Source organism: Lissotriton vulgaris, chromosome 3_1 (genome assembly GCF_964263255.1).
Source record: "Lissotriton vulgaris chromosome 3_1, aLisVul1.2, whole genome shotgun sequence".
Lineage (NCBI taxonomy): Eukaryota > Metazoa > Chordata > Amphibia > Caudata > Salamandridae > Lissotriton > Lissotriton vulgaris.
Window position 1 is genome coordinate 856,081,378 of NC_141689.1, and position 144,179 is coordinate 856,225,556.

At 44.6% G+C, this 144,179-nt stretch overlaps 1 protein-coding gene across 1 annotated transcript; it reads left to right on the plus strand.

The window, feature by feature from the left end:
- The first annotated feature begins 31,803 nt into the window (after positions 1–31,803).
- Positions 31,804–92,848, plus strand: LOC147727123 (protein FAM240B-like). Its single transcript, XM_086963060.1, has 3 exons — positions 31,804–31,932; positions 87,832–87,992; positions 92,182–92,848. Exons 2-3 carry the CDS (start codon positions 87,835–87,837, stop codon positions 92,243–92,245), a joined length of 222 nt encoding a protein of 73 aa, XP_086819186.1. The 5' UTR covers positions 31,804–31,932; positions 87,832–87,834; the 3' UTR covers positions 92,246–92,848.
- The last annotated feature ends 51,331 nt before the right edge of the window (positions 92,849–144,179 follow it).

A 144,179-nucleotide genomic window follows, 5' to 3' on the forward strand; every position in this document is an offset into this window, starting at 1 on the left:
GTGGCATCTTGATTCAAGTTGTGTAATTAATTGCCCAAATGTTTTCAAAACTAATTGTCTATCACAGAGTAAGTGAATTCAATAGTCCTAGGACTTTACTAGTACTAGCGTCAGTCTCTCGTCTCTCCTAATACTCCATTATACTACCTCCCCCCAAACGCTTATCTTACCTGTAATTTGTGTTTGGAAATAGGGCTAGGCACAGGGCTGGCTGCACGGCAAATGGCGATTAAGGTTGGCAATCCTGGGCGGATTAAATGTCATCATTGCGGTGGTACTAGTGGTGTTACACAGTGGCAGTTGCAGCATCTGAAAAAAAAGAAAATTAAACCTTGTTTGTCCTTACCGTAGCATTAGAACGGTACGATAGAGAATATAGCAGGTGACAGTACACTAGAACAGTGACACAATGTAGCCTAACAAATGGTAAAGTATTGAAAGTATAAGTACTACTTGCGTTGAATTTCTTTGACATTGGCTACTACTACAAGAAATAGTACTGAAGGTGAATGACACAGCAGCGTAATCATTTGCCACGTCTAGGAGGAGGGTGTTTTTGATGATCAATCAAGTTGATGGCGCACATGAAAATCGGCTTTCATTCGCCAATAGTCATGGGTCTGTGTCAAGCTGAGTAAGAATATATCCTCGGATTCCTTCACCAGCCTATTGCTAATGACCTTATCCTCCCCAGCAAGTGTGTGGAATTATTGCTGTCATTTAGTTACACATCAATCAAAACCACACAGCCCGGGGGAAGAGGGTTAGCGTTTGGAAAATGGATGGGAATGGGGGTTTTTGGGAAAGTTTTGTTGAGAGAAGAAAAAAAAAGCACAGCATGGACAAACAATAATTGAAGATAATAAAGTCTTTGGGTACAAAGCTATCCATAAAACTTTTAAGTGACATAAAGGAAGTGCATACACTACAGCATGCATGGTTACTGAAAGGTAAGTAGTACTTTCGACAACCGTGAATGAAAGAATGCGACAGTACAGGGCTGCAGTAATAATTATGCGTTTTCACTTGCCTATCTCTGCACTCAGAGAAACACTTCATACATTAAATTAGGTTTGAAAAATAGCAGAAGTAAAACCTATACAATGGCTGTAGGGATGAATTTAGAAGCAGAGATCAAAGAAATGCAGTCTCACTCATAGAAGTTCACAGCAATAACATTACTTAAAAGATAATTAGAAAAGAACGGATACTGTATCTGTATGTTGTTGTAGTTGTCCTGTTGAATTTGGTAAGTAGCATGCATCCAACTATTCCTCTTATTAGCGGGACTCCTCCATTCCATCTGACGCTCCGTCCATCAATGTTGGTGACCAGAAGACACCCTGTCCACTGCCTGCCTGGCGGATGCTGAATTGCGGCTCGCTAATGTGAAGCCTGACTTCATCCTTTTTTTCCCATTGCACAGGCTGAAACCTGGCCTGTAATTATTGATGGAAAAACAGGAAGTGATATTAGAACACCACTGACAAATAAATATAAGGTATGTACGCTGTGTAGTGCAAAAAGTCACACTTTGAGTTTCCTAAAAGACAGTACAATATTTTTGAAAGTGCAAACTCTGTCTGAGTCTCCTTTTGAAGGATAAATAAGTATGGGCAAATTAATTTAGCGGATCTTTCTCCCCAAGCTGGGTGTACTGTAAACTGTGTTTTAGAACAAAATTAGACCTTCCCAGCACTGGTCCCAGACCCTTACTAAACCCAGTCGCAAAAATGTAGAAGACCCCCAATCAGATCTCCAAAAACGAGGCCTAGCAGAAAATGGTGACAAAACGTACTTTGAAAGTAAAGTAGGCCCAAATCCCCCCTTACCCCCATGGATTGTATTCAAATCACTTGAAAGCAAGCAAAAGTATCCATACCCAGCATTGCTCCAAGACTCTCAAACCCCCCCACAAACACCAGGAACCCCCACAAACAGCCCCCCGAAAACGGTAGAGTGAGCGAAATCTCAGAAAATGCAAAAACCTTTTCCCCAGGGATTGTCTCCAAAACACTTTCTTTCGGGTATTAGACCTTCCCAGCAATGGCCCCAGAACTGTCAACCCGGGAGAAAACAAGTTTAATCCCCCCAACAAGCCAAAAGACAAAACCCGGGAAAAGCCACACTTAGAAAACTTTGGGCCTACCTGGAATTCAGTCCAAATACGCTGTGCAGCTAGGCCCCAACTCCCCTTTTCCACCATGGATTTCCTGAAAAACAAATGCAATCAACATTAGACTGTGACAGCAGTGCTCCCAGACCCCAAAACCCACCCACAAACACCTGGAACCCCCCCCAAACAGCACCTCAAAAACGCAAAAGAATTTCACCTCCGATTTTGTCCAAACCACTTTTATCCGGTATTAGACATTCCAGCAATGGCCCCAGACCCGTCAACCCAGGTGGAAAGAAGGAGGAAGACCCCAAAACAGCCAAAAAGCAAAACTACAAAAATGGGGACTTAGACATTTTCAGGCAAATTTCCAAAATCACTCCATGCGCGCTCTGCAGCTAGGCCCTAACTCCCCTTTGCCACCATGGATTTGCTTCAAACATTTTGCAATCAAAAGTATCCATACCCAGCAGTGCTCCCAGACCCCAAAACCCACCCACGAACAACCGGAACCCCCCCAAACAGCACCCCAAAGACAAGCAAGTCAGTAAAAATGCAAAAAAAACTTTGCCTCCGATTTTGTCCAAACCACTTTTATCCGGTATTAGACATTCCCAGCAATGGCCCCAGACCCGTCATACCAGGCAGAAAGAAGGAGAAGACCCCCAAACAGCCAAAAAGCAAAACTACAAAAATGGGGACTTGGAAATTTTTAGGCAAATTTAAAAAAATCACTCCACGCGCGGTCTGCAGCTAGGCCCTAACTCCCCTTTACCACCATGGATTTGCTTCAAACCTCTTGCAATCAAAAGTATCCATACCCAGCAGTGCTCCCAGACCCCAAAACCCACCCACAAACACCCAGAACCCCCCCAAACAGCACCTCAAAGACAAGCAAGTCAGCAAAAACGCAAACAAATTTTCGCCTCCCATTTTGTCCAAACCACTTTTATCCATTACTAGACATTCCTAGCAATGGCCCCAGACCCCTGCAGCCACCCGCAAAAAAGCAGAACACCCCCAAAGTGGCAAAAAGCAAAAATGGGCCTACTACCTGGAACTCAGTCCAAATACGCTGTGCAGCTAGGGCCCAACCCCCCTTTTCCACCATGGATTTCCTGAAAAACAAATGCAATCAACATTAGACTGTGCCAGCAGTGCACCCAGACCCCAAAACTCCCCCACAACAACCTAAAAGCCTGCCAAACAGCACCCCAAAGACACGCAGGTGATCAAAAGCGCGAAATCTTTTTCTGCTCCGATTTTCTCCAAACCACTTTTATCCGGTATTAGACCTTCACAGCAATGCCCCAGACCGTCAACTCACCCGCAAAGAAGTAGAACACCCCCACAAGGGCAGAGTCTTTCTTCATTGGGCGTAATCCAGCTATCTGCTTTGAGGGAAATAGGAGTCTGGAGGAGGAGGATAGAGGAGCATGTTCTTGTGAACTTGTGAACCTAAGGAATGCAGACTGCGGCAACTTCAAATCAATAAGCAAATAATTGAAGACAGTTCTGCTGATGGGCTTGTTTTTGTGATTAGGTGATTAAAGTTTTTTTCTATAGATTTTGAAAAACAAAGAAAGACAGACACACAGGAATAAAAGTGAATAAGGACAAAAAAGAAAGTTAGTGATTCATTGACTCATTTTCAGGGCTCGGTGTCAGGGAAGAAGAGCTCCTCCTCAAACTCTGCGAATTCAGGCGGGAGTAGGTCACCTAACAGAGAAGAACTTCCCTCATCTAAGTTGGTGTCCTCCTCGTCTTCTTCCTGCGTGCATTCTCGTATTTTGTAATCTGGTGGTATGAGGTGCTGATTCATCTTGATCATTGTTAACCTCTCCACATTTTTGGGCGAGAGGCGGGTCCTTTTGCAAGTTACAATGCCACCAGCAGCACTGAAAACACGTTCAGAAGACACGCTTGCGAGTGGGCAAGACAAGTAATTTATAGCCAGGTTGGTGATCTCTGGCCACAATTCTCTTTTCCCATGCCAAAACGCCAATGGGTCATCATGAACATAGACCTCTGTTGAGTCATTCAGATAGTCCTGCACCATCGACTCAAGGTTCTCCAGGTTTCCTCCACTTTGCTTACTTTTTGCTGGGACCTTTTGAGAAGCAAACCCAAGCTGAGTTATCCAATCCTCTTCTTCACACAATAATACTGTTGTGTCTGGTGCAGATGATACGGTTGCTGGTGTCTTTAACGGCTGACAGGGAAAATCACTCACTTCTGCCACAGCCACAGATGCAGAAGTGGATTTTTTTTACTCCGGATGGCCTGCTGATGCTGATGTACTGCCTTTTCCTTCAATTTACTGCCGCTCTCTTTCAAACCGACTGGCTGCCAGAGCTAGCCAATGTTTGTACTTTGTAACATCTGCGTCATCAAAAGGAAAGAATACTCTGCCTGCCAGTGCCTTTTTGTACCGTGGATCCAGAATAGTAGAACAAATGTAATGCTGTTCTGTCTGGATATTTTGAAGAAGTTCATCGAAAAGTAGGTGCTGTAATAACTTCTCCACCAACTCAAATGCTTGTTCCTTTTCTTCCTCTTTTTGAAACGTAGAAGACATTGCCTTCAGTTGGTGCTCTAGCATGCGCAACAATGGGATAGCTTTTCCCAAATTACAGTCCACCCTGCTGACTGCACGCGTGAAGACCTCAAAAGGACGAAGCATGTCTGTCAGGCTTTTAACTAGCTTCCATTGCTCCACCTGTATCCTCAGGTCCTTCATAGCTGCACCCTGTGTAAAGAAATACTGATCGACTACCGCACACTGCTCAAACAGACGCTCAAGCATGCAGAAGGTTGAGTTCCAACGTGTTACCACCTCCTAGATGAGTGCTTTCACTGGCAGTTTACGTTCATATTGCAGTCACCTCAGCTGCTTCCGGGCCTTAAAAGAATGGTTGAAATGTGTTCACATTCTTCGGCAGGTGGTCAGTAACTCACACACTGGACTTTCTTCACTTAAGAATTTTTTAACAACCAGGTTTATACAGTGCGCCAAACACGGCACTCTGAAATAGTTACCCTTATCCATGGCCTTAACTACATTGGCGCCATTATCCGTGGAAACATAACCAATCATGCGTTTTCTTGGGGACAGCTATTGAAAGACCTTTGTGTTAAACTCATGCAAAATGTTTTCCCCTGTATGATTTTTCTCCATGCCAAACATGGCTAGTGTTGCATGTTTCCGAGCAGCTTTAAAAACGTTGTCCCGGTCAACACCTGCGGTTAGCTTTGCTTTAACCCCTGAAAAAGAGACCCAGTGTGCAGTGATGCACATGTAATCAGCGGCTTGGCAACTGGTCCACATGTCTGTTGTCAGATGTATAGTGTGAACAGCACTCTTCTGCAAAGCTGCCCCAATCACCTCCAGCACATCTTCAAGTAGTGCTGGAACTGCAACTCTGGCAAAATAGAACCGGCTAGGAACCTTCCATTTAGGGCAGAGCGTTGCCACTAATTCAAGAAAACCAACCCCTTCCACAAAAGAAAAAGGGAGAATTTTAGCCAGCTTAGTGTTATACGGACGCGTCATTGGGTGGTTGCGTTCAAATGGCGCATCTGAAAACAACATGCTTCTAATGGTGGGCTGGACCATTTTACGGTATGATGATGACTTCTTCGCTCGGTGAGGATGAACTTTTTCGCATTGGTGTCTCACTCTCTCCCACACTCTTAGTGTGGCTCATATATCTTGCAGGGGGTGTGCTGCTGACAGGGGTACTGGGTGTAAGTGAAGAAATGTTTGACGCTTCTTCCTCCTCGTCATCATCAGATGAAACATCAACGGATACAGTTTGTTGACTTGCAATTCGGGCTTCCTTGATCTCCTTTAGGTGCACATACCATTTGACAGTGTGTTGTCTCACAAGATGACCTCTCTGGCCTCTGGTACCATAGTTGGTACCAAGCTTACCACGACTAACTCCAAGCTTACAAATGGTACAAATGTCTATGTTTTCCCTTGTTGGGCTAACACTAAAGAAGTCCCAAACTGCGGACTTCAAATGTCTGTGGGGGGCGGAGGAGGCGATACTGGGAATGCTAATGCCAGATGAAGTGGAGGATGTGTGTTGCCAAACTTTACTACGTTGTGCACTTGCAGCACCACTAATTGAGGAAATGGAGGTTGAGGTGGATGGAGGTCCCTTCTGGCGAGAAAATATGGAAGCGGTAGGTGGTGGTGTACTAGTTAACTGCATTGGCGGTGGTCCCATTGCCACATCGCCAACATCACGATCATGAGCATTTCGGGCTAGGGTAAAAATGTCTGTTTGCTGCATGCCCGCTGGGGCTGCAGTGACGTCTATGATGACTGCGTCGTCGCCGTGAGAGTCTTCATCAGCAGGAGTATACGCCACTTCTTGTTCAGCGTCATCATCACACTCCATAAGTACGAGACTTTCGGGGACCTTCCTTTTACGCTTAGCTACCTTTGTCAGATCATGGTGTGCCTCACTCTCAGACGGCCGGTGTGGTTCCCAATTTTCATTCATATCATCAGAAGGAAGGGTGCTTGAAAAAGATGTAGACACCATCATGATCTTTTCCTTGCTAGGGATCTGGAAGACAATGAATGAGCAGGAAGAGCGGCTTCCTCAAATGATACCTCGGCTTAATTGTCGATTTCCTGATGTGCCCCTACTTCGGGAGGAACAACTATTGTGGGCACTTGTGCTGCTCCATGCACCTCTGCTTGCGCATCTCCTTGCGCTGGCTCTCCTTCCACATGTACTTGGGCTTGTACTTGCACATTTGGTTGTTGTTGCGGCTGTGGTTGTTGAACACTCATAACGCAATAGAGGGGTTGCTGAACTGTTCCTGTAGACAGAAAAAAGAAGGTTTAACTGGCGTGACCAAAGGTGTTTGTATAACACCCTAGGGCATCCATTATGTTGGATGTAGTTGCCTCACACACCCAGAAGGGTGTCATGCTTCATCATAGGCGTTTGCTCCTCGTCGGGGAGGCGGTGCAACCCCCAACGGGCTCACCTCAAAGAGGGGCTCTTTGGCGGAGATGTTTTTATCCAACTGCCTTATGGTGAAGTGAGGGTGTGTGGGCGGGATAGTAAGTTGCTTGGTAAAGTGATTGAAATGTAGCAAGGGGTACCGGAATTCACTTTATTCTGGGGGTCCCCCGGCTGCAATTAAAAACGTGGAACTAGCTCGCTAGGTATCAACAGGTTAGGTCGAGTGACCCTAGAGGAGGCTAGAAGTGAGACTGGTCGACATGTTTCTCGCTCAGGGTAAGATCACCCGCGATTCATCAGGACCTCATAAAAGTGAAAATAAGAAAATCAACAACATGCTCGTGTCATGTGTGTGGTGTAAGTTACCTCTGTGGATACTCCTATGCCTAAACACAGAGGAAAACAAAGAAACAAACAATGGTTATAACGTTTCTGGTAAACCAAAATAAAAAATCAAGTCATCGCCAGGGCATGAACATGGTGTGGCATGCTGGTGGTACTGTGAACCATTGAGCACAACCAGAGCATGCCTGTGTGTATTTAGCGTGCAGCGCGCAGTGTGGAGAACACACACACACACTATATACGTGAGGAAAATAGTGATTAGGAAACTGGTGGTTTAAAAACAATGGTTAAAATGCAGCAGTCAGGAGAGATATGATCGGCACACAATGTGGTTTGTTAAGCAGTTCTGGTAATAAAGACACCGGCTATATCACACTGTGGATTGACAAGTGGTGGTGTGAAAATAAACATGCTCCCTACTCACCTACTGGTCAGGGACTACTTGCCACATGAGGGGTCGGCGGGTCAGTACATCGGGGTTGAGTCTATTGGGTGTAGCTATAGGAAGGATATAAGTATAACCCCTGAGCTTGAAGCATAGGTTAAGTCATGGTCTAGTGCAAGTCGCTGTAACCTCCTTTCTCGTGTTCAAGGAGATATCACTCACCTCAATCTGCCCGTGTCCGCGTGGAAGCACCTACCCATCTCCGCCGAGCTCGAGTAGATGAATGAGCTCCGCGGCTGGTGTTATTTAAACGAACCGGCGTTCGCTAACTCGTCACCGCCTTTCGTTTAAGGTCACGTGATGTAAACATGCACTGTGGCGGCCATGTTGTGACGGTCAGTGAGTAATATAGCCCCGGCCACATAGATAACTGGAAGCCGGCATATTAAGCTAGTTAGCTCTATTATGTGCACACAACCTTTGGGGATAACACAGGGAAAGACCCTGTTTGTAAAACAGTGTAACCGCAGAACACCGGCGTGCATATAGGAATTGCCGCCCGGTGTAAACGGTCACATGATGTAAACCCGTGATGTGGAAACCGGCTATGGCGGCCATGATGTAGTGGGCAAGGAGTAGGTGGCCGAGTGAATGCCTGCCGGAATCGGCCAGTGACCAGCCCTCAGATGGAGTGTGCAATGCATCGGCCATATTATAATTAATCAGTAATACAGCCCCTGGTGTGTTGTGGCAGGGGGAGTATATCAGCGTTATGGCAATGACCAGAGGAGGTGTTATCAGTAATTGGTCGGTCAATTGAGTATTATATTAAAAATACCAGTGGGGGCTTTGCCTTAGTCGAGGATGGAACAAGGGGATAAGAATGAAATTAGTACAATGTATGGGACGGTTGATTTAAAGTGAGTGCCAGGGGATGTCCTCATTGAGGCCCCGGCTATCGGAGGAGAGTCGATGAACCCATCTTTGCTCCTTCCGGAATAGGGCATTTTTGGGGCAGTTCGGACTGGATTCTAAAACTACCCACTTCACAGAGTCTTCATTATGGTTGGAGTCTACATAGTGTTTGCACATTTTTGTATGGGTCTTTTTGCAGCGGAAATTGCTGCGATGTTCGATAATGCGGGTTTTGATGGGGCGGGTTGTCATCCCGATGTACTGTAGACCACACGGGCAAATTAGCATGTATATACAATGTGTCGTGTTACAGTTGGTGTGGTGTCTGAGCTCCCATTTAAAAGTCTTGGAGAGCTGTATGGTCTTCAGAGTCATGGTGTATCTGCACACCCCACACATGCCACATGGGTAATGGCCCGTCACGGGGGGGTAAATGCCATAGGGTTTGTTGGGTTTCTTTCCTAACACTCTTGGGCCTGGTGCTAATTAGGATATCCTTCAAATTTTGTGATCTCTTGAAAGCAAACCTCGGTTGTTCCAGAACCAAGTCCCCTGTGTTAAGGATACCCCAGTGGTGTTTGATTGTGTTCTTGATTTTATTGGACAACGGGGTGAAGGTAGTCACACAGGTGATCGGTTGATTCTCAACCGTGGCTCTTTCCTGGCGTTCAAGGAGAGCTTCTCGGTTATTGTTCCTGGCTCGTTTTCTGGCTTTTAAGACATCGCTTTTAGGGTAGCCTCTATCAAGTAGGCTCCTGGAGAGGATTTCGGACTCCTTCTTGTAGTTGGACACATCACTACAATTTCGCCTTATCCGGAGAAATTGGCCGAATGGTAGGTTAGTACGTAAGGCCCTTGGATGATGACTCTTGTAGTGGAGTAGGCTATTGCGGTCTGTGGGTTTCCTGTACATGGTGGTACTAAGGGACCCTTCTTCCAGTTTAATTGTTAGGTCGAGGAAGGAGATCTCATTTGGTGAAGAGGCCATGGTGAAATGTAGGTAAGGGTTCAGTGTGTTGACCCATTCAAAGAAAGCCTCGTTAGAAGTCGGAGGGCCTCTCCACAAGATTAAAATGTCATCTATGAAGCGTCTCCACATTTTAATGTTGTCCCGAAAGGGATTCGACTGATGGTGTATGTGTTTTCCTTCAAATTCCGCCATGTACAGACAGGCCACCGAAGGGGCAAAAGTACTGCCCATAGATGTACCTTGGGTCTGGTGGTAGTATTTTCCTCTGTACTCGAAATAATTTTCGGTAAGGGCTAGGGTGGCGCATTCCATAATGAAAGTCTGCGGAGTGTTAGAGTCCCAAGCTTCTAAGCCCAGTCTTTCCTCTATTACCTCAAGAGTGGCCCTCTGAGGAATGTTCGTGTAGAGGGCTTCTACATCTAGGGTAATCAAGAGATCAATTTGTCCTACATCCTGGATGGTATCCAAAATACGTAGGACATCTGTGGTGTCTTGGATATATGAGGGAATACATTTCACAAGTGGTTGTAGGAAGTGGTCACAGAATTGTGAGAGTGGCTCCAATACGGAGTCAATCCCTGAGACAATCGGTCTCCCTGGTACTGGCCTGGTTGCTTTATGGATCTTGGGCAATATATAAAAATATGGTACCCTTGGGTCCTTTTTTATAAGAAAATCTGCCTCTTTTTTGGTGATCCATTGTTCACATTCCGCGCTTACCACCAAACTTGTTATTGTGGGTAGTTTTAGAATCCAGTCCGAACTGCCCCAAAAATGCCCTATTCCGGAAGGAACAAAGATGGTTTCATCGACTCTCCTCCGATAGCCGGGGCCTCAATGAGGACATCCCCTGGCACTCACTTTAAATCAACCGTCCCATACATTGTACTAATTTCATTCTTATCCCCTTGTTCCATCCTCGACTAAGGCAAAGCCCCCACTGGTATTTTTAATATAATACTCAATTGACCGACCAATTACTGATAACACCTCCTCTGGTCATTGCCATAACACTGATATACTCCCCCTGCCACAACACACCAGGGGCTGTATTACTGATTAATTATAATATGGCCGATGCATTGCACACTCCATCTGAGGGCTGGTCACTGGCCGATTCCGGCAGGCATTCACTCGGCCACCTACTCCTTGCCCACTACATCATGGCCGCCATAGCCGGTTTCCACATCACAGGTTTACATCACGTGACCGTTTACACCGGGCGGCAATTCCTATATGCACGCCGGTGTTCTGCGGTTACACTGTTTTACAAACAGGGTCTTTCCCTGTGTTATCCCCAAAGGTTGTGTGCACATAATAGGGCTAACTAGCTTAATATGCCGGCTTCCAGTTATCTATGTGGCCGGGGCTATATTACTCACTGACCGTCACAACATGGCCGCCACAGTGCATGTTTACATCACGTGACCTTAAACAAAAGGCGGTGACGAGTTAGCGAACGCCGGTTCGTTTAAATAACACCAGCCGCCGAGCTCATTCATCTACTCAAGCTCGGCGGAGATAGGTAGGTGCTTCCACACGGACACTGGCAGATTGAGGTGAGTGATATCTCCTTGAACACGAGAAAGGAGGTTACAGCGACTTGCACTAGACCATGACTGTAACGGCGGGACCAGAAATGGGCAGGAGACGTGTTTTAGTTACTCTGGCTTTTAATTGCTCATACAGTGCATCAGTACAGGTTTTGCGAACTGTGGACCTCCGAGGTGATCGGCTCCTCTCTCTGTGCTGTTTCCTACGGGCTCCCTCTTCTTTCCTCCGGACCGGACTCCGCCGCTCAGGGGGATCTGGAGGCTCCGTGCTGGCCGCCCACGCCGATGCCGAGGGGGGGAAAAGTAAAAGAGAGGCAAGTATCAGTTCAGAGCCACAGAGGTGTAGGTGGAAACACAAAGGGGGGGGGTAGTGAGGGGAACACGTAGTACAGTGACCTTTTTCTGCTAGTTTAACTTCCAGGAGGAGGGCGAGTGCTCGTGCATTCCCCCCTGGGGGCGTCCCTCAGGTTCCTCCCTCCCCTGTCTGCTAGTTGTCGGGCTTTATCAGTGAACCACCCCAGGAAGCGTTTACGTACCTCCGTGAGCCGTACCCCTCCTGGCGTACGGCTGGGCGACTCGTGGTGTTGGCCTCCAGGCGTTCCCCGTTCTTCCTCGGGTTTCCCGGCGTCTCCTTCCTCCTGCACGGGTCGGTCCAAACTGCTCTCGGAAATCAGCTCCCAGGTCCACTCTTGATCCGTCGGCTCTCCTTCAGAGCGAAGGGTCTCGTCGATCCTCCTGAGGCTGTCGCTCCGCTTGTCCTCGCTCTTTCTGCTTCCTCCTCTCCACCGCTCCTCTTCTCCGCTTTCTCGTCCTTCTTCTCTCTGCTCCTCCACGCTGCTTCCCGCCACTCCGCTCTTCTCCACTCTGACCACTCCTCCGGTGTATAGACACACCTGGGGTTGGGCGTTCTCCTCCTTTATCCACCTGGGAGACTCCGCCTCTTCTATACCGCCGGGCTGGTTAAAGGGCCATACGTCCTCCTCGTCACAACTGTAGGTGTCGGGGCTGTACCACTCCGAATACTGCGTGGGCTGTGGAAAGAAGAGGGGGGGGTCACAATCGGTCAGTTCGCACCCTGTGGCGGTGTTCCCAAGGGGGACTCCGTTACAATGACTTAACCTATGCTTCAAGCTCAGGGGTTATACTTATATCCTTCCTATAGCTACACCCAATAGACTCAACCCCGATGTACTGACCCGCCGACCCCTCATGTGGCAAGTAGTCCCTGACCAGTAGGTGAGTAGGGAGCGTGTTTATTTTCACACCACCACTTGTCAAGCCACAGTGTGATATTGCCGGTGTCAAGCCACAGTGTGATATAGCCGGTGTCTTTATTACCAGAACTGCTTAACAAACCACATTGTGTGCCGATCATATCTCTCCTAAGACTGCTGCATTTTAACCATTGTTTTTAAACCACCAGTTTCCTAATCACTATTTTCCTCACGTATATAGTGTGTGTGTGTGTTCTCCACACTGCGCGCTGCACGCTAAATACACACAGGCATGCTCTGGTTGTGCTCAATGGTTCACAGTACCACCAGCATGCCACACCATGTTCATGCCCTGGCGATGACTTGATTTTTTATTTTGGTTTACCAGAAACGTTATAACCATTGTTTGTTTCTTTGTTTTCCTCTGTGTTTAGGCATAGGAGTATCCACAGAGGTAACTTACACCACACACATGACACGAGCATGTTGTTGATTTTCTTATTTTCACTTTTATGAGGTCCTGATGAATCGCGGGTGATCTTACCCTGAGCGAGAAACATGTCGACCAGTCTCACTTCTAGCCTCCTCTAGGGTCACTCGACCTAACCTGTTGATACCTAGCGAGCTAGTTCCACGTTTTTAATTGCAGCTGGGGGACCCCCAGAATAAAGTGAATTCCGGTACCCCTTGCTACATTTTAATCACTTTACCAAGCAACTTACTATCCCGCCCACACACCCTCACTTCACCATAAGGCAGTTGGATAAAAAGATCTCCGCCAAAGAGCCCCTCTTTGAGGTGAGCCCGTCGGGGGTTGCACCGCCTCCCCGATGAGGAGCAAACGCCTATGATGAAGCATGACACCCTTCTGGGTGTGTGAGGCAACTACATCCAACATAATGGATGCCCTAGGGTGTTATACAAACACCTTTGGTCACGCCAGTTAAACCTTCTTTTTTCTGTCTACAGGAACAGTTCAGCAACCCCTCTATTGCGTTATCTGTACTTGATACGGACACATGCTGATACTGGACCTTCCACCATTTAGAGTGGTAATTGGTGTCCGTTGATCGAGAGATCATCTTTTCTCCCCCCTCTTTGATAATTATTTTGTTGTTGAACACTCGTCAGATGAGTTACAACAACCTGTGTTGATTGAGGGATGCTGCTACTTTCTTGCGATGAGCCAACATCACTGGTCGATGGTGATTGAACAACTATACTGGCTGCCTCTGCAGCACTCAAGGGCTTGGACTTAAGTTGGCGTGGTGGTGGTGGCACTGAGCCCAATGAAGCGGGGGTGCTGCACCCAGCTTGGTCCCCAGCAGACCCCGCTGCTGCTGCAGGCGTACTTTTTTTCCCCATAAAATGCGGCGGTCGGCACACCAGTCTCCTTGGTAAGTGGCCCCACTTGCTTCTACTGCTCCTTACTGGCAACTTTCTTGCTAGTGGAGCTACGGGAAACTTTTTTGGGGCCATCTTCTTCAGATGTCAGAACAGCAGGCCGCTGTTGCACAAGTTGCAGAGTTGTCTGTGGCCACACGTGACGTTGTGCTGCACACACTGCAGCAGGACTTATTCCTGGCACTGATGAGGAACGGTGAAGCTGATGATTTGTCTTTCTGCACCTAAAAGCAAACGAAGCCAGTGACACATCAGTTAAATAAATGTTGCATATGTAGCGCTTCAATTAATAGTTTGCAAGTAAGCATTTTTATTATACCCACCCCCAAAATGGAAAGACCAATAAAATGCACCACTGACAGAGTACCCGTGGCAAAATGGATGAAAGCATGGCAGACTGGGTGCAGGCCTATGGCACAACAAAGCACACTACCTGGCTTCAAAATGGCCCCTAGACCCCCACCCAATGGCCAGGCCCTGCCTGTACCAGTCCTCAAAATGGACCCCTTCTGAGGGACTATGTTCTCTACCTTTGTTAAACTCTGATAGCCTAGGCACTTTGGCTCGCAGAGTGAAGTCTGGGTCCCCTGAGGATCCACTTTGCCCTGAAGTGTTCAAGGACCTGGCGGCACACGACATCTCTCCGCTTTGTTCCTTGGTCAATGCGTCACTTACATCTGGCGTAGTTCCACTGAAGTGGAAGCGAGCCATGGTTCGTCCGATCCTGAAGAAACCTAGCCTGGATGGGAGCAAGCCGGAGAGCTATCGGCCTATTTCACTCTTGCCGTGGCCGGCTAAGGTGATGGAGGCACACGTAAATGCCGCTCTCTCGGAACATCTCCGTCGAGCTGATATACTCGACGCCACGCAGAATGGGTTTAGGGCAGGTCATAGCACGGAGACGGCTCTGCTTTATATGGTGGAGCATCTTCGCTCCGTGCTTGACGCGGGACAAACGGCAGCGCTGGTGCTATTAGATCTAAGCGCTGCCTTTGACACCGTCTCGCACCCTATCCTTCTGCAGCGTTTAGAGGAGGCTGGTGTTACCGGCACTGCTCTCGACTGGTTCCGGTCGTTCTTAACCAACCGGGCCTTTAGCGTGACCGTCCCACCTTATCAGTCAAAATTCCATCCGTTGAACCTGGGCGTCCCCCAAGGCTCCTCGCTGAGTCCTACGCTGTTCAATCTGTACGTAAGGCCGCTAGCTGAGGTTGTCAAACAATGGGGTATGACCATGGTGTCATATGCCGATGACACCCAGCTAGCGGTCACGATCAGCGGGGATGCGGAAGTCGACGCTCCTAGGTTTCAACAAGGACTGAGGGCGGTCGCTAGCTGGATGACGCTCAATTGTCTCCAGCTAAACGCTAGTAAGACCGAGGTGATGGTATTTGGTAGGCAACCGGAACTGTGGGGAGAGAGATGGTGGCCGGAGGAGTTGGGTTCTGCTCCCATCCCAGTCACCGAGCTTAAAAACCTCGGGGTCTGGTTGGACCCTTCCCTTACGTTTGCATGCCACACTAAACGCACGGCTGCTTGTTGCTTCGGCATCTTGCGTGGGCTCCGTCCTGTGCTAAAGTTCTTCGATGCCCCCACTCGGCAACTCATGATCCAAGCTACCGTCATCTCCAGGCTGGATTATGCTAGTTCTTTGCTGGCCGGACTGAACGTAGCTGAGATCGGGCGCCTGCAACGGATCCAGAATGCAGCAGCGAGAGCGGTGGTAGGCCTTCCAAGATTCTGTCCTACCTCCAGCACCATACGAGCGCTGCATTGGCTCCCGGTGGCGCAGCGGATTCAGTTTAAGGTCCTCTGCGTCGCCTATAAGATCTTGAAGGGGTCCCCGGCAACGATCCTTACGACCCTCATGGCCAACTACATCCCGGCACGACCCTTAAGATCGGCAGACCTCGAATTGGCCGTGGTACCGCGCTTTAAGCGAAGCAGGGCCGGTGGACGCTCATTTCGAGTGCGGGCCGCTGCTTTGTGGAACTCCTTGCCCCCGGCAATTCGCGCTATGACCGATTTGCTTTCTTTTCGTCGCGCCGTGAAAACATTTTTATTCCCTTAGTTATTTTGCTTGTGCTGTTTTTTATTAGTTGTGTTGTGTAGCTGCCTTGTCGGGCGCCAGGACGCTCCTTAGCTGGAGCATCTGTGCGCCTAATAAAAACCACATAACATAACATAACATAACATAACCACACCCACATGGACTGGCCCCATCAACACCCCAAAAAATCGAAAAACACACAAAAATCACCACAATCCAATGCCATCCATGCCCTCAATCATGTTCAAATTCAAGACACCCCACAGAAAGACTAGGCCCATGCACCACTGTGTACCCCTGGGCATAATGGATGAAAGCATGGCAGACTGGGTGCAGGCCTATGGCACAACAAAGCACACTGCCTGGCTTCAAAATGGCCCCTAGACCCCCACCACATGGCCAGTCCCTGCCTGTACCAGTCCTCAAAATGACCCCCACCCACATGGACAGGCCCCATTAACACCCCAAAAAATCGAAAAACACACCAAAATCACCACAATCCAATGCCATCCATGCCCTCAATCATGTTCAAATTCAAGACAGCCCACAGAAAGACTAGGCCCATGCACCACAAAGTACCCCTGGGCATAATGGATGAAAGCATGGCAGACTGGGTGCAGGCCAATGGCACAACAAAGCACACTGCCTGGCTTCAAAATGGCCCCTAGACCCACACCACAGGGCCAGGCCCTGCCTGTACCAGTCCTTAAAATGGCCCCCACCCACATGGACAGACCCCATCAACACCCCAAAAAAATCAAAAAACACACATAAATCACAACAATCCAATGCCATCCATGCCCTCAATCATGTTCAAATTCAAGACACCCCACAGAAAGACTAGGCCCATGCACCACTGAGTTCCCCTGGGCATAATGGATGAAAGCATGGCAGACTGGGTGCAGGCCTATGGCACAACAAAGCACACTGCCTGGCTTCAAAATGGCCCCTAGACCCCACCACATGGCCAGGCCCTGCCTGTGCCAGTCCTCAAAATGGCACCCACCCACATGGACAGGCCCCATCAACACCCCAAAAATCTGAAAAACACAAAAAATCACCACAATCCAATGCCATCCATGCCCTCAATCATGTTCAAATTCAAGACACCCCACAGAAAGACTAGGCCCATGCACCACAGAGTACCCCTGGGCATAATGGATGAAAGCATGGCAGACTGGGTGCAGGCCAATGGCACAACAAAGCACACTGCCTGGCTTCAAAATGGCCCCTAGACCCACACCACAGGGCCAGGCCCTGCCTGTACCAGTCCTTAAAATGGCCCCCACCCACATGGACAGACCCCATCAACACCCCAAAAAATCTGAAAAACACACATAAATCACAACAATCCAATGCCATCCATGCCCTCAATCATGTTCAAATTCAAGACACCCCACAGAAAGACTAGGCCCATGCACCACTGAGTACCCCTGGGCATAATGGATGAAAGCATGGCAGACTGGGTGCAGGCCTATGGCACAACAAAGCACACTGCCTGGCTTCAAAATGGCCCCTAGACCCCACCATATGGCCAGGCCCTGCCTGTGCCAGTCCTCAAAATGGCACCCACCCACATGGACAGGCCCCATCAACACCCCAAAAAATCAAAAAACACACAGAAATCACCACAATCCAATGCCATCCATGCCCTCAATCATGTTCAAATTCAAGACACCCCACAGAAAGACTAGGCCCATGCACCACTGAGTACCCCTGGGCATAATGGATGAAAGCATGGCAGACTGGGTGCAGGCCAATGCCACAACAAAGCACACTGCCTGGCTTCAAAATGGCCCCTAGACCCCCACCCAATGGCCAGGCCCTGCCTGTACCAGTCCTCAAAATGGACCCCACCGACATGGACAGGCCCCATCAACACCCCAAAAAATCGAAAAACACACAAAAATCACCACAATCCAATGCCATCCATGCCCTCAATCATATTCAAATTCAAGACACCCCACAAAAAGACTAGGCCCATGCACCACTGAGTACCCCTGGGCAAAAGGCCCCAACAACAGCCCAAAAATCGAACAACACACAAAAATCACCACAATCCAATGCCATCCATGCCCTCCATGATGTTTATATTAAAGAGACCCCACAGAAAGACTCAGTTCATGCACCACTGAGTACCCCTGGGCAAAAGGCCCCAACAACAGCCCAAAAATCGTAAAACACACAAAAATCACCACAATCCAATGCCATCCATGCCCTCCATGACGTTTACATTAAAGAGACTCCACAGAAAGACTCAGTCCATGCACCACTGAGTACCCCTGGGCAAAAGGCCCCAACACCACTCCCAAAAATGGAAAAACACACAAAAATCACCACAATCCAATGCCATCCATGCCCTCAATCATGTTGAATTTCAACAAAACAGTTGTATCATGCACCAATAACTAACACTGGTCCTACTGGATACTGTGGCTACCCACAATATATTTTATTTAATGTTCTGAAAAAGTTCCAAAATTGTAGTTGCAGCAACTGTAATGCCCCAAACAAACTTGCTTGTGAAATTTCTAATTCAAAAGTGATCCAAATAAAGTAAAAAAACTCAAATCCAAATATCCAGCAGCATCCACAAAAAGTAATCCTTCCAGGTCAAGATCCAAATCAAAGTGACCAGGACATGAACAAAGCACTGGGAGGAGCCTGCTGGACAGGAAGAGAAAGTTGGAGACTGTGGGGCACTTCCTTCCTCCACCCCCCAAAATGGACTCATTGCAAAAAAAAGTGCAGGCAAAAGTCAACCTGAGGAGTTATTCTGATAAAAATCGTCATTTTCAGAAGGTTTATGCTGCTTGCTGGTGGATTTCTTGTGCAGAATTGCAAATTTTGCAATTTTGCGAGTGCGAGATTGTTGCTGCCCGCCGCATCTACGTGTTCGCAATTGTTTACTCACGCGAGGCGTGATCACGGGCCTCTTTATGACGTACTCGCGTTGACAAACTCTCGCTGTGAAATAATCGCGGTCGACAAATTCCCGCGGGATCCCGCAGCAAGATCCAAAATGGCGCAGCTCACGCAAAACATGGAGAAAAACAACTCTGCAAACGCTGAATGACGGTAAGTGAACGCCGCGCGCCGCAATATTGTATCACCAAGCAAAAAAATCCGCTGCGTGCAAATTTGCAAATTTGTGGGAATTCGCGGATTGCGGATTTGCCGAAAATCCGCAAATTCCGCGAGCGGAGCGGATTTTATGCCGATGGTTAGAAATGATGTGGGTAGACAATGCTGTACAAGAGGCATTCAATTTACACGTTGTCATAGGTGGTGACTGACATATGCAGCCCTGAAGGTGAAATGCGACCAATTGGCGCAGGACCTTTTACGGCAAGTGGTTGTAGGTAGGAGTGACAAGAGCAACAACTGGGTTTTTATGGAGAGTCTTTGAGAAGGACTTGGAAGAGCAGTATAAAAGTTGAATTTGTTTGTGATTGGCATGATCTTCTTTTTAATTTTGTCAATAACCACAGATTGGTGTGAAAATAAGGAGATGAAGACTGGTTTCCCCAACATCCCTTATGAAGTTTCCTAATAAAGTGTGGCAGCGACACATGTTGGCCTTTCGTGGATGAAAGTAGCCATATAAATGCCTTCTCTTTTTTAACCTGAGGACACTCACAGCTCTAAATAAAGGATGTTCTGCATGTGAGTGATACCCCATTTTAAATAGTGAGAAAAATATTTTTCTCTCCACGGTTAGCGTCCAGTGGGCACTGAGAGAGCTTATACTCTCGGTGTTGGCTGTCACACATTTTTCTTATTTATCTCTTTCTTGATTTCCCACCTCGTAGGAAGTCTCTATACACATCTTTTCTTTTCTTTCTCTGGTCACGAGAGCAACCGATGAGAACGTGAGCATACTCACGAATACCATCCAGCAGCTCCTTGGGTGTGCAGACGTGAGGTGCTCTCTGACTTTTCCTCACATTTTTCTTGTGTTGCACACATTCAGTTGAGGGTACAATATCACTTTTGTGTGTAGGTCTTGTGGTCATTGACAGTGTTTCAAATTGAACAGTAAGGACCAGCTGGTAATGGTTAATTGGCCGTGTCTACGGGGGGAAGTTGAAAGTGATTGTGAAAACTTCCTGTGGGTCTAAAAGAACACCAGGTGTTCTGTTCAACGCAGCTCAGATTTAATGTTGTTTATAACTGTTTGAGTGGGGTTGGTCTGACCTTTCTTCCCCCTGTGCTCCTTTTGTATTGGTACCCATGTTATCGCCCCCCAGAAAGAAGAATAGATGAGTTGGCCTTACTGCTTGTTGAAGCTGTGGTGCTTTTATGAAAGTGGTTGCCCCCCCTCCTTCACATGGGTGTAGTAACTTATTGATGACTCAAAACCACTATCAGGTTTGTAGGTCCTTTATTCCAACCCCCGAATGAAAGGACATCCAACACGAACAAGGTCCAAGCAGTCAAATGACACAAAGGGAATACTTACTACAGCATACAATTCTACAATTCTAGATCGTTAACACTAATGCAGTTCTGATACTAATAGAAACTGACTTACCCATTATGCACCATACTACACAATCCCCCCCTTGAGAATAAAAACAAACAAAAAAACGTGGCCCTCGCGTAAATTTACCTGTTTGGTGCCATGTTTTTTGTCATAATAAATTTTGTTTTTAAGTTGGGATTGCTCAATACACTCTCACCTTTGGTATATCACACTGGATCATGCCATTCCTATCCGACCATATAGGATTAATTTTTGAATGAGGAATCCTACCTCTCATTAAAGAGAAGGGACTTTTGCCAATAGAATTATGAATGATGCTTCTGTATACCCAGAGTAAACCTTTCAACTCCTCCTCCCAAGGTAAATTACTTTTATTGGCAAGTTGAAGGACCCCCTTGACACTGCGATTGGCCCTTTCAACAATACCATTTCCTCTGGGATGATATCATGCAGTGAACCTTTGTTGAATGCCAGAAGCGGCTAGGTAATTCTTCATTTTGAAAGATTTAAATTGTAAATCATTATCAGATAATATACATTTAGGAAACCCTTCTCTCAAGAAAATATCACCTAAAAATGAAATTACATTTTTAGTATTTATAACATCAACTACACATACTTCTAGCCACCTAGAAAATGTGTCCACAAGAACCAAAATGTACTTCTGAGAGTCATCTTGCCATAAGGCTGGTCCCATGAAATCAATGGCCACCACTTCCCATGGACACTTTGGGCAATAAGGAGAAGCCAAAGGTGGATTGAATGTTTTAAAAGTTTTATCAGACATCTCACATTTGATGCATGATCTGACACATCTCTCTACGTCAATGTCAATTCTAGGCCACCAATATAGCTCTTTTATGCGGAATTTGGTGAGTGTAATACTGGAGTGACCTTCATGACATGAATCAAGTATTCTGTTTCTTAAACCCTTCGGTGGAATTACTTTATCACCTCAGAAGACCAATGAATCACTTAAGCTGAGTTCATTGCGCACTTCCCAAAAACCTCTAAGCTCATCATTGACAATTTTTTTGTCCACATCATTCCAACCTTTCACAATAAGTTGCTTGAGTACCAGTATAATTTGATCAGACTTCTCTGCTTCAAGCCACTCTTCTTTACTGAAACTACTTTGTGTATTATCAACTGAAATAGAGGCAACAGAAAAATAATTCCATGAATTGTTATACACTTCAGTTAATGGAAGGGATATGCGGCTCAAAAAATCAGCAGTAAAGTTTTTGACACCAGGTACATATTTTATATCATACATGAAATCCTGTAATCTCATAGAGAGTCTAGCAATCTTAGCAGTGGCATTAGTTAAGCCCTCAGTCGTGAGCAACTTAGTAAGGGGTCTGTGGTTCCAACGTAAAACAAACTCCATGCCCCATAAACATTTTCTGAAATGTTTTAGGGCCCACACACAAGCTAAGGTCTCACGTTCTATTACCGAATAATATTCTTCAGTGGGAATTAAAGAACGTGATGCAAAGGCGATAATAACCTCTTCCTGATTGTTATCCAATTGGGTTAACACACCACCTAGACCTTTGCTACTGGCATCATTAGTAACAATAGTATTTGCAAAAGGATCAAAACCCTGAAGGTTTGGCGCATGAGTAATAGCTGTCTTTATCTCTTCAAATGATTGCTGACAAGAAGCACTCCATACAAATTATACCTTATTTTTCAGGAAAGATCTCATGACATGAATCTTTTCTGAAAATGTATCCACAACCTTAGAGTAAAATTCTGCAAGTTCCAAGAAAGATCTAAGATCTTCTTTTGATTGTGGAGCAGTAGCATCATCAATAGCATTAATCAAACTGGATTTAGGTTTGATAACCAAAGCACTGACTTCATGATCTAAGTAAGTAACTTTTTTTTCTGCAAATTTACATTTAGAAAGTTCTGCTGTTACACCCCTTTCTTGTAATGTACACATTACTTTTCTTAAACGCTTGTCATGGACTTTCTTATTGGCCCCCATAACCAGGATGTCATCCTGGAAAAACACTACCCCTTGCATATCACCAAACATTTTGTGCATGGGTCTTTGGAAAACCGCAGCTGCGGACGCTAACCTAAATGGGATGCAGCGAAATTGAAAACAACCAAAAGGGGTACAAAAGGCTGTAAAATGTTGACTCATGGGATGCAAAGAGATCTGATGATATGCACTGGGCAGATCAATGGTGGAAAACCATTTGGCACCTTTGCTTAATGAAAGCATTTCATCAATTCTTGGAAGAGGGAATTGATCAATGATGATATTAAAATTTAAATACCTTAAGTCAATACACATGCAAATTTTCACATTTGCACGTCTAGCTATCACAATGGGAGAAATCCAGTCAGAAGCCTCCACTGGTTCTTTTATACCAGCATCTTGTAATTTTATGAGTTCCTTTTTAACTTCATCTTGTACAATTAAAGGAATATGAAGAACTTGGTGAATTTTGGGAATAGCATTGAGTTTGATGCGAATATTGTGTGAGAAACCATCGAGTTTTCCAATGCTACCAGCAAAAACTTTACGAAACTCAACCATAACCAATTTTTTTGTATTTTCTGCATCACACATTACTAAAACGTGTTCAGGACTGTTAAGATCTAAGATAATATCGAGTGAACATTGATCTTTCCCTCCTAGAACAGACAGTCTATCAGCAGCTACATACAATTTGCACAACGCTTTTCTACCTTTAAACTCAGATATAAGGGACCTAAAACCTAGCATAACAATTTTCTGTCCAGTAAAACTTTCAAGATTCACGTCAGCAAGCTATAAATAAGAACCAATAGTGTTAGCAAATTTTTCCTCCCAAATGGATCGAGCAATGATGGTGAAAAGAGATCCTGATTCAGCTGCAACCTGCAAAATTATACCACCAAAAGATATCATGAATAAAGGTTTGTTGCTATCACCATCTGTGATATTTAGTACAAGTCTTACAGTACCAGCGGACGTAATATCGGAGTTTTCAGGCGATTCATCATTATTATCCAATAAATCTGAACCATTGTTAATAATGAAAGTGACACGAGGTTTCTTGGAATTATTCCTTCTGCAAACCTTAGAGAAATGACCTATAATTGTACATTCAAGACATTTAGCCGATTTAGCAGGACATTTGTCAAATCTTGCGGTATGAGATGTACTGCCACATCTATAACATACAAAACCAGATTGAGTAATATTCTCTTCTTTCCTAAAGTTAGTGTTTTTATAAGGTCTCACATTTTGATATGGATTTTGTGGTTTTGTAAGTGGAAGCTTTTTCTTTTCTATTATCAGTTTTTGTTTACAGAAACGGGTTCATTGGAAAGAGTAACTGCTTTTGCACATGTCTCAGAAAGTTCGGCCTTTTTAACTAAAGTTATGATATCCTTGAGACTGGCTTCACCTTCAATCCATCGCTTGTCTTGGATATTTTTGCTTTGTGTACACATAACCACCTGATCTCTGATCATGTCATCATGTAAGGTACCAAATTTGCGTTTAATAGCCAAATTCTTCAAGCAGATACTTAATCTTCAATTGACTCTTTAGAGTCTTGTTTTCGTTTATGGAATGTGAGTGTAGATACTGCCACGGACACCATTGGTGAATAATGGCCATCAAGATCTGCAATGGCACGTTTGAAAACATCTAAATCACCACTTCTTTCTAATTTCTGCATTTGATTATAGACTGACATGCATCAAGGTAGGATTTTGCAAGTCCTTAATTGCGATAATTAAGGAATTGCAATTAAGGACTTGCAAAAGCCTATGCATGTAGGAATCACTGTAAAAATAGCAATTCCTACACATTCCTTATTTGCGACTCGCAAATTGCGAGTTGCAAATAAGGAATGGGCCCATGGGAATCAATGAGAAATTGCATGCGCAATTTGCGAGTACCAATAGGTCCTCGCAAATTGCGCATGCAATTTCAGGGTGCAAGGGTGTCAAAAGGACACCCTGATTCACTCCTAAAATTGATCTGTGCAGATGTGTTGCGCACACAGGGCATGTGTGTGCACAACATAAAACTTTGAGAAATGCAAAAAAGTGCATTTTTCTAAGTTTTTGCAAATTACCATGAAGTTCAACTTCATGCTAATTTGCCCCCCCCCCCCCCCTATTAGCGAAATTGCAATTTTTTTACTTTAATGCATTGCATTTAAGGAATCTCAATTTGCGATTCCTTAAATGCAATCGCAATTTAAGTAATCACATTTTAGAGATTACTTAAATTGTGATTTTGCATTTAGGATGATGCATCCCAAATGCAAAAATAACGGTTGCAAATGGGCAGATTCTGAGAATCTGCCTGTTTGCGACCGGTTTTTCTGTTGATGCATGTGCCTGTAAGACCCTCAGGTTCTAAACAATGCATTAAAATCCTTTTTTTCCCCTCAGGAGACATCACACTTCCATTGTCTTCAAGAGTGACAATATAATTCACAAAATATTCTTTCCACTCTTGCCATTTTACATTAGGTTCTCCTGGGCTAGTCAAGAATTCCTTTGGATTATTGAGATTAATACTGACACTTTATGCAGAATTATTTGCTGTAGAATTTGTTGTAGTAGAAGTTGTAGCAGCCCTGATCATCTCACTCACCGAAGACCCTCTCACCGCCAAAGCCAACCTCCACAGGGGAATGAAGGCCGTCGCCGAATGGATGAAGGACAGCAGGCTGAAGCTGAATTCTGACAAGACGGAGGTCCTCATCCTCGGCCCCACCCCCTCAGCCTGGGACGACTCCTGGTGGCCTACCTCGCTGGGAACAGCTCCAGCACCCACCAACCACGCACCCAACCTGGGTGTCATCCTCGACTCCACCCTCTCCATGACCAAGCAGGTCAACACTGTCTCTGCATCCTGCTTCTACAACCTCCGAATGCTCCGCAGGATCATCAAGTGGATCCCTTCCGAAACGAGAAAAACCGTCACTCAGGCCCTCGTCACCAGCATCCTGGACTACGGAAACACCCTCTATGCAGGAACAACAACTAAGCTCCTGAGACGGCTGCAACGCATCTAGAACGCCTCGGCACAACTGGTCCTCGACATCCCTCGACGCAGCCACATCACCCCCACCTGAGAGACCTACACTGGCTCCCCATCAACAAGAGGATAACCTTCAAACTCCTCATCCACGCACGCAAAGCCCTACACAACGCCGGACCAGCATACCTCAACGGACGACTCAGCTTCTACACCCCCACCCACAGCCTCCGCTCAGCCAGCCTCCCCGTCGCCACGGTCCCACACATCCGATCAAATGACCGCCGGCGGCAGATCCTTCTCCCACCTCGCCGCCAAGACCTGGAACTCCCTCCCCACCAACCTTCGACAGACAAGACCTGGAACTCCCTCCCCACCAACCTTCGACAGACCCAAGACCTACTGACCTTCAGACGACTACTCAAGACCTGGCACTTCGATCAGTAGAGGCTCCTCCTCCCCCTTCCCTCCCGCCAGCGCCATGAGACCCTCACGGGTATGTAGTGCGCTTTACAAATTCCTGATTGATTGACCTTGTATTCGAATTACCTTCCATAGGTATGCAATAATAAAAGCAAATAAAGGAAGAGCAGAGAATAGAACACAGTAAGAAAATAATAATAATGAGCAAATGTGAATCTTACTGCAATATATGGATAGTCCATCAATTGTTAGAAGCGATCGCTGAATTTTCTTAATGACGTTTTTTTTTAAAACGATGTAAAAATCACTTTGAAAATGCTTGAATTCACAGTACTCTGTATTTTCTTCCATAGAGAAACACAAAATGGCGGCTGAGGACACTTAACGTGACCTCGTAATTGAACGCGGTGACGTAGCATAGAATTATCCAAGAGAACAGGTCGGTGGAACACAGGAAGATCAGAACACGTCCTCGCGTGCTGGAAGGCAGCGTGTGGATGTCCTCGTGCTGTAGAGGGTGCGCATGAAGTGACAGTTGGCCGTAAATTTAAAAGTAAGCAGCGCCACAGTTGCCGTTGCAGAAGAGGAAACAATTAAAATGTTAATTTAAGAAAAACTCACGGAGAACAGAGTTTCAATCGGGTTACTCTTCTGTTCCTTAGTAGTTCCTTTTCTGTTACTTGCGTGTAAATTTCACTTGAAAACTACACATTGAACTAAAAATGGAATGAAGAATCTTCGGTGTGGAAGATTTGTAGAAAATAGTTGGCAGGGGCTGGACCATTGATCTTCGCCTATTGAATGTAGTATCTTATTGATGACTCGAAACTATTATCAGGTTTGTAGGTCCTTTATTCCAACACGAACAAAGTCCAAGCAGTCAAAGGACACAAAAGGAATACTTACTAGATCAGACAATTCTACAGTTCTAGACCGTTAACATTAATACAGTTCTGATACTACTAGAAACTGACTTTCTCATTACGCACTATACTACAATGGGCCAAAGATAGAAGCTTTTTTTAGGTCTCGCCTAGCGTATTGCGTAAACAATCGCTATGCGAGAGATATAGAGAGCTGCTCCAGGAAAGCTTACCAAGGGGCTTTTGAATGCGGATTCTGGACAGTGCATGTGCGACGTGCGCGCACTTGCCATTTGCTCCCCGAGCCTCGGCATCAGACTTCAAAGGAATGCCTCCCGCTCCCCTGCCCCCGCGCCACACCAGCCACGTCACAAACCACCATTTGCCTCGCATCAGACTTCAAAGGCTTGCGCTTACATCCCTCTCTTTCCTCTCATTAACAGGCTTTTTTTTTACCAGCGGGCAGTCTCTTGCCCTCGGCTGCTTCTACAACAGTGTCCAAGCTTAAATTATATGTAAAAAACGCAATGTAACACTCGCGCTTACATCCTTCTCTTTCCCCTCATTAACAGGCTTTTAACAACTCACTTTTCCACTTTTTTCTTTGATAAACTCCGTTGCTTCCCTTTTGTTTCCCTTGGTCTCTATCTCTTTTCCTTAATTTTCGCTCCTCCCTCTTATCATCTTCTTTTCCAGCCATTTCCTCCAGATTTGTTTCCTTTTCGATGCCCTCCTTTCTTCTTCTTTCCACTTGTCTCTATGTCTCACTCTTTTCTGCTCTCGCTTGACACCCCCTCTTTCCTATCCTTTTCTCAACCCAGTCTCCTTTACACACTCTCCCTTCGCTCTTTCTTTTCCTCTCCACGTCTCTCTTCCAACTCTCTCCCTCCCTCTCCATTTACTTACACAAATATTGCTTTTTTGTAGCTTTCTATTCAGAAAGCTTGTATACATAAGACACTTTAAAGTAAAACCTCCAACTCCACCCTCCAACTCCACCCTCCAACTTCCAACTCAACCCTCCAACTTCACCCTCCAACTCCAACTCCACCCTCCAACTCCAACTCCACCCTCCAACTCTACCCTCCAACTCCAACTCCACCCTCCAACTCCAAATCCACCCTCCAACTCCACCCTCCAAATCCACCCTCCAACTCCAACTCCACCCTCCAACTCCACCCTCCAACTCCAACTCCACCCTCCAACTCCAACTCCACCCTCCAACTCCACCCTCCAACTCCACCCTCCAACTCCAACTCCACCCTCCAACTCCAACTCCACCCTCCAACTCCACCCTCCAACTCCACCCTCCAACTCCACCCTCCAACTCCACCCTCCAACTCCACCCACCAACTCCACCCTGAAAATCCACCCTCCAACTCCACCCTCCAACTACTACTCCACCCTCCATCTCCACCCTCCAACTCCACCCTCCAACTCCACCCTCCAACTCCAACTCCACCCTCCAACTCCATCCTCCAACTCCACCCTCCAACTCCACCCTCCAACTCCACCCTCCAACTCCAACTCCACCCTCCAACTCCACCCTCCAACTCCAACTCCACCCTCCAACTCCACCCTCCAACTTCATCCTCCAACTCCACCACATCACTCGGGGACACCACCACATCACTCGGGAACAACACCACATCACTCGGGGACACCACCACATCACTCGGGGACTCCACCACATCAATCTGGGGACACCACCACATCACTCTGGGAACACCACCACATTACTCAGGGACACCACCACGTCACTCGGGGACACCACCACATCACTCCGGGACACCACCATATCACTCGGGGACACCACCACATCAATCTTGGGACACCACCACATCACTCTGGGAACACCACCACATCACTTGGGGACACCACCACATTACTCTGGGGACACCACCACATCACTCTGGGATCACCACCACATCACTCGGGGACACCACCACGTCACGTGGGGACACCACCACGTCACGCGGGGACACCACCAAATTACTCAGGCACACCACCACATCACTCGGGGACACCACCATATCACTTGGGGACGCCACCACATCACTCAGGGACACCACCACATCACTCGGGGACATCACCACATCACTCGGGGACACCACCACATCACTCTGGGAACACCACCACATCACTCTGGGAACACCACCACATCACTCTGGGACACCACCACATCACGCGGGGGCACCACCACATCACTCTGGGACACCACAACATCACTCTGGGACACCACCAAATCACTCAGGCACACCACCACATCACTCGGGACACCACCACATCACTCTGGGGACACCACCACATCACTCTGGGAACACCACCACATCACTCGGGGGCAACACCACGTCACTCGGGGACACCACCACATCACTCAGGGACACCACCACATCACTCGGGGGCACCACCACGTCACTCAGGGACACCACCACATCACTCAGGGACACCACCACATCACTCGGGGACCCCACCACGTCACTCTGGGACACCACCAAATTACTCGGGCACACCACCACATCACTCGGGGACACCACCACATCACTCGGGGACACCACCACATCACTCGGGGACACCACCACATCACTCTGGAAACATCACCACATCACTCTGGGACACCACCACATCATGCGGGGGCACCACCACATCACTCGGGGACACCATCACATCACTCTGGGACACCACCAAATCACTCGGGCACACCACCACATCACTCGGGGACACCACCACATCACTCTGGGGACACCATTACACCACTCTGGGACACCACCACATCACTCGGGGACACCACCATATCACTCGGGGACACCACCACATCACTCTGGGAACACCACCACATCACTCTGGGACACCACCATATCACTCGGGGACACCACCACATCACTCTGGGAACACGACCACATCACTTTGGTACTCCACCACATCACTCGGGGGTACTACCACATGACTCGGGAACAACACCACATCACTCGGGGACACCACCACATCACTCCTCAAGGACTCCACCACATCAATCTGGGGACACCACCACATCACTCTGGGAACACCACCACATCACTCGGGGACACCACCACGGCACTCGGGGACACCACCACATCACTCGGGGACACCACCATATCACTAGGGGACACCACCACATCAATCTGGGGACACCACCACATCACTCTGGGAACACCACCACATTAGTCTGGGGACACCACCACATCACTCTGGGATCACCACCACATCACTCGGGGACACCACCACGTCACGCGGGGACACCACCAAATTACTCGGGCACACCACCACATTACTCAGGGACACCACCACATCACTCGGACACTACCATATCATTCGGGGACGCCACCACATCACTCGGGGACACCACCACATCACTGGGGGACACCACCACTTCACTCGGGGACACCACCATATCACTCTGGGAACACCACCACATCACTCTGGGACACCACAACATCACGCGGCGGCACCACCACATCACTCGGGGACACCACAACATCACTCTGGGACACCACCAAATCACTCGGGCACACCACCACATCACTCGGGGACACCACCACATCACTCTGGGGACACCACCACATCACTCTGGGGACACCACCACATCACTCGGGGACACCACCACGTCACTCGGGGACACCACCACATCACTCCGGGGACACCACCACATCACTCTGGGTACACCACCACATCACTCGGGGACACCACCACGTCACTCTGGGACACCACCAAATTACTCGGGCACACCACCACATCACTCGGGGACACCACCATATCACTCGAGGACATCACCACATCACTCAGGGACACCACCAAATCACTCGGGGACACCACCACATCACTCTGGGAACACCACCACATCACTCTGGGACACCACCACATCAAGCGGGGGCATCACCACATCACTCGGGGACACCACCACATCACTCTGGGACACCACCAAATCACTCGGGCACACCACCACATCACTCGGGGACACCACCACATCACTCTGGGGACACTACTACATCACTCTGGGAACACCACCACATCACTCGGAGAAACCACCAAGTCACTCGGGGCCTCACCACATCACTCAGGGACACCACCACATCACTCGGGGACACCGCCACATCACTCGGGGACCCCACCACGTCACTCTGGGACACCACCAAATTACTCGGACACACCACCACATCACTCGGGGACCCCACCATATCACTCTGGGACATCACCACATCACTCTGGGACACCACCACATCACTCTGGGACACCACCTCATCACTCTGGGACACCACCACATCACTCTGGAACACCACCACATCACTCTGGGACACCACCACATCACTCTGGGACACCACCACATCACTCTAATACACCACCACATCACTCAGCCCAACCACATCATCAGTCAGCACCACAACAGCACTGTCCTTGCTTGCTACCAACAAGCATTGCCATAGCCAATAGGACTTGCATTAGAAAAGTGTAAGCTATTGGCTTTGTGAATAACGATTCTATTAATTTATATATTTTAAAAGCCAACACATATTAAAAAAATGTGTCATTTTCAATACCAGTGGCTCACACTTTCCTAATGCGAGACCTATTGCGTTGCAAATGCTTATTTTAATAATGGAAGACTATGTTCAAATTCAATGTGACGTTGTCCTGCATGTTTGTAAAATGCACAGGGCTCGTTCACGAATAGAGTACTAGAACTATTATAAACTGATATAATGTATTGAACAGAAACTTAGAAAGGGGATAACATTAGTTTTGAGAGTAACTGGTGAAGGCTTCTGTCAGACTGTGAAATGCCCACTCTTCCCCTTTGCACAGAAAAGCATAGGTTGTCTCTGCTTCTGGGTTCACAAATGCTGCCAAACCCTTACTTATACACTCTAAACCCTAACCAAGGCAAGGTGAGAGCAGGTATATAAATTCTGTATATGGTGACACAGGAGACAGTCATATTAGTGTAGCATACCAGACCCGCCACTGCAGGTCCCTGCATTGCGTACTGCAGAACGGACTTCAAGGAATGAGGCTGGCCGGAGCCTATTCCCAACAGACCATGTCACACTATCCCCAATAAAGCTGAGTGGCAGATGCGGTGAGGCAACTCCCTCCTCCTGCCTCATCACCACTCCCAGTCCTATAACAACGAAGAAGCGGGCACTCGTCTCAGGAAGCCAGTGTCTGCGCAGCACGGAGCAGAAGCATCCTCCTCACAGTAAGCCTTTACCGTCTGCCTTTCAACGCAAGCCAGTGGCGTCATCAAGAACGTCGCGAATAGAACTGGGTGTTTGTCTTTCATTGTGACGCAGTAGCGTAGATTGCATGCCTTGGAGCAAACAGGGAAAATAGCCCCTTTAACTGCTGATGTGGTAGTAAAATACAGCATTTATCGTGGTTTATTAGGCCCCGTCAGTGTTCTGGGCCCTGGTGCCACTGCACCTGCCGCACCAATGGTGGCTGCGCCCCTTTTGTAGATTATTCTAGCAGCCCTAGTACAGACAGTCTGCACATTCGTTAATGCAAGCAGTGCTTAATGTCGGCTGTAACTTCAGGCGCGTGCATGCATGTGCGTGAGCACCCGAAAATACTTTGAAACGCACATTGTTAATCTTGGGAGGGTGACACTTGGAGTCGGGGGCCCACCCGACGTGTAAAGGGAGCATTCATCAATCCCCAATTATTTAATCAATATCATGTCAAAATACAGTCTTTGTTTTACCGCATTATCCCAAACTCGTGTTTCTTTGTACACTACATTGCTACTGCACACTATTTTTAATACTTCAGAATTGTATGAGCTTTTCCTCAGAAAATCAGCTCGAGCGGTTAACTTTTTTCCACACAAAGAAATTTTGCCAAACCCTGTTTTGAGTTTAAGCATAGGGACGTGTTGAAATACATTTTCCTGCGTAACTCGCTACACATTTGTGAAACACAAGACACGGAATACATTTTACACTCTATTTTACTCCATCCTCTCACCTAGTCACCAGGGCCGCTTGGCGATATTTTTAATTAACACAGCAGCATGCTCACATTGACGGGGAGAGCTTTTTTCTTATGTTTGCCAAATCGGCGACATGATACCCACCTGGAAAATAATTTTGTATTACCTACAAAATGTTTTGGGAAGGTAACGAGAAGAGGGAGCGCGGGAAAAGGAGCACCTATGAGATATCGCCTGATTTAGATTTCGAGGGACGGGTCGATATCCGTCACCGTTGTGACTGAATAACCTGTGACAAAATCTAAATCAGGTTATAGGCACCCGTCGCAAAACAAAGAAAAAGACAACAGCACGTTATAAAAATGTACCCATTCCTCTGTGATGCGCTTTATTTCTATTTTCAGACTTAAATATTTAAAACAATTGATTTTAAAAGTATAAAACTAATACTCGACCTCTGGCTCTCTCTGGCTCTCTCTTTCTCTCTCTCGCCTGCTCTCCCTTTCTTTCTCTGTCCCAATCTAGCTCAGCATGGGCATGCCAAGTTTTGAGCAGAACTGTCTAGGGCCCGAAAAGCAAAAGAGGGTTGGGAAATGTTTTTACATTGTAGCTGCTGTAGGAACTTTTGCTCTCCATTGCTGACTGGAATTTATTGGCAAAAAAAGGAACTTTACCCCTAATAGATCCTTTTGTGGTTTGGTGTAAATCCCTTTCATAGTTTTTGAGATATTTGTAGTACAAAAAGGTAAGGGCCAGACTTTAAAGGATTAAATTGCAGTGAAGTCAGAAATGTTCTCCGGATTCGTGTCTGTGGGGTATTTGCAAATCCGAATTTTGAAAAATAAACAGACTTCATTTAACAAAGGAACATTTTTCCTTCGTCCATTACAAGCTCTGCAAGGAGGAGCTGCAAATACTGATGATCTGGTTGACTCGTCACCAACTGAAAATGTGTGTTGCCGCAGAAGGAGCCAGGCACCAAACTCTATGGGGCAGATTTATGATAACTGGCGCATCCCCAGGGATGCGCCAGTTATCGTGCGCCGCAGCTCCGCCACCCATGGTGCGCCGCATTTACAATGCGGCGCACCATGGGGCAAAAACGGCACAGATGCGTCACGCATCTGTGCCGTAAAAGTGACGCATTGGTGGAGTTGCGTCGCAAGCGCGACGCAGCTCCAGCAAGGCTCGGGGGTGCCCTATCTGACCAATGCTGCGTCAAGCCTTACGCCTGCTTCAAGCAGGCGCAGGGTTTTGACGCAGCATTGGCCTAAAAGTGACTGAGTGAAATCTTATAGATTTCACTCAGCCACTTTTGCGAGGCGCACCTGCCCCGGAACGCCCACCCTGCGCCGGAACGCCCACAAGTGGCGCAGGGCTTTACAACGTGACGCATCTGCCTAGATGCGTCACGTTGTAAATCGGTTGTAGGGATGCGCCACGTTTACGCCGCAGTTGCGTGACGCAAACGTGGCGCATTCCCAACATAAATCTGCCCCTATATGCTGATAAAAGCATGGGAATGTGCCTGGGGTAGGAGGAGCATCCTCTGACTTCAGGAAGTGTGTGGGGTGTCCCTAGGTGCAGATATATACCTCAAACTTATAAGCAAGCATTGGCAAATTCTAACACGTACCAATACAAAAAAAGGTTGACAGGTAAGATGCGTATCTATATCTAATAGAATGGATATGATTTTCACAGACTGCCATGTTGCTGATTTTCCTGTGCAGGCACATTAGAATCATAGCATTTAGGTATGCAGGGGCAGCCATATAGTGTTACTCCCTGTGGGCAAAATTAAACAAGCATTGGCATAGCCAAAGGCGAGACCTCTTGGCTATGCCAATGCTTGTTAGAGTTTAGCGTGGGTATCGCTTTTAGGGTAGCAAGGACATTTTTAGGATTTAGGGTGGGTATGGGTTTTTGGCTGGAAAGGGTATTTTTAGGGTTTAGGGTTGGTATGGGTTTTTGTCTGGCAAGGATATTTTTACAGTTTAGGGTGGGTATGGGTGTTTGGCTGGCAAGGTCATTTTTAGGTTTTATGGTAGATATGGTTTTTTTAGGTGGCAAGGGGATTTTTAGGGTTTAAAGGTTGTGGGTTAATAGGGTGATATATGTATGTGTGTATAATATAGGGTTTACACTTATGTGTTAATTTTCTACCACGCATAAGCCTTTACAACAAAAATGTAAGTACTTTGCCAGTAAGTATGAACCCATTTTATACATGTGTATATGTATATATCAAGGGTTTATATTCACCTGTAAGATACTTACATTTTCGCTTTAATGTGTGGTAAAAACTTTTGTGGTAATGCTATGCGCGGTAAAAACCTTAGTGGTAAAGCCATGCATGATAAAGAGCACGTTGTAAAGGCATACGTGGTAATGGCATGCAAGGATCCGGCATAAATCCTTTCTTGAACAACCAAGACCATGTAAGTACAACGGCACGTTTTACATAAAACTGAAAGCTGACAGCGTAAGTTACAAATCGGTAACTTCGGAAAGTTTCCAATAAGGGAAAAAAAGGTGACACATAATGCACAACACCTTTTCAAGACCACACCTCGTACTATTTTTTGCTGATCAGCCATCTTGGAATGGTATTGTGCATAGTCTGTCATTGCTGTAATGTTTCATGACAGACACATTGCTTCTAAACAGGACAGTCATGAGAACTTTAAACAAGAAAAGATAGATAGACTGCTCCATATAATTACAGGATGATCCTCTTCTGTCATCGTAATGTTTACTTATTTGTAATTGAAAGCTTGTGCCCACCACGTTTTCACGCTATTAGCATAACTGAAGTCCGGTAAGCAGTAGTAATTGGAGTTTTATTGTTACATATATTAATATTTCTTTCCTGCGTACCGCAGAAACAACTGCTGCACTGCTACTGGGCCCCTGTCTGGAGTCTGTCTCTTGCCTAGGTACATTTATTGAGCTTTTTTTGTGGCAACAACGAAGTTTACATGTTTGCCTGAAGGCATCTTAAAATACTTAGAACTAAACTTTCCAGGACCATTGTGTCTCAAAGAACTAGATTTCACATAAAGGAATCTTGGATTGCAGAAAGGTTAAAATATGAACTAGTTTCGTGGTTTATAAGTCTAGTGTGCTACCAGTCAGATGAAAGGCAGCAATTTATAAGCAGTTACAGAATTAGTCAGTGGTGTGCTCCCAACGAGGATGTGCACCGTGCTTTCTTAGTTGCGACCAACGGAGATAGATTTGGTTCCGGAAGAGGAGAGGAGAGAGCTTTGCTGAGGGAAGACGCTACGGAGGGATATTTGCGCTTCTGTCGCCATTTGAAGGATTTTACCTCTATAGCTGCTTTAGCGCGGCCGCCGACAGGCTCTTGTGAAGCTGATTTATGCTGCTACAGACCCGAGGTTAACCCTGAGGTAATTATACCCGACACGTATGCATTAGTGATGCGGTAGACAAAAGTGAAAGGGATCGCGATCCCGTTTTAATGAAGAGACGCGCATGAAATTGGCAAAAGTGTGATCGCGATTGTGCTTTAAGGAAGAGACGCGCATGAAATTGGCAAAAGTGTGATCGCGATCGTGCTTTAAGAAACAGACTCACATGAAATTGGCAAAAGAGAAAGTGATCGGGATTGGCTTTAAGGAAGAGATAAGAAAGCCAGATGGCGGCTGTGTGGTAAGCGCGCGCCCGCGCACATGCACGCAAGCTGTAGGCCGACCAAGGTAGCACTTTTAAAAGCCTGTTTACAAAATTTCTCACAGACAGCGCATGCGCTGGTTCAGGGAGACCAAAAAGAAGGATTATTGACTGCCTTCGAAGCCAGTAATGAGATAGTATTGGCCCTACAGTTAAGGAAATACATTAAGAAAATACAGGTTTACTGCTTAATACTGCATACTGGAGGTGTACTGCTTAAAATACTACATGTATGAGATTCTAATGAATCCGCCATTCAGTTTGCAGACCTAATTTAAATCCTAACCACTCATTCACCTCTCCCCCACCAGACTCCTTGAAACATGAGCTATTCACTAACATTTGGGAGCTGTGCCTTTAATCATAATAAGGAGAAAATGAACCTATAGGTACATCCAGTATGCCCTAATTAGATTTATACATATCTGTTTTACAAATTAGTATTTTGTATGTATATTTTGTTTGTTATGATAGTTATGAACAAGGCAAGGTCTTAACTTACATGGAAGTAAAGTAGTGTAGTAGTGAATTAAAATGATGCATGCAATAGAAGATCAGGATGTCCTTGGATTTTCTGGACATAGAAGGGTGTTTAGCACTTAGAAAACCTAACTGGGAGCACTTCAAACATTGCTAATTCTTGGTGGCGTGTCCACACCAGCATCCAAGATGGCTGTGCAGCGCTTAAGCACCGGCCATGGTAGCCCAACATTTGCAATTTACAGGCCCAAATCTTATCCCTCCGAATCTCGCCTTGCTCTAAATCTCAAGCTCATTTCATACTGCCCCAAAGCTAGTGTTTTATGCAGAGATGTGGGATGCAGAGACGACAGTCCTGTAACATAACACATGTATTTGTAAAGCGCACTTATCAACCTCAAATGGATGAAAAGCTGAGTGGACTTGCTGGGATTTGAACCTGTGACCATGAGGTCGAACACAGGCCCCTGCAGTGGATGCATTAGTCCACCAGGCCTACAGACCCGGCTTCTACAGACCTACAGGGGTGCAGACTAGGTCTAGTCCTGCTCAGAGGCCCCACAGCAACAGGAGCTGCAGGTGAGCCTGAGGACAGAGCTATTGAGCCCCTCTGGGCGCTCTGTGACCCCCATTGACAACTGGACCCCCCTACTGGCTGAAACAAACATCGAGCACCCTCTGAGACCTGTGGCCAACTGTGGGGACGGCAAAGAGGAGTGGCCCAGTGCAGCCTGGCGGCGGAGGAGACTGGGCCTGTGGGTTATGGGGCCTGAGACGCCCATTTGCATTTCCGCGTATTGCGGCACCCGCAGTGATCACTGCTAACAGAGAGTACGGCTGTGTGTCTTCAGACGACTCAGGTGAGTGGCTCTGGCCGACGTGGGCCATACCTATATACACCTCGGTGCCCATATCAGGTGGAGGTGTGGTTGCTGCCGGACCACAATATCTTTGCCAAGTGGCCTCCAGATGCACACCTGATACCTCAAGGATCTAGTCTGCTCAGTCACTGATGAGGAAAGGTGCGTGCCGCTCAGACTGGTCCGTGCTGAAGCTACCACTGTGATCGTCCCCCTCCCACAGTGCTCGCTCTTGGACACCCCCGGCTGGCTCTCTGGGCATACTGCTCATCATGATCTGGGATGTTGAGGTGGGGAAGCTGCAATCACAATCACGCACTTTCAACATGCGTCCTAAATTGGAGCCATATTCTGGAATGTGCCCCTCCCCATCCTCGACTTTAGACATTTTTGAAACAGCTTGACCTCGTTGGTATTAGCCTGCACCTCTTTGCCTAATCTGCAGAGAAAAGCTGCCTCTATTAAATTGTTCCACGGTGTGGGGGCTTGCTAAAACTACCTCACGGACCAATTCACATACCCACTTCTGACTCCCACCTAATCGCTGTAATGGGTAGGAGAGAACATAAAAAACGAAAGCTTCCACTTGAAAAGGCCAGGCAGTCTGGTAGGCCCCAATCCACATCTGCCACAGAGGAGAGGGAGGTCTGACGGTACCACAGAGGAACATTCATCTGGAGTCAGTGCCATCATGTCAGAGCTGCTGGGCAGGTCCCTACCCATCGATGCCCAGTTCAACACTTTAACATCCTGTCTAGACCGCATAGGAGAAAGACTCGAAAGACACAAGACCCATCTAAATGGAGCAGAGGAACGTTTATCGGGTCGCGAAGATGGTATTTCATCTCTTTCAAAGAGCCTGGACAAAATGGAATGACACCTTAAGACTGCTGCTATTAAGAATGAAGATCTTAAAGCAAGATCACGCAGGAACAATATTCGCATTACAGGTATTGGGGAATCTACAAATATGGGGAGACAGACCAATTAGTTGAGCATCTCCTCATTGAACTATCTGAATATAAAAACATTACAGATACGTTTGTGGTGTAAAGAGCTCATAGATCGCTGGGGCCTAGGCCACCGCCAGGGGTACCTCCTTGTCCCGCAATTGCACCTCTATTGAACTTCAGGGATAGAGATACAGCACTCAAACTGGCTTGTGAGCGAGGCCCCTTGCACTATCAGGGCTCTGCCATATCTCTGTACCCTGACTTCACACTGATGGTGCAGGAGGCACGTCGTAAAACATTGCTCCGCAAAACCGTCTTGAATATAGAGTGCTCTATCCTGCTAGACTCCATGTGGATGTTGAAGGAAAAGCATGATTTTTTCACTCCTCGGCTGCGGCACTATCTTTCTGCAAGACACTAACCTGTCACAGCACTTCACTCCAGACTGTATATCGGATGTCATACAGGACTCACAAAATGTGGAAATTTTCCCCATGGTTGATCCTCTGCCCCAGCGCTCACAGTGGCAACACAATTAGATAACTGACTGGGTGTGGTCCCCTGGTTCTGCCTTGTTGGCTCTGGTCTGGATCAACCAATTCAGTATCTGCTTTTATTACCAATCATAACATATCAGTTCCCTTTTCACAGGGGCTCTGTTGGCCGTAATGTTGCCCTCCCTCATGGTTTATACCGTATTGTGTTTCTTGGGATTTATGTAGGTTTGTTGATTTCTAAGGGATTCACTGAGCAGGGTATAGGAAAGTAGGATCTGCTTTTATGGTTACCCCCACTTTTGTCATTATGTTTTTCTGGCTAGTCTGGCTAGGATCCTGCTAATCAGGAAACCAGTCTCTTTGCTTCCTTCCTAAATTGGACCTTGGTGAGTACTTAGGTACTTCCCAGATTGGCTACTGGTGTACCCTTGTAAGTCCCTAGTATATGGTACTAAGGTAATCTGGGCATAGGTACCACAGGGTCCCCCATGGGTGGAAGCATCTGTTATGCCGCCATTGGGAGACCACTCAAATTGTGACTATAGGCCTGCCATTACAGCCTGTGTAAGCTGGTGCACCACTTACAACAGATATACATTTTCTTATATCTGAGGTCATAGCACTTAAGCTATTAGTCACTCCTAAGGTAGGCCTTTCAATCCCGAAGACAGGCTGCTTTGTTATAAGTGTGAGGGTGCCCCTGCATGAGCAGGACACCCCTACAGTCCTCAGAGTCCCTTCTCCTGAGTTGTAAGTGCATCAGCCATTACAATACATAGAGTGGCCATACGTCCTTACGCAATGGCTAACTCTAAACTGGCTGTAATGAACCCTGGCATGTTCGGTATCAAACATGTTGGAATCATACCTCCAACACTTTAAATGATGTTGGAGGTGGATCACTGACATAATATCGACAGACAAAATTTCGACCTACCAAAATATCGAGGTAAAAATATAGAATGCCAGAATATCGACTGCCTATCTACAAACAGGTAAGTACAAAAATATCGACTCCAAAATATCAATTGTAAAAAATATAGACTGTCAAAATATCGAATTTGTTAAATTCTTAAAATTAATTTAAAAGAAATATGATAATAATTATAATTATTTTAAAAATACTTAAAATAATTAAATAAATGTAAAATTATTAAATAATTAATGTAACTTTAAAATACAAAAAAAAGAATATAGATATATATATATATATATATTGCACTTTATTTGTCTGTAACTTTTTAAAATCAGCCATCTCCTTTAGGAAAAGTATGGATGGATAATTATGCTGCAAATATTTTAGGCACTTTTTAATCTTTATAATGAAATAATTTATGTTTTTAATGTACAATCAATATTGCTTATGCTCATGGTGCCCGCTGCTCTCTCTTTTCTACCTTATATTGTGTATTGGATCTTTTACCTGTCAAATGAATTATCCGAACTGTTTTTAACTGTTTGTTGATGAGTTGTACTTTTATGATTGTAATGCTTACAATCGAATAAAGTTATTTGAATTGAATTATATATATATATATATATATATATTCATGGCAATTGGTAATCGTACTGCTGCCACCAGACACATCCTGTTTCTTGAACGGAGGCTTGGCGAGGGGATTGAATGCGCAGCACTTTGGTGGTGAAAACATCGGAAATGTGTGCAAGAACTAAAAACATGCCGTAACAGTAAGAACTTGGATCTTTACCTTATAAAACATGACAAAGTCGATATGACTGTTGAAATACTTTCTTGCTGTGCAGGCAGTTTGGGGAAGTTAATTACATCGGAGTCCTTCCTTAATCACCACCTTTTGAAAGCGCCAATCATGAGAGACCTAATGTGTTTAAAAAAACGCGCTGAACATTCGAACATTGTTTTCTCTTTTAAAAGCACTGATGAAAGCTACAGCTGAAACGCGTCTGCTATAATTAAAAGAGTCTGCTTTTACTTTCCCCGGGAGTGCCTGAAGTGTGCATTAAGTGGTGCAAACGTCGGAGCTGATATCTATTTGTGAGTTCCATCCTCACAATCGCATGGCACCCGCCTTAAGAGTTCTGCAAAAACCTGCTGTGATGGAAAAATCGGAGCTGTGGTATGTAGCAGGAGTGATAACCGTCTCCACGGGATGCCTCTGTCAACGCAAGTTGTGAATTATCCAAATTCATGGCAATTGGTAATCGTACTGCTGCCACCAGACACATCCTGTTTCTTGAACTGAGGCTTGGCGAGGGGTTTGAATGCGCAGCACTTTGGTGGTGAAAACATCGGAAATGTGTGCAAGAACTAAAAACATGCAGCAACAGTAGGAACTTGGATCTTTACCTTATAAAACATGACAAAGTCGATATGACTGTTGAAATACTTTCTTGCTGTGCAGGCAGTTTGGGGAAGTTAACTACATCGGAGTCCTTCCTTAATCACCACCTTTTGAAAGCGCCAATCACGAGAGACCTAATGTGTTTAAAAAAACGCGCTGAACATTCGAACATTGTTTTCTCTTTTAAAAGCACTGATGAAAGCTACTGCTGAAACGCGTCTGCTATAATTAAAAGAGTCTGCTTTTACTTTCCCCGAGAGTGCCTGAAGTGTGCATTAAGTGGTGCAAACGTCGGAGCTGATATCTATTTGTGAGTTCCATCCTCACAATCGCATGGCACCCGCCTTAAGAGTTCTGCAAAAACCTGCTGTGATGGAAAAATCGGAGCTGTGGTATGTAGCAGGAGTGAGAACCGTCTCCACGGGATGCCTCTGTCAACGCAAGTTGTGAATTATCCAAATTCATGGCAATTGGTAATCGTACTGCTGCCACCAGACACATCCTGTTTCTTGAACGGAGGCTTGGCGAGGGGATTGAATGCGCAGCACTTTGGTGGTGAAAACATCAGAAATGTGTGCAAGAACTAAAAACATGCCGCAACAGTAAGAACTTGGATCTTTACCTTATAAAACATGACAAAGTCGATATGACTGTTGAAATACTTTCTTGCTGTGCAGGCAGTTTGGGGAAGTTAACTACATCGGAGTCCTTCCTTAATCACCACCTTTTGAAAGCGCCAATCACGAGAGACCTAATGTGTTTAAAAAACGCGCTGAACATTCGAACATTGTTTTCTCTTTTAAAAGCACTGATGAAAGCTACTGCTGAAACGCGTCTGCTATAATTAAAATAGTCTGCTTTTACTTTCCCCGAGAGTGCCTGAAGTGTGCATTAAGTGGTGCAAACGTCGGAGCTGATATATATATATATATATATATATATATATATATATATATATATATATATATATATATATATATATATATATATATATATATCAAATGCTCCAAACACCAGCCGGTTGCACTCGTGAACGGGTGCACGCCAAAACGGGGGTGTACCCGTTGTATTTATCACAGCTACAGACAATCCACGAATCCTTAGTTCGTAAAGAAAGCAGCACACGCAGGGGGTAGTTCCACATGGATTTAATGAGGGAACTTACAGCATACGACGCGTTTCGCCAGAGGGCTTCGTCAAGATATGCCTATTTAATGAGGGAACTTACAGCATACGACGCGTTTCGCCAGAGGGCTTCGTCAAGATATGCCTATGGCATATCTTGACGAAGCCCTCCGGCGAAACGCGTCGTATGCTGTAAGTTCCCTCATTAAATCCATGTGGAACTACCCCCTGCGTGTGCTGCTTTCTTTACGAACTAAGGATTCGTGGATTGTCTGTAGCTGTGATATATATATATATATATATATATATATATATATATATATATATATATATATATATATATATATATATATATATATATATATATTCACCCTAGGATGCCTCTGACATGAAGACGCCACTCCGTATGTGAACAGGTACAACCTTCTTTATTGCAAACTGCGCCCAGCGCCTGTTATTTTCAAGGGGTCCCAACGCGTTTCGAAGCGTCTCGCTTCTTCATCAGGGGATGGCACTCATTTAGACCGGATGGTAACTGCAGCCCTATTTGTCCATTGCGCATGCGCCCTCCAATGGGTGCATGCTGGGAGCTGTAGTTCGTTAGTACTCCTTCGGTGGAGTCCGTGTTCTCAAAACAATTCCGTGCTTTCAGTCCATGTTTAACAGTTACCATCCGGTCTCAATGAGTGCCATCCCCTGATGAAGAAGCGAGACGCTTCGAAACGCGTTGGGACCCCTTGAAAATAACAGGCGCTGGGCGCAGTTTGCAATAAAGAAGGTTGTACCTGTTCACATACGGAGTGGCGTCTTCATGTCAGAGGCATCCTAGGGTGAAGATTTATACGCGGTGGCCTCAACCGCGGAAGATGCACCGCCCGCTGGAAAGGTCAGTGCGGGTCTGCGGGGACTGCCATCCGACAGCCGACAAGCAGCGTGAGTGAACTGCTAAATTAAAACTGGGCACTGTGTCTGTAGCCCACTGGAGGGCAGTTAAACATGGACTGAAAGCACGGAATTGTTTTGAGAACACGGACTCCACCGAAGGAGTACTAACGAACTACAGCTCCCAGCATGCACCCATTGGAGGGCGCATGCGCAATGGACAAATAGGGCTGCAGTTACCATCCGGTCTCAATGAGTGCCATCCCCTGATGAAGAAGCGAGACGCTTCGAAACGCGTTGGGACCCCTTGAAAATAACAGGCGCTGGGCGCAGTTTGCAATAAAGAAGGTTGTACCTGTTCACATACGGAGTGGCGTCTTCATGTCAGAGGCATCCTAGGGTGAAGATTTATACGCGGTGGCCTCAACCGCGGAAGATGCACCGCCCGCTGGAAAGGTCAGTGCGGGTCTGCGGGGACTGCCATCCGACAGCCGACAAGCAGCGTGAGTGAACTGCTAAATTAAAACTGGGCACTGTGTCTGTAGCCCACTGGAGGGCAGTTAAACATGGACTGAAAGCACGGAATTGTTTTGAGAACACGGACTCCACCGAAGGAGTACTAACGAACTACAGCTCCCAGCATGCACCCATTGGAGGGCGCATGCGCAATGGACAAATAGGGCTGCAGTTACCATCCGGTCTCAATGAGTGCCATCCCCTGATGAAGAAGCGAGACGCTTCGAAACGCGTTGGGACCCCTTGAAAATAACAGGCGCTGGGCGCAGTTTGCAATAAAGAAGGTTGTACCTGTTCACATACGGAGTGGCGTCTTCATGTCAGAGGCATCCTAGGGTGAAAATATATATATATATATATATATATATATTATTAACAAAACATATACAATATGTTTACCGTAGGATAGCGAGAGGGTTAAATTTAATATAACCACTCCAGTGAGTGAAACAGAAGGGAAAACATTGAATAGCGTAGGGGTAAAAACTTGCTATTCCCACTCCAAAGAGTGCAACAGTAAGGAAAGCGTTGGATAGCGTGGGGGTAAAAATTACTATTCCCACTCCAGTGAGTGCAACAGTAGGAAAGCGTTGGATAGTGTAGGGGTAAAAATTACTATTCCCACTCCAGAGAGTGCAACAGTAGGGAAAACGTTGGATAGCGTAGGGGTAAAAATTACTATTCCCACTCCAGTGAGTACAACAGTAGGGAAAGTGTTGGATAGCGTAGGGGTAAAAATTACTATTCCAACTCCAGAGAGTGCAACAGTGGGGAAAGCGTTGGATAGTGGGAGGGTAAAAGTAACTATTCCCACTCCAAAGAGCGCAACAGTAGGGAAAACGTTGGATACCATGGGGGTAAAAATTACTATTCCCACTCCAAAGAGTTCAACAGTAGGGAAAGTGTTGGATAGAGTAGGGGTAAAAATTACTATTCCCACTCCAGTGAGTGCAACAGTGTGAAAATCGTTAGATACCGTAGGCGTAAAAAATTACTTTTCCCACTCTAGTGAGTGCAACAGTAGGGAAAGCGTTGGATAGCGTAGGGGTAAAAATTACTATTCCAACTCCAGAGAGTGCAACAGTAAGGGAAGCGTTGGATAGTGGGTGGGTACAAATTACTATTCCCACTCCAGAGAGCGCAACAGTAGGGAAGACGTTGGATAGCGTAGGGGTAAAACTTACTATTCCCACTCCAGAGAGTGCAACAGTAGGGAAAGCATTGGATAGTGGGAGGTTAAAAATTACTATTCCCACTCCAGAGAGTGCAACAGTAGGGAAAGCGTTGGATAGCGTAGAGGTAAGAATTACTATTCCAACTCCAGAGAGTGCAACAGTAGGGAAAGCGTTGGATAGTGGGAGGGTAAAAATAACTATTCCTACTCCAAAGAGCGCAACAGTAAGGAAATCGTTGGATAGCGTAGGGGTAAAAATTACTATTCCCACTCCAGAGAGCACAACAGTATGGAAAGCGTTGGATGGTGTAGGGGTAAAAATTACTATTCCCACTCCAGAGAGTGCAACAGTAGGGAAAGCGCTGGATAGTGGGAGGGTAAAAATTACCATTCCCACTCCAGAGAGTGCAACAGTACGGAAACCTTTGGATTGCATAGGGGTAAAAATTACTATTCCCACTCCAGAGAGCGCAACAGTAGGGAAAACGTTGGATAGCGTAGGGGTAAAAATTACTATTCCCACTCCAGTGAGTGCAACAGTAGGGAAAACGTTGGATTGCGTAGGGGTAAAAAATACTATTCCAACTCCAGAGAGTGCAACAGTAGGGAAAGCGTTGGATAGTGGGAGGGTAAAAATTACTATTCCCACTCCAGAGAGTGGAAGAGTAGGGAAAGCATTGGATAGCATAGAAATTAAAATTACTATTCCCACTCCAATGAGTGCAACAGTATTGAAACTGTTGGATAGCGTAGGGGTAAAAATTACTATTCCCACTCCAGAGAGTGCAACAGTAGAGAAAGCGTTAGATAGCGTAGGAGTAAAAATGACTATTCCCACACCAGAGAGTGCAACAGTAGGGTAAGCGTTGGATAGTGTATGGGAAAAAATTACTATTCCCACTCCAGTGAGTGCAACAGTAGGGAAAGTAAATACTTCATATATATTTGAAAATAAATTAAATATTAATACCAATTACAAATTAATAAAAATTAATTCCCAATTTAAGATATTATAATAATTATTCAATTTAAAATAATAAAATTAATTTAATTACCAAAAAATAAGTACCTATTAATACAAAATATTTACAAATAACAATAAATTATTAAAACATTTAAAAATAATTAACAATTGGGGGGCTCGAAAGAGAAAAACATGGCAGTGCTCTGCGGCTCTGGCGAGTGGTTTTCGGGCGATTGGGAGCCTCAAGGCACTTTTAGAGGTGAGGAAATTGAGGCCATTAAAAAGTTAGCCGACTTGTATAGAGAGTTGCTATTTGACACCTCCCTCTCCCAGGAGTCCCGAGTCTCCCCTGAACCCAGTCCGAGGATCTGCTCAGCCGCGCTGGAGCTAAGGAGAGGCAGGAAATTGAGAAGCTTGGTTTCCCTTGGGGGGTTAGAAAATGCGGTGAATATTCCGATTACAACCGAAGCTCCCTGCTGCAAGGAAGGATCGCAAGATCAGCAAGATCAGCTACAGAGTCCCGGTTTATTTGCTGCAGTGGAGGGGTCCTTGGTGCATGAAGCTGGTGATGGGAATCTTACGGGTGTGTACCAGACAGTAACTAATTCTACTCCCCTAGATTGCACTCCCTCTACCAAGGCTATAATACAGACTCCTCCTACTATAAATGCTATAAATACTCCTAATACTTCAAAGACCTCTAATACACCACCTGATACATCCAGAGGGGGGCCTAAACGTGGTCAAGGGCGAAAAAAGAAAACTGGAGTAAACAAGGAGGGTGTCCCGGAGGGGGTTGCAGAGGTCAGAAAAGGGGTCAACACATCAGTTAAGACAAAATCTTCATCCTTTTTGAACACAGAACTTAAGTCTAAACATACTAATGTGAAGGGTAAATCTATGGTTAAGGCTAAAGATCCTAAAACAGTGCTCCCCATAGGGTCGAGGATTACTCCTTCACTTCGCTCCTATTTCAAGGTCGTTCCCCAAGTTTTACATCTTTCTGAAGAAATCGACGATACTGATATGGCATCGGTCTCAGAGGCTCATTCCTCCTCTCCTAGCCAGCCTTTGGTGCCAGTGGTTACACCGTCGCTGGAGGTGAGAGATGCAGCTGAGAAGAGTTCTACTCAAATTATGACACAGAAAATGCAGAATCTACTGGCCCCCCAGGAGACTCTCAGGGTCTACACGACATGGGGAGAGAACTACAGCCCGTGCAACCTCCGCCACAATTTTCATCTGTGGTAGCGCAGAGTTTACCGCTAGTCCCAACTACAGAGTTGGCAGAGGAGGCCGAAGAGATACATTTTCTTGAACTAGGAGGGACATCTGGGGGCGCAGATATAGAAACTTCTTCTGCTCCTGCTCTAGTAGATCCTAATTCATTACTGGTTTCTTCTTCTTCTTCTCCGATGACGCCTGCCTCATTTTTGGGGATGTTCTCGGCCCTCACTCTGGAGATAAGAAAGGGATTTGCTGAATCATCTGCTAATCAAATCGAATTTAGAAATTACTGTGAAACGCTTGATAATAAAATTGAAGGGCTCACTTATAAGAACTGGTGTGCTAAAGGAGACAGTTGGATCGCACTCAATCTATTTGGACCAACCGAAAATTGACATTCAGAAACTTACAAGGGAAGATTTGGCTCTTAGCGAGAGGATGGAAACACTTGAAAACAATGCAAGATGGGGGAACATTCGTATCCTTAATGTTCCTGAAGGATCAGAAGGGTCAGACATTAAACAATACATCGTTACTCTACTTAAGGAATCCCTGTGTTTAGAGCATACTCTCGAAGAATTGTCGGCTGACATTCAAAGAATTCATAGGGATCCTTTTAAATTGAACCCCCAGAGGTCCAAACCTCGTAAAATCTTAGTTAATTTTCATACTTACCTTTTAAAGGAGCGTATCCTAAATATGGCTTAAAAACAGAAATCTTTGGCTGGGAAAGGTTTTACCTTTTTGATAAGATCAGACCTTTCTAGAGTCACACTTGAAAAACAATGGGAATTTGGGAGGCGCCTGGATGCCTTTAGGAAATTAGGTGCAACAGCTCAGCTCATGTTTCTGGCAGCCCTTAAAGTAATGCACAGCAATAAGATGTTTAACATCAGGTCTGTACAAGCAACCGATGAGCTACTAATGGAGCTGGGCAAGGGGGCCCGTAAGGTATAACTTCATGCACCTATAATCCACCTTATTTACTTAAGGAGACTTCCCATTTACTTCTCTACTTTCTAAATTTTGACGTAGGTTCTTTACTTAAGTGCATTGTTTAATATGCTCACAGTTTCAGTCTTTTACTTCTTTCCCTTGAATTTTCTTGCTCTCTATATGTCATTTGTAAAGAAGGCGGGTGATCTTTCTTGCCGGGAGTCAATCGGCGGGGCACTATCTACTGGACATTGTTCCAGTTAGATACTGCAAGGGTTTTTCATGGGGGGGGGGTGTTCACACTTTGGGAGGGTGGGTGCAGAGGGGAGGCAAAAATATAAAAAAGTCCTCAATAACCTAAATAGTAGTATAAGGAATGGTAATACTCAAAATTTTTGTAAGGAAGTTATGAATGGTAACATAAAACAGCACTTTTTTTTTGGTACAGTACTTTTTGTCTTCTTGGCTTATCGGATGAGAGATGAGTAGTGTTAGGTTTATCTCCTGGAACGTCAACGGCCTCCGCACCAAGCCCCGAGCCAACCGAATTTTACAATATCTGAAGGACTTGGATGGGAAGGTTGTGGTGTTGCAGGAGAACCATTTAACTCATAGTGAAATGATTGCACTTACCAAGAAGAATAGACTTGCGGTCTTTACCACTCAAACATCTCATACCAGAGGGGTGGCGATTATTTAAAAAAAAGGAGCTAATGCTAGGTTGGTTTCACAAGCTGTAGACTCTTCTGATAGATGGGCCATGGCGTCAGTCCTTATGGTTGGGTTTCTAGTTACAATTGTTGGCTATTATGGCCCGAACCAGGATGACCCTTCTTGTTTAGAATCAGTTTTTTCGCAGTTACTTTCCGTTTCAGGTCCCATAATACTAGCCGGCGATTTTAACATTGCGTTAGATCCTGTCTTGGACAGATCTCCTAATAGTCGATCTTTGGTTTTGTCCAAGACTGGATCCTTCCTATTGGACGCCATGAGGCAGTATGGGTTTGTCGATGTTTGGCGACAAAGGTCGGGACAACAACAAGGGGTATCTTTTCGGAACCTCAAATACCATCACAAGTCAAGGATTGACTTTATTTTAATCAGTCAAAGACTGGTTGATTCTGTTAAAACCATAGACTATCTCCCGTCTCACCTTTCAGACCATTCTGCGGTTGAATTGGAATTAGGTCTCCGTATTAATAAACCCTCGAGCACATGGTCCTTTGATTGCTCTCTCCTTTCTAATGTTGAGGATATCTTATACCTAAAGTCGTAGACTCAGAATATCTTTCTATCAAACAACGGCTCCGCCTTAAATAGAATTATCTGGGACTCATTCAAGGCAACCTTGAGAGGGCTCATCACAGGTAAAATCGCCTATCGTAGGAAGCAATATAAGGAAAAGATTTCCTCCATTGAAACAGATATGGCTTGTATCCAACACGACATTGATATTAATTGTACAGCTTCAGGGTCTATTTTAGATACTCTTCAGAATCAACTGTCGATTCTAAAAGGAAGCCTGGCTTCGATTCTAAATCTGAGGGTCCAACAAAGATGGAAAGTCAGTAAATTGGCACACTTCGAATATGGTGAGGGTGCTGGTAAATTACTAGCTTGGAAGACCAAAGTAGATCAGGTCCGTAATAATATAGCATCTATAAAAGTAGGAAATAACAACTTTACGTCGGATGAGGAAATCAGGAGGGTTTTTAGGGAATTTTTCCAAGACATATATCAAGAAGAAAAGGTAATTACATCTGAGGTTATTAAGAGCTGGTTGAGTAATATCGCGTTGCCCTCTTTTTCTTTTGATCAGTCGCAATATTTGGATAGTCCCATTACAGAGGATGAGGTGAGATCAGCCATTAGGAAGGGTAAGAGGGGGAAGGCGTCCGGACATGATGGTTTGCCAGCCGAGTTATATAAACTCCTGGAGTTAGAAATCGTTCCCTTCCTCAATATTTTATTCAATCAAATTCTTTTAGAAGGAATGCCTCCTGCGGTATCGTGGGATAATGCCTCTATCATCCTTATTTTAAAAACAGTCAAACCTAAGGAGGCCTGTGGATCGTATAGGCCGATCTCAATCTTGAATGTGGATTATAAAATCTTCACCACAGTTCTATCTACTAGATTAGCCTCTATTGCTCCCTCTGTTCTTCATTCGGATCAGAAGGGATTCCTGTAAGGGAGACAACTTTACGAACTCACTTATGATTTAATTGGTGCCATCGATATGGCAACTACCAACAATCTCCCATTGGCCGCCCTCACGCTGGATGCAACCAAGGCTTTCGACAGGGTCAATTGGGTGTACCTGTCGGAGGCTTTGGCCAAGTTTGGTGTGGGGGAGAGGTTCCGTAGGGTGATAGGCCTGTTGTACAATAATCCATCTGCGTGCCTCCGAGTTAATGGTGACCTTTTGAATCCTTTTTCCATCTCTAGGGGAACCCGGCAGGGATGCCCGCTTTCTCCCTTGCTTTTTGATTTTTACATTGAGCCCTTCGCGCAACATCTAAGGGAGGAGGTGACCATCAAACCTTTCTCCTATCAAGGTTGGATGAGGAAGGTAGCATTATATGCCGATGACGTGCTTATTTTAACATCAGAGGTCACCGCTGCACTCCCGGCTATCTTGAAATTGGCTCATGCCTTCGGACAAGTGTCGGGATATGAGATCAATGCAGCCAAGACTGAAATGCTAGTATGGAATGATGAGGACTCTGTAACAGAACTTCAAGCAGGCATTTCAATGCGATACCTAGGCTTGACGATAGTGAAGGACATTAATAAACTTGTCCGAATCAACTCATCAACCGTCATTAAAGATTGCCGTAAGCTTCTTCAATCATGGTCGCATCTGCCCCTTTCATTATTAGGTAGAGCCAACCTTATTAAAATGTCGGATCTGCCTAAAATTTCTTTTCTATTTAATTCCATTCCTTTATACTTTGATCAAACTATTTTAGCCAAGTTCCAGTCCAACATCTCATCCTTTATCTGGAATAACCATCTTCCACGAATCACCTGGAAAAAACTAAGACGGCGACGGGATAAAGGTGGCCTGGCAGCTCCAGACCTAAAGATCTATGCCTGGGCCTTTCAATTATCCCACTCTCGAATGCTGTTGAAAGGACCCTCAGCTTCTGGGGTGGGTCCTATGTTTGCAGCTATGTTGGATGGGGAAAGAATTAATCGTTCGGGTTTTCTTTTTAAATTCGGCAATCCTAAGTTTAAAAAAATAAATAAACTGAAGACTCTACAAGGTCTTGCTAGAACTTGGACCGAAGTTATGAAATCTATAAAACAAAATTACTTTTGTGAAAAAACACCGCTGTGGGGGCTGCCTGAAAATCTTGCTTGGCTTGAAGACAGTCTAGCTATCCCTTTGAGAGGGGCAGGCCTGGAAGCTTGGGGAGACCTCTTTTATGAGGGGGATTTACTCTCGTGGGAACATCTGCAAATTAAGGTTGGCCCCAATCTTTCACGATTTAAATACTTACAGATTATTAGCTGGACTTTAGCCTATAAAACCTCTCCCGCTAACAGGAGTAAGTTCAAACTTGGAGGGCACAGTCCATTGGTATCTGATTTAGTAAACTTGGGTCCAGTTAAAAAAGAAGTGTCCAAGTGGTATAATCTTATTCTGGATGAGTCGGATGGAGACTTTGTTCTGCCGGAGTCGTTATGAGGTTCTGTCTTGATGGACCACAATCTACAAGTTCTTTGGATGACTTCTTTTGAACTTCTGTGGAACATTGTCAAGCCTTCCTGGTTACACAGGAATCGTATTTTTACTCTGCATAGGGCATACTACTCCCCTCTCAGGATGTCTAAATTTTCAGGAGGAGCGTCAGTGTCTTTTGCTAAATGTGGGTTGATTGCTGCATCAGATACACACATGTTCTTTGAATGCCCTCACTTAGCCACATTTTGGGAGGAGATCAGCAATTCCCTCACGGGGTCATTGGGAAGACTTGTCACTATAGATCTGCCCCTGGTGTTATTTGGTGTTCTAGAAGGTGTACAAAGTCCAGCTAGGTGCCTAGTATTTTATGCAATCCTGCTTGCTAGAAGGGGGATCTGTTTGAAAAATGGAAAGACTCTTCACCTCCTACCTTCAGAGATTGGCAAACTTCAGTCCTGCAGACCTCATGTACCGATCTGGCTAGATCTGGTAATCAGAGTAAAAGGGCGTTCTGGTATTTATTATCTTGGCTTAATTGATTTATCCGGGTTTTTTTTTCACTGGGTCCAATGATTGATCTCCTATGGTGCCTCTAAAGCTTGCACCAGTGGTACAGCCGTTATCCGGTTCATGCCCGGCCCCAACTGGCTGCCAACCACCCCAAGGTTTGCCACAGATTGGTAAACCATGGACTCTGTGCCTTCTTGGAACACAGTTGACAGCTGAGGGATAGATGGCCCCCACTACATTTGTATCCCTTCTAGTTTTTCAGATAAACTGAGACAGCTACTCTCTGTAGTTTCCTTTTGGCACTTTGTCTACATGGTGGTTATGAGGACAAACATTTTTTTTTTAAATAAAATAAAAAATAATAAAAAAATAATAATTAACAATTAATTCAAAATAAATACCAATTTATATATTAATACATTTGATTAATGACAATTAAATGACTTCCCACCCAATTCCCCTATAAACCCACAACCCACTACAAAAATTAAAAACAAAAAATTAACATAATTATCAATTAATCAATTAAAAATTAATTACCAATTAAAATTGAATAATTACCAATTACAAATTAAATTACAATTAAATCTCAATAAATACCAAAAAAAAAATATTTCATTTTTTATAATTCAAATACTTCCCACCCTATTCCCCTGTAAACCCACAACCCACTCCAGAAAATATATGAATAAAATTAACATAATTATCAATTAATATAAATTAATTACCAATTAGATTTTAATTAATTGCCAATTAAAAAATAATAAACAATTAATTGTAAATAAATACAAAGAAAATAATATATTTATTTAATTATAATTAAATTACTTCCCACCCTATTCCCCTATAAACCCACAACCCACTCCAGAAAATACATAAATAAAATTCACATAATTATCAATGAATCAATTAATAAAAAATAATTACCAATTATATTTAAATTAATTTCCAATCAATAATTATTTAACAATTAATTGTACATAAATACCAATAATTTAAAATATTTAATTAATTATAATTAAAATACTTCCCACCCTATTCCCCTATAAACCCACAACCCGGTCCAGAAAATAAATAAATAAAATTCACATAATTATCAATTAATCAATTAATAAAAATTAAACACCAATTATATTTTAATTAATTTCTAATCAATAATTAATTAACAATTAATTGTACATGAATACCAATAATTTAAAATATGTAATTAATTATAATTAAATGACTTCCCACCCTATTCCCCTATAAACCCACAACCCGCTCCAGAAAATAAATAAATAGAATTCCCATAATTATCAATTAATCAATTAATAAAAATTAATTACCAATTATATTTTCATTAATTGCCGATTAATACTTAATTAACAATTAATTGTACATAAATACCAATAAATTAAAATATTTAAATAATTATAATTAAATTACTTCCCACCCTACTCCCCTATAAACCCACAACCGGCTCCAGAATTATATTACGCAAAAATTGAATACCATAAATTGACTTAGTTACTCACCTAAAATTCAATATTTTTGTTGTCTATATTCTGTCCCTCGATATTTTTGTTGTCTATATTCTGTCCCTCGATATTTCTGTTGTCTATATTCTGTCCATTCGATATTCTGTCCATTCTATATTTTTGATTCGATATTATTGTCCTTCTATTCAATATTTTTGTAGTCTATATTCTGTCTTATCTATATTCTGTCTATTGGATATTTTAAACTCGATATTTAACTACCTCGATATTTTTGTTGTCGATATTATGTCTGTATACCGTTGGAGGTATGACTCCATGTACTGTGGGGCTCCTCCGAGAAGCCCTCAGTACTTCCGGTGCCAGTCTTCCAGAGTCTGACAGCAAGCTATGGCTGCTGCCGCCCACTGACACGATTCTGCACTCATGCTGCTGAGCCAAGCTCGAGCAGGGGAAAGTAGGACAATAGACTTCCTGTCACAGGGGGTGACCACCTCCCAGACAGGACTTAGTGTATTGGGCCAGGATAAGGGTGCTTGCCAGTGCTACTAGACTGCTTTGAAGGGCACATTTGGTGCCCTCCGTCCATACTCCAGTTGGCACCATGTCAGGGAGCCATTGGCTCCCGCTCTGGCGCAAAACTGGACAAAGGAAATGGGAGTATCCTCCCAACTGTCCAGCCCCTCCTTTGGGAGGGACTCCTGAATTGTCCCAACCCTCTCTTTACTTAAGGGGTTACCTGTGGATGGATCTTTAGATCCATTGTGGGACAAGATTCAGATCCAAAACATCTTCATCTTCAACCGTTTGGGCACTTTGGACTTGGTTGGACTTAGCTTTAGGAACCGAGACTGCACAGGGAAGACTCTGTTGCTCCTGGTCTCGTCTTCCTTCCAGTCTTCTGCATCATCTGTGCCTGTACTCCATACAGGTTCCTCTACAGGCCTGTGGACAGCCAAGACACCGGAAGGAATCTCCCTTGGAGTGAAGGAGTCACTCCCTTGACTCTGTAGGCACCATAACGAAGTTGACTGGTCTGCTGTTCCTGAGCTCCCACAGACTCCAAAAGGTTCAGCAACACTGGTGGTTGTTCTGCAACTCCCTTAAGGCCTGCACTGTCTTCACAGCAAACTTGAAGGCAGTATCCCTCATTGGAATTGCTGGAGCAGTACCCCTGTGTACTGTGTCAACTTGCCGTTGCCAAAGCTTGTTTGATCTAGTCTCCAGAGATCTTTGGGCTCCAAGAAGCTCCAGCCTGAGATGCTACCAAAATCCTTGTCTTCATCCCATTCTGTGCACCATGGACCTGCATCATTGGTGAGCAGCTCGAGATCCTCTTGCGACAAATGTGCCCTCGGCCTATGGGTCTCCTTGATGGTCTTCTTTGGATACTGAGGGCTCCACTGTTTGATCAGGGCCTACTCTGACTCACCTACACTTGATGAGTCCCTTATACCTTCCTGGTCCTGAGACTGCACCTTTTTCATTGGCAATGTTTGTTGCCTCTCCGAAGGCTTGTCAGTGCTCCCACCGGACACCGACCACCTGGCTGTTGACTTCCGATGTGGGACAACTTGTGAATGGCTCCTAGTCTTCAAAGCATCACCTGGTCTGCACAGTAACAGCGTCATGGTCACTGTCAACTCTCCTTCATCTTCCAACATCAGTGGGCATTCGTCTTCCGTGCCTCCTGGTCACTCCTGAGTGGCACAGACTCTGTCCCCTCTGTTTGCAGGTACCTCTCATCCTGAATCCACCCTTGGATTCCACCGGACTCTTTCAGCTTCTTCGCCAGCGCCATCTGTACTGAAGTCCTGTGGTTAACAGCAGTTTCTGAAGTCACTTTTGACCTATGCACCTGGCTTCCCTGGTGTAGCTATCCTGGTTTCCCAGGGTATCCACGGGTGGGAAGACTTTAGATCCTTCCATCTTCCACAAGGTATCTTCAGGGTCCTCTTGGAAGGGTCCTTCTTTAAAACTGCAACTGCGACTTCCCAATTGATTTGTGTTGATCACGCGGTCATGTTTACACTCTGCACACACCTTCTTGGGGTTCCTGGTTACTTACCTTGGGTGGTTCCTTGGGTACTCAACTCTTCTACATCTTCTGGGTCCAGTCTCGACTTAGGTTGTGGGTCGCATTCCACTTCCTTAGTATATAGTTTGGTCTCCCCCTGGATACCACTGTGTATTTGTGCTACTTCCATATTCTGTTACTGAAGTATTATGTGTATTGTGATTATATCTCTGGGGAGGAGATATTGCAATGTGTTTATAACAAATACATATTTGTATAACTACATTGTGTGGTTCTTTTTTCACTTAACCTACACTATAGGGCCTGATTCCGATCCTGGATTTTTTTTTCCATACAAATAGGATTTGTAGTTTTTTTCCATACAAATTGTACAAGTCCCTTCCAAACCGTGTAGTACGATTCGTACGGGAAAAATACATACAGATCGGTCCAATCCTTACAAATCGGATCGGGAAAAGCTGTACGACACCGACTTGTAAAAAAGACCATACAAATTGTAAAAAGGCTGTCCAACCCGTCAAGTACGATTCGTACCAGTTTGTCAGCATACGATTTGTATGGAAAATGGCCTATATACAGGGAATGACTCGTACCGGGCAACAAAGTGAACCCCTATATCCCTCATACCCTGGTATTACTCGTTCTGGGGGTACGACTCATACCGGGGTACGGGTCGTATAGAGGTATGAGGCGTACAGGGGTCCCCCCACATGCGAGGCATGTGTATGGTGCGTACACCAAAATCGCATATGTGCGCACCGTACCCCAAAATCGCCCATGTACGTACCGTACCCCAAAATCACGTATGTACGCACCATACCCCAAAAATCGCGTATGTACACACCGTACCCCAAAATCACCTGTGTACGCACTGTACCCCAACATCGCGCATTTACACACTGTACATACGCGATTTTGGGGTACGGTACGTACACGGCCCATTTTGGGGTACGGTTCGTACAAGGTGATTTTGGGGTACGGTTCGTACACGCCGATTTTGGGGTACCGTACGTACATATGCGATTTTGGGGCATGGTGCGTACATACGCGATTTTGGGGTACGGTTCGTACACAGGTGATTTTGGGGTACGGTGCTTGTACGGTGCGTACACGACCAGTACCCCTTACATCGCGTAGGTACGCACCGTACCCCACTTTCCGTGTCATCCGTACGCACTGTGCATACGCACCGTACCCCTGTATTCATGGGGTGTAACGACGCGTACATGGGGGGTCTGTCTCGTACTGTTTTAGGGGCGTACAAGGCTTTTCCCGCACTTTTTGGCTCTTGTAAAAAAAGAGCCGTACCGCATGCCGTTTGTACGAATCGTACTTGGCGGGTTGTAAACTGCTGCCGGGAATACATGGGAACGTCGCGTACAGAGCAACCTGAATCGGAATCGCTTGTATATACGAGTTGTAAGGTCTTTTTTACAATTTGTATGGAGTGCGTCTATTTGTACAGATCGTACTTCCTAGGTTGTAGGGGCCTCCTTACAAGTACGAGTTGTATGGAGAAAACGCTCCATACCACGGTTTGTACAGCGTTTTTCCAGGATCGGAATCAGCCCCTATATGATTCATTCTGGCAAAACAAGCTGCTTCACACTCCTTCTGGACATCTACCACTTAGAGAGCTTTCTAAGGTTCTCTAATGACACTAAAATCACCATAAGGTTAGTCTGAATTAGTCAGACCCTCCAGGATTTTGCGATTTGCAAAAAAATCACAAAATCAGCAGTTTTGTAAAAATGACACAATTTTTACAAAACTGCCAGCGAAATCTGGAAAATGTGATCACATTTTTTTTCGGACTATAAATGTGGAAATGATGTACGATGAGCAAGGTAATGGTGGGCCAAATATTCGCCAATACTTAGGATTGCAAAACTATTTTGCAGAGAAGTTAAATGCTGAATAGAGCTGTTGACCCCTCACTCCTCTGTCTGCTCTGATTGAACCACGGGCTGGTTTCAGAGCAGTAGGTTATGTCATACCAGAGTCATTCGTCTGGCACCAAGCGGCAGGCAAAACACCTTGTCAGCCCTGCGCTGGTGCAGGTGTTAATTTGTTACTGAGTTGCACAGAGAGGGAGCACCGCCATACCATACGGGGAGAGGTGGTTTCTCCATTTGGAAACTATTTTCCTGATAAAGAAAGAAAACGCTAAATGGCCAATGCATATTTTTGGCCAATTTATGCATGCATAATGTTCTGCATCGAGGAAATTCTAATTGCGCTTACAGTCTGAAGGGCACATCTGAAAGGCCAGTACAGCTGAAACATATTCATTCACGTGCGAAAGGCGCATCTGTCAAGCTGGTATAGCATGGGTAATAATCTCAACTAGATGCCAGTGCCCCTCTGAAAGGCAAGTATGGCTGAAGCAGAGCTGGAAACGGCAGGAGGAACTTGTAATGGCCACTGAAACTTTGGCGTTCAGATGCACCACTGAACGGAAAGTAGGACTGACGAAGAGCATGTCACACTTATATCCTAAAGGGCAGTATCAATGAGGCAGACTATTACATCTCAGGCATGTGTTTGAAAGGCTGGCAGATATGTGGAAGAGTCAGTTACATGTTACATGTTCAGTCCCTAAGCAGATAGGCCTGAAGAAGGGCCAGTCACAAGCTAGTTACATCTCTCAGAGGTGAGTAGGACAGAGGTTGCGGATGTAGGTCTGGGGTACAGTCAGTTGCATGCAAACTTCACTTTGTAAATGACAGGGTGCTGCCAGATTTGGTCACATCTGGTGTGTTTGTGAAATATCAGGAGGGCTGGGGTAGAATCAGGCACCTGCTGTGGGTACATATGATAATCCAGTAAAACTTGGGAAATGTCTGTACCATCTCAGGAACAGTACTTGTAGGCAGACAGAGCTCACACAGACTCAGGCACGTCAGACTTCCATTGACGGATAGGCTTGGCAGGGGGAGAGTGGCGCGCATCCACCTTTGAAGGTCCAGTCGGGCTGTTTAGAAATAACTTGATACCCTTAAGAACAGGTACTGCCATGCCAAAAAAAGTAATGTCAAATTCAATAGGTTTGACTTCTGTATAGGACATACATGTAGGACACATACATGTTCAGACAGAGTAAGACGTACTGGCTTCCATGGTCACACAGAGACCAACACAAACAGCACCCACAAATGATGAAAACTCACCAACACACATTGAAAACACTTTTTGTTTGTGGGTGCGTGTTTGTCTAAGGGAAGCTTGCATTGCTGATGACTGTAAGGTACTAATTCTTGTGTGTGCAGGAAGCGTGCACTTCTTATGTCCATACAGTACCTCTTCTATTTGCGTGGGGAAGGGTGCATACATGGGCAATAGAACATCCCAGGGAGAAATACAGCTTCCCTCCTCGAGGTTATGATTGGAGCTGTGCTTCTGTAAGCTGCAGACCCTCTAAACATGCCTATTTCAAAGTGGAATACTCTGCTAAAACAGTTTCCACTGATTTTAGGCTGAAAATGAATGATTATGAGTAAAATAAAGTGCCGCACAAATGCAACTAAATTTCCATACTTGTTCCGCAAAATTTCCATATTTGTGCCGCTAAATTTGCTAATCCATACCGCAATATCCTGGGGTGTCTGATTAGTGCAAGGTGCTCCACTTACATAAGTGAGCACCATTTACTCAGCCAGCCTCCTACACAGGGGTTGCTCCATGTGAATGTTAGGAGGAGGGTAATTGTTTATGTTGGAGATTGTTGTTGTTTCTTTTTCTCTCTTAAATTTCCCTCAAAGGGGATTACACATACAATGACACCTACCATGAAGACTTTACACTCTTTAGCATGACTGCTGCATTGAAAGGGCGGGCCACTCTAGCTGAAATCACCTGTTTGACATGGAATTGTTGAGGCTTAAATAACCCTTGTAAGGTTAAACAAGTGCTGGCATACCTTAATAGATGTCGAGCAAAGAATTGCCTTCCTCCAGGAGGCGCATCTTCAGCCACAGGAATCTCCTGTCTTTGCCAAATCCTGGGTGTCACACAGATATTTTTCCAGCAACAGCACCTACTCGAGGGGAGTTTGCACACCCATCTATAGAAGTGTTCCCTTCAGTCTTAACGCTAGCTATGAAGACAAGGAGGGTCGATATGTGGTACTGGCCGGCTGTTTAGCTGACCACAAAGCACTCTTTGTGAATGTTTATGCCCCTAACATTAATTACCCTGCCCTCTTTCATAAACTTTCTTCAGTCATGAGCAGATTTGACTCCAGTGCTGTATTGCTGGGGGACCTCAATTTAGGACTGAACACACTGCTTGATTCCACAGGAGCCCATAATGTCAGCAAACCTCAGCCTCCCAGATGCTCCAAGACATTATGGACACATAAACTTTAAGAGATACATGGCGACATGTGCACCCCAGCATGTCGCACACTCCGCACCTCATGCTGTACAGACACATATCGATTATTGGCTCTTATCAGTTGACACCCTCCCCTGGTTGGGGAACATACAACATCTACTGCATACACTCTCAGACCACTCCCCTAGCTTGCTAACTCTTAATATTCCATTTGGCGAAGAACTTGGGAGAAGATGGTGCCATTCCAAAAATTGATAAGGGTTCCCCAAGGGACCCCCTTCCCCTTTGTGAATGTTAAATACACAATGGTTCATGGGTGCTTGCGATTACCAAATAGTGAATCACAAAAGTTCGCTATTTGGTAATTGCAAACATACTCTACATACATCTGGCCCCAAATGCAGTATGCAGAAGAAGATGAATATCTCAGAGCCATCCTTTATTCTCCCGGGTCCACAGTTCAAAAGCCACCAATAACTTCTAAATAATGCTGGGGTCCCTAATAACCAGGGCATCAGATGCTGGGTCTGTGATGGATAAACTGTCATGACCTATATCAAAAGGGATGGTATAGGGTGAGTGAAAGGACAGTACAGCACAATTACCACAGTGGCAAAAAAATAATAGTTATTTACAACTGTGATTGCACAATACTTTAATGATAAATCAATCATATACATAGATATTAAAGTATAAATAATACGTTACTCATATTAACTACAAAATAACAACCGCAATACCCACTGTATGATAAAATAAAAGTATAAAACAAGATATTTGTAAAAACCAAGGGCCCTGGTAAGCACATTTTACGATATCACTGACTCCTACTTGATCAAAAGCCTTGCCGCAATCTTGTACCTAAAAGGACTATGCAGTTGTGAGACCACTGAAAGACTTAAAATGTGTTTGGAAACAATAGATGGTCAAGATTGTTAGCTGATCATAATCAATTAATTTCAAAATGGAGGATTTGATGAGTTGTAACATTTACGGGTTGTGACCCTAGTGTTTGCGAACACTTCAAATCAAGCCTACTAGCAAATAATTGAACATTGTCTGGGAACCTGCACATGATTGGGATACTGTTTTTAACTTTGAACAGTGTGCATGATTCAGGAAAGTAAGCCTACTTTCAAGGTTGAAAGTTAGAGGTGTTTGTCACCCAAAATGAAGATGAATCCCAGTGCCTCAGAGTAAGTGGCACCAAGGTCAGGTAGTTCAAGCTCAATGAAGATGAGGGTAGACCTCTGACTGGCCCACATATATCGAGAGGCCCCAAAGGACTCTTGTCAGGTCACACAGGTCTCTCTTAATCTACTTACCTGCCAAGCCACCTGGGCTCTGCAGCTCTGCAGCTGAAGGGCTAGTGAAGAAAGCATATAATATACTGTTAATGCCGAGATGGCGTGTGCCTGTCAGACACAGTCACAACTCAACTCAACTGCTCGTAAAGGTGTAGGTTTCATGGGGTGGAATTTCTCCTGTCATTGGGAGGTTAAGAAATGTCTTCAATGTGCTGTGGACTACGTGGCCTTGCTGGAGGCTTCCATTCAGGCGAGGTCACGTAGCAGCAGAGCAGGCCAGTAAAGCTTCAGCTCCTGGGATCATTTGCACCTGCATTATCACTGCACTCTAATAGGAGATATGCTGCAAACTAGTGAGAAAAGAGCCAGAATAGTTATGATCCAATTGAGTAAGACAGCTGAACCCTTACTCTTTAGTCTACAGTGGCTGACATCCCATGTACAGACCTCAACTGAGGCCAGTCGGAGGAGTTTTGTTTCTAGGAGCGTCTTGGATTGATGATAGTTTGAGGTTAGATAGGGGCTCACATTATACTAAAGTATGGGACCCCTCCCCCAGCGATTTTTGCCACCTTATCGATCATTGATGAGTCAAGTGGGATGTGTCTAAATGGAGATTCTCAGCTGTCAGTCAGAGGGGTTTGCAGTAGCAGTTTTTGCAGCAACCCCAGGCCTTTCCTCAAACCAGCCTGTGTATGAAGCATAGTATCTCAAATGTGATTATTTACTCCACTGGGAGCCAACGGAGTTCTTTCAGTGCAGGTTTTAAATGGGCCTATTTCTTCAGATTAATGCACAATCTGGGAGCCTGATTCTGTAGGCTTTTGATGCTGAAAATTAGTTCTTTTGGGACTGTTTAGTAAATTCTATTAGATACATGCTGGTGTCCCACAACCAAGATTCTCGAGGGTTAGCACATAAGATCAGACTGTTGAGATCAATTTTCAGAAAATGTACTGCAGAAAATGTACTGCTGCAGATTGACTCATTCGTGCATTGCACTGATGTAAAGGATGACATAAACAACAGGTTGATATAAACAAAAGCATGATATTGCACATGATTTTGAGGTTGATAACTTTCTTCAGTGAGGTGAGTTGAGTCAGGGGCCAATAGGCCTTCCGAAAAGCAATGTCTTGTGGGCCACCTCAATCACAGTCAAAGTTTGCAGCTTTTCTTTGCTTAACAACCGGAAGCTCTCTTTTATCCAATGTAATATGTGTATCAATTTGTGATAAAGGTTTGACTACCAGATCCACTCTCCATTCATCTGCGGGTCTGGACATTGTCAGAGTACTTTGGGAAGCACAATTTCTGCTGCTGTAATACATGTGCCACCAGGTGCATTAATAAGCTGAGCATGCTCAGAGAGATGAGTGATGCAGACTGCAGACTCCATGCAATCACAACATGCTTCATGGCTCGGCCTGAGGAGGAAGGAATTCATTAAGCGTAGGATTCTCGCGGATCTCCTGCCCATTCACTCAGACTTTTCAGTAGGACATCATCCTTGGTGTCAGAGGTTTCAGAGAGATCAAAGCGGATCACAGTGTGTTGGTCCCTTCATCAAGAGTGAAGAAGAACTTCTCTCTTAAGTTTTCCACATGCAATCTGTTCTTCTCGAAGGCCTGAACCAGATTATTGGTCAGGAAGTATGTTGCTTTGACTTTTGTTCATCATGCCTATGTAGCTGTCTTGACAGTTTTCTCTCAGGACGTTGTTGGATTTTGTAAGGTTGATGATCAGCTGCTAATGTGCCAACACTTAGGGTCAAGACTAAGAGATGCTGTCAAAGTACTTAGGGTTAACGCAAAGTACACACCAGTGATGTGTCCATTTCGCTGCTCATCTTAATTTTTTCTTTCGACCTTCCATTCCCAGTCATTTTTCAGTCGATTTTCTTTAAAATTCGGATTCAAGTTCAGCAAATCCAGATTTGAAGGGACAATTGGTATATTTCCACCATCAGTCACTGCAATGGTGACAATTATTTACTTCTGGATTTATCAATTAGTGCCACCTGACTGATTCCTGATTCTCCGATATGTAAATGTTATTAGGTACGTTTGAGAGTGAAAGGGATGCATCCATTATCACTCTCTAAGGGGCATATTTAAAATGAAATTTTGGAGCGCTGGCCTGCGCCTAATTTGTCAGTGCAGCGCTCCGACATTTCCAAAATGCAGGGATGCGCCGTATTTACAACAATGCACCATGGTGAGAGGGTGCCTGCGTTGCAGGGAATGATTATTTATGTGCAGGAAGGTGTCCCTTTCCGCACATAAACAACACTTAATGGCAATGTGTTACATCTATGTGTGCTGCAGAAGTAACAAATTGTCATTATTTAATGATTGTTTATGTGCAGGAATGGACACCTTCCTGCACATAAACAATCATTAATGGTGTTTTGCTCTTTCTATGTGTGCTACAGAATGCAGCACGCATAGAAAAAGCAAAAACGAGGAGAAATAAGAGTATTTCTCCTCGTTGCGCCAATCTAATGCCTGATTTTGCATGGCATTAATTTTTGCTGCTGCCTCAGATTTACAGATACTGGGGGAGCGTCAAAAAGCAATGGGTGTTGAGGTGCAATGCCCACAGCAACACCCATTGCATGCCAAGTGATGCATGCAAAGGGGACGTATTTACAAGGCGGTGCTAAGCTACAAAAATTGGCTTAACGCCTGCCGCTTTGTAAATATAGAAAAGAGCATGGCGCCATCAGAACGTCACTGAAAGTGACATTCTGGTGGTGCTATCCCCATGTAAATGTCCCCCTGAGTATTTTCAGGTTCAAAGTTCATCCTCTCTTAAATAGTCTTAAAAGCTCCTCCTTTTTAAACATGGACGCCTTGGGCTATACACTTGCGCAGGAGATCATCCCTCTGTAGCAGTGAGATGCTATGTGGGAGTGTGCTTCTTGAGGTATAAAAGTGTTGGTGAATGTCATCCTGAGTATATATTAAACATAAATGTGTCAGTAGCAGATTTAGGTTACATGTTTATGTCGGTTCCTGTGAAAGTCAAAGTGCATCTTGTGCTGGCTGCAGTGTCAGATATCATTTAACTAGGGGGCCATTCGAAAGTTTCTGGTAAGTGAGTTGGGTGGTGTCAAGTGCCAGCTGTAGAATGAAACTCCTGTCACTCCCCAAAGGGCTCTACTTTTAGCAGACTCTGGATGCAGCTCACAGAATAGGAGCAAACCTTGATCTTATTTTAAGGAGAATGTCTATAGCTCATGCATTTCATGGGCAGGATCCTGCTTTCACCTTCTAGCAAACTTTGCATTTATCAGCCGCGGCCCATGCAGGTAAGAGCGGTGAGGTGGTGGGGCCAGGGGGGGGGGCGATTTCGACAGACGATGATGAGGGAACATTAATTACTTATTTAATGTTTCCTCATGGTCGTTTGTCGATTTCCCTGCAAACCTGTCCCCACCGCCCCACTGCACTTACCTGCACGGGCCTCGGCTGGCATTTATGTATTTTTCTTTATTATATTTTCACATATTGAAAGCATTTTCTCATTGGGATTTGTTGATGAATATTGTTGACAGAATCCAAATCATCTTGGCTCCTTACCGGGCACCACCCGAATTTGCTTCACCCGAGTGCATTCATCTTAAGTGTACAGCAGTGCGTTTTCAATGCTTGCAAGGGCTCCAGCTAGTTAGCCTTTGACTGCAGTGTGGCTGCTTGAGGTCCCAAAAGCCTTAGGGGATGTCAGCCTGCTGGTGGGAGGTGCAAACATATGTCTTCTGAGTAGCACCATTGCATTAATAATAAGATTCGGATGAGCCATGGGCAACACCAGAATCCAGTTCATGTTACGGAGGCCTGCATCATGGCTGCACACACGGTGCCTCCCGGCCTATGAGAAGGTGCCAGAACGGAGAGCAAATTCAGCCCTTGCAAAAAGGCTGATCCCCACATTGCAGAGGCATAGATTAAAATAAGGCCATAAGGGATTTCATGGTTGTGTTGTGGTATCCAACCCGTAACCCATGTCTGGCAGCACCCTCTGAGTATGCCAGACTGGCAGAGTGGGAAGTTTGCTGCACTCAAGCACCTTTAATTCGCCCAACAGTTGGGTCATTCAAGGATGACGGACTATCCCAACGGGCTGAAAGTTAAGGATATCAAAAGAAGACAGACTGCAGCTCCTTTATTGACAATCCTCAACAGATCATCTTTTCTATCAGTCGATGGGGTTTAAGACTCATGTCCTACTGGCACCAAGAGTCAAACCACTGAGGGCTGCGAGAAGTCCCTCCCCATGTTAGAATTCAGTTGATGAATACCTTCCCACAGGGTGCTTCCCAGTGCCTTTGACATCTCTAACTATCAGAACACTAACACATTATACATTTTACACCTGTCGGTTGATTATATAGCACCTCTGTCACCCAGAGCTCACTTTGAAGGCACTGGAAGGGGATTGCAGAAGACAATATGGCTTGCAGACATGTCAACATGGTTTATGATATCCAAGTGTAGTTCTGCCACTGAAAGCAGAGATTTACATAATTCACTCATACTTTTGATTGTCTTGGGGACTCGGAGGAAGTGGGTGACTGTATCATTTGCCGGAGGCTGAGAACAGGTATTTTATAAACAGTTCTAGAACTAAAGTAGATCTTATGCTAACAGGACCCGAGCTGAAAGGACATCCCATTGGGCTATGGTTAGGCCTGAATAGGAGTGACTTCTCTTCTCAGAAGGGGGACCTTATCTACAAAGTTGTTGGCCGTGGCGTAACAAAACTTGTGCCCCTCCCCACACCCTCCTCACCCCTCCCAGTCAGGAGCTCTCAGGCCAGGGGGGCGCGGCCCATGCACAGTGTAGGAGGGGAGCTCGCCCCCCCCCCCCTCGCACTGCGGGGGCTAATGTGAGGCCACTGGCTGTTGGTTTGTGTAGAGGGCTTGATATTGCATAAATGGGGAAATGGGCTCCGACTTTCCTCAGTGTCCCTCACACTTCAAAAATATTTTTGGCGATGCCAAGTTGTTTAAAAAAAATCAGAGAGGTGTCAGACGTCCAGGGAAAAAAATGGTCCGTTTTGAAAACTCTGACGAAGGACTCCTAGACGTCAGCTGAGTGTCGACACTAAATAATGAGAGGATCGCAACAGCGGCTGTCAGCGCAGTACGTCAACAGCTGTCATTGCCACTGCTTTGAACGGTGTGCAGCCCCCCACGTGGCATCAACAGCAAGAACTGTCAACACCCATGTGTGAGAGGAAATGTTGCAAGAATGAATAGGTGCGTTTCAAGACCTCTCAGCGACTAACATGGAAAAGGGGGCAAAGTATCCCAGGGTCAAAATGGGACATGCATGTACCTCTCTAGTACCGGAAGTGAGATGCATGGCCGTGCTATGTATGTATGTTTTGAATAATAAAGATCCGAGAAGGGTTTTGTCAAATAAAATATAAGGTTGTGCTTCTTGGATATGAGAGAGAGAGAGAGAGAGAGAGAGAGAGAGAGAGAGAGAGAGAGAGAGAGAGAGAGAGAGAGAGAGAGAGAGCGAGAGAGAAAGAGAGAGAGAGAGAGAGATAGAGAGAGAGAGAGAGAGAGAGAGAGAGAGAGAGAACTAAATCAGTCAGGACAGTGTTGGTTAAGTCTAAGTGGGCCAGACATACACCATCTTGAGTGAGGATCACATCACTCACTATGACGACCAGAGTGTGTCTGTACACGTGTGTCCATGTCAGCACTGTGGATTCTCTTTCTCCCACCTTCAGTCCCAGTTCAATGAGACTCTTAGGGGCATATGTACAACGAAGTGATGTAGTGTGGCATTAGCCTTACTGGCTTAGCGCCGCACTCCGCCACTTTAGAAACACATGGCTGCACCATATTTACAACAAAATTTCAGGATCTGTTAGATCACAGCGCCAGGATGCCCGTTGGATGACAGAAGAGCTTTATAAGTGTGTTATACATACATACATACAATATGGTGCAGTCCTGCGTTCCGCCCTACGTTTCCCCCTGCACTGGCGCAAAACTTAGCAGCCTAGTGCCAACGCAGGCACCCTTGCACCAAGGTGCAAGGATGTCTGCCTTGAGGAGAAGATTGTTTATGTGCAGAAAGGTCTCCCTTCCAGCACGTAAACAATCTTTAAATGATGGTTTCTTTTTATTGTTTATGTACAGGCAGGGTCACTTTCCTGCACATAAACAATCACAAAAGTGGCAAGACGTCCTTTTTTTAAATTGTTTATGTACAGGATGGGTCACCTTCCTGCACATAAACAATCAATGGCAATATACTGCTTCTATATGTGCTGTACAATGCAGCAAATATTGAAACAGCAAAAAGGAGGAGGAATCAAGCATTTCTCCTTGTTTTGCCTGTTGAAGACCAATGGCTATACGGAACGCACAAGATATCCTTTATTGACTGAGGGGCATATTATCAAGGGGGTTTATCTCCGCTTTTTTGGCTTTAAAGGCCAAGAAAGCGGAGATAAAGTTATCTCCCTATTACTTAGCTGTCGCTAACACCAGTTAGCGACAGCTAGTAGGAGATAGCGACCATCTTGGGCCCCGCTTTGCATGTCAGTGATATTTATCACTAATGGCATGCAAAGTGGGCGTGCCAAGATGTTAGCGACTGGAAACAGTCGCTAACATCGCTATCTCCTATTACCAACTTTTGGAGATATTCCCGCTAAGCGCGAATATCTCCAAAAGCTAACACCTGCCCCTGAGCAGTTCTTAGCCATGTTATCCAATGGGAGGTGGATAACATGGCTAAGAGCATTAGCTCGCTAATGCATGAATATCGCTGACTTTTCAGCGATATTCATGCATTTCGGCCGATTTTTATCGCTTAGGAGGTAAACCTTGATAATATCAAGGCTCCTAAGCGATAACAATCATCGCTACACGGCGATAAAATTATTGCCGCTAAGCCAACCTAGCGATAATTATCGCTAGTTGTTGGTAATATGCCCCTGGGTTCTTATGCTATGATAAAAACAAGGACTAAGAAGTGGTAGCATGAGAGGGGGAATTGCAACCTCTCGAGCTCAAAAGAGTGTATGTTAGGCTGTAATCCCCACTCTCCACTACGACGTCATAGTCCTTAACAAAAGCGGCATTGTGTGCAGTGGCGTATCAAGGATGGCATTGGCCCTGGTGCAAGTAATGAAAATGGCCCCTTTGTGTTGTGTTAGTAAAATTCTGCAATTATCAAGGTTCAATGAGGTTGACGAATAGAGCAATGACGTATTTCATGAATTGTGTCTTCATCTGTCTTTATGCTGAAGGGAACTGATTTTCAATGTGTCCAGAGCATACTTGAAACTAAGAGCAGGCCTACACAGCAGCAAAGAGATGCAGTGTTGACTGTGCCTGGCCCACAGCAGCAGGAACCTAAACTAGGCATTTGTTGGAAGAATGGTGACGTGATAAACCATAGCAACCCTATGCATGCCATCCAGCGCAAGCCAACAGCTTTGCAAGGGTGTGCTTTTGTTCCTGCGTGTCTGCTAGTGTGAGAGACACAGCCGCTGACACATGCCGCAGTATGGCACCGTCCAGCAGCTGTCAGAGGCTAGTAAAATGTAAGCCACCATAAGAAGCAGTCACGTCCGTGTAGTAAACACAGGTTGTAATGTGTCCTGTATGCTGTCTGTGAAATGACACGCAAAGTATGTGGTGCAGTTCTCGCCGCCGCAGTACAGGAATAGCACTGAAGAGGCTGGACAGAGTAACTGTACTGATTGATTGGCAGGTGTCAAGGCGCAGTACAACCCGCTGAGCTAAGTTTAGCCAAAACCAAAAAACAGGCAGTGTACACGTGAGATGTCAGAGGGGCTTCGAATAATTTCATTGTTTGATGGTGAATTTCTTGCCTTTTTTTACTTTTGTGTTGTCACCAGAAAGTACTTGATGCTCCCTGGGCTTCTGAAGGAAAACAGTGACACCAGCTCTGAAGTGGTCAAAAGACGGCTCTGCGGCGCTATCTCAAATACTAAAAATAAATAAAAGATAAACTCTTGTTCACAGCCAATTGTAGTTCACTTTCACATACTTTTTTATATGTCTTTATTTTACCGTCAGCTTCTGCATTGCCCGATGATCCCTACTTCAAGGGATATTCAAGGGTTATTTGAACCCTATGACGTAATCGCTGCAGATTGCATAGCACCCTGCATATGTTGAAAGGAGTGGTTCTCCAGATCACTCAACAAGCTCTTACTGTCTCCATATTTAGGTATAGCATAGTATGTAATTGGCTTCCGTACTCCGACTGGCTGCAAGCTCTATGTGACCCCCAGGTTGCATCTCTAACAGCTGAGCGCGTGGGCTGAAACACTAGACTGTGTAGGTGTAGGTTATTTGTTCATTTAGAGCCTGTGGCTGTACCTGACTAGTGACTATCTCCACTGGAGATAAAAGTTTGCTAGAACCGAAGACATAGACCTTTTAGTGAATTGAACTAAGTTTGTTCAAATGTAAATGCGTTTATCAATATGTAAGTTGATCCCTGTGTGGTGATAAGCAAGTATACCTCAATAGTTCCAGAACTCCTATAGTTACCCTACAGTAGGCCGCTGAGATGATGCCAGGCTGGCATGCATGTCTTTAGGGTCAACGGCCTGTATAGGAGACACTGTGAACTCGTGCAAGTGGTTTTTGGTGTGACAGAGACTGAATGCAATCTGGCACGCTGGAGCAATGGTTACATTATCATTTTACGTTTTTTTTTTGAGAATATATCTAAAAATAAAAAGATGCAAATCTCAACCCTAAACTTGGTGACCATATGCTTGCAATAGGGAAATAAATTGAAAACGAAAATAATAATCATGACATATTTCAATAGCACAGTGAGGATGCTTTCTGGCAGATATCTGTTCCTAGAGCAAGGATAGCGATAATGTTTACATTTATTGCACATAACAAGAAAATATGATTCTTTGTGGCACAAATAAAGGGTTCTTTTGACCTTAATCTGTGTAATCAAACAAGATACTTAAACAAAGAAGGATGACTAAAAAAAAACCGAAAAGGATAAAGAATGGGAAGGAAAAAAACATTTTCAAATTAAGTATTAGCCAACTAGCTTTAGCATTGAAGAGCGCTTCCTTTCAGGCAGATGTGCAATTGAATTCAAGCACAATTAAACACTCTCAGTTCTCACAGTGCAAACCAATGAGGACGGCCCATTTCTCCACGATGTATGCAGTGGTGGGTAGAAGCCAAGGGCCTCATTTATGAGGCCCCTTGCGCCATCGGAACTTCACTTTTCATGAAGTTCCGTGGCGCAGAAGCCTGCGTGGTATTTATCAGGCAGCAGTACGCCAGTTTTTGTGGCGTACTGCTGCCTGATAAATATCAGTCCCTTTAACGCAGTGTTCTGCGTTAAAGGGGCGTGCAATGGGTGTTGCTGGGGGCGTTCCCAGCAACATCCATGGCCTTTTGACACTGCCCCAGATTTACCAGAAACTCTGGAACTCTGAAGCAGTGCCAAGGGAGACGCAACAGGGAGAAATGTCTTTATTTCTCCTCGTATTTCCTTTTTCTATGTGTGCTGCATTCTACAGCACACATAGAAAGAGGAAAAGCCTCTTGTGATTATTTTTGTACATAAAGGTTTCCCTTCCTGTACAAAAATAATCTTCCCCGCAACGCAGGCACCCTTGCACCATTGTGCAAGGGTGCCTGCGCTGGCGCAGGCAGCCCATTGTGCGCCGGCGCAGGGGAAAAGGACAGGAATGCGCCGTATCTTATAGATACGGCGCATTTCTGCCCTTTTCTTTTGCCGTAGGGAAGCGCAGCAAGATGGCCTGCTGCGCTTCCCTACGGCAAAAAGTCATAAATGAGGCCCCAAAAGTTAATGACCATTGATCACACTAATGGTTGAAGATGGTTACCCCCAAGCCACTCCATATATGTATACATGTTTCCATTTTTTCTGTATATAATTTTTTTTATTGCATGTATTGGGCCAGACCACTAAAGATGATTCTAGGCCAGACCTTAAGAGTTTTCAAAAGTTCAACATATGGGAGAGGAGTGCAGGAGAGGCTGGTAGCCTAGCCTTCCATTATGTCTTCATTTAACCCTTAGTAAGACTATTGTAGGAACCCTCTCCCACTTCAGAGGCACAGCCATCTGGTTTAATATTTCACATGGGTTGCTGATTTAAAACGATAAGTAGCTCGCCTGGTCTATGCTGAATATTGAATATAAACACTAATAACATTGTGGTGTAAGAATATCAAGGACTGAATGAATATTGAGGGATAAAATATCGAAAGGCAGGTGCATATCGTGAAGCATAGATTTACTATTCCTAACTCCACAGCTACGTACTTGAAGATATATGTACCACATAGGTACATATATAAGTGGTGTTCGGTATTGAAAATCTAGAATTATTTTCTTGTCAATATATTTTCTCGAAATTCTGTCCCACTGATATTGTGGGTCAGTATTCAGGCGGTATGCTATTACAGAGTAAAGTAGTAACATGTTTGCAGTGTTTGTGTGTTTGCTATGTATATGTCCACACAGGAAGTTCTGAAAGTTCCAAACGGGATAGTGTTTAATAGTGCGCCAGGTGGGGTAGAAATGTCGGTGAATTTTGCAGCTAAATCTTAGGTGTCATTAGTGGGGACTCTCAGTGACAATGTGACAGCGCCGAGGAATACAACACAAGCATTTCTTGCACGCTTGCTTATCTCCCCACAAAGGTTCACAAATGCACAGGCCGCTTTGAGCATTGCCACTTTGTGTATCTGTTTAGCAAGTTATAAATCATTCAAGAAGAAATTACTTTTCCAGCACATGGTCCAAGTTGTGTTACGTTGTTGCAAATAGAGATTAACAGGCACAAAAAACGCCACCAGTGCAGTCCACGCGTAGCAGACCTTCAGTACAAATTATGATTGGGAACCACGTCAGCACGTTACTCAAAACGTGCTTCAAGTAAACAAGCGAATTAAATAGTAATATACAACTAGGAGATAATTGGAATTCTCAGAGCAACAAAAATGGCCAATAAATTTAGAGACAAATTACTGGCAACTGGCGCAAACGATAAACGTTATTTACATTGTGGTATTCAGTGACTTCATTGCCGTGAGCTCCCAGCTGCCAGTAATGTGACCTCACATTTACTGGGACATTTCGTGCTCATGTGTACAGAGTGTCAAGGTCAAAGACGTAGTCATTTATGGTGATGTGCGGTGCAGGCGGCTCCACGAGGCCCCCGGGGGCATGCTCGCCTCGCGCCTGCCTGTGCTGCTCATAGAAGATCATTACTGCCAGGGCCTGGCACCGCCACAAGCTCCCTGGGAGCTGTAATCATTGAAATGATGGTGCCATGTCTGGGCGCCAAGCCTGGCTTGCATAGAAAACGGAGGCTCGTTGATCAAGGAAGGTCAACAGCTTGCTGATGGCTGCAGCTCTCGCAGCGAACACAGCTTGATGCATTGCCTGACGCACGCGACCCCTGGGGCGGCGCCTGACTCTGGAGCACCGCGTTCACCACACTGACGTCGGGGAACTGGGACGCATCCATTAAGCCTGCGAAAGTTGTCAGAACTTCCTGGAAATTGTCAAAACTGACCAATGGGTGTTTATAAAAAGAAAAGGGACACTCTCATGTCGCTAGGTTCAAGACCACTCTTGATGAGAGAACTCACTGTTAGCAAGTTGTCCTTCACTATGTCTGCAGGCAAATTTTGGTGATTACATACAATCCCACTGAATTAATTTAACATCTTGCATTGATGTTCTGCGAATTAGTCACCACGCACAGGGTCGGTCCTAGAACTTCTGGGGCCCGGTGCAAAAGCGAAGATTTGAGGCCCCTCTAATTTGCACGTAACATCCAGTTGCACCTGTCATGACTCACGGGCGGTGGGTCTCGCGGGGGTTCGCGCGGGAGGGGTAATTTAAAATGAAAATAAACTAATCTTCCTGGGTCTTGCGCCGTCTGGCAGGAACAGGAAGCAGGTATCCTCCCTCCCCTAAACCAATCACAACGCTGCAATGGTAGCGTTGTGATTGGTCTGGACGCCGACCACACAGGCGCCTATGGGGAGGCCATTTTTTCCAATGCAGCCTACATGGAGAAAGGCCAGAGTGCGAATGACTGGTTTGATCGGCCCCGGAGGGCCAACCAAACAGTCAGCGCCCTTAGCAGTGGGCAAGACACTCCTACCCTGCCCTATAGCAGCCCTGCCCACCCCCTAAACATACACTTCTGCTTTTTTGCAGTCCGAGAAGCAGAAACATAAAATGGTAGTTTTAGCATTTTGTGTTTCTGCTTCTCGCACTGCGAGACAGCAGTGTGGTGACGCTCCTCCGCCCTAGTGAAGGAGCCACCCTTGGTAACATCACAAGAAGTGACATCACAGAAAGTGGCATTGCAGGACTATTGATCTTATTTGGCATCACTGAAGAGACCTAACTTGGTTATCAGTAATATGGACAAAAAGATAAATATACAAATTAAATAAGTCCACATATTTTAAAACTGTATTAAATGGTTTACATTTGTCACATTGGATGGAAATGCTAGGTGCAGGTCTCACAAAGATGTATATTATTTACTCCTCGTTAACCAATTGCTTACAGATGAGTGCATGATACAATTTCCAGTTCTGCCTCATAAAAGGGGGATATCCTGTTGAGGTTATGAGGGGCAAGATCATTAAAAATATAACATTACACAAGCGAAAACCTTTCACACCATGGATATAATTGCAAATTTCAAAAGGCTCCCTTATCTTTCTTTGCTATTATTGTGCTACCTTAGGATGACATTAATACTTCGCAATTTGTTTGAACGTAAATCCTCTCACCAGTATCCCACAAGCAAATGCTAAGAGACGTAGGACAATCTTTTTTGTGTGTGGGCTCTTTACTCACCAGAATTATGTTAAGTGCAAAACACATATAGTGCAAAATTACAAGAGACCATTGCAAACAAATAAAGATTGTACATTAATAAAAAAGACTTAGAACAACCGAGACCACTGCTAAATCATACATTGACTTGAAGGTATGCTTCAGATTCAAGAGGTTTTCAAATCAACGTTTTTGATTTGGTGTTAGAACTGTAGGAATAGAAGTGGCCGGATTTAGTCCTGGTGTAGCCCTGTGCGACAATGTTGGTGCCCCCTAATGGCTCGCTCTGCCACGGATTCCCTCACTACCACCCGTTAATGGTGCTCCTCAAGTCTCCATAACCACATTCTCGCTCAGATGCATTTATTCTGATTTATAGCACCACTGATATCAGTGTAGGGCAGAGGTCTTCAAACTTTTGGATGCAGAGACCCCCCTGTCAACATTTTCAAGCGTAAGGACCCCCTTCTGACAACAATTTCGAAACCTCTAGGTTATGAGGAAGGTGAGGACCAAATTATGCAACAGGCTTCACTAAATTGTGTGAGTAGAAAATGTAAATAATGTTCTGTGATGCTGCGAATTTTAGGGTAGCATTGCTTTATTAGTTAGAATTTTTTAAAACACAGTAATACTGAGGAAAGATTTCACCCCATCACTACCAGTTTATAACCAAAATACAGCAATTAACATCAGAAAGATGTCTAGTCAACCTCTGTGAAGGGCCTCCCAATCCGCAGGAATACGCGCTGCCACATTAAAAGCTCACCTGTCCATGGCCGGGAGCAGCAAGGGTGCATTCAAACCGTGGTGGTCTTGTGCAGAGTTAAGCAGTTTACCCATGCCCCTTTCCTCTCACCCCCTTCCTTCCATCCCTCTCTTCTCTCCTCTCCCAACCCGGGATCCCTCTCTCACATTGCAGGCAAATGGTTATTAGCCCCAGGACACCTTTTGGTAACAGTAGCACACTACAAATGTAAATAATAGGCAGAAGCAGGGGGTCCACTAGACCCGAACTTCGGGGGTGGGGAGTTAACACTCCCAGCCAGGGCTTGTCCAAGCACTGGTCGCACACGGTGCAACAGTCTTTCCACCTTCTCCATGTATTCCCTCACTACCACTCACCAACAATACACCTCATCTCTCTATAGCACCTGTCTGACAAACATTTAATTTTTTTATAGCGCTACTCATAGTTTACTCACACTCAGTTCTGTGATGTGCATGGTACATCTTCTTTGTACCCGGCACTTTAACCTTCTGCACTGTGTGGGTGACAAGAGTGCCCATGTGACTGCACGGTGAGCAATGCAACAGTGTGAGAGAAAGGGTAAAAGGAGTGACTGCAGGGTGAGTGAGATGACCATATGAATTTGGGTTCGGCTGTAAGTGCAGAGTGGGACGAATTAGTGCATGGTTAGTGATGGCCTTGTTTGAGTGAGCTACAGATTGAGCAGTAAGGGGGGGACAGGTGAGTGGAGTGTCACATGAGTGCAGGGTGAGAAGTGTGCTCGTGTGACTGCAGGGTGAAGTACAGAGTGAACAATGCAAGCAAATTTTTAGTGCAGAGTGATCACTGTGAGGGCAGGGTGAGCGGGTGAATGTTGTGAGTGCATGGTGATCAGTGTGAGTGCATGGTGATCGCTATGAGTGCATGATGATCAGTGTGAGTGCATGGTGATCAGTGTGAGTGCATGGTGATCAGTGTGAGTGCAGGGTGAGCTGGTGAATAGTGTGAGTGCATGGTGATCAGTGTGAGTGCATTGTGATCGCTGGGAGTGCAGGGTGAACGTGAAAGTGAAGGCGAGAATGAGAAGTGAGTAGTTTGAAAGCAGGGTGCATTCCCAGAAACTTGAAGCATAGAGTTTCAGATATAAGTTAAACTATTGCTATAATAGCATTAATCAGGGTTTGAGGGTGGAGAAAATAAATAATGTGCTGATCCTGCAACAAACTTCCAGTCTAATGATTAGGGTTACCAGCTCATATTGTGATGGCCCAGAAATAAGCAGTCACCTACAGCTGTATTTTTTGCACTTATCTGTGAATACTTAGAACAGCAAATATAAATAGAAAGCACTTTTAATTGTGTTCTAGGGATGCCTCAATGATCCATGACTAATAATTAAAGAAAATAAAGACAGAAAAGTCACATCACTAATTAATACATACTTTTTTATTTATAACTCCATTTAGTGTTAAGAGCAGGTCTCTGCAGGATCTTTAAACAACACATAGCAGGCATGTTTCTTTTAGCAACCCAACTTTATATTTCTTTTCATTAAATGCATTCTCACACTACAGCTGTACTTGTAAAAATACAAATGTAAGGAATAGGCAGAGTGGGGGCCCAGGGGGTACTGGAACCATAAAAAACTAAGCTTTGGTAATCAGTTAACAAGGCATGTAAATATGCTAATGGTCTTTAAAGACCTGTGAAAAACTCAAGCAGGAGATAAGACTCCAGACACTTCCCAGCCAAGGCCCCAGGAGCGTGAGCTGCACTGCAGCAGCCCGGGCTGAGACACAGGATGGGGGAGGAGGGGGGCTGAAGCCCTGGAGGCCAGGGCAGAAGTGACACTGTGATGGCGCGACCCCCTTTGCATCGCTCCACAGCCCCCCTGGGGGTCGCACCCCACAGTTTGAAGACCCCTGGTGTAGGGTGTCAGAGAACTTTATATCACACATTACACAGAGACAATCAATCGTACGTGTGTAAATCACAATAGGCAATGTTATATAAGGCAAAGGACTAGGAGTCACATGACAATCATACTAGTAGACAGTATAGTTTAATTGTGATTGATCTGAAGAAACACAAACTCTGAATTTAGAACATAATACCATGTTTGGGGGTTTTCTTTAACCCCTTCACTGCGGCGTCTATTCCGCCGCAGTGCTAAGGGGGCGGGGTAGAAATGCGGCGGGCGCATGCTGGTGACGGAACCGCTCCGTCACCAGCGTCGGTTGCTCTGTGCTTATGACGGAGCGGTTCCGTCATGGCCCCGCCCACTCAATAGAACGCTCAGCGCAGGCGCAGAATTCCCGCCGCGCAGGAGCGTCGGGCGGGCTATGACGGAACCCGCCTGCTCAATAGAACGCTCAGCGCAGGCGCAGAATTGCGCCGCGCAGGAGCGTCGGGCGGGCCATGACGGAACAGCTCCGTCATCAGCACAGCGCCACCGCAGCTGATGACGGAGCGGTTCCGTCATCAGCAGGGGAGGGGTTAATAACCATAATTGTTTTATGTCCAAATGAACCCTTTTTTCAACATTAGGTTAATCAAAGACTGGGGAAAAACCATAATGCTGTAATTTAAACCTTAGAGTTTGCATGCAGCTCTTAGATGGCAGTTAATAGCTCATTGTTCTATTTTAGGATTTTGACTCATAAACTGCAAGTAACAATAAGATCTCTCTGACAAAAGCAGTAACCCACTGGCCTATTTACATTATGTGGACTTAGTGATCTACATTGTACATGTTCTTTGCAGTAGGTACATTAACCCTCTGCGCTACCTTTCCACAAGTCAAAATTTCCACTTGACAAAACTCCATCTCTTTCTAGGAAGAACATTAATCACCGGAGTTATCATTACATTTTCATTGTTGCCGAAAATTGCTGGAGGCCAGGAAGAAGGCAGCAAGTGCTTTTAGAAACATAATATATTCGCAAACGTGATGCCCCCACCCGAAGTCAGCGCTCAGTGCAATCTCATCGGTCGCACCGCCCTATAGCCTCCCTGCTCAAGGGTCCTGTGACCTCAATGACAGAGTCACTGTTGCTCTAGGGTGTGCTGCTTCATAGACCTGTCCAAAAGACTCGAGGTGAACTTCAATAGGGGTTGTAGTGGACAGGCCTTCCAGGATAGTTCACACTTGTCACCGCTATGGTCCATCTGCTGGTGCTCAGACACCATTCTTCTAATGTCTTTCAGGCATTCTAAGGTCTAGCATGGAAATGTGCTCTCTCATGAGAGTGGTCTGGTGGACTGGTCATGAAGGCTGAACCTGGTTCCCCCGTTCCAAATTCGGCAGCTCTGACCATAGTGCCACATCCTCCCCCCCACTGAACACCGTACTGCCCCACTGAGAAAAACTCGCACTGCCGTCAACTACAACCCAATTGCGCCCGCTATAAACACCTGGAGGTGACTCAATTCAAATTACGCACTAGACAAGCTAGCTATAAAAAAAAGTGACAACATCCTGGAAAAAGCAAACACACATAAGGAATGTAAGATTAAGTAAAGCATGTGAAATGTGAGCAGGAACAACATGGTTACCTTAACTCTTTTGCACTTATTAATCAGAAATCAATGAGTGCTTTTGCATGAAAAGTTAAGGCCATGACTACAGGGCTGGAAGAGATCAGTTTCAATGTGCATTGCTTATATCCTTACAAAACGTAAGCAATATCATTTAAAAAGACCACATTCGTGAATACAGAGCCGTGGTATGCATTTTGTTTTCCAATCCACCCATCAAGCAAGTATTGCAGTACATCCAGGAAAACACCTGCGGAAAACAATGCTGTTCAGAGGAAGACAAGAAAACAAAAGTAGCGCTTCACTGGCAAACTCTGTAAATTGGCAGTAATGTGTTTTGGGTGTGAATAAAATCAATCTGGCCCCTTTTCGACCCACTCTGTCTTGCTTTAGTTATTTTTGACATTTTGAACCTTTTATTTCTCTCTATCCCAAGGCTGCACTCGGAAGTGAAAAATGTCAGGAAAAAGACGACATTTCCAGCAAAAGTGTTTATCTTTTTTGGATTCATTTCACAGAGGAACAAGTTAAGGAAAGGAAAGAGGGAGTATTGGCTACAAGGCCCAGGGAAAGGGGCCCCCACACCTGGACCTTGCAGATTGCTCTTGTGCTTAGAGGCCCAGGGAAAGGGGGCCCTCTCCCCTGGGCCTCCCAAGCAGTAATGAGGCATTTTGTATAACACTGCCCTAGCACCAGCAGTTCTGCATCCTTTTAAAATACACATTCCCATTAAAAATGGGTGATGCAAAGTTAACAGTTGATCTAGCTGCTCCCTCCTCCCCTCACCCACCTCTCCTTACCTGTGTTTGGTCCTGGAAACAAAGGGGCCTTCTGTCACCTAGCAACAAAATGCAGAAAGGGAATGGCCGGTCCCTGACACCGTGAGACATAATTGCTGGCCTGGCCACTGCACCTTCCCCACTCTGTTTGTCCCTTCCCCCCACCCCTAGGAATACCACCACACCCTGACCATCAAGGTCGACTCGAGACATCGACCATGTGTATTGTGATTGTGTGGGGAGGGGGAGGGGGCCCTGGAAGATCAAGTGGGCAATCTGTGAAAGTGTGGCCTTTCACTGTGAAGAGGGGCCCCCTGTCTTTCAGCTGAGCGCGAGGCCCTGGGCAGCTGCCCACACTTACCATGCCTAGCGCTGGCCCTGACCACGCAGTAGTAGAGGAGGTGGCTTCAACGTGTGATGACTATCTTTTCTTACATTAGGCCCTGTATGTAGAAAATTGAGCAGGCTATACGAGACAGTTCAAACGCACACAATAACGCATCTGAATGGATGTCTAAATCTGGGCAGGGTCTTACCATGCAGCACATTTGCTTTGTTACCATGAAATACCGTAACTTTGCTGCATCTTTACCCTGTACAGGCGTATCAGCTTATTTGGGACTTTCAGGTCACCTTGTTAAACCAGGGACGTTTGCATACTGTCTTCGGCATGCCCATATACACAGCATGTGTGCCACTGTTCCTGGGCAATGCAATCCTAACTTAAATAGCCTCTTCCAAAACCCTACCCATATGGTGTGCCCAAAATGCCTCCCACATCTCCTCGATGTACGTTCACAGTTGAATAAGTGGGCCTCTACACCCTTATCCATAATACTAAACAAAGGTCATACACAGTACCACTGGAATTCTGCAATTGTGCAGTTTCAGCTTTTTGTTTTGCATAGTTATGGATTTGCCGCTTTTGCCACATAGTCCACCCTCTGCAGCATATTCTGCATATATTAACAAACAAATTGGTTCTAGCTTAAATGGATCACATGCGCATAAATTACAAACGAATTAGGTAATACTAACAAAAAATGTGTCATTTTATGCCGCACAATTTGTCTTTTCTTTAATTAGTATTAATTTAGTCAACGCTGCTACATGAATTGGTGCTCCCCTTCCACATAATTTCATGGGTCCTGGTGATACATCTCTCTTTCAGCATGAAAAAAAAATCGTCTCTTTTCACCACAGCTTGACCAAACATTATCAGCATGAATTAAACCTGCCTTTAAATAAGCTTGTGGCCATTACGTACTACTATCTATCTTTGTACTGCGTATAGCCTGTAGATATGCATATTTTTCATTCTAAGTCAAATTTAGTCTTAAATGCTTCTGTTTTACAGATTGTTAGTGGCATTGATTACTTTGATTGTACGGTGTTCATGTGCCATTGTTTGAACTCTGACAAAGAATTTCCCAAAATTAAACATTTTAAAAAAAAAGTTAAACAAAATATTGTAGTGACAGGGTTCAAGTGTCCAGATTTGTCTGATAAACACAGTTGTGTTAATTTTGAAACTATTTACATCGTCCAATGGTGTCTTCTAAGTTTTGGATCTGTTTGAGGGGGGGACCCATCCATTACTCCACCTTCCTCTCTCACATCCTTCCCTGTTGTCGATCCCCCTTTCCTGCCACCATTTTCTGTCCTTCTTTAAACCTGAGTTTGAGGTATGAAGACTTGTCTGGGTATGACGAGGGGATGGAGGTAGGGGCAGTTAGTTTTCGAGAATTGTGAGGGAGATTCTTCAGAGTGTGTTTGAACCGTGAAAAACATAACACTGTAGATGGAGATTTAAATCATGGAGTACTTTTAGTCTTTTTTCTTATTAACAAACACTCTCAGTAGAGCACCCGGGACATCTGGAAAGCCACAACAGGCACAGTTTTGTGGCTTCCAAAAGCAAATGTCATGCCATGAGACAATTCCGTATGGGCTCCTATTATGGGCTAAGTAGATTTCTGCACAGAGAGAATGAAAACCGCCAGTGAAAATGCACATTCGTTTCCACTAGGGAGACACTGTTTCCCATGAAGAATACTCTTCCTCTACAATCCCTACAAATCTGGGCGTGATCAGTCGCCTTCACATCCTAATTGGCTCGAATACATATCTGACCACAAAAGAAGCGGTAACTGTTAAGATTAGAGCGCACAGCAGGTAAAGGGGTATCACAAATGAATATCTGAAATGGTGCTCAAAATGAATGCAAGTCGGTTACCACGACTAGAGATATGCTATGAATAGCTCAGACAAATTATATTATTTCATTGAGCACTCAAAAAGTCCAATAGAAATCTTTTTCAAGTTATGCAGTAGTTATTTAATCTTGGAAGTTTTCAATTCTTTTCTTCATTGAAAAACACTCTTCAACATAGTCTCCAAACTTTGCAGCAAAGGTCAGATAATTTACATATCTGACCAATTGCAGTAATTGCATTGGAAGGGTTCGATGGGCCCTAAAGCAAGCTTGGAAATGGGCCCCTGACCATCTAGTAGGTACTAAAACATCCATAATTGGGGTGTAAAGGGACCCTCACTGTCGGGGGCCGCAATGTCACTGCATTTGCTGCACCACTGGTAGCTGTGTCCCTGTGTTTCCTCATTTAAAAGTAGCAAGGAGTGGTAGCATTTGGCTTTTCCAGGAGTTTCTAAATAGTCATCAGTAAAAGTTGAGGTGAACACCTACACAGCTGCTGTACCTCTGTGGGCATTCCCATAATATGCAAGTCTTTAACTCACTTCTCAGCTTACACATGAATGATATACATGTAAGAACTGCATAAAGGACGTAAATGTCCATGAAATCCCCAAATTTTCTACTGGTGAGTGCAGGAAAAGAAGATATTGCTCTGAAAAATATTTCCATTGGAATTTCAAATAATTGCGTGGGTACCAAAACTCAAAAGGAACTTGCACACATTCATGTGAGTTCTGTGAATCTGAAGATCAGTAACAATTCCCCGCAATGTGTACCTCACACCCCGAGAGAACAGTTGTTTTGGTGCATCAGCCCCAAGTTTTGTTCATAAGGTTTTGCTTACTGTACAACAGTACAGTAGGGCAATTCCTTCATGTATTAGGGCAATGCCATGTAGCTGTAGTGAGCCCACCTCAAATGGAAACACTTCAATGCATTGCTAATACCATTAATGGATGTACTTAACTCAATAAATCGATCAATCAGTAGATTTGTAGAGGGCCTCTTGTCATCCGTGAGTGTACCCAGGCAATGTTAGGGTCCAGTTAATTAGCTGAATAGCCAGGTCTTCAGGGACATTTAGAACTCTGAAAGGGATTGGGAGGTCTGCGGATGCAAGGGTAGCTCATTCCATGTCTTTGCTGCTAGGTATGAGAAGGAGCGACCTCCATATCTGCTACGTCCATTGCCGGCAGAGAGCGGAGGTGACCAGTGGACTGATGGAAGTTCAGGCATTGGTTCAAGTAGGTGGGTAGCAAGTTGTGTAGGGCCTTGCATGCATGGGTCAGAAGCTTAAACTGGCATCTTTTCTATACAGGGAGTCAGTGGAGATCCCTGAGGTAGGGGATGATGTGGGTTCATCGAGGGAAATCTAGGACGAGTCTGGTTGCAGCGTTCTGTATGGTCTGTAGTCGTCAGAGAAGGTGAGCTGCGATTCCTGCATAGAAATGGCTGCTGTAGTCCAGTCGACTGGAGATGGGGAACTGGGTGATGGTGCGTCTTGAGCTTTGAGGTAGCCATTTGAATTTATTATGAAGCATGAGCAGGATGAAGAAGCAGGAGGAGGAGATGGAGTTGACCTGTGTCGGTGTGTCTTGAGCTTTGAGGTAGCCATTGGAATTTATTATGAAGCGTGAGCAGGATGAAGAAGCATGAGGAGGAGATGGAGTTGACCTGTGTCGTGAGGGTTAGATTGCTTTCCAGAATGATGACTATGTTCCTAGCGTGGTCAGTGGGGGTAGGAGTAGGGCCGAGTTCTGAGAGCCACTGGATGCATCCCATGGGAAGCTTTAGTTCTGAAAATCAGTACCTCTTTCTTGTCCAAGTTGAGCTTCAAGCAGTTGTCCTTCATCCAGTTGGCAATGTCTGTCATGCAATTGTGGAAGTTGGTGTTGGTGTTGGTGGTGTCTTTGGTGCGGGGCAGGATGAGTTGTGTGTCATCTGTGTAGGGTATGATGTTGAGTCTGTGGGTTTTGTCGATGCTGCCCAGAGGTGTCATATTAGTGTTGAGGAGGGTGGGGTTGAGCAAGGATTCTTGGGGTACTCCACAGATGATTTCCTTGAGTTAGGCGGTGAAGAGGGAAAGGCAGACTTTTTGCGTTCTCCTGGTGATGAAAGAGGCAATCCATCTGAGCGCAGCTCCTTGGATGCCTATGTTGTGAAGCTTTGTGATGAGTGCATGGTGAGAGACTGTATCAAAGGCTGCTGAGAGGTCTAGGAGGATCAGAGCCGCAGTTTCTCCTCAGTCAAGAAGGTTTTGGATGTCATCTGTAGTCTCAATGAGGGGTGTCTCAGTGCTGCGGTTGCTGCGTAATCCAGATTGGGAGGAATGTTCCAGATGTGAGGAGAGTTGTTGGTTGTTGGCTTTTTCTAATACTTTGGCCGGGATCAGGAGTAGGGAGATCGGTTGCTTGTTGTTGAGTTTGCTGGGTCTGCCAATGGTTTCTTTAGTAGGGCATTGACTTCTGCATGCTTCCAGTCCTCAGGGAAGGTGGCCATGGCAATTGAGGTATAAAAAAGGTGATGAGTATGTGGTTGATTCTGGCTTCGCCTAGGTCGAAGACGTTGTGAGGGCTTGGGTAAGCATGGGCGGAAAATCCGTTCCGCTCGCGGATTTTGCAGATTTTCGGTAAATTCGCAATCCGCGAACTCTCGCGTATTTACCGAAAATCCGCAAATTCGCACGCAGCGGATTTTTTTTCTTGGTGATACAATATTGCGGCGTGCAGCGTTCACTTACCGTCATTCAGAGTTTGCCGAGTTGTTTTTCTCGATATTTTGCGAGTGCTGCGCCATTTTGGATCTTGCTGCGGGATCCTGCGGGAGTTTGGCGACGCATTGCGAGAGTTCGCAATTGCGAACATGTAGGTGCGGCGGGCAGCAACAATCTCGCACTCGCGAAATTACAAAATTTGCAATTCTGCACAAGAAATCCACTAGCAAGCAGCATAGACCTTCTGAAAATTATGATTTTTATCAGAATAACTCCTCAGGTTGACATTTGCCTGCACTTTTTTGGATTTGAGGCCTTTTGACTTTCTTTGGATCACTTTTGGATTAGAAATCAACTTTCACAAGTAAGTTTGTTTGGGGCATTACAGTTGCTGTTCTGCAGAAAAACGAGTTTTGCAAAACTGAAAGCACTCAGCAGGTGCAAAAGTTCACTCATCATTAGTAACCATTCCCTGTAGTACTTCCTGAGGGGCCCCTCCAGAGTTCAGTTGCCTATGTTTGTTTGGGGCATTACAGTTGCTGTTCTGCAGAAAACCGAGTTTTGCAAAACTGAAAGCACTCAGCAGGTGCAAAAGTTCAAACTCATCATTAGTAACCATTCCCTGTAGTGCTTCCTGACTGGGGCCCCTCCAGAGTTCAGTTGCTAGTTGCAACAATTCTATGATCTTGCTCTGACCCTCACAGCAGGCTCATAGAATAGCTACAAGTAGGCCACAAAAGTCCTGGAAAAAAATTGCACTGCAACAGAAAGAAAATTACAGATAAGGAAGCAGGTGCCAGACTGGAATTTTAAAACAGTGACACATTAATAAATCAACCCCAAATTAATTCATGTCAGTTGAAGCAGGGCAGGTGTGCTTGCTTTTCCCCCCATAATCTACAGTGATGAACCAGAGGGTGGCATTGATGTACCAGAGGATGGCATGGGTGAAACAGGGTGGCAGTGGTGAAACAGAGGGTGCTGTGAACCTGTGATGATGAACCAGACGTAGAAACAACATAGTCGCGACCGTTGCGAGCCGACAAGTACGTTCGCAATTGCGAACTGGTACAAAACCCTCGCGAACTGGCAGAAACCCTTGCGAACACAAAAAAAATCTGCAAATTTGCGAGAATTCGCGAATTTTGCGGATTGCGAGTTCGCTAATTTGCGAACGCCAGATTCGCAAAATTCGCCCATGCTTAGGCTTGGGTCGGGTAGGGCTCGTGAGTGGACCGAGTTCAAGATCGAGGTGGTGTTCTATGGGGAGAGCTTGATCATTTCAGTTAGTTGAATGTCTGTGGTGGTAGTGGGGTTGTTGTCTTGCTTGAAGAAGTTGGTGGCCTTGGACTGGGGTTTGAAGTTTCTGTAGATGTTGACGATCTTGTCATGGAAAAGGTTTGCAAGGTTGCTGCAGAGCTACTGTGAGGGGGCAATTTTGTGTGCAGCTGCTGTGGGATTGGAGATTTCTTTGACGATATTGAAGTCTTCTTTGCTGCTATTGAAGCTTGTTTCAATTTGTGAGCTAAGGCATTTTTTCTTCGATTCTCCCAAATGTCGGTGTTAAAGGCTGAGGGCTGTCTTGAAGGAAGTCTTGTCATTTGTGTCCTTGCTGGTACCCTAGCTTTTCAGTTGTTTACAGTGTCTTTTAGCAGTTCTGAGGTCTTCAGTGTACCATCTTGCCTGCTTGACGGACCTTCTGTTGGTGTTGTTGCAGATGAGAGTGATGCTACCTGCACGGTTTGTGATCCAATTGTTGAAGATTTATGTCATTCTGGTCTGAGTTGTTGGAGGAGAATGGGGTTGGTGATGTAGAGGGCGTTGATCTATGTTTCCTTTGAGACTTTGCTCCAGCTGCAGTGGGCGGCTTTGGGCAGAATGGCAGTGGAGGTCCGAGAGCTGGTGGTGTTGAAGTGGACGATGAAGTGGTGAGTTCCTTGGTGTGGCTGTACCTAATGCGGGCACTGGAGGTAAAGATAGGATCTAGTATGAGGACTGCAGTGTGTGTGGGGTTGTAGATGAGTTGGGTGAGTCCCATGTTGTTCATGCTGTCCAGGAGGTTGGTGGTGTTGATGTCATTGTGGTTATAGAATGGAAGTTAAGGTTGTCGAGGAAAATGTAATTGTTGGAGTTTATGATGAGGGGAGCGATGTAGTCGGTGATGAAGTTGCAGCGGGCCGGACATGGTCCTGGAGGTCGTTAGGCAAAATTGCCCCATATGGTGGTTTTGCTGTTTGGAGTCGGAAGATGAAGTGTTCCACGGCTGGGGTGATGTGGTCATTTGTGGTGGTGCATTGGATGGATGAATGACTAAATGAATGAATGAGAAGGAATTTATTGAACACATGCCTACTCAAAAGAGGATTCTTTGTGTATATTGGCGATCCCTCCGCCAGGCTTGTTGATGCAGTTGCGGTGGATGATCTTGTATCCTTTGGGTGCTGCGGGTGGAATGTCGGACGTGGAAGTGGGGTTGAGCCACATCTCAATGAGGGTGTAGATGAGGTCCCAAATCTTGGTGGTGTGTTTGCATAATGAATGTGTGTTGCGAGTTGGTGACTTTGTTCAGGTGGGGTCTGTGGTGTGTTCAGAGTGGGGCTGGTCGGTGGGCTGGTGTGTGTGCTGTGGCAGGTGAAGTGTAAGTGGGTGCAGGTGAAAGCTCCTACTGTGAAGTGTGGGCCGGTGCAGTGTCAGTGTTTGTTGCAGTGTCCAGGGTCAAAGTGTGTAGAGCTTGGTGACGGTGTATCTGCAGGGGTGGTAGGGACAGGGGCCCCGGCGCTAGGCACAATCTGCTTAGCTGACCCAAAGAGTACTACGAAATTGTGTGGGTTTAGAAGATTTATCTAATTCAAATTTGGATGGGTAGAGAGGTGATGCAGGTTAGTAATTTATGCATACATTGGCCATATATCACTTTTCTTACAAGATTTCACATTTAGAGCATTTGATGAGGAAAACATTAGTGTTGGCAGGGTGTGTCAGTGAACATGGTGAGATAAGACATGGCTCACTCACCAAAAATTACATAGATCCTTTCAGAAACAGCAGTTCTGGTGCCCAGGCATGAAGCAACTTGCCTGACAACAATTATGTGAAGCGCAGTTCAAATCAACTGACATCCCTCATTTCATAATTTAAAATTTTCAGTGTGATGTACAGTATTCTATGTGGTATGAATTGCCTTCAAGATTGTGTTTTTAAAGTTTTAGAGCACTTACCCCACCGAGTTGGTCAAATGCTTCATTTTAAACCGCTCCAAGTAATACAATTATTTTTAAACACAACACAATCAGCATATTACATAAACACTGCTTTTATATTCCTTTTAGAAAATGAGTAAAAACAACGGAAAAAACAATGGGTGCTCACGCCGAGACGCCATGTTTCATGACTCGCCTGGCCTGAAAACCTTTTGGGAGAAAAGGATTGAAAAGCATACAGTGGTACTCAAAGGAGAAGATTCCAGGAAAAACAAAAGTGCCCTTAACAAGTGAGTTCTTCTACGTGCTTTTTATTGACATAATCAATTTTTGACGGTCTGGGGAAAGCCAAGCCCTTTTGATTTTCTAATATTATGTGTGATAAACTTACCAAATAGGTCTTTCAGACAATCATCTTCATCCTTTGGTCTGCTGTTGTGTCATTCACATTTGTGTCCTGCCCCATGCAGCATACAGCATTTAGCATGCAGCATACAGCATACAGCATACAGCATATAGCATGGGCTATGGTCAGCCCACTTCATCCACTGGCTACCTCCACAGTGATAATAAATGGCCCCTGCTCTCAACCCCTACGTATATTGCAAGCACCCTCTCCTGCTTCCTAGGTTATCCATAGTACTAACGTATTAAACGTAGTGTAAGTAATGTAATTTCCCACTTTTTTTATATTTAGCACTGCGCCCTTTACTTAGGCTTTGGGGAGGGCGGCAGTAACATCTCTCTGCTGAGGTCTCACATTCCATCTGCCAGTTATAAGGTGAGGAGCATAGCTGTGGATTATGGATATAAGATAACCCCCTTTAACCCTACTCACGTTCCAGCAAGCACCCGCCAAGTCAGATTTGAACGGTGGTACTCAACGCCTGCCTGATTCGGAGTTATCTAAGCCACGAGAAAGGATGATAGCGAAGAAGCGGACCTGACCTGCATACAACAGGCAGCCTCAAGAATTAGCCTTCGGGTCCAAATGAATAAGGACCTGTGTCATTAATGCCCTTGTACAGACTCACCCAACAGTGGGTACCTTATGTCTACTCTCTACCCAGCAATAACAAATGCATAACAATAATGAAATACAAATACATAATAAACATTAGCACCTACTATACACGCCCCTCGCTTTTAGTGGCCTGCAGAGACGGTTTAAGGCACCGGCAAAGTGGGCAATGGCCCAGGGCCCCCACCTTCCGAAGGGCCCCTGAAAGAGTGAACATTCTTTCGAGTATTTCTGGACCTCAACCCTTCATGTAATAATCCATGTTTTTTGGCATCACAGGACTTGAATTAGCAAAATAACGGATAATAATATTCAAAGATGTCCCTAGCAGGGGCCCTTGAATATTACTTGCCTGAGGCCCCCCAAAATCCTTAGGGTGACACTGTTGACATGTAGAATATTTGCATCTTTGTATGCGTTAACATAATTTAATGCCCCTCCAACAACTTTATTCAGCACCCTTCAGTGTCTGTATCCCACTCGCAGCTTTCGGGTCGGTCCCCGATTGCTCTTTAGCCTGGGATTAAAAATAACTCAGTTAAATATTGGGGAAAAAGGTGATAGGGAAATATCGTCGCCACTCTGTATCATGTGAATTTTTGTGCCCAAGTTCCGAGATTTCCACTATTCAATTGGAAATAAGATGCAGTGACGTTGTTTGTGGCGCGTGTTAAGGCATAGTATTCCTATTTGCATGATGTTTTGACCCCATTGTTAATAATCATTTGCAAACACTGTTTGCATTCCATTTTAGCTAAAGTTACAGCAGCTGGCAGAAAAAGGCTATCAGTGTCTGCAAAAAAATCACTTAGTATTGGTCTGAGAGTCTCTCAATCTTCTACAAGCCAAGCTGAGACTCTCCACTTGCTCTTTGGATAGACTTCTCCAGTGGGCCACGCCTACTTGCGCTAACTATTTGCTAACGATACTCTTTTGACTACATTCCCGATGTTGTCAAAGGGAAATGGAAACTTAGGACCTCATTTAGAAAAAAATTATGCAGCGTGGCGCCGCACGCAATTTTGATGTGCCGAGATGAATCATTTTAAAAGCACAGGGATGCGTCATATTAACAACATGGCGCATCCGTGTGCATTCCCCTGCACTGGCGCACAACTGGCTGCCATGCGCCAGCGCAGGCACCCTTGCGGCATGTTGCAAGGGGGTCTCCGTTGCAGGGTCGAATGTTTTTGTGGAGTAAAGTGTACCTACTTGTGCAAAAACTATAATTGATGGCATTTTCATCCTTCAAAGCATGCTACAGAACAAAGCACGCATTGAATAAGGAAAAAATTAGGAGATATAAAATGCTTTCTTCTCGTTGCGTCACTCCTACCCCTCCCCTGGGGAGGCGTAGAATCCCAGCTTTACAAAACTTTAGAAATCTGGGAATGTGTCTGGTTCCATGGATGTTGCCTAGGAACATCCAAAGCAACACCCATGAAACACCCCTTTCAGTCAGAGTAATGCTTGAAAGGGGTACATATTTACAAGGCTGTGAAAAGTCATGCAGGGTGATTTTACGTGATCTTGTAAACAGTCGCTGCTCGCATGACTCGCGGGTCGGGGGCAGGTGGCAGGGGCGCACGGGTGTTCACGCGGAAGGGAGGAGGACCAAATTTAAATTTTAAAAAAATTACCTTTCCGGGTCCCGCCCCGCCTCCGCTCCTTGCCAGGTCCCGCTGCTGGAACACAAACAAGCCAAGGCAACCTGCCTCCTCTCCCCTAATCCAATCACAGTGCTGCAATGGCAGTGTTGTGATTGGTGCAGACAACACCCAGCCGTGCACCTGTAGGGAGGCCATTTTATCTATGTAGGCTGCACACAGCCTACTTAGAGAAAATGGAGAGTGTGCATGACTGGTTTGGTTGGCCCCAGAGGGCCGAGTAAACAGTCAAGGACCAAAACAGTGGGCAACCTACTCCTCTCTGAGACAACCACCTCCAACCAGGCATACCCTCCCGCCCGCCCCCAACCAGGCAAACCCTCCTGCCCGCCCCCAACTAGGCATAGGTTCTGCTTTCTCGCACTGCGAGAAGCAGAAACATAAAATGGTATTTAGAATAGCATTCTATGTTTCTGCTTCTCACACTGCGAGAAAGCAGCGGGGAGACGCTCCTCCGCCCTAATGGAGGAGCTTCCGTGCTTGAAAATATGCACAGGCACACTGCGCCGCCGGTGCCTCAAAAAAAGTAACGCATGAACGGCGCAATGGCCTCCTAAATGAGCCTCTTAGACTACAAGACTATGAGCCTGATTTAGAGTTCGGTAGGCGGGTTACTCCGTGATAAACATGAAGGATATCCTGTCCACCCTATTACAAGTGCATTGTCTCTAATAGCACTTGTAATACGGGGGAGAATGTATCCGTCATGTTTGTGTTGCAGTAACCTGTCTGCCGAACTCTAAATCAGGATTTGAGTCTATATGGGGCTCACTCCCACTGTATTGCTGGACTACACCTATCTGTTGTCTTCATCAGCAGGGATAAGGTAGAGCTGATCAGCTTGACTGCAGTTTAGCCTGTCCCTTTGCAATTCCTCATTGGTAAGGTGAGCAGCTTTCTTGCTGGGGTGGGATGAAAATTGCATGGAGTGTGAAAAGGACTCAGCAGCTCCTTCATTATCCCTCCCACCACTCTTTGCATCACAGCCAGAAGCATGAGATGAGGTAGGTGGGTCAGTTATTGAAATGACTTGGATCATCCTGGGTACCATCCAACTCTTGAGGTTGGGGCAGAGCCAGGGCCGGACTGGGAACCAAAACTGGCCCTGGCAAAGAGCTCTGCCAGCCCCCCTGGGAGCGGCCGAGCTGTTTGCCAGGGCTGGTTTCGGACGATTTTGTTACAGGGCCAATTTTGCAGCTATGCTGCAAAAATGGCCCTGTAACAAAAACGGCCCCCAGGGGCCCAAAATCGGCCCCAAACCTAGCGGCCCACCGGGGAAACACCCGGTGCCCGCTACAGCCAGTCCGGCCCTCAGCAGAGCACCTTCTTTCCTCCCTTCTACGTCCCGCACCTCAACCACACACCTGTGCATCAGCAGGCAGGTATGGCAAGAGAAGCACTAGGAATGAGGGTCACTACTCTCAATCACATTACTATCCATCATATACACCCCTCCTATTTCTTGTGATGTGTGTTCCAGACCTTTAATCTGGCCATGCCCTCCTTTGGTCCTCAAAATCTGGGATTTGAACAGTTACCACCTGATGTATCTAGCTAATAAACCAAGACATATATCTTATTTGTATTCCATTTCCTATTTTGTGGGCCATATAAGAGCATATAACTTTGTGTTTGTATCCTAGGCACTAGTAGAACGTCCTGGCACCTCATCAGGGCAATGACAGTAAATAAAAACAACCTACATTGCTTGAAAGGTTGCGGCTGGTGGTTACTAGGATTGTTGAGTTTGCATTGTGATTGCTCATAGCATTGTTTACCCTTTACTTGCAGGCTAAGGGAGGAATGGAGTCAGAGATTGGAGACCAGGATCCGCATGCTCGAAAGCCTCCATTGAGAGAAGACAAAGCCAGTTTATTCTGTGCCAAATGCAACTTTCCGTCAAAGGCCTACACCGAAACCTTGATTTCCAGGAGTAATGCACCTTCTATGCAATGCAGTGATCACTTCTGTATGCCATATTCAAGATTGTAACTGAAATACAACTTGGCAACGTGAGATTTGTTGTAGTAAGATTGTTGTAATAATAATAATAATAGTTATAATAATGCAAAGTGTAGTACATGGTGAACACCAGTAAAAAGAAGCATACAAATCTGCAACCTGAAAATGAGCCTATGATTGTCCCAGTCAAGTTATGTCCCAGTTTACCCATGGACTTACCCCTGGACTCTGAGAATAAAGACGGGGTGCTCTTTTGTGGACGGCGGGCAAGTTACGGGTCCTGACGTTTATCTGAGTGACTGTAATATGTGATTTAATAATGGGAATAGGATCTGTGTCTGCATTTGGGAAGTCAGAATCCTGACTTCAGGCTGAAAGGCAAATTTCAAAGTCTATGCTGAAGCAAGAGGAATCCACCACAAAGCGCCTTGATAATGCAAAAGAAGAAGTAAGAATGTTTGAATTGTTGTCAGTGCAATAAAATGTGTTCAATGAATGCGTGTACTCAATCATTTATGATATCCTTCCCAGAAATCTTCAATGTTTATTCATCATAAAATTTACTTTGAATATTATCTGTATGATGAAAACTAAGTGTTCAGCAGTGAATTCCTGTATGTACACCTCTTATTTAAGTATTCTTACGTTGTAAAATCAGGATTACAAAAAAAGCTGTTTTGCAGGGGGGAAGCCCTTGGAAAGGTCACGGTTGTGGTGATGGGCCGGCAAGCAGTCCTAGAACTTGTGAGTCTATGTACTTCCACAGATAAAAAACATGAAAAGAGAAAGCGAGCTTCACACATCAAAACTGAAAGGTTCTGGGATTTCTGGTCAGTCCCATACACTTACCTAGAAGTCTAAGCCCCATCCATGGCTAAGCATCTTAAGAGCAGACCTCCAACCCGCTGCGCTCCCTAAAATTAGGCCCACTCATGACGGCAGCCCTCCTAAACTAAGACAACTCCCAACAACAGTGTTTTTGATCAGCCAATCCCAAGTGTGCCATTTTTGGAACGTCAAACCAAACTTCTGGACCTTACTAGATGGAGTCCATGCCAGTGGCCATTCTTAAACTCTCCGAGGAGATTGTGTAGTGAACAGCATTGTAGCTAAAGACTTCAGACAATGACCCATATATTCTCAGGGTGTTCAGTCATGTAGACTTGCACCATCAAGGTTACCCTGATCTGATGGAGTGGGTACAAGAACTCAAAATGCCCTAAGCCTCTTTTCAAAGTACTTTAGCTTCTGGGAGAAAATGTTTGATGCCCTGTTCTCACTGTAAGAATAGCTGATTGAAAGGAGAAAGTTTCCAACCCTTTGATTTCAGATTGATACATATTTCAGAAGATTCTTTTCCTTATGATTATCAATTCAAGCACCGGACTGGTCAAGAAACACATCCCCAGCAAAAGCTCTATGACATCACCATGTGGTGACAACATTCATGGTTATTCGGTGTCAGAAAGTGAGCAGGTATTAGTTCTGGAGGTATTTCAATGCTTCACGCATGAAATTGTACAACATTTTGACAATGAATAGGTCAAATGTTTCCATCAAAAATTTCAGAGCTTTCACCCTGTCGCAGATGTCACAAGAAAATATTCTTGTTGGATCATCATGACATCTGTTTGTCGTGTCTGGGCTTGGAACATGAAGCTGCAGCCTGCAACTGCTCTTCAGTGATGCAATTTAAAGCCATCAGTGAACAGGAGGTAAAGCTGATTTTGATCAAGGCCCACAGGGATACACAGATAATGTCCCCTCCATCTTCAGGCTAGGTTCCTGTCAGGGTATGATCTCCCTAAAACTCCAAAACAGATCTTTCTTTAAAAACACAAATATCAGGCTAGGAAAGGAGGAATCCTCTTCTTTATAGACACAATCTTGCTCCCAGGACCATCCAATTCTCAACACAGTTCTCTGATGCCAAACTCTTCCTCATCTTCAGGGAAAATCCCATTTCTCAAAAAGATTTAACCTAACTTTCTGGTTCCATCAGCCAACACTGCACAGGTCGAGGACTTCTAGCGCTCAATGTTTGATTTTTTAAAGATGATTACTGTAACATATGGGCCACTCCCTAAGGTGAGAAATGATTCTGAGTGGCAAAAGAGAAGGTCAAAGCAGGATATGCTCCCTAGACTGAGACTCTTCCAAGGTCCCAAATATTTGCTCAGATGGAAGAAGTTTTTGGGTCCGACACAAAACGCCTTGACATGCCTCAAAAGGAAGATGGACAAATAAAGTATGATGACTCCAAAGCTGATAACTTCCTTCCCTGCCATAATATTGTTGTTGGCTTATATCTTGATTTACAAAAGGAAAGTGGACTGAATACTTGACCATAAGGGGGGATTCCTTACACTCTATAACTCCTTTAGAAGAAGTCTCTCCACTCACTACAGTGGTACAAAAAGCAGCTGAAGCTTTAGAGTTAGTTCTGCCCTCTGCGGAGGCAAAATCTAATATTGTGACAGAACGTTTGCAGTCATCTTCTTCAGTTTTGGAGCATTTATTCCTGTTCAGCCAGGTTCTTTTGGAACCTGTCCTTCTGCATGGAAGAAGCCCCTTTTGGGCCTAGTAGTCTACAGGCAAATAACAATATGACTTAGGCCTATCCTGGGAAACACAATTTCTGCCATCAAACCCTTAAAAAGATAGTCCAGTGTCCACACTGCACCCATATGCCTTTCCACAGCACCTGCAGATATAGTTAAAAAGCCTACACCTATGGACCCTAAAGTGTTTGACTTTGGCAGACTTGTATTCTGAGAGATGAATGCCTCTTGTCATCTGGCCCACTGTGCCCTGGCTTTGTGGGAAATAGCAAAAAGTACAATCATCATCCTTCCAGACCTCACAAATAAACTATTTTCTGATCTGATCAACAATGGTTGGATATCTGCAACAGATCACTCATTGGACCTGGCCTCCCAACAAGACACTTCCACCAGCAATACAAGAAATTCTTAGGCTATTCCTGGGCACTACGGTTCCAGCAAAAACAACTTTATCAGCCAACCCAGATACCCCAACATAAGGGCCACTCGTTTTGGAACAGTGGTGGATCAAGAAGGCAACATCACCAGCAACAGATCCAGTCCATTTCTTTGCCAGCTGTGCCGCCTCAAATCCTCTGTTTTATTCCCCCTTCAAGTGACCATCTTCTGATGGGGTAGGGTATTCCATTTTCCACCAACTGGGAGACAATATGGGCAGACTGCTGGGTCATCCATATACTACAAACGGTTGCACCCTACCATTTCAATCCCCACCTCTGGACCCGCTCTACCTTGACCAGGATGTTTTCCCTGGCACATGCCTCATCCTATTGAACAAAGGGGGTAATATGGTGGAGCCTCTGAGAAAAAGTGGCATAGGACTTTACTCTCTTTACTTCCTGGTTCCCAAGAAGAACCTTTGCCTCTTGAACATTTTTATTCAGCAGGACAAGTTGAATATATAGTACCTGAACCACATTCTTTGTGTTTCAGTGAGGATGCCTGGTTAACATTCCTGGACTTCCAGTGTGTTTACTCCCATCTGCCAAAACTCCTACCTACAGACATTACTTGAGATCAAGATGGGATCCCACCAGTACTCGTTCCTGCTCCTACCATTCAGAATGATGACCATATCACACATGTTCTAAAAAGTACTAGCAGTTGTGGAAAGTGCTAGTGTTGGCTTGCAGTCCATGTATTTCCATTTTTGAAAGACTGATTACTGAAGGCGGAGAACCTGGCATGGGTTGAAGAACACCTCAGCTCACAATGGCTCTCCTCTATCACCTGGTCTTTGCTATCAATGCCCATTCTCAACTCAATACAGTAGGTAACCATCATATATGCAGTGCTGGACACAACCTACATGAAACGTTTTGCTCCTCCTCAGAGGATCTCAGATATTTGAGAGATGATTTAGATGTTTAGGACTCAGATATGGATCTCATATCTTGACATCTTATTTCTGCATGGTCTCATGGCCTTGTGCATCCTGTTGGTGCCACTCGCCAAGAGGCCGGTGGGGGCCCTCTAGTGGTGACCAAGAAAATAGTGTATTCAACATCAAGGGAGCCTCACTGCTCATGTGCATATCTACTAGACTGGAAATCTGGATCTGCACTGGTGAACTGAGCCTCCAATCTTTTCCTGGGCTGCCCTTTCAGCCCACCGCTTACTCACAATATTTTGGCCATATACGCTTTCTCACCAGACTGTGGTGCCTATCTCAGTGAAACGATGGCACGAAGCCTTTTGTCTGCATCAGAACAGCTTCTCCACAGGAACGCACTGCAGTTCCTAAAGTTAGGACAGGACACATTGAGATTGCATTGTGCCAGCTGGATTTCTTTGGACTTCTGAATGAAATTGAAAACGACATCTTGACTGCCAGGAAACCCAATATGAAATCCATTTAGGTGGTCACTGAAACAAATTTGGTCACTAGGGCAAGTTGGGTGTCCTGAATCGTCTTCAACAAATCCATTCGGATGTCCTGTAATTCTCTCTGTTTCTTGCACAGCAGTGTCTTGCAGTTATGATAGTTAAAGACTGTTTAGCTGCTGTTCCTATTTCCATGTGTCTTTTGGCCAGTCATCTTTCTTTTATATCAATTCTTGTGGCATTTGAAAAAAAGTCTTAGCCCATGGCACCTCCAGTGGAGCCAATGTACAGTTGAATGGTGCAGCTTTTCACTCTGAAGATTTTACTGTTTTTGGTTAAAGCATCAGGGCATAAAGTTGGAGAATGTCAGGCCCTCTTAGTTCACCCATTTTTAGGTCTCGCCTGTCGATGCGCATGCGCATCGAGCTTGCGAGACTATGGGGGCTTAAACACTCTTTAACCAACTTGCAAGGAATCGTGGCGATTCCTTGCAGTGCCCGTGAAATTAAGCTCAATGCGCATGCGCATTGAGCTTAAAAGCGCGTGCACATGCCCCCAGCCGCCTGCCTTGCCCACTCTCTCTCTCACAGCCTCCCCCAACTCCGCCCCCTCACTTCTTGGTTGCACGGCTAGCGGCCGTGCCTCCCCTACTCTCCGCCCCCCTCCTCCACCTACTCTCCTCCCCCCTCCTCCTCCTACTCTCCTCCCCTCTACAATTACTTGGCGCCCTACTGTGGCTGGCGTCGGTACAGGACAGTCAATAGCCAGGTCCGTCGACAGCAGCGTCCGTCCCGTGCATGTTCACACACTACCTTCCCCACCGTCTTGGCAGTCGCCACAGGACGCTCCATCCAAAAGAAACACGGCCTGCTGTCCTTGCGCTCCCCGGACTTCCAAAACCAACTACAAGACGTGTTGTTTCTTTCTTCCAGTAAGATGCTCGGTATTCACCAGCCTCTGCACACAGTCTGGTTTGCATTTATGCCGCCTGCCTTGCCCACTCTCTCTCACAGCCTCCCTCAGCTCCGCCCCCTCACTTCTTGGTTGCACGGCCGCTAGGCCGTGCCTCCCCTACTCTCCTCCCCCCTCCTCCTCCTACTCTCCTCCCCCCTCCTCCTCCTACTCTCCTCCCCTCTACAATTACTTGGCGCCCTACTGTGGCTGGCGTCGGTACAGGACAGTCAACAGCCAGGTCCGTCGACAGCAGCGTCCGTCCCGTGCATGTTCACACACTACCTTCCCCACCGTTTTGGCAGTCGCCACAGGATGCTCCATCCAAAAGAAACACGGCCTGCTGTCCTTGCGCTCCCCGGACTTCCAAAACCAACTACAAGACGTGTTGTTTCTTTCTTCCAGTAAGATGCTCGGTATTCACCAGCCTCTGCACACAGTCTGGTTTGCATTTATAGACATGAGCGAAACGGAGTGTTCTTTTTTTTCTATTACATTTTATGGTAATCTCGCAGATACACCTTTAGAGCAAAATGTTGTTTGCTGGTATCTTGAGTGACGTTTTTCATGCAAAGGAAGATCTCAAATAAAAAAGAAAGGCACGCGAATATCTAAAGTAAAAAAAGTTATACAGGATACCATTGGAGCAAAAAACATCTCTCTTCGCGAGACATTCTGCTTAAAATACAGTCTCCAGCAAGCTAAAATGTATGCTAAATTGCAAAATGAAAAAAAATCTCCAAAGTTTCATATAGTATGCAGTTCAGGAAGTTTACGATCTTTTTCCAGCTCCTGGGGAATGAACAATGTCCCTTGGCTGCTGCGGTCTCTCTTCCAACCCCGCCGTTGGCCCCATCCATTCACCCTCCTATCCCCCTCGCAGTGCTCGCCTTCCCCGCCCAGTGTCTTCACATTCCTGCCCCATTAACGCCCGAGAGCAGTGAAGATGTCCCGAGACCCCTCCCTCGGCCTTTAATTAGTGGCCCCCTTTGAGGCGGGGGAGGGGGTGCTGCTGTTGCAGGCCGCGCATTCCCGGCCCATTACCTCACGGGCTACGGGCCCAGCCAGTGGCCGGCAGCACAGAATTGTCAGCATGGTGTACCCTTCATCCCTTATCAATTCTCTCAATATGGATCTTGTATCGGGTAGTAGGAAATGCTTTGGAGTTCTACCTTACCTATATCACTGCAGCCAATTCTAGGGAGAATAAAGGTGATACTTTTTTGATACGCCTGTTTCTCTATCTTTTAGATCCCACCTCACAAGTACACCCACCCCTGCCCTCGGTACGCGGCTCATGGGAACTCGAGCACTTCATGTGCGCCCCTCACTGAGTTCGTCCTGCATGGCAGACTCGTGCGTGACGCCCCCTCCCCCTCCCATAAAAAGAACACAGGCCTAGCTATTAACAGTTGTTGTTTGGGACGGGAATGCCCTTGCATGGTATGTAGGCCCGAGTACCCGACGGCTTGTTAATCTGGTAGCCTGATCTATTTGGCCGTGGGGTATGCCAACCTAGCTTGTGCGCAGAGGCCTAGACCTGGCCTTGACCGTGTGATGGCCTCTGCCCACGAACTGTCACGTGACCAAGGGAGGCGCATTAAGCATGTCTTTACAGTACAGAAATGTCTACGTCCCTGACCCGAGTGAAGAACCTAAAACCGCGTTGGCAGTGTACTGATTTATGAAATGCTATAGGTGTCACATTTGCGAAAGTTAGAACTATTGGCATTATAAATGACAAAGCTATTAATTTAGCTATTTTAAAAAATAACACATAAATAAAAGAAATGTCATTTATGAGACCAATAGCTCAAACTTTCCTAATGCGAGCCCTATTGCATTTCCAATGCATGTTACTTTCTTTTTGTTTCATCCAAACACCTCCCTTGATCTAAACCAATACAATGAGCTAACAGATCACTAACTTATAGGTGGAGTGTGAAAAATAAAATATCAAGGAAGCAAACCTGTATTACGCCTTGAAAATGGAGCAACACCCTTCTACACATAATGCTTGCACCTTCATTTCTATAATTAAAAAAAAATGAATACATCTTTCTTGAACATTTTCAAAAAATATTTCATCCATTATCCATGATTAAAAGAGCACCAATTTGCCACCTCGGAATCCACTTAGATTACATTTACCTTTCTTCTGCTATCATCTGTATTATGCACAAAGTCATATCACCTCTTCCCCAAGTTCTACATACGTTCATTTTTAGGCCTCGCGTAAGGCCTCGCGTACCGACAGCTCATGTATGCTCATGTATCCCGCTTTCACCACATCCACCACCACTTTCACCACATCCACATCACCACATCCACCACCACCACATCCACCACATCACCACCACATCCACCACCTCCACCACCACCACATCCACCCCCACATCCACCATCACCACCACCACCACATCCACCACCACATCCACCGCCACATCCACCACCACCATATCCCCCAGATCCACCACCACCACATCTATATGTGTGTGGCTCTGTGTGTGTTTAGGTGCAAATGCAATGTTCTTGGATTTTCGTCACAATAAAATACACTGAACATAATCTTCACAAAAGTTATTTACAAACGTTTAAGCTATTGCCATTATAAATTACAATAACTTTTATTTAAGTAATAATTATTTACAAAATTAAAAGCCATTGTTATTTGTAATATCAATACATCTAAGTCACGTAAATACAACACACATTGCATTACAAATGCTATAGGTGTCACATTTGCAAAAGTTAGAACTATTGACATTGTAACTGACAAAGCTATTAATTTTGCTACTTTCAAAACCAACACATACATAAAAATGTGTCATTTACAATATCAATAGCTCAAACTTTCCTAATGCGAGACCTATTGCATTTCCAATGCTTGTTCATAGGTTGGTGTCTTCCTTTTACATGGACCAGTCCATTGTCCTTCTATTATTGTCCCTCCCCTCATTCCATTAAAAAGAACGAGGGACTACATAGACTGGATCTCCGCAGGGCTGGAACACCGATCGTACTCAAAAGGTGAAAGTAAATGAGTAGCTCATTGTGTCCTTCACAGGACTAAAATGATAACGTGGTGACCAAACACACCATTTCTTATTGTATCATTGTTTGTATCAAAATCTATTATGTCCTAGTCAAATCTCACCCCCACCCCTCCGGAAGGTATTTGTGCCCATTCTACCTGGGCCATGCTTTCGGATATGGATCTCACAAGAGATGGTCCAGACACTGACATCTGACGGGTGAATTGTTCCTGTGTCTAATACCAAGATCCCAAGATCCCAAGGTAGGAAAAATGTTATGTGCTGTTGCTGTCGCTGATGTTATCTCACTTCCTCTCCATATGCCTCAATGGAGTACGGAAAAATTACAAGGAACTGATGCCAGTGCAGTGCGCTGGATGGTGCCTAATAAACAGCGGTGGTCCTCCGCTAAGGCGGAGGAGCGTCACCCCACTCCTTTAAAGCAGTGTAAAGGAAAAAGAAAATGATTATAACGGAACGTTAATATAATTTTATTTTAAGTATTGCAGTTGCAGCCAGGTTAAGGTAGGGTGGGGCAGGGCTGGGCTCCTGTGACGTCAAAGGAGGAGGAGTGGTTGCTACAACTTAAGTGCGCATGACAATGTGACTGGCCGTCTTGGGCCGGCCAAACCGCCATGCGCACTTTGCATGACCTCCACCACCTGTATTGCACAGCCTGGTGGGGAACATGTGCAGGCTCCCCATCCCTATCTGAGTGCCGAACCACGACACTCAGACCGATCACAATGCTGCTGTAAGGCAGCGTTGTGATTGGTCAGGGGATTCTGGGAGCCTGGGTGCTTCCTGGTTCCTGCATCGGAGGAAAGGCGGAAGTTGGTAATGGAGATCAGCAGGTATGTTTTTCTTTTCTTTTTTTCTAACAGCTGCCCCCAGCTTTCCTTGGCCGGCACCACCGTTCCCTACCAGCCACCATTGCTAATAAACTCTGATTACGTCACAGTCACTGGGCAGAGTCACAGCTGAAGCCACTTGGTGCCACCTCATGGTAGAGAAGAACCACTGCATGGTCAAAGTGTCCAGGCCTGTCTGACTTGAGGGATATTTTAAAGGTGAGAAATCTGCTGGAAAATTATGTGTCCACCAGAAATATTGTTACCTTTCTTCCCATGCAAACAGGATAAAGCGAAGCATTTCTGTCTGCATCTTCCGTCTAACATATAAAGAACCTTCAAATCACCAGAATATTTCCAAACGTGTCTCACTCAAGCTCATCCCAATAATGACCTCACCCTTCTTTACATGTTTTACACTATCGTTGGCAAAACAATTTTACGTTTTCTTTGAACTATGCGTCACCTAAATGTAACACAAAGGCTACTCTTTATTAGAAAATGGTAATAGTGTCTACCTCAAAACTATAATGAACAAAGGGCTGTGTAAACCATACATAGCGTCCCCACTTTGCACTCCTTAGGGTCGACAACCCTCAAAACTATGACATCACATTTAACATACAGCCAATGAGTAATAAGCACATCTAGATTTCACACAGGGCCTAATGGTATAAAACGTCTGTATTTTGCCACCTTTATCATCCCCTTATCTGAAGGCAAATGCCCCACATGAGGGTTTAACATATAAACTCTGAGTTCTTAGCATTTTACCAAGAAATAATTTGTTTATGATGAGCTTCAATCACTTTAAATAAATATTTGATAGTCAGGTGCATCCCCAGTGATTTTAGATTTACAATCTTCCCATTATTTGATTACTCCGAAGACAAACGCATGAAGGAGTGGAAAGATGGCGTGTCAAAAGTCTAAAAAGACATTATTGCATTGCTCATTAAACAGGCAGAGTAGCACATGGAATTGTATGAAGACCACACTGAACAAACTCATGAGAAAATCATTTTCTTTAAACTGGAGGAGCTTACAAACAGAGACTATAAAATCCTTGATAAAACTATTGTTATTTTAAGTAGTCTTTAAAGCATGGAACTCATATAACTTCAACTCCTCATCAGGTGTAGCAAGAGCTATATGAATGCAAACCTTTCTCTCTTCTATTCCTCTACTATCTTTCTCGATCCAAATAACGGACTGATATATCCACCATTCAAATTAATTTCATATTTCACTATACTAATTCACTACTAATCCTTTTGGGTTCCAGAGTAGCATGCTACTCACCGAAACTGCGCTTTGACACCTCGTCAGGGGTATTTAGCACTATATAAATGCAATAACAATACAATATAAAGTCAGGTACATCGGATGTCTTTCAATATCCTGGAAGCACATACCAAGACTGTACCAGCAAAAGCTTCAATCTCTGCATGTATGTAAACCATCAGATGCAGTACTAATCTAACATTGGTTGTCCATTTTGTACATGAGTTTAGGGGAGAGACTGGGCAATCTGTTTGTGTGAGTGGTGACCGAGCTCCTATACGGTTGAAACATACTGACCCAGAAAGTGGAACTGGTTTCTGTGTATTATCACTTAGTCGCTTACCTCTAGCAGCATGGTGGCTTCCCCAGATAAAATGATGGTGAATAACTCCTGTTACCACACATATCGGAATTATGCGTACTGCAATACCAAGATAAATGTTGACACCATTGGGGTAAAATTCCAGGTAAACACTACAACATGGAGATTTTGATGCAGTAAGCACATGTACTGCATATTATTCCCTGTAAACAGGATATAAACTCCTAAATGGGTGGTAATTATTGCACCCCATAAATTCCAGTTGGATTTTAATGCATGAGATAAATATCATACCAATTACTGACCAGCTCATATCTTCAGTGGAGCCAATTAGGACCTGGGAACAGTCCATAAGTGCATATGGTCGGATAGAAGTTGGCAGTTGGTCCTACTGAAAGATTTTACTTTCAAATGTAGCAAGTTTTAGGGAGGTTGGAAATATTGATTGGGGAAAGCCCTGTCTGGTGCACATCATGATTTCTTAATGTGTCAGGTGTCTGTGACCACTCACCGATAACGTATGGCCCCGAACTCTCATCTTTTACATAAAGTCATATGTTATGATTATTATTTATTATTAGCGCATTCAATGTGATAGGGTCTCTATCTTCTATGCATGTGTTACATATGTGTATATTAGTGATGCCCACTGTTGCATTCTTACCCTAACTTATATGAGACAGGAATAATAGTAAATCCTATAGGTGAGAAAAGTTCCACCATGACTGCCCAAGCTACAGTGACCGACAATCAAGACAACAAATCTGCTGCCTTGTACAATGGGCGAGGACACTCCATCTATCCAGGAAGCAACATCTCCAAGGACATTTGGCATCTTCACCAGACACAGCCAGTTTTGATATGTGCATTGTGTAAGCCTAGGTTGTATTGACCTGGTGGCTCAAGTATGGTTTCTCTTCTGATGGCAGATTTCTAGCCAATATAAATTAGTGGTAGGTCATGAAGGAAACATATACCAGCCATTATAATGGTCAATTAATTAATTCTGCAAACTCTCAATATGTTCCCTATTGTAAATATTATTGTGAGTCTTCCTACCATGTTGATACATGTGTTTTCTTGTAAATTGTTATATAAATATAATCAGTGCTTTAAATGGGCCGGGGCTTCCTGATACTGTGTATCGACACTTCTGGCACTTCTCTGTAGCCAGGGAGAGTACCGGTACCCTGATCCACAGCACGGCAGGAGCAGGTTAGGTTTCTCCTCCAATGTAGGGCAGATTCTGCTCTGCTTCCGAGGATAATATAATTAATCGAGCGGTGAAGTAGCCTTTTGCAGAGTTCTGGGTAAAGAATCCAGCAGCGCCCATTTGAATGTCCCCAAACTACAGGGGTTTGAGTGGGCTTGTGTCACACTGTGATTAACAGGACAGGTCCTCTAGACAGACCCTGCACCGTCAATCAAGTGCACAGCGACCATTTGCGTGAAAGTGCCATTATGGCTTTCATTATGTGTAATGAGTTAATCTGTTTTATTGACATAAACACATTTTTCGTGTGTTTTGATATGTGCTGAAACTGGTACAGAAGTCATTATGTATGATCATATCTTGCCCTTAGTCCCACCCCTAGCCCCACCCACTTCCACACCTCTATTTTAATGAGTATCTGCACTTAATTTTTACCATTTAAAGAACTGAATATGAAATGATCCTGTAAGATGCTAGTGCAGATTTCTTGTGTGTGCTGGGCTTGAGGGCTAGGCTTTGCCCACCACTAACCTGTTGAATATTCACCAGGACTAACTTTGTGTCCCAATATAGGCCTTTCTTCTGGTATAGTATGAGTAAGGTGCCACGGGCAGCCAGTCCAAGGTTGCCTGTCAGTATATTGTTAGCAAAAACATTGCTTGACAGAAGTATTGTGCCTTAAATATTGTGTAGAAAGATATTGTCCCATTGCAGTTACTGCTAGACAATCTATCTACACTCAAAGGGGAGATATTTTGGTAAAAGAGATTTAGGGCATAATATTTCAAGTCAAAACATATGTTGGTTATGATAATCTGGTGGCATAATTCATCCTGACCATATGCAATATTTCTTCACAGCCCAGGAACCATGAGAAATCTACCAGGTATGACCAAAACCTTTAGCGTACATCAACCAAAGACTGTATAATAGCTTGGCTTGAGTAGGTCAGATGCACTGAACAAGTGATCCTGGTATATACTTGAACCTGCCACCAAAATAATCTGAGCGCAAGAGAGGGTACAGCTGACAGCACTGATGTTGCTTCCATTTTAGGAAGGTTTTTCAAGGTGCTATTGGCCCTCACTGAAAAAGGTCAAAGGCTTTCCTCAAGTTCTGACTGCAGTGCTACCTTGAAGAGATGGCCTCAGGCCTTCATGACTGAGCCCTAAGTCTCAAGTTCACTTCTTCCGTTTGCAAGGAGGTGCCTGTAATGCAGGAGTACCTCTGGAATAGGACGATATTCCCACTCTCTCCCCAGTATGCTATCGGCTAATGCCTGTTGTAATCAGGGGCATGTGGGTAACCCCTGGGGAGAGAAAGGTGTACTGGGAAGAGAGAGACAACACAGTTTTCAGCAGGCAAAACCCATGGAGCTTCAGAGCAGAGAAGTAGTACTCCTCAGCAGCTATCATGGGCAATGTAGAAGTGGAGTAAGAACAAATGTTGTAAAATCACAATATAGGATCTATGTACTAAATAATATCAAGATCTCACTCATTCAACTTAATTTACTATAGATGTTAGGTGAACCACAGTGCTATTGACTATGTCTATATTTTTAAGATTGTGCACCTTATTAGCTTTTTTAAATCAATAAATAGATTTATACTTTTCTATAAATAATGTTGTCTAGAATGTCTATCTGGGATATATGGTTATACTTCCCGTGTATGTATGGAGTTAAGTTGAATGAGTGAGATCTTGATATTATTTAGTACATAGAGCCTATATTGCTTATACTTCACAAAACTGACCAAAGGAAACCCTTTCAGTGATACAATTGTATAGTACCCTATTCCTTTGGCGTAAAGTGGTTCCTCATACTACTTTTTTGCAGTAACAATCACAATGCCATAATTTAAAGTAAATCTGAGTTTACCATCCAAGACATGACATGCTGCTGTTACTAGTCCCACAGCTACTTTGAATCAGCCGGAGATCTGAAAAACATGAGAGCAGAAGTTAGTTGGAAACTCAGAACTGGAATTTGGCTGTGAAGACACCATTTAAGAGAAGAGATAAATCCAGTAAGATGCTCAGTAGGAGGGCTTTGATATATATCTGTGTTGATTATGGAATCTATTATGGTGTACAGTACCAATAAGAGAAGAAGGAATACAATGGATAGTGCATATTCTGTTCATGCTCTTTATAAACGCAATGTATTGTTGTACGTTTTTTGATTATCCGGTTATACATCACAAAGATGTTTTTGTATATTGTGTTTTGTATATTGTTTTTCTTACATAAATTACTTTTATTCTTATGGTTGTGTATAAATAATTTATCAAACAATGATGGTGAGGGCAAGACCAGGTATGCACAAGGGTACATTAAAAAAGTATCCACTTGAACAGAGTATAACTGCCGTGGCACGCTACTTCCTGTGGTTCGCCGTCCAAGCCACAAAATTGTCCACAAGTAAATCAAAAGAGAAGGAATGCCCAAATATTGAAAGAAGGTTTTTCCAGTCCAATACTGTAGTCCGTGAATACTTTATTTTCAATATCCAATATTGTCCAACAAATCAAAATGTATCAGATCCAATGTAGAAAGTTCATGATCACAAATCCAATATTTCAAAAAGTTCAAAATGATACAGCCAATGACACAGCCTACGTGTTTCGTCCTACTTGGACATCATCAGGGCTGCGAAATAATAAAACAAAAAAACAATTAACAATCAAACCTTATCTAGGACTGTCGCGTTCTAATCTAGGCCCCCGATCAATACTGTGACCTTATGCCCCTATACGGCTATAATCCATTCATACCCCTATAATGGCATAAACAATCAGAGCCATATTTCAGCCATATGTCTGAAACTCGCCTCTGCAGCTCATTACAGTAGATGACACAGCAGAAGCCACTATCTTAGATTCCTAGATTACACTCCGAGTTCTTCAACAAGATAAAACTCAGCAACCTGGGAAAGCCCCGTTTGCTATGTTTTGATTAGTAATAGAACTCTAATGAGCACTGAAAGGACGATCACTTCCTAGTGACATCTTTATTGACGTCTTATGTCCAAAAACTTTTCAGATATAAATATTACCAACGTTGCCTTAAGCAAGCGCGACAACGATAACGATGGTGTGGTGAATACGGGAGCAGAACAGCTGTCCCTTGCAGAGCCCAGCAGATGCAAGCAGCCCACGGACGCTGCCCCTCCTCCTCCTTGACGCGCTGAGAGAGACGCGGTCTTTTCTCTTGCCGAGAAAATCCAGCTCCGGCGTTTCCAGCCTACTCTTGCGAGTGCCTGGGATATCGAGTCCTGAGAGGAGATACAAGACCTCCAACATTATATTCCAGAGGTATGGTGTTGACTAAACCCTTAGAGAGAATTCTTGAAGCAAACCTTGGCAAAGCCAACTTAACTTAAACTGCTACTTACTTACTCCCTGCCAAGTATTAGGCTTAGGTCAGGTACACTGGGGTAGGCGTAGTTAGAAGCACCAGTTGAGTACGTTAGCTAAATGTATATATGAATGTATATATCTTATTCATTTTAACCATTGTATGGCTAAGAAACCATATCAATGCTTTTACAGTATTATTTCGCAATCCTCATCTTACTGTACGCACTTTTTATAATAACAAGTCTTGCAATTGTGGCAATTCATTTCTCTTGCATGAGAAGAAAGACTGTTCAATAAATAATACCTTTTATTGAAAACGCCCGTCTCTCTATTCTCTGCATCTTGGTGAAAGTAATCTGCACAACTGACTGAGTAAACTAACTGTCTATTGTTTCACACAACTCTAGAGATTGACTCTTATTTCTAAGGAGCAAAGTTGTCATGTTTATGCGGTTGTTGGAAAACTGAATCCCTTCTTGTCTGTGCCAGGGAAGCTGATCACTTCCTATTCAGTCAAGAAAGTTTCCAGTGACCTCGGAGCTATTTGGTAACAAACGCAATTAAGTTTAGCATAGTCAGTAGAGACCTGAAGACCGCACTTCTACTTCTAAACTGCTGTTTATGTTATTCCAATGCGCAGGGCCTATAGGGAAAATAGGAACTACACTACATGGCGCCCAACATTTGGTAAGGCGATACAACTAATGCAAGATGTTAGAGTAACTCAGTCGTGCATTTTTCACACAGACCCTTTGTAGTGACGGCCAAGGATATACGAAGGACGCCACGAGTGTTTAACCGACTTCACTTCGCAGGCAATGTTATATATTAAGCGCCCTCCGAGGTGACAGAAGAGCTGCCTAAATCACACGCGCCTCGCTGCGTTATTTTTAAATAGCAGAGCCTTTCTTTTCATTCCCCGGTTTCAGTCTTGAACGGCAAAGTCACTGAAATGGGGAATGCTTCCCGCAAGTGTCCACAACACCAGGCACTGACTCCACAATCAGCTACGCACTGGAAACCAACAGTGGGTTCCTAGCCAGCTGCCTATTTGCGCCACATCCCTTCACGCTTTGCTGCCCGATGTGCTTTCACGTCATTACACAGTTTGTGAGATGCTAGCGCTTCAGCCAGTCAAACACTTTAAATGCTTCTTTTCTTACTCCGCGCAAGCGTTCGCTGACAAGGGTACCTTACTTTCTCTTCATTTTATTGACTGTTGTTACCAGCAGTTGCTCTTCCGCTCCAACTCCGTGTTTATTCCCCGAACAGATGACTCCTTTCCGGCGCTGTCAGCTTATACCGCAAGGGGATTCTTCTTGTTTCTCCCGTCAGCTGTTCACTTTTACCTTCTTCTGGCGTGTTGAGGTCGCTGGTGAGTTTTCCCCCGTCGCCAGCGTAGTGACGGCCAAGGATATACGAAGGACGCCACGAGTGTTTAACCAAAGGTATTTATTTAAGATTAGATATCTCTGCGACCTCAGCCACAGCCTCTGCTTCCGCAGCTCTCACACACCTTCTCCCCGGCGCTCGCCTTGGAACGCTGGTCGCGGTTACATTCTAAGTGATGTCACCGCGAGCAGCTCCATTACACGCAGAGCCGCCGGGGGACAAATCAGGTGGGAGATACCACGCCCTTTCTCCCGTAAATACTCCAATAGACGTCTGGAGTGGGTGAAAGGTTAAAATCCGCCCGAACTTAGTAGGAAGAGATTCCTATGTAAAGCTCTGGTTTATTCAACGTTGAAGGATACAGTGTTCCAAAATATTGTGCACGTAATCTTTGTCTCCTTGGAGACCTGCTCTGCAAAAAACCTGCATTTCATACAATGTCAGACGTAGAGAACGGAACTACTGGAGCCGCAGTAAATGCGACTCAGCAGGGTCCCGATGAAATTAATGAACCGGGTGCGATAATCATCCCGGTCAACATAAGAAAAACTATAACGTTAAAACTTATAAAAAATGGACTGACCACACAAGGTGGCACAGTCGTCTTCGTGATAGAGGCACACGAATATCGGCAGACAGAGGTATTCTACTCCTTTCCGGCGCTGTCAGCTTATACCGCAAGGGGATTCTTCTTGTTTCTCCCGTCAGCTGTTCACTTTTACCTTCTTCTGGCGTGTTGAGGTCGCTGGTGAGTTTTCCCCCGTCGCCAGCGTAGTGACGGCCAAGGATATACGAAGGACGCCACGAGTGTTTAACCAAAGGTATTTATTTAAGATTAGATATCTCTGCGACCTCAGCCACAGCCTCTGCTTCCGCAGCTCTCACACACCTTCTCCCCAGCGCTCGCCTTGGAACACTGGTCGCGGTGACATTCTAAGTGATGTCACCGCGAGCAGCTCCATTACACGCAGAGCCGCCGGGGGACAAATCAGGTGGGAGATACCACACATCCCCCTCCCCTGCGGAAAGAAAACATAGACCAATGCAAGAACAACAGAAAAGTAAAGAGGACATAATACATACTGGTGGAAATCTCTGGAGGGTCTGGTCACTATTCTGCTAGAAAGAATGGCTCATGGATTGCAGAATAGCAGGGGCTACCTCATGATATATTGATCGAAATGCCTGGGGGGTCTGGTCACTCTCCTGCTAGACCTACCACCTGGGTGGGGGAATGACAACAGCTTCTTGGTGTTGGGACCTTGGTTCTGCCTAGCATCACCCTCACCCTCCCTTTCACTCCTGGAGTCATGCCCTGGTGGGTGGAATCTCACTACTCTCCCTAGGTTCCAGATCTTTCCCTCTTGAGTCTTGACGGCATTCTTGAATAGTTTCGTGATTTTGGTAGGACTACTGTACCCTGACCAATTTGCTCTTCCAGTGGGGGTTCTGATCTTGATGCTATCCCCTACTTTGAATTCGGCCTCCCGTGTGGCCTTGAGCTGGTCATATCTTTCTTTCCTTTTTCTCATGGCTTCCTCTTGTTTCTTCAAGCTTTCCGCTCCTTTGGAGCGGTCTGACCATCCCTTGTGCCACTCCATCCACCCTGGGGATAACTTGGTGTTGGGTATCCTTGCACGGAGCAGCTCGAACGGGGTGACCCCCGTCGTCTGGTGCGGCGTGAACCTGTATGCTTCTAGCCGCCTCCATGCCTCTTCTCTCCAGTTTATACCACTTACTTTGGCTAGCTGGATGCTCTCCTTGAGGGTTTTGTTAAATCGCTCAACCATGCCATTGGTTTTGGGGTGGTACAAGGCACACCGCTTGTGTTTGATGCCTCTCTCCACAAGGAAGTCTTCCATTTCTTTCGAACATAGTTGCACTCCATTATCCGTGAGAATGTTGCTGGGTAGCCCTTCCCTGATGAACACCTCTTCCAGGAACCCAATGACTGTCCTGGTCGTGACTTCATTCACAAACTTCATCTCCGGCCACCTAGAATACAAATCCATGAGCACCAGGATGTAAGGCGTTCGCAGTTCTCCAGACAATGGGCCCACGATGTCTAGCGCCAACTCTTCCCAGGGTCCTGACGGTGGCGGCCTGCATACCATTGAGGTTGTCAGTTGCTTCAGGACTTTGTCACTGTTGCTGCACGGAATGCAGTCCCTAATTCTCCTTTCAGTGGCAAGGTCCATGTTCGGCCACCAGTAGCTCTCCCTGAGTCTTTGTTTAGTCATGGTGATGCCCAGATGCCCTTCGTGAGCTATCTCGACCAAGTTGTCTCTCACCGATGTAGGTGGTACAAGCCTCGTCCCCCTGAACAGGCATTCGTCCACTATGGATAACTCATCTTTGACAGCCCAGTATGGCTGCAGGTTTTCTTCCCGTTTATCTTCGTTCTTCCACCTGTCTTTTATTCTTTTGCACACCTCCTCCAGAATCTCGTCTTCTTCCAAAGCCTTTCTCCATGTTTCCTCACCTAACGCTCTCTGGATGGTGCAGACATTCTCCATCTGAAGTTCGTCCTCCTCTTCATCCATCTTCTTTTGCTTCTCCCTCGCCTCATTTTCACTGACGAGTCTCGACAGGCAGTCTGCTGCTAGATTTCGCGTTCCCGGGACGTACTCGACGCCGAAAGTGTATTCTTGGAGGCTGACCACCCACCGCCTTATCCTGCTGGAAATGGCATCCAGACCTTTCTTGCTGAAAACTTCCACTAACGGCTTGTGGTCAGTGCGAAGAGTGAACTGAGTTCCCCACAGGAAGTCTCTGAACTTCCCCACCGCCCAGGATACTGCTAGGGCCTCTTTTTCTATTACCGAGTAGTTGTTCTCGGACTTCTGGAGTGACCTTGAGGCAAACGCTATGGTTTCTTCTCCGTCTTTGCCTACTTGGGTGAGGACTGCTCCCAACCCCTTGGCACTTTCATCGGTGGTAACTACCGTCGCCTGGTTGGGTATGTATGACTTCAAGCTGGGGGCCTCTGCAAGTGCCCTCCTTACGTCTTCGAACTCCCTCTGGCACTCCAGACTCCAGTTGAATTCAGTCTCTTTCTTCAACAGCAGCCTGATGGCGTAGGTCCTTCCTGCCAGGTTCTTTATGAATTTCCCGTAGAACTCCAACATCCCCATGAACGACTTGATTTCGTCCTTGCTCGCGGGAGGTGCCAAATTTACGATGGTGTTTTGTAGTTCGGCCTTGGGACATATTCCTTCTGTCGTCACCCTGTGCCCCAAATCTAGCTCTGCACAGCCAAACATGCACTTATCTTTTTTTCACTGTAAGTCCTTGTGACTGGAACCTTCCTAGCACGCATCTCAGTCTCTCATCATGCTCTTTTTGGTTCTTAGCGAATATAAGCACGTCATCCTGGTAACACATGACGCCTGGGATGCCTTTCAAGATGTTGCCCATGAATCTCTGGAAAACGGCGGCCACCGAGACAAGCCCGAAAGGCATCCTTTTGAACTTGTATGCGCCCATCGGTGTCACAAATGCTGTGAGCTCCTGTGACTCTTTGTGTAGTTTAATCTGGAAATAGGCCGAGGTGAGATCGAGAGTAGAGAATACCTTTGCTCCCTCTAGCATGCTCATCATTCAGGTCATGTTCGGTAGAGGGTATCGGTCGACCATGACCTCCTTGTTCAACGCCCTTAGGTCGATGCAGAGCCGGACCGACCCATCCTTCTTCTTTGCGGCCACGATGGGTGCCAACCATTCCGTCGCTTCCACCGGTTCGATGACTCCAGCCTTGCACAATTTCTCTAATTCAGATTTCACCTCTTCTTGGATGGCAATAGGGAGTTTCTGACTTTAGCCACCACTGGCTTAGCGTTCTCTCTCAATTTTATCTTGTGACAGTAGTTTTTTAGGCATCCTAGTTCCTCTCTGAACACTCCTTTGAACTCTGTCACAATGTCTGTCTTGTTTTCTTGTATTTCCTGTATCAAGATCTGGGGATTACTGTTGGGATTAAGATAGACTCCTAACTCCTTCTGTGCTTGCCACCCCAAGATGTTGTCCCCCACTGTGGACACATACACTTTGGACACAGTTGTCCTGTTACTGTATTCAATTTTCCCTAAGAAAAAGCCTTTCATAGAAATGGGGCGACCAGCATACCCCCCAGGCCTCAAATCCATTTTTCTTAAGACTATCTTCCCCTTGGACACTTGAGAGAACTCTTTTGCATAGATAATAGTTATCCTAGAACAGGAATCGAACAATGCTTCCAGACCAATTCCCCCTACCTTTATGGTGTCTTTAGGGCTGTTGACCTGACCTTCATCAACCTGCACCACTATTTCTTCGCACATGGTGTCGTTGGGGCTTTGGACCTGCAATTCTTTGACCTGCACCACAAATTCGTCGCACACTACATGCGTCCTATCTCTACTCTGTCTACTAACCCCTTGCCCACTCTTACAGTATTGCTTGAAGTGACCTTTTTTACCGCTCTTGTTACATGTAAATCTGAGGGTGGGGCACTCTTTGTCGTTGGCTAGGTGTCCCTGCTTGCCACACCTATAGCAGGTGCCCTTGAACGATCCCCCCGATTTACTCTCCTTCTGTTCTCTACCCGCTACCTTCTGGCCCTTGATCACGGACACTGCCTCACATTCGGTCACCACTTCACTGACATTGGTCTTGTCATCGCTTCTCTTCTCACCAGAGTCTTGCTTTATCTCTTTGACAGACTGTAACATGTGTTCCACCTGTTTGGCTATGATAAGAACCTCCCTTAACGGTGGGTCATCCTTAAGCCATAACTCTTCACGCACACGCTCCATCCTGCAAGCCAACACAAATTGGTCCCTAATTCTTTCCTCACTCGCCCCACCGAACTTGCAAGTGGCTGCTAATTTCCTCAACTCAGAAACAAAATCTTCAATGGATTCTCCTTCCTTCTGTGCTCTTTTCCCAAAGTGGTACCTCTCCATGATTGTGCTTGTCGTGGGAAGGTAGTGCAAATCTAATTTCTTTAGACTTACTTCAAACTCATTCAGACCCCTTGCTTCCTGCGCCCCTAAGTCTGGGAGGTGATCTAAAACCTCCTCTCCTTCCGCGCCTAGGTAATAAGCTAACAATGCTACCTTCCTTTCTAAACCAAGGTTAGGCCCACATACAGTAGCGTAATTCAAAAACACTTTTTTCCATTTTTTCCATTGGATAGTGGGATCCCCTGGGTTGGTTGAGAAAAAGGGTGGAGGAGTCACACTTTGCATGGTTGTACGTCACAAAGCGATTTAGCAGATCAACAACTCAGGTGAAAATGTGCCAGTTCTGCCAGACAGGTATAAACGTAGAGGAGAGTACTTTTTCCTGCACAAATGTAGCAAATATGCCTAAACTACATCTGTATAAACTTCTACCTCTAGCATGAGTTTTCAAACAACCCTCCAGTAGGAACAATTGGAGTGTGCCCCTGTTGCATGTGCTTCAAGATTTAAATGCTACGGGTAAGTTCAATGATACATGGATGGCGCAGTCCACCTTTAGCCTGCAGAGGAGATACTTAAGAAAACTCCTGGGATTTCCTGCACAGCCCACACTCCCTGGAGCTGCTGACTCCAATGGCGCGTGGCCTCCGCCCTTTAAAGTGTCATTACAAAGTTCCTTTTTTCTTTCTTACTGCCAGCACAATTCCTTTTGAACCGCGGTGATAGAAAGCCTCCTACTTCACGTGCCCCTCAATGCGTTAAAACCAGCACACAGTTTAGGACGAGTTCCGGTTAATGCCTCCAAATACTGGCAATGCTCATGTTACTATGAGGCAGTGCATGCGTCCCGCTCCAATCGCTCCGACTTCACTTCGCAGGCAATGTTATATATTAAGCGCCCTCCGAGAAGACAGAAGAGGTGCCTAAATCACACGCGCCTCGCTGCGTTATTTTTAAATAGCAGAGCCTTTCTTTTCATTCCCCGGTTTCAGTCTTGAACGGCAAAGTCACTGAAATGGGGAATGCTTCCCGCAAGTGTCCACAACAACAGGCGCTGACTCCACAATCGGCTATGCACTGGAAACCAACAGTGGGTTCCTAGCCAGCTGCCTATTTGCGCCACATCCCTTCACTCTTTGCTGCCCGATGTGCCTTCACGTCATTACACAGTTTGTGAGACGCTCGCGCTTCAGCCAGCCAAACACTTTAAATGCTTCTTTTCTTACTCCGCGCAAGCGTTCGCTGACAAGGGTACCTTACTTTCTCTTCATTTTATTGACTGTTGTTACCAGCAGTTGCTCTTCCGCTCCAACTCCGTGTTTATTCCCCGAACAGATGACTCCTTTCCGGCGCTGTCAGCTTATACCGCAAGGGGATTCTTCTTGTTTCTCCCGTCAGCTGTTCACTTTTACCTTCTTCTGGCGTGTTGAGGTCGCTGGTGAGTTTTCCCCCGTCGCCAGTGTAGTGACGGCCAAGGATATACGAAGGACGCCACGAGTGTTTAACCAAAGGTATTTATTTAAGATTAGATATCTCTGCGACCTCAGCCACAGCCTCTGCTTCCGCAGCTCTCACACACCTTCTCCCCGGCGCTCGCCTTGGAACGCTGGTTGCGGTTACATTCTAAGTGATGTCACCGCGAGCAGCTCCATTACACGCAGAGCCGCCGGGGGACAAATCAGGTGGGAGATACCACGCCCTTTCTCCCGTAAATACTCCAATAGACGTCTGGAGTGGGTGAAAGGTTAAAATCCGCCCGAACTTAGTAGGAAGAGATTCCTATGTAAAGCTCTGGTTTATTCAACGTTGAAGGATACAGTGTTCCAAAATATTGTGCACGTAATCTTTGTCTCCTTGGAGACCTGCTCTGCAAAAAACCTGCATTTCATACAATGTCAGACGTAGAGAACGGAACCACTGGAGCCGCAGTAAATGCGACTCAGCAGGGTCCCGATGAAATTAATGAACCGGGTGCGATAATCATCCCGGTCAACATAAGAAAAACTATAACGTTAAAACTTATAGAAAATGGACTGACCACACAAGGTGGCACAGTCGTCTTCGTGATAGAGGCACACGAATATCGGCAGACAGAGGTATTCTATTCATGGATAAAATTTCCAGCAGCAAACGCTGCAACAAACGAGTTCCACTATTACAAGATAGGGAAACCACCGGATGAGTGCGCTCCTTTCGAGGAGATTGAAATCCCATTTAAATAGCAAGAGCACCTGCTCTGGTTTAAAGGCGCCCTAAAACATAATGATCATATTACCAGGCTCGGTCCACTAGGTAGACCAGGAGCAACGTGGCCGGTTCTAGCCAGCTACACACCACATCCGGACATTGCACAAATGTCAAAAGAAGAGCTGTTAGCACAGCTAAAATCATTAATTAAAATACATAGACAATTAGTCCAATATGTAATGCGGACTGCAACAGTCCAAACAGCTGTTAATGTTCCACAGCTGACCCCTCATCAGGGGAACACCAATAAAATTACACCACAGAACATACAATCATGTCTTGGTAAAACACCCATAAAACGGGAACAAATTCCTTTCTGGTTAGCGCAGAAAATTACTCAAATAGAGGCAGTATTTCCAAATACTACCCCTATTGAGAAACACAGAATCCTGACCATCTGCCTTCCAATGGGGGTCGCACCACACGTGGAGGACTGTGACACTTGGGGTACAGTCTTTGCTTCAATTTACACAAAAACACATGGTGTTCCGTCCATGGCGGTAATACCAGATGTGCTAAAACAGATTCAGAAAGAATACGGTCCAGAACCTGCTTTAACTCTTGGTATGAAATTACTGAAAGACTTCAAGCAGGTCTCGGCTATATTACTAGCCAATATAAAAGGAGAAGCAGCATCTGTGGCGATCCACCAGAAATTGAAGGAAACAGATATAACAGATCAACCAATTGAGCTTGCCAGAATTATAGAAAAATGTTATGAAGAATTAGGTGTAGACAGCTTGGGTGGGAAACCAGTGAAACCCCAACTACTCGAAAATCCTGAAAAAATATTTATTAAAAATAATTCAAACACTCCTAAAAAGAACTGGGATGGAAATAAACAATCCACTCCCAAGGAAAAAGTTTTCCAGTCCAGAGGAAGGTCTCCTCGACGGAGGGAAAGAACTCCGACTTGAGAACACCAGTCTCGCCAGAGGGAGCCCTCTGAGAAAAGATATAACCTTAGAAATAGGGATAATTTGAAGAAGCCTGATAGATATCAAAGTATTGATACACGTCCCTCTCGATCTTTTTCGCAGAAATCGGAAAGAAGAGGACGGTCAGACCCAGGAGAGCACACCAAGTCCAAAGACAAGGAACCTGCTCAAAGTAAAAAATCACAATTTCGAAGAAAGAAGGTAGCCAGTATTAGAGTAATCGAACATGCCGAGAATACTGAGGACACAGTTGAAAAATGGGGAGTGGGCACAGACAATGCTAGACAGTGCAGCAGAAATCAGCATAGCTCGCAAGATCCTGTAGAGTCATCTGGAGACAGTGGACACAAATGAATACATTCAAGTAGAAACTGCTGATACCAGAGTTAGAGAACCTCATAAAATATACGAAATAACACTGCGTATAGAGGGAGATGAGACCAGGAAAATAAGGGGTCTGTTTTGGGATAAACTCTCAAAAGGCTATGACATCCTGGTAGCCGAAAAAGATTGGCCCCAGAGTTTGTCAGGGAGTGCCCTTGTGGCGAAGAAATGATTATGCCTGCCTTCTCAAATCACATTCCGATTCACACTAAATATATATATGGGAGGAAATGGGCAGTGGCCCAGGCACCAGCACTATATAAAAATCATGTAGGATGGGATGAGGACTCTCCTCCTCACAAAATCCAGTTAAAAAGTCAACCAACTGCACAAAGGCAGTATCCAATTAAGCAAGAAGCTAAAAAACAAGTCAGGGAGATTTTTGATCAACTTGAATACCAAGGGGTGATTGAAACATGCATCTCTCAAATGAACAATCCTTTGTTTCCTGTCTCCAAACCGGACGATTCATATCGTCTAGTCTTGGACTACAGACACCTAAACTCATGTTGCAAAACATTTGCAGTACAAAATTCGCAGAGTGCTGCACTAATGAATAACATAGTACGGAAAAAATATAAAACGACATTAGACATATCAAATGGTTTCTTTTGTCAAAATATTGCACCAGAAAGCAGATACTTGACCGCTTTCTCAGTAATGGGGTCTCAGAAAAATTTCTGTAGGCTCCCACTGGGATTCAAGAACAGCCCAGGACTATTCTCAGCCAGAGTAACAGAGTTATAAAAAATGTATGATGATGAGGCATTATCTTATGTAGATGATATCTATCTCACAGACGACGACTTGGAGACTCACTTGAAAAGAGTGAACACCATAATACTTGGGTTCGCAGCAGAGAGTTACAAATTCAACCTTAAAAAGTCTCGAATTGCCCATCTGACAGTATTATTTTTAGGATACGAATTATCAAGGGAAGGAAAAAGCCTAGCGGACAACTTCTTAGAGAAGTGCGCTGTACTCCAAGCACCAAAAACGCTGGAGAACTTACAATCAATTCTAGGCTTCCTGAATTTCGGAAGAACTTACTTTCTAAATTATGCGGCGAGGGTTAAACCTCTCTACGAACTAATTAAACCTGATTTTAAACCAATCAACTGGACTCAAAAACACACAGAAATTTTGAGATCACTGCAAACAGACATGTTAGCAAAAACAAAATTAGACACATGTGACAATACACGCAACCTTGTAATCCGAGTCATCCCAGGAAGATGCGGATTCACGTACCTGACCTCTAATGAGGGAGAAAAGGTACCAATAGCTTACAAATCTCACTTGTACACACAAGCAGAAAAAACATTCAGTCTCACAGAAAATACTGTGAAAGCAGTACTAACTGCAATAGCTAATGAACGAGAACTAACACACGGTAAAAGGATCAATATCCTCACAGCGGAATCCGCCTTCGAGGCGCTATTCAGCCCAGTAAACCTGCCTACAGTGTCACTGGATCCGAAATGGATACAGTGGGAAAATTCTCTTGCTGCGGACGACGTGAAATACTATTTTGCTCCGCAATTCGAAAAACTGAATAATTTAAAATATGAACAAGAATATCCTCTACCAATCGAAATTCTGCCTCTCCAACAATACTCCTGTATAATCTACACAGACAGATTTGTACAGCAATACAACGTAGAAAATAAATCCTACGATGCAGCCTGTGCGATTGTTAAAGGTCGCTGGCTGTGCGGTAAATTCAGACCGAAAATAACAAAAACTAAATCAGTGAGAAACTGTTCGGCTCAGCGAGCTGAAATAAGATCTTTAAAGATGGCGCTTGAAAATGCTGAACGTGAATTCCCGACACTAATCGTGTGCGATTCGCATTTTTGCGTCAACTCTTACAACAACAAGTTGCAGAGCTGGGTTCAAAATGATTACAAAGATGACACAGGTGCCACAATCAAGCATAAAATGCTTTGGAAACAGGTAGTTCTTTTACAGAAAGAACTACAAAAGACTCAAGTAATTCACACTCTGAGTCATCAACGTGATGGCGTTCGCGTTGCAGTGAATTCATTGGCTAATACAGCCACAGCGGAAGCAACTAAACCGGCTTCCGTAGCCACAAAAAAGCGTTCAGAAAAATACATAGACGGGGAAACCATGCTGGCAGTAAAAACGTCCTCAAAGGGCAGCTGTGCAGCACTACCCGTGAACTATCCACTCAATTATGCATAGGTAATTGATGCAAACTCCGTTCCTTTTGCTCGAATCCCTGGAGTGGGGGATAGGGTAATTCCAAACATGAACAGGAGAGGCTTCCTATTACAGGAAGCACATATGGGGTTGGGTCTGAGACACCAAACAATCAGGGACTCTCTGAAAGAATTACAATCAGAGTACTGGTGGCCGGGTATGAGCGTAGATATTCAGTATTTTGCAAAAAAATTGTGAAGACTGCAACAGAGATCGCAGTGGAGAACCGGCCAGCGTTCTGTCAGGAACCCTAATAGAAAGCATAAGGCGATCTATATGCATAATCAAACAAGAGAAATGCGTCCCATTGTATATCATTTAAGACTAAAATTCACTTTAAAAATGTGGCCCCAGCGCTCGGCTGACGCCAAAACTGTTATAAAAGATCTGCGAGTCTTTATCGGCACATACGCAATTGCCATGTTCCATTCTGACCAGGGTCCTGCTTTCAGCTCTCGAGCTTATAAGGAGGCCATGGCCAGTATGGGCGTTGGGTTGCGATACTCTTGTCCATCACACCCCGAAGGGAACAGTGTAGTGGAAAGAAAAAAACGGGACATAAAGCAATCTATAACAGCGAAGGTATTAGGTTCAGGTGATGGGTGGATCAAACATTTAATAAGTGTCCAACTCAGTCTATACAATTTGCCAAGAAATTCTCTAAATGGTTTCAGCCCATACGAACTATTGTTTGGAACTAGAATGCACATTCAGGACTTAGATAGTCAGGTATCAGTGGTAGAAGATAAGAATTAAGACTTTGACATCAAAGATCGTTTGGCTGTTTTACAGGACTTGAATGAAACAAGAAAATCCTTAAGCAACATAAAGTTAAAGCAACAGCCAACTACCACTGAAGAGGCACCACCAGCCCCAGCAAGGCCTGTCTGGATTCCAAAGATTGGGGATCTAGTCAGAGAAAAAATGGCGGTGAAGAAGGAATTTGGGCCTTCTTACAGAAAAGCAGTACCTGTCTTGGCAATCAACGGAACAAGATCAGTAGTACTACCGCCCCTTGCTGGTAAAAAGGAGAACAGAGTTGTATCAATCGACCTGGTAAAACCACAATCATGTGGCCTATAATCAACAGTAGGCCCAGTGGACTCCCGAGAAACAACAGAATACCCAAATTTGCAACAATCCAAGAGGTTCCAACTGAAAGATTAATAACATTTGATAAACCTGCAGTGCACAGAGAGGGACTATGCAATAATGCCATGGAACTCGTGCCACTTGAAACACAGATCGAAACAGTTCGTCAAGAAACACCAGTCTACAATGATGTGGCATCAGAATGTGCTACCGAAAGACAAATTGAGAAAACAATTCCAACAATTGACAGAACTGCCCTTGGCTACTTCATCAACTTTGATACCTTTTCTGAAGCTCAAAGCGACCCTGAAGTGACGCCAGAAACAAAGACTTTTAAAGAAAAAGCAACAGAACTCTCTCATCAACTCAAGGAAATTTACCTTATTGCTCCATGGTTAGAGTTCTGGTTTGGACTAGGTGTATTTTTCCTCCTGCTTTAGCTCATCATGGTACTTTGTTTGGGAAAATTCATTGAGGGAAAATACAGTTCAATGGACACAGCAAGTCAGAACATCACTTAGTCCTCAAACCACACAGATCATCCCGCGTAAAGAAAAGAGAACTATCAACAGTAAATGTCACAGCCATTCCAATACCCGGGGGGGTAGTATGGGACAAAACTGACTATGAAATATATGGTCCGGTCGAAATCCTGAAATATCCTCACCAGTTCAAGGTTTCCTCAAGTGATTTTTTTAAAACCAAGTAAATTTTCTGATGATTGGGATTTTGAAAGTATTAATAATATGATGTCTGATTTAGTGTTGTCAGCGAGATTTACAGAACATGATTATTTACAAGGTTCGTCTAATTATGAACAAATGTATTGCTTCTCACATTACGGTGACCATTATTTACATAAATCTGCACAACCTAGAAATGTTTTTAAATATAACCAATGGGAACATTGTGCTACTCCACCTAAAAGTAGTTCGAAAACATTCTATGAGAAATTCCAGTACTTCTCAGGGTTTAACACAAGTGATGCAGAAACGTTTTATTATAAACTGTTGGATAAAACAGGGTCGAAAACTATGCGGACAAATACTAAATTGATATATTCAGAAGCATTTTATGAAAAAATGATGACATTTGGTTTTGATTTTTGGAAAAATAATATTGAAACAAAAACCATCTGGGGTACAAAAGATTGGCAGGTACAAGGCCTAGAAGCATTATTTCGAACCTGCATGATCCCAGAACAAATAATGTTCTTAAATGACACAATTCACCAAACAACCTGTCTTGGCCTAGCTAAGATTAAAGACCTTAACAAAACGTCTATTCCAAAGCCAATACCTGATAATGCAACTACAGATATTGAAATAGACGTATCAAAAATTTTACATCTAAACAGAACACATCCTGATTGGAAAAAGTGGTTAATCTGGCCTACTGAGTACTGACACGAATAACTGTCAAGATAGATTCCTGAACAAAACACAGGGGTTAACAATGACCAGACCAGACCCTAGATACTCCCAGAGACAACATCCAGGGATAGTAACAACATACAGTGTAGGGAAGCTGTGCCTTGAATGGCTAGAATCATCCACACTGGCAGAAATTAAGCAACACTTATCTTTACTTAAAGATGGTGCTGATTTACGCGATTTCATTCTGGGACCACGCAAACAGCGTCAAAAGCGTTTCATAGCAATCAGTATATATGCGGCTTACAACGAGGCTTGGAAAGTAACACAAATTGAAACAGCTGAAAAAATACGAGAAATTGATTGTATTAATTTGGAAAAATCACTTTCTGTTATGGACAATGGGTTAATGACTCTGTCCTCCAGAATATATTCACTGGACAGTATTGTATCATCTGCCATCGATATAATAGATAAAGACTTGCTAATGTTACAGCATGGCCAGTCACAATTGCGTTCTATTGTACAGTTAGGCTGGACGCTGCAAAATCTTCGTTCAGGCGATATGCCATGGCGTTTAATCAACACAACGTCATTGTTTTCCATCTTTAACCTTACTGATAAACAAATCAGCTAGGCACATAAAGGAGCAGACTATACAATCCTGAGCATCGAAAAACTTGGGAGATTACCATTGACAATGTCAGAAAGTCCTGTCATTGAATGGATAATACACGGGATTATCACAATTCTGATAACAACTTTCCGATTTAAAAATTTCCTTGAATGCATACCGACTGGCCAGTATGAACGTTTGGGTAAAGGGTACATTAAGTCAGCATGGAAATTACCATACACACACACATGCTATAGTGACAGCAACAAAAATGTATTTCTTAGTGGTGAAAACTGCAAACATTCACTAAGCGGTATACTTTGTGCCAAGGTATTAATTTACACGGGGCCTGTGAAGGAAATTCAAACAACCTTTCATGCCACCAACATGTCACACCTGCAACGCAGATAGAGCCTTTCTTTAAGCAACTCTCGAACGGGAGTTACATTCTAATAACTGATCACAGCTGTTGTGGCCTTTTGCCAGGGAAAGCATATCTCGTACAAGTAACTTCCATGGTCAAATGCTGTATGCAAGCATTGTTTCCAAACGGCCCTGGAGACTCCGAGACTCCCATATGGCCTCGTTTGAATGTCTCTTCTATACGAATTGATACTTTAAGCAGAATGAAGTCTGTGCTTTTGCAGACAACAGTGCCCATCACGTCATCAAAAGAGACGTATGATCTCCAAGTTGCAAGGACAGCATCGGAGACTCATGAACTTATATCAACAAATTGCCCCGTGCATTTCACAGAAATGCTTAGCCAAATTCTAAATATGTCAAATGCCATAGGCACCCCAGGCGTATTTAAGACCATTTTTTCGGGACTGTTAACACCATTCAAAGCAATCCTAGGAATTATTCCTAATTTTGTCCATTCAGTCTTTGGCGGCATACCCCTGATTTTGGGACTTGTAGCAGGCATTTTATTTTTGACCCTCCTGCTCCGATATGGCAAGCCAAAACACAGACATGACTCCGGCAAGGATGGAAGAAACAATCCTAGCAATACGCTACCGGGACTGAATAACTAGAGTCCTTGGATTGGCCAGGCTGAGAGATCTGAACATGACCTGGTTTGTTTTAAATCAGACCTATATGGCAGACCTGCATCTTACCTGTGCTTCGATGTATGCTATGCGGAGAAGAATGCGTGTTGGACACCTGTCTTGCTCTTCCATCAGCAGTACCAATGGATATCGATACTTTGCTAAGTCCTGTAACGGCTCACGCATTGTGTTGTCCCCAGTGGCTACCAATCTTGATGACGGCATTCGTTGAGACTCCTGTGCTACGACTAGGTGGTGACAGTGGAGCGAGAAATAAAAGCAACATCACCCAGGTACGACCTTCTGTGAGCATTGCTGATCCAGACACCGATGATAGCAATCATTCTCACACCTGCCAAGTTACAGCATTATCGAACTTGGTCAAACTGTCACCTGATTTTGTAGACCAATTCTTTGAGAGCCTGTCTGATATGATGTTCTCCCCTGAACAGAAACAATCATTTTTGAAAAGCATTCCGACACACAGCGTTCCCATGAACTCTGAATTCGGCCTTCAGTTTTGATCAACAAAAACTATTGAAAAGCGTTGGAATTCTATCCCCCCGTTCACCATGAAAAGTTTTTTTTTTGGTTTGAACATTTTTTCAAAATATTTACCTTTTTTCTGGCATGAAAACCTTTGCTTAAAGTAGAACTATTCATAAAGAACAGAACTTCTATTTTTAGGTAGATCTAGAGACATAATAACTTTACATCACCCTCTAGCACATGTTACAGCAAATGCATTTATATGTGATGAAATTATCTCGCCCTTCTTTTCTGTATTAAGAGATATTTCATGTGTAATTTTTTTGCAAAATCGTTCACTGATTACATATGCTATAATTTTGAATGATTTCTATGCTTAAAGACGTACAGTACCTATATTTCCATGTATTTCAAATACGCCCTTTCAAATGCAAATATGTATTTTGGGGTGGGTAATGTTACACATGCATCTTATTGCTTTAGTTTTTAGTAATTTGATGGACATAAATTCGTGGAGTGGGTGTCGCGTTCTAATATAGGAGCCCGATCAATACTGTGACCTTATGCCCCTATACGGCTATAATCCATTCATACCCCTATAATGGCATAAACGATCAGAGCCATATTTCAGCCATATTTCTGAAACTCGCCTCTGCAGCTCATTCAAGTAGATGACACAGCAGAAGCCACTATCTTAGATTCCTAGATTACACTCCGAGTTCTTCAACAAGATAAAACTCAGCAACCTGGGAAAGCCCCGCTTGCTATGTTTTGATTAGTAATAGAACTCTAATGAGCACTGAAAGGACGATCACTTCCTAGTGACATCTTTATTGACGTCTTATGTCCAAAAACGTACGTCAAACAAGGCACCTTTCAGGTATAAATATTACCAACGTTGCCTTAAGCAAGCGCGACGACGATAACAATGGTGTGGTGAATACAGGAGCAGAACAGCTGTCCCTTGCAGAGCCCAGCAGATGCAAGCAGCCCTCCTCCTCCTTGACGCACTGAGAGAGACACTGTCTTTTCTCTTGCCGAGAAAATCCAGCTCCGGCGTTTCCAGCCTACTCTTGCGAGTGACTGGGATATCGAGTCCTGAGAGGAGATACAAGACCTCCAACATTCTATTCCAGAGGTATGGTGTTGACTAAACCCTTAGAGAGAATTCTTGAAGCAAACCTTGGCAAAACCAACTTAACTTAAACTGCTACTTACTTACTCCCTCCCAAGTATTAGGCTTAGGTCAGGTACACTGGGGTAGGCGTAGTTAGAAGCACCAGTTGAGTACGTTAGCTAAATGTATATATGAATGTATAAATCTTATTCATTTTAACCATTGTATGGCTAAGAAACCATATCAATGCTTTTACAGTATTATTTCGCAATCCTCATCTTACTGTACGCACTTTTTATAATATCAAGTCTTGCAATTGTGGCAATTCATTTCTCTTGCATGAGAAGAAAGACTGTTCAATAAATAATACCTTTTATTGAAAACGCCCGTCTCTCTATTCTCTGCATCTTGGTGAAAGTAATCTGCACAACTGACTGAGTAAACTAACTGTCTATTGTTTCACACAACTCTAGAGATTGACTCTTATTTCTAAGGAGCAAAGTTGTCATGTTTATGCGGTTGTTGGAAAACTGAATTCCTTCTTGTCTGTGCCAGGGAAGCTGATCACTTCCTATTCAGTCAAGAAAGTTTCCAGTGACCTCGGAGCTATTTGGTAACAAACCAAATTAAGTTTAGCATAGTCAGTAGAGACCTGGAAGACCGCACTTCTACTTCTAAACTGCTGTTTATGTTATTCCAATGCGCAGGGCCTATAGGGAAAATAGGAACTACACTACAGTACATTGTAAATTAATTCCAAACATTTCCATGAGCATCCTGCCTATATTCCATTTTAGATTTTGTAATAAGCTAACAGGTAATAACAGAAAAAATATTTCGGATCCACCTTAATTCATTAATTTTGTAAGTGTCCACTCTATCCCTAAATTGCCTAAATTTTTCTCTGATACTAATTCCAATATGATGCAACTATACCTTCATTATTGTGCAATCCATAAAGCATGAATACATAAGTCATCAAATGTGCGAGAGATTTAAACACTTCCACCTGTAGAAATCAGACAGGCGTAGTTGAGTTTTAAAGATAAAATAACTCATAATTCACATGTCCATATCACCTATGTTCTTAATAAAATGCTCACCATAGAGTAGCTTTGTCCCTTTCCAATGGTGTTAGTGTAATTAAAAAAAACTTCCAATGTACGTCAATATCACAACATAAAAATCTGTAAATATAACCAAAACATTTTCTTTGTAGATTATGTGCTCTTGATCATCTCTGTACTAACAGGTATGGTTCTAATTATCACTCCTTTCCCCAGTCAATACAACAATAAATCAATAAATCAAGCTGTTCCCAATGTCCTTCGTGTGTTGTTACTAACAGTACCCTCTATTTTATCTCTCACAAATTCATACAGTCCTGTTTCTACCATGTATATACATAAGGCTCACCATTGATTTTGTTAAGTTCAGTTCCCCAAAACGATCTTGCTTCACTAGGGACCAGTCTTTCTCATTAGAATAATAAACTGTAGTAAGAAAGAAACCATATGTCACTGATCTGCCCAGTAAAGTGCTCAATACCCTATCTAAAGTCCATTGAAGAGAATATACCCTTCCTAGTTTCTCACCTTATTTCAATCAATAGTTTTTAACACCGCTTCCTTCTGGTCCCGCGACTCGCCCGATCCTGATAAATCAGATGAGTGTCGGTACCCTGCTTCAACTATCTCTTAAATTTACCCGCCTTTTCTACCATCTTAGTTCCCTCTCTGGTCCTCTCTTCCATTCCACCAATCAGATTATATTCACAGAGAATTTATTAAACTCCCACGTTGCTAACCAATCCCATAACAGTTGCCAATCTCAGCAAATCAGCATACGGCATCCCTTTAGCCTATGCAGTTCCCTCTAAGGTCCGCTATCCCATTTCCTGTCGTGGCCACATATTTCACAATCCATCTCATAGACAGGAAATGCTGTTTCTGACCAATCAGCATACAGCATGCCTTTAGCCTATGCAGTTCCCTTTCTGGTCCGCTATCCCATTTCCTGTTGTGACCACATGTTTCACAATCCATCTCATAGACAGGAAATGCTGTTTTTGACCAATCAGCATACGGCATCACTTTAGCCTATGCAATTCCCTTTCTGGTCCACTATCCCATTTCCTGTCATGGCCACATGTTTCACAATCCATCTCATAGACAGGAAACGCTGTTTTTGACCAATCAGATTGCCTCATACGTTTCTATATTTAAAGGCATATGTAAAGTTTCAAATATCCCTTTCCTGATTCGTTCTGACGTACAATGAACTCCTGTTTCTGATGGTGATATTAAAACCGTCCCATTTACTCCATATATTTACTTCTCAAATCTCGTTCTTCAATTTAAAAATAAAATTAGAATTTTTTCAAGTACCCACTCCCATAATTGGCAAACACTCCGAAGAGTAAAACCCCATTTACCATGCACGCTCTCCGTTCTCTTGTTGTGGTAACCCATAATCTTTAAGGTATCAAGTTACACCCAGTATTAACATCAGCCCTTTATACAAATTATTCCTTTCCATTTCACTGTTTGTCTTGTTCTAGAAAGTAACGGACATTGGGAATAATGAAGCTAATCATTATCATATGCAAAGCTAAAGGATTCAATTTCCACCACCCCGGTATATGCTAACATGACCAGTTAATATCCCTCTTATTTGCTTTTATCTTTATTCTCTCTTCTCTTCCTTCCAGCGTCACCACAGATATTGTCAGACGCTAAGTCCATGAACAGTTACCCTCACTATTCTTTCAATCATCACCCCAGGTGTTTTAAAACACTATGTCTGCAAGTTGGTACTCATAAGTTCAAAAGTCAAGAAAAAAGTACTCATCCTGATCCAACGTTAACAACTAATTTCTGGAACAACCGTACTATTGAATAGTCATCTCTTCAAAACACACCTGACTGAATTTAGTTTAATTACAAAAAATAATGCAACTCATTATCACAGTTCAGCCCCGCATGTACCGTCCTACATTTGCTGATCCATCTGGCCTCCTTTTGTCTAATGTTCAATTTCCAATCTCCACCTCGTTTGTTTGGAATTATCTTCTGTATACCATGAAATCTGATTTTATTCTGCGTCTCATGGTTGTCTCTAATGTGTCTGTAAAGTGGTGACTTATCATCTTTATTTCTAATGCTTCTACTGTGTTCCTGTATTCTGAGCTTCAATAAACATTTAGTACTTCCAATGTACACTTTATTACCGTCGCAAATAATTGCATAAAAGACCCCTGTGCTATTGCAATTATTAAATTCCTTAATTGCATATGTCTGTTGAGTATTGTAACAAAACGTTTTGTCTTGTTCAGTCCCAGGTTGCATACATTACATGAGCCGCATACATAAAAACCATTAGGTGGTTGTGGAAGCCAATTGTAGTTATTGGCGACCACAGGTTCCAAATAAGTTTTAGAAATCATTTGCTTGATCGTAGGACTCCTCCTATAGATTACCTCGGGTTTATCTCCTATCAAATGCATCAAGCCTGGTACTCCTTTCAACATATTCCAATTCTTGTGCAATGCCTTAAAGATTCTATCCTTCTGAATACAGTATGTTGTAACAAAGGCTAATCGATCTTTCAATATCATCTTTTGTTTCTTTACCAGGGTGGACTCTCTCTTTACATTCATAATGCGTCCCCTAGCTTCACGCAAAGAGTACTTACTTTAACCCCTCTGGTGCAGTCTATTCTGTAACTGATCTAATTCTGCATTAAAATCCAAAGTCAGTTCCCCATTAAAATCATTCTCATTAAAATGTCCCAGGTATTCAGCTAATTCTAACTGTGTACCTCTCCAAATTATCAAAATATCATCTATGAACCGGAGCCAAAATAAAATGTGATCCGTCCATTTGTTGGCACCACGACCCCAGGCGTGCTCCCTCTCGAACCAACCCATAAAAAGGTTGGCGTAAGAGGGAGCAAACCTGGAGCCCATCGCTGTACCCCTTGTTTGATTATACCAATTGTGACCAAAAAGAAAAAAAATATTGGTCAAGATCAACATGCACATTTCTTCCAACATAGTGGAATGATCTCTTAAACTAGCACTGCGTGTTCCCAGAAAGTGATGTAGAGCCTGTATCCCTTTCTCATTCTTGATATAGGTGTATGGTCCCACCACATCCAGGGTGGCAAGAATGAGACCATCCTCCCAATTAACATCCTGCAACTTATTGAGGACATCCATTGTATCCTTTATATAGGATGGCAAATTCAACACTAAAGGTTTCAGATGTAAATCCACAAATTCTGACAAATGCTCTGCCATTCCTCCAATCCCCGAAACAATCGGTCTCCTCGGTGGATTGGTTCTTAATTTATGTACCTTTGGTAGAATATATATGAATGGATAGGTGGGGTATCCACATATAAGTATTTGTACTCTGCCTCATCTAATAAACCCTCTTCCTTCCAAACAAATAGTCTTTCATTAATCTGCTTAGATGCTTGAGTAATTGGATTCGTACTCAATTTCACATAACATGAATTATCCTGTAACTGCCTATTGATCTCTTGGCAGTAATCAATCCTATTCATCACGACAATGTTTCCACCCGTGTCGGCATTTGGTATCACAATACTCTGAACTGATCTCAGACTATGTCTTGCCACACGTTCATTTTTAGTCAAATTGTCACATCTCATTACATGTTTACTGATTTCCATATCTTCTAATTAATGAAATTCTTCCAAAGTTTTTTGAGTGTAAAGATCTATTGCAGCAAATTGTGCACCTTGAGGTATAAATTTCGAATTGGATCTTAATCCGCTCGAGTGACTATAATCAGTGGGAATATCTAAAGAGCTAGCAACATCTTATAAATATTAGAATGTGAGCCGATCTCTGTGTGGGGTATGGGTGGCACATGTATTGTCTGGTAGTCCTCATAACCCTCTTTATTGTTTAGCTTTCTGCCCTGATCATGTGGGATCCCCAACCACACTATGATAACTACGCGATTGATTAGTCCCTCTTTATTGTTTAGCTTTCTTCCCCGATCACGTGGCATCCCCAACCACACTAAGAAAACTAAACGCGCTGGCGCTGCGGCTGCAGCTGCAGCTGCCGGCAGACAGTGTAGAGTGTGGCGTTAAGCCAGGTAAAGAAACGAATCGAGGTAAGAGCCAGTGCTGAGCTCACTTGGCCCTTTGTTTGTACTTTATTGGTTAAGCTAGCGCCATGAACAATAACCCGATTGAGGCATTTTTGTTTTTTACATTTGTAGTGAGGCATGCCTGGGACGCTTTTAAATGAAATTCTGGGTTAAGCGTCCTCTGGGAGTGCTAAATAATGATTACACAGTCTTCCTTCACAGACAAAACTACCATTTGTCCACCTACTCTTCCACATTCAATCAAGAGTATCACTGTGGGATACCAGTGGTCTACGGGTTGGCACAGAAACTTACAGTTGATGCACTGATATGCTGACTTTATTAAAATTATGTTACAAAGTTAAAAACAGTTCATCTAAGAGAAGAGTATCAAGCACTAATAAAACAATTTCACAAAATATTCATTAAAAACACAACATGAGAAAATAATTACAATATTACATCAAATAATAAGATTTGATGTATTATTGTAATTATTTTCCCTGCCATTTGTTCTTTATTTGTTTGCTTGTTTTATATATTTCAATAAAAATGATTTGAATAATAAAAACACAACACAAGAGATAATAGAGACATTAAGTTTTTGTCATTATATACCACATCCACTACCAAAGACTGTACACAAACACCCCAATGTTTCAAAATTCATCAGCATTGGGGGTGAATTGAGAGCGGTGGGTTTGTGGTGGACAGGCGTCGACGCGTTTCGAAGGTTTAGTAATAGTTGGACCTTCTTTATCAAGACTACATGGGATTGTACTCTCGGTAATTGAAACATCTACAATACAAATATATATAAAAAACAAATCAATAAGTACTGCAGACGCATTAGTACATTAATACTATTACAGACTTTGTTGAGATAAAACAGCATTATCATCAAAAAGAACTTCATAACACAAATTCCAAACACTTTTTATAAGAAAGGAAAAGCCAGAAAAAGCCTCTACAGTTTGTGATACCAACACTTTAATCCTCTTAGTACCCAAAAAATAATTTGTTCCTTCTTGAAGATGACTTATTCCAACAGGTAAGTGGGACCAGTATGGGAGCCACATCTGCTCCAAGTCTGGCCTGCCTTTATGTTGGGGAATTTGAAGCTAAACATGTCTTCAATGAGGCAGCGGCCTTCTTTGAGAACGTGAGCCAGTGGTGCCACTTCATTGATGACATAGTTTTTATTTGGGAAGGCAGCGAGGAGGAACTAGAGGAGTTCATTATGTGGCTTAATCTGGGGGACGAGAATTTGAGATTCACAGCACAATACAGCAAAGAGAAAATTAATTTTTGGGATATCTGTATTAAAGATAACAATGGGAGCTTATCGGTGGAGCTTTACACCAAGCCGACCGATAAAAACACTGTTTTACATTACAAGAGCTTCCATCCGAAGGCCCAAAGGGATAATATTCCCTTTGGACAATTTCTACATTTGCGTAGAAATTGTTCTTCTATGTCGGATTTTAATAGACACTCAGATATGCAAAAAATAATAATGAAAGATCGAGGCTACCCCAGGAAACTGATTAACCAATCGATTAAACGAGCTAAATATTACGATTGGGACTACATGTTGTAAAACAATAAATCCTGAAGTAAAAAAAAGAAAATAGTGTTTGTCATTCACTTTTCTGAATGCAGTAACAAAATTAAGAATATTGTGAACAAAAATTGGAAAATCCTAAATGACGGTCAGGAAGTAAAATGAGATAACCCCCTTTTTGCATTTAGAAAAAATAAGAATATTAGGAATTCTCTGGTGAACACCTACAGGGATTGTAGAAAGGAATCTCAAACCACACTACAGGGTATGAAAGCTGTGGGTAATTACCAATGGGGAATGTGTTCCATCTGTGAACACTGTATGGTGGCAAAGAAGCTCAATTTTAATGGTCAGGAAATCATTTGTAACAGTCTGAATAATTGCCGCAGTAAAAATTTGATCAATCTCCTAACATGCCCCTGTGGGGGAAACATCCTTTACAACGCAACTTTTGCCACGCAGTGCTTTTACATCGCAACTTTTACAACGCAAACCATTACAACGCATTGCGCTGGGGGGCGCTCTAGGATAGGGAATAGATTTAATTTACTATCCAACACCTTCCCTACTATCCACGGGGACTGGAGTTGGAATAGTAAATTAAACTATTCACTATCCAGCACCCCTCAACACTATGCGTTGTAAAGGCATGCGTTGTAAAACTTGCGATGTAAAAGCATGCGTGGTAAAAGCATGCGTTGTAATGTCATACATCCCCTTGTGGTTTAGGGTATGTTGGAGAAACTAGTCGCATACTCTGAATTAGGGTGTTAGAGCACAAATCAGCACTCAGAACGAACAAAGAGAATGCACCCTTGACTGAACCTTTTTCCAAACTTAATCACAGTTGTAATGATCTTCAGTGGTTTATGTTGGAAAAAATTTCAGGTAACATGAGAGGAGGCGATTTAGATAAGAAAAGAAAATTGAGGGAACAGTGATATATTTGCAAAGTAAACACTGTTCAGAATGGACTTAACTCCAGAGAGGACTGGATGTCCATTATTTCATAATATCGCCTCTCACATGATATGAGAAAGGGATTACTAGTTCAGTTTTTTAAAACCAGGAGCATCCTTATTTCCAAGTAATGCTTAACATTGATAATACCTTAGGGGTCATTCTTAACCACCGATCTGTGGGATTTATATTGTGGGTTTCCCATTGCGGTGAGGTTAAATAGTTTGCGTCACTGAAATAAATATTGGACGCTTATCGATAATGATACACTTGATGCTCTGTTTATATATAAAAAAAGATATCTTTGTCTTCGTTAATATCTATATGAGGTCTTTACTATAGTGTAAGTAGAGTTATCTGTAGGAGCATTGACAATGGGTGCCTAATAAAGCTTTAATTGTTTAAAGAAAGGGATGCGAAATACATCCGCCCATTTTAACGTGAAGACGCGTGTCACATGCTTCTTATGCTTATGTCAATACCGGAACAAAAAGTGAGTGGCTACTTTTTTAGCAGCTGATTTTATCAGTGCAGCGTTTTACAGCCTCACGAATTCCAACAAAACAATCGAAGGCACGCCGACTACCTGCATGCGGTAACCGAGTAGCAAAGAACGGGGGCATGGGCCAGGTCAGGAACTTAAGAGTTTTAGAAAGCTAACGGCCACTTGGCAGGCGATGGGCAGCTTCCGTCGCTAAGATAACGGCAAAAGGGTTTTTGTATATAAAAAATGATTTGAAGTAAAACAGCTCATATAACATGGCGGAACAGGTCACATATACGAGCTAATATAAAAGTAAAATACTAGCCATGCCCTGCAGTTACGACCTTGTGTTTAAATGTATTATATTATAAAGACCGGTCATTCCCGTTTTTTTCAATTGTTTAGATCTGATTCAATGATTCTCTAAAGAAAACCACCGTGCAAGAAGGGAGCTCGGCGAAGGGTCAGACTTAACCAGTTGACCTTAGGTTAGTGAAATACAGTTCTGTAATATAAATTGGAACAACAAGAACTCTAGAAACCTGGTTGGGTTGTTTCTAAATAATACATGCCTTATATTTTATATAGATAAACAAAGAATGGGCTAGCGTATTTGGCAACTGGCATGAAGAAATACAGCTAAAATATATAACAGAGCTTTCATCTCATGAAGCATATATTATTATTATTTTTTTTTACATTATTTATTTGAGTTTTATATTGCGCTGGCTAGACCCGGAGGTATCAGAGCGCTTTACATAAGGATCAAAAAATTGCAGAATTACATCAGTTACAAGACAAAATTTCAAGAGCTTCAGAAAACTAAATCTAAGGAGCTTAGAAAGTTAAGGGGGTGGGGTAAAGGTGTAGGAGGGAGAAAGGATGGAGATAGGTTGGATGGAGAGCAGAAGGAGAGTCTGCCCAAAGTCCAGCTGGGTAGGTGACGGCCGAGGGGGAAGTCCACAGCCAATCTCCTCTATAGCTATCAGGTAGCTCCACCGGGCTTCAGTCAAGCTGCTAGGTCTCAATGAGAAAACAATTAGAGAGCAAAGAGGAGGGATAGTTGGAGCATTAAGGAGAAAGTAGGTGGAGTAAAGGGGTAGGAGGGAGAGTACGACAGAGTGACAAAGTAAGGTCTGGCCAATGTCCTGCTGGGTAGGATACGGTCGAAGGGGTAGTCCACAGCCCATCTCCTCTAAAGCTATCAACTAGCTCCACCGGGCATCGGACAAGAAGCTAAGTCTCCACGGTCAGAGGTAGGTTCACAGATTTGGTATCCTGTAGGATAGGACGGATGGGGGATGTGTTCGAGGTCTGTTCTAAGTCCGTTTTTTTTCTCAGAGGAGTAGCACGACGTGGTAGGGAACACTGTGGCAGCCATATTGGGGTCAGGCAAGGGATTAACAGGTAGTAACAGAGAGAGCTTAAAAACTTGCTTGTCAAAATAATTATGGTGGCCTTCATGCCCCTCATTACAGACCTGACCGGGGGTAATATGGAGTTCCCTATGAGTTAGTAGATTTATACATATATTCTTTCCTCCTTGCCATTTTTCATTTGGTAAATACTTAGCCCCCCCGTCCCAGAAAAACAAGACAAATGCATAAGAGTACACAAATGGGTTCAAACGATACTGACCACAAGAAAAGCCATGGACCTATGTTGCTTGGCACAGCGATTAAGAGAGTGTAGCTTCGTATCATGTCTCTGCTCATCACAAGCTCTTTGTGAACCAGTCCAGTCCTAAATACTCTTTTGCTAAGCTCCCCTTTTCCATAACTGCCATGATTGAAACATGTGCATTCCCCTCAATTTCAATGTGTAGTGCTGTTTGCACAAGGTCGCTCATTATTATTATTTTTTTTTTCTTTGCACTTGTATAGCGCTAAACTACCCGGAGGCCTCGTAGCGCTTGTGACTGAATTTGCTTAACGCAGGCTCAGGGCAGGTCAGCAGAATTTGGCATACAAGTGTGTTTTTAAGGCTTTCCTGAAGGACAGGTGGTTACTGTTGCCTCGAAGGGATAGAGGGAGGGTGTTCCAGAGTTTGGCCGCAGTATGGGAGAAAGAGCGGCCTCCTCATCGAGCTTTCCTGACTCTGGCGGAAGTGGCCAGCCGGAGGGTGCAGGAGCGGAGGGAACGGGACGGGACGTAGGGAGTAGCCAAGGGATGCAGAATGGCGGGACCTGTGCGGTGAAAGGCTTTGTGTAGGATACACATAGCCTTAAATTGTACTCTTGCCACTATAGGGAGCCAGTGAAGCTCCCTTAGGGCATTCCTCGCTGACTGCCAGCGAGGGAGGTTATAGAGTAGGCGGGCCGCACTATTTTGCGTGACTTGGAGCTTCTGGGTGGCAAAGGTCGGAGCTCCCATGTAGAGGGCATTCCCGTAATCCAGGCGGGAGAGTATGAGGGCCTGGACCAGGTTCCTCCTTGCCTGGAATGGGAGCAGAGGGAGCACCTTCCGCAACATCCTCATAAGCCCAAAGCAGGTGGCGGCGGTCTTTGTGGCTTGGACTGAAAAGTCCAAAGCTTTATCGAACCAGATCCCAAGGCTTTTTATTTGGGACTTGGGGACGGGGGGCAGGCCCAAACATGGTGGCCAGATGGATGCAAGAACAGAGGGAGAAGGATTGCCCAATAGGATGACGTCTGTCTTCTCCCCGTTAAGTTTTAGTCAGGAAGATTGCATCCATCTGGCAACAGCCTCCAGACAGGGGCCTAAGGTGTGGGACGATCCCTCAGAGTGGTCTAGAGAGACCACCAGTTGGGTATCGTCTGCGTAGGTGACGATACGCACACCGAAGGGATGGACTATCCTGTCTAGGGGTTCCATGTAGGCATTAAACAGGGTAGGGCTCAGGGAGGAGCCCTGAGGGACCCCACACCTGAGTGGGTGTTTAGGAGACACCGCCTCGCCCTCAAAGACCTGGAAGAAACGGTCAGCCAGGAAGGATGTCAGCCATTCCAGGGCCGCGCCCGACACGCCCATGTCCGCCAGTCATTGTAATAGCGTGACATGGTTCACCGTGTCGAACGCGGCGCTGAGATCTAAAAGGATGATGGCGACTTTTCCAACCCGGTCCAACACAGCTCTTGCCTCTTCCGTCACCGCTAAGAGAGCGGTTTCAGTCCCATGCAGAGGACGGAACCCTGTCTGAGAGGCCTGCAGAAGACTATTAGACTCCAAATAGTTCATCAAGGTGTTATTTACGTGCCTCTCTAGCAGTTTGCTCAGCCAGGGGAGTAAGGAGATAGGACGGTAGTTCGCCAAGTTGTTCTGGTCGAGGTTGGGCTTCTTCAACAGAGCCCTCACCATCGCGCACTTCCATGAAGGTGGTACGGATTTAGAGGTGATGGATGTGTTGAGAACGTCCAATATGACCGGGCGAATAATGTCCGTGACCTTAGTGAGGGTCTGAGGGGGTGCTGGATCGTTGGGGGAACCAGAGGTAATTTTGGGGATGAGTTTATCCAAGCCAGGAATGTCCAAAAGTGGGATTGTATCAAGCGTACAAAGGACAGAGGAATCGGAAGTTGTAGATACGAGGGGTTCCGTATCATTGTTAGCGTCCCTGAAAGAGGAGTATATGGCCTAGATTTTTTGGGAAAAGAAAACGGCCAAATCGTTACAACGATTTTGGGCGCCCTCGGCAGAGGGACACTCAGCAGGGAATGAAATAAGGGATTTGACAATTTTAAAAATTTCCCTTGGGGCATTAGCGGCTGCGTTAATTTTTGCCACCGTAAAAAGAAGCTTGTGCCACCTTTATCTCCTGTTTGTAGAGCTTAATGGCAGCTCTATATTCAGTTTTCCTGAGTTGGGAGTAGTCCTGTCTCCAGGCTCTCTCGATTTTCCGGCAAGCTAATTTCATGGTCTTAAGGGCAGGTGTGTACCATGGGGCTGCTTTGGGTCTTTTTATGGAGTTACTAGATTGTATGGGGAGGACCAGATGGAGTGTGCTAGAGATCCAGCCATCGAAATTGTTGGTGGCTGTGTTGGGATTCGTTACCTTCCTAGGTGGGTCTCTAGCAAGGGTGTCTTCCCATGCAGGGAGGGGGATTGAGGACCACTTCCTACCTTGATGTCTAGCAGGATGGAGAGTCGAGGGAGGGTGGTTTGTTCGCCACGTGAAAGGTATCAAAAAGTGGTCGGTCCAGGGTAGTGGTGTAGGGGGATCCACCACAAGGGCGTCTATATTGCTATAGATGTGGTCAAGAAGATGACCCCTATTATGGGTTGCGTGAAAGCCCTTTTGATGTAGATCCAAGGCTTGTAAGTTGGAGCGAAGATTATTAGCTGTAGTGTCGTGAGGATCATCTAGATGTAAGTTAAGATCCCCCAACAGAGTGAAATTGGGCGAGGACAACACGAGACTTGCAGCAAGGTCTGTTATTTTAGTAATGAAATTGTTAAGCGCGCCAGGTGGGCGATAGGCTAGGATGCCAGAAAAGGTGGTAGTGGGGGAGAATTCTAGTGAAAAATGCTCATTAAGATTTTCTGCCATCAAGTCCACAAGAAATCTTCAGCTCTAAATCTGCCAATCAATTGTTCTAAGTAGGCAACAGCTTCATCTGTCTCCAGACCCTCTGCACCCCTTCCCTCAGATGAGAAATCCCACAGAGGCTCATTGGCTTTGCTGCAATGTCCTTATTAGCCTGTTGGGATAGTAAGCAAGACTAGCCAGCTAAGGAGCAAAATGCTAGAACAGTAGCTCAGAAAAAACAGGTGACCTCTTTCTCCTGTGGTCTCTGGCAGGTAGGCTGAATTGGTCAATCTTATAGGCAAGAAAGTCGTCCCATTTCTTCATTTCTAGAGAGAATCTATCCCTAGAGCATGTCATGCAGACCTTCTTCATTGTGAGGTCAAGCAAATTTTAATACAATTTTCAAATATTCTGATCCCAATTTTTTTTATCAAAGTGATGCCCTTTCTTTCCATTGTACATGGTTTGTGCTATATAGAACATGGGTGTGATTCGCTGCTCTCTACTAATGGATATCATCATTATATAAACTGTTCCAGACTTCCATGCCCGATATATCCAAAAGAGTGATTCCCTGTCTCAGCCGTGCAGGGGCTTTTTCTGCTGTCAGTCTCTACCCCATGACCCCATTCAGCCCCTAAGGGGCTTTGCTGCGCCAATGCTTGGAGATCACTTACAGAACAGCGTGTCAAAAATATAAAAACATCGAGTGCAAATAGGTAAGTATAGTTTTACTATTCCTGGCTCGACATATACATACCTAGAAGATGTATAAATATTGTCAAGGTATACATGTGTGGAGTTAAGTATAGAAAAACCTTCCATACCCATAGAAACTTAACATAATGATATTCTTGACACAATATTTTGTTCACACGGTAGCTACAGAGTCTATTCAGCCAAATGTACCCCCGATCCATAAGCCCTAACTGGCTTCTTCCACTTGTGCTTAGAGTGCCAGCTGGACAGCAGGCAGATCATGATATGTGAATGGTGAATTTTCAGAGAAAATGTGAGTGCCTACTGAAATACCCTTCAGCAGAATATACCCCATAACTGTTGTATAACAGGAACTTAACTTCATCACTGCTCTATTCTACCCAGGGTAAATAGTTTTTGCATACTGTGCTGCCTTCAGAGCATTTTCAATTAAATGTTACCAATCTATAAAGTCATATTACATTTTATGTAGCAGGAGATATGTTTTGCTGCTAGGAAAACAGGCAATCTCAAATCATGCTATGTCATTGATGTAGGAAGAATAAATATGCCCTGGGCCTTCACTCCTACTTCACATGTAGGTACTCAGAACTCAGGTAGGTAATCAGTGGTGCAGTGCAGAGGACATACACACATACAGCTGCCTTATCTGAGTGACACCTGAGCAATTCGGACATACAAATCTCTATCTTTTTTTACAGAGAACAAGTGGTGCGCCTGACCAATAGACTGATGCCAGTGCAGATAAAACGTGCCGGAAAAAACACTAGCAAAGAGGTCGATTTCCTTCCAGGTGACCTCACCGATTTTTAATTCTGATTTGTGAATAGTCAGGTTGGTTGTACAAATATACACATATTCCACAAAAGAGCTGCAAGAGTAGAAATAATAGGTTATTTTGGAATTCCATTAATCAATCATCAATCAATCAGGTGTTTGCTAAGCGCGACTACTCACCCGTAAGGGTCTCAAGGCGCTGGGGGTGGGGGAGGTCGCAGGTTCCAATCCATCAAGGTGGGGGTCTGTCGAAGTGCCAGGTTTAGAAGTTTCTTGTTAAGATGGGGAGCGATGTTATTTGTCTGAGGTGGAGTGGACGGTCGTTCCAGGCTCTGGCTGAGCGGAAGGAGAAGGAGCAACCTCCCAATCTGGTCTTGCTGGTGCGGGGGACCACGGCGTAGGAGAGCTGGGCTGCTTTGGGGTGCGTGGAATTTGAGTTGTCTGTTCAGGTATGGTGGTCCGGTGTCGTGGAGGACCTTGTGAGCGTGGGTTAAAATCTTGAAGGTGACTCTAGCTTCGATGTGGAGCAAGTGGAGTGTGCGCAGGTGCTGGGAGATGTGGCAGTGTCTTGGCAGGTTGAGGACCAGTCTTGCGGCGGCGTTTTGGATGTTCTGTAGCTTGCGGATGAGTACAATTCCAATATATTTACTTTACGAAAGTACAATATGAGTTGCTCAGCATCTCCCATGCAAGAATGATGGAATTCATTGTTAAGAGTATATATGAAGGCCTATTTCCACAGTTCTTGAACCTCTGTGGCAGTCTTCCACAGCACTAGCATCAGTCAGTCGCTCAGTGAACTCCCTGTTCCTATACTTGTACTCTAAAGACCCAATGTCTTGCAGCCCTTTCTGTAGCACTATCTCTACACAATCTCAGAGCACTAGAAATTGGTTACTAACACGTGCCAGAAATGGGTCGGGAGGAGAACCCCGCCCATCCTAAAAGCTCGTATTAGGCGTGTTGAGTTCTGTTTGTCGGTGCATGAATCCTCTGGACTGCAAACAGCAACCAAGGCCAAAGGCCCCAAAATCCCAAACATGATAACTCTGACCTCGGAGGCACAGTTTTGGGTTCTAGATCGTCTGACGAAGGGTTCCCAATAAAAGCACAGAAAACAACGTTTCTAAGTTGCTCACCACAACATACTAACAGAACAAGTCATGGCCTCTGACCAAAGAGAATTACAGTGCGACCTTTAGAGAATGAAATGAATTTACACGATTTATAAGTCCAAGATTCAGGGGCGGACAATAGTCTAATAGGCTATCAATAACTTAAAGTACTACAGGCACTCCAACAAGCAATTTTTAATCTGTTTCAAAAACTCTCCATACAGCAAATATATCAGAATACATCAGCACAACCCCATCCATAGGAGAAGGTCAGCAGAAGCGCTTACGCCCTTTCCATTGAATGTGACTGACCCTGCACACTGTAGGCCATCAATGAGCAGGGTAGATACCTGCCCCGTGCACCCTCTTTGAAAGGGGAATCAGAGTGCAAGATCAGCTGGGATGATCCATTCCAATAGTCGCGGCCGGCATGGTTCATGGGTTGGACGTAGGGTCATGCGGGGGGCATCGCGAGGAAAAGGGGGGTCGCGCGGGTAGGGGGCGGTTAAATAGTGAAACAATATATATAAAACTTACCTTTCCCCTGGTCCAGCGTGTTCACTGCTGGATCTGCTCCTGCTTTCCTGCCTTGCAGGAACAGGAAGCAGGCAGTCTCCTTCCCCTCCCCTAAGCCAATCACAATGCTGCAATGGCAGCGTTTGGATTGGTGGGGACAGTGTCTATCCAGGCGCCAATGGGGAGGCCATGTTATGTAGGCTGCATGCACCCTGCATGGAGAAAAGGGAGAATACGCATGCCCTCCAGCATATCTGCCTGCCCCCAACCAAACCCTTCTTCTTTCTCGAGTGCAAGAAGCAGAAACATAAAATGGTATTATAAATACCATTTTATGTTTCTGTTTCTCGCACTGCGAGAAAGCAGTGGAGTGACGCTCCTCCGCCTGCATGAAGGAGCCGCCTCTGTCACTGTGACCCACACAATGGCATGAACCAAAGAAGAGTGGGGCAGCTATCAGCTGACACTGTGCCCTGTCGTTCTTGTGAACACACAGCAGGAGAATTAAGTACCTCCCCGATCCTCTGTGACCCATGAAGGAGCATGGCAGCTGCCCCTTTATCTTTTTTGCCCTAGTCCCATTGCCCTAAGGTATGTTGGGGAAGAGAGAAAATGCTCCCCCCCACTATTGCAATATGCTCCAATAAAACATGAAAATCACTACTTTCAATTAGATGCTCAAAATATATCGTGCCTGATTGTCAAAAATAACAACACAAGAGTGAAAATTCGGAATGTAAGCAAAAGGCAAAGGGGTGCAGCTTAGCAAAAAAACACTATCAACGTGACCAAAAGACAAAAGGAGCTGGTGCTTGTAGAAAATGATATCAAGACACATAAATCACAACAATTCCTGTTCCATTGTATTTAAAGGATAGAGATAGCAAACAGACTTTGTATGCTCGTCTATGTATGCCACCAAGAGGTGCTTGTAACTCAGAGGAGCTGCCTAGAAATATCCTCAGATATTCGAGGAGACTATGATTTAGTACTACTCTGACAGCAGTCCTCGAATATATGGGAAAATTAAATTAAAACGAATTTGGTGCTCTACAGTTGAGCTTTGATAATCCTACTGTAGGAGCAGCGCAAAGGTCCTGGTCATAGGCCTTACAGTAGAGGAGTGGGTGCAGATGCCCTGCCCTGCTGACAATCCCTGCTACACACAGCCAATGGCCATGCGCAGTGGGGGGGGGGAGGGGCGTGGATGCCTGCGGCCACTCCCTACTGCACACAGCCAATGGCCATGCGCAGTGGGGGGGTGGATGCCTGCAGCCAATCCCTACTGCAAACAGCCAATGGCCATGCACAGGGTGGGGGTGGATGCCTGCGACCAATCCCTGCTGCACACAGCCAATGGCCATGTGCAGTGGGGGGGTGGATGCCTGCTCCCAATCCCTGCTGCACACAGCCAATGGCCATGCGCAGTGGGGGTGGATGACTGCGGCCAATCACTCCTATACACAGCTGATGGCAATGTGCAGCAGCTCCTAGCGAAAAGTCAGATCCTGCTGCCCACGCTGCTGCAGATGGCCATACACCTGCTACAGTGGCGGTTGGCCAACGGTGGGGACTGGGCGTAGGACTCACCAGAAAGCCAAGTCTTACTGTAAATCTCCACTGCACCCTGCCAAAGGCCGCATGCAGTGGTGGTTGGTGCTTGCGTCATTTGAAATTTGGAAGGAGTATGTAGTAAGAAACCTAGAAAGACACTGAGGAATTACAGTTGAAGTGAAACTATGATTTGGATCACTTATTATACCGTAAATTATTTGTAAAATTTTCTGAAATTAGTTTTAAAAAACACAGTCAAAGTGCAGTTATGGTTATGAATTAAATTGAAAAGTACAATGGTTAGCTCCGCAAACCAGAATTTGTACAACAGCCATGCAAACCATAACACAGACAACAAACTCAATGGCCAGGTCCTATGCCCATCCCCCACCGTAGCTATTGGCTTTGCTTGCGGCTTTTGGTCAACTGGCTGAGCAGAGCTTTTGCCACTGAGCCTATTAGCTAACTCCCGACTGTGTTACTCACAGGGCTGGTGACCTTGCAGGGCCTACAAATGAATTTTTGTTGAGGTTTGTCCGGGGTTGTCACGAGAACCTTTTTTTGCTTTCAGATGTTTACTTCTTTTTTTTTTCTTTTTTTTTTTTACTTTAGTGTGGTTTTTACTGAAATTTAGTGTGTCTGTGCTTGTCTTTTTGCACACTCTTGTCAGTCCAAATTATAGACCACAGCTTCTTCTGGAGACCCTGATATTGTTCCAGGGAGGTCTTTATAAGCTTCATCAGTCATTATTCAGTTTTTAAATATGCTAACTGTCTTTGTGAACTGCATGACTGTCCTGCTCTTGTGAAATTGGAGGATGCGACTAATGTTGATACAGAAGAGGCCCTTTTTTGATCTGGAGGAAGTTTCAGCCAATGCAAACACCAGAATGCTTTTAAACCTGTCAAAAAATCAGAGGTCTTTTTTTCCAAGTCTACATATTTTAGAGGAAGTCCTGTCCTTATTGCTAAGCCTGTATGGTTGTTTCAGTATACCCATTGGTGGCTGGCACAGATCGGTAGTAGCAGGGTTGGGGGAGAGGGGGTAAAAAAAGAAACGTACCTTCCTGCTGTGTCGCGCCACTCTATCCACTGTCATCTCTCCCAGGACAGGAACAGAGCACCCAGGAAGCCCTCAAGCTCCCCTGAGCCATTCACAATGCTGCAATGCAGTGTTGTGATTGGTCTGAGTGCCTTGGTTCGGCGCTCAGACTGGAACTGGGGGGCTGGGCAAGTTCTCCTACCAAGGTGT

Bases quoted from the DNA above. Each gene is read 5' to 3' on its own strand.
- LOC147727123 (XM_086963060.1), top strand. From the start codon at position 87,835: ATGAGTAAAAACAACGGAAAAAACAATGGGTGCTCACGCCGAGACGCC. The intron at 87,993-92,181 runs GTGAGTTCTTCT...CTTTACTTGCAG, and splicing joins AACAAAAGTGCCCTTAACAA to GCTAAGGGAGGAATGGAGTC.